Source organism: Vombatus ursinus, unplaced genomic scaffold (assembly GCF_900497805.2).
Source record: "Vombatus ursinus unplaced genomic scaffold, bare-nosed wombat genome assembly UNPS02014768.1, whole genome shotgun sequence".
Lineage (NCBI taxonomy): Eukaryota > Metazoa > Chordata > Mammalia > Diprotodontia > Vombatidae > Vombatus > Vombatus ursinus.
This window is the reverse complement of record NW_020954546.1, coordinates 28,826,396-28,970,574: the sequence shown is the minus strand read 5'-3', so window position 1 is coordinate 28,970,574 and position 144,179 is coordinate 28,826,396. Positions and strand designations below refer to the sequence as shown.

At 39.5% G+C, this 144,179-nt stretch overlaps 4 protein-coding genes across 5 annotated transcripts in view; 2 read left to right on the top strand and 2 right to left on the bottom strand.

Annotated features, from left to right (window-relative positions):
* The window catches only part of ATAD5 (ATPase family AAA domain containing 5), a 17,725-nt gene extending 3,622 nt beyond the window's left edge, over positions 1-14,103 (bottom strand). Inside the window, exons 1-14 of the mRNA XM_027861715.1 lie at positions 14,025-14,103; positions 10,417-12,347; positions 9,615-9,696; positions 7,078-7,242; positions 6,535-6,661; positions 6,110-6,191; positions 4,710-4,891; positions 4,138-4,295; positions 3,508-3,667; positions 2,778-3,119; positions 2,332-2,428; positions 1,858-1,937; positions 1,250-1,392; positions 996-1,146 (exon numbers count right to left, since the gene is read on the bottom strand). Of these exons, the coding sequence (XP_027717516.1) occupies positions 996-1,146; positions 1,250-1,392; positions 1,858-1,937; positions 2,332-2,428; positions 2,778-3,119; positions 3,508-3,667; positions 4,138-4,295; positions 4,710-4,891; positions 6,110-6,191; positions 6,535-6,661; positions 7,078-7,242; positions 9,615-9,696; positions 10,417-12,347; positions 14,025-14,099 (3,775 nt within the window). The 5' untranslated portion in view covers positions 14,100-14,103. The remainder of the gene's footprint in view (positions 1-995; positions 1,147-1,249; positions 1,393-1,857; positions 1,938-2,331; positions 2,429-2,777; positions 3,120-3,507; positions 3,668-4,137; positions 4,296-4,709; positions 4,892-6,109; positions 6,192-6,534; positions 6,662-7,077; positions 7,243-9,614; positions 9,697-10,416; positions 12,348-14,024) is intronic.
* Positions 14,104-23,068: 8,965 nt separating this feature from the next.
* Positions 23,069-53,735, top strand: CRLF3 (cytokine receptor like factor 3). Of its 2 annotated transcripts, none has more exons than XM_027862368.1 (8): positions 23,069-23,256; positions 33,934-34,141; positions 40,357-40,444; positions 41,217-41,394; positions 42,661-42,883; positions 43,694-43,826; positions 50,965-51,077; positions 51,310-52,031. In XM_027862368.1, the coding sequence occupies exons 1-8, from the start codon at positions 23,122-23,124 to the stop codon at positions 51,369-51,371; spliced, it is 1,140 nt and encodes a 379-aa protein (XP_027718169.1). In that variant the 5' UTR covers positions 23,069-23,121; the 3' UTR covers positions 51,372-52,031. The 2 variants fall into 2 exon arrangements, with proteins under 2 accessions (XP_027718169.1, XP_027718168.1); XM_027862367.1 differs by lacking the exon at positions 51,310-52,031 and adding an exon at positions 52,040-53,735 and having other exon boundaries at positions 23,071-23,256.
* Positions 53,736-59,144: 5,409 nt separating this feature from the next.
* On the bottom strand, positions 59,145-96,402 carry SUZ12 (SUZ12 polycomb repressive complex 2 subunit). The gene is made up of 16 exons (XM_027862403.1): positions 96,066-96,402; positions 93,467-93,513; positions 93,317-93,381; positions 87,711-87,779; positions 81,333-81,382; positions 75,301-75,386; positions 71,344-71,575; positions 70,693-70,795; positions 68,354-68,459; positions 66,597-66,774; positions 66,010-66,101; positions 65,664-65,807; positions 64,750-64,907; positions 64,070-64,268; positions 63,291-63,370; positions 59,145-61,479 (listed from the first exon to the last, which is right to left on the bottom strand). The coding sequence occupies exons 1-16, from the start codon at positions 96,400-96,402 to the stop codon at positions 61,134-61,136; spliced, it is 2,292 nt and encodes a 763-aa protein (XP_027718204.1). The 3' UTR covers positions 59,145-61,133.
* A 36,752-nt stretch (positions 96,403-133,154) lies between these two features.
* The window catches only part of UTP6 (UTP6 small subunit processome component), a 20,993-nt gene continuing 9,968 nt past the window's right edge, over positions 133,155-144,179 (top strand). The window contains exons 1-10 of the mRNA XM_027862381.1: positions 133,155-133,324; positions 134,939-135,023; positions 136,154-136,195; positions 137,194-137,286; positions 138,468-138,515; positions 139,964-140,027; positions 140,494-140,612; positions 142,175-142,252; positions 143,144-143,225; positions 143,597-143,678. Coding sequence (XP_027718182.1) covers positions 133,233-133,324; positions 134,939-135,023; positions 136,154-136,195; positions 137,194-137,286; positions 138,468-138,515; positions 139,964-140,027; positions 140,494-140,612; positions 142,175-142,252; positions 143,144-143,225; positions 143,597-143,678 — 785 coding nt within the window. The 5' untranslated portion in view covers positions 133,155-133,232. The remainder of the gene's footprint in view (positions 133,325-134,938; positions 135,024-136,153; positions 136,196-137,193; positions 137,287-138,467; positions 138,516-139,963; positions 140,028-140,493; positions 140,613-142,174; positions 142,253-143,143; positions 143,226-143,596; positions 143,679-144,179) is intronic.

Below are 144,179 nucleotides of genomic sequence, written 5' to 3'. Positions count from 1 at the left end.
GAAGAAACCATGGCTTAGGAAGCTTCAATAGCATGCCCGGGGTCACCTCGTACCAGAGAAGGGAAGGAAATCCACAGACTTCGGATTCCAAAGTCAACATGCTATCCACTAGGCTATGCTGCCAATGTAGAAATAAAAGATCTTGCTTGATTCTTCCTTCTCCTGTATCTTCTATATTTAACTTTCATCAAATTCTATCAGTTAATTCCTTTCAAATCTATTCAATTTGCCATTTCTTAGACCTTCCCACTGCCACCACTCCTCTATGCCTTCACTGCCCATACTCCGAGAGTCCTAGAATAATCACCAGGCCCACCCTCTTGTGCACAGTTGCCAGACTCTGTGGTAAAACACAGCTTTCAACATGAAAGTCTCTCCTTAATTATTCCCACCTGTCTCTATCTCCACAAATCAAAACATTTTTGTTTAGCTTTCAGGTCTTTCAATAATCTGGGTGCTATTTTATACCAGAAAACCATACTTCCTAAAGTTCTTCAATGATATACATTGCACGCTGGCCAGTTTGGGACATACCATGTTCTTGATCTCTCCAGCTCATTCCAGTACCACCCCCCATTATCATTCCCCCAACTCTACCCATCAAAATTAAAGCCTCTTCATCCTTTATTATTATTAATGTCAAGTCCTATTATCTTTTTCAAGATGCCACATCTAACCACTCCAATTCACATTCTTATCTTCTTTCTCTCCAATTCCTACTGGTCTTAGAGTCAAGACCACATGGTTTAATTATTCTTTAATTGTTTGGGGCTGCACTATTTCTCTCCAATGAGATCTTAACTTCCTTGAGGTTATGAGTGCTCTCTTCTTGGTGTTTCCACCCTCGCCCCCATCCCACCCCCACAATCTCCAGCAGCTCTACTGACATGCAGTGTTGCTGCCTGGCTGCACCTTGCTAGTGTTCTGATAAGATTTTCAAAAGATTTTTCTTTGAAAGGCTACATGCAGTGCTTGAAAACAAACCATTCACTTACTGGGTGATCTGCCTATGCTGTAGTTGTTAAAGAAACAAGGCTTATGGGAATTTACACCTTGTTTGTCCACTTGATGAGACTGAGTAGCTTCTTTGAGTTGAGAGAGAATTTGTCTACCACTGCGCTGGGAAGAAGCATTAACTTCAAATATCTGTTAAACAAAAAACAAACCATGAAATTTAAAAAAGAGGGAACTGAGAATCTGAAATCTAAGGTAACTCTTACACTTAGATTTTCAAATCCTTGAAATAAACCTTAAAGCCAAGCTCCTGAGCACAAGCATAGACTGCAGCAGTCTTCCCTACTCCTGGTGGCCCCGTGATAAGAACAGTATTACAAAGGGAATTCTCTTCTTCATCATCATAAATGTCCTTAAAATCCATGCTGAATGAGAGATCTGGAAATATGGACAAACACATATATATAACATGGTTGGTAAATGATCAATCATCACCAGACAAGGCATTCAAATTTATATTTATTGTATGTAAGTAGGGACTTTCTTTCAACAAAAAAATCAAATACCCTGAAATACTAATTATAAATCTAAATGAATTAATTGCTAACCTAAGGGACAGCTAAGGGTCGAAGTGGATACAGTGCAGGGCCTGAAGTCAGCAAGACTCATCCTCCTAAATTCAAATCTGGCCTCAGACACTTAACTAGCTGTGTGTCTCTGGGCAAGTCAGTTTAACCCTGTTTGCCGGAGTCTCCTAATCTGTAAAATGAGCTGAAGAAAGAAATGGCAAACCAGAAGGAGTCATGAAGTTGGACACAATTGAAAATAACTAAACACAACATTAAAAATCACAGCTTCATAAAAGTGGAAAAAAGCAATCATAGGAAAAATCTTCATTCATACCTTGTTCTTTGTTATCACTTCTGACTTTCAAATTTCCTTTTTCTTCCAATTCAGCTCTTCTTTTCCAGTCTTTCAACCAACTGTGATAAAAAAAATATGAATCACTGGGGCAGCTAGGTGGTGCAGTGGATAAAGCACCGGCCTTAGAGTCAGGAGGACCTGAGTTCAAATCCAGCCTCAGACACATAACACTTACTGGCTGTGTGACCCTGGGAAAGTCACTTAACCCCGACTGCCTCACCCAAAAAAACAAAACAAAGAAAGAAAAAAGAAAATATGAATTATTTAAAATAATCCACAGGTTTAAATATCAGAATATATATTACTATAAATGTGAAAGATGCATTATTTTGTCTTCAGAAACACTCAAAATATTTGTGAAAATCATGGCAAAACATTTTTAAATCAATACTATCAATAACTTTCAATATTACAATTGGTCTCCAATGATCTCTTAAGGAAAATGTCACTAACCTGTGTAACTTCTGAATTGCTCTTTCATTGTCTAGGAGTTCCCTGGAGTCCTGAGGTTGATATTTTTCTGTCCAGAGCACATCCTCAATTCCAGACTCTACAAGCAAAACATTTTGCATTTATTGGGCAAAACATTTCCGTTTGAAAATGAGAGGCAAACTGAAAACTTCAAATACTGACATTTCTATGAATACATTTTTAAATCAAGCAACAACAAATACTTCAGCAAAAGAACAAAAACCCTAATTCCTTAGATTAAGACCAAAAAGTTACTGTTTAATGACATCCCAAAAAATAAGGGAAAGTTTAGGTATAAACTACAAAGTATAAGCAAATGGCCCAAAGAGCTTTTAAATAGAAGGGGAAAAAAGAGCATATAAGTGAGGAGACTTTTGACTACTGTAAGAAGAGAGACCGAAAGGTTCCAAATCATTAGGGAGAATTACCAGAGCTGGATGTTCCCTCTGATGGAAATTTTTTATCTTCTTCTATTATCACAACATCAGAATCCTGGGCTGTGTTCTTTTCTTCTTTACATGTCACACTTCTCAAAGCCCCCTGCTTTTTCTTGGAGGTTCCGGAACACTGTCCTTGGCCAGCCTCCCTCTTGCCCTCGGATGAGCCAATGCCCCACCTTCTGCTGGGGGAGAGCCCCTCGGGTAAGTCCTTCCTCATTAGGTCCTCATCACATTCACCTGGTTTTCTCCTCTTTGATTTGTGGTTTTCACTCTCTCCTCTTTTCCTCTTGGCTTCCCTTTGACTGTCAATGGATTTTATTTGTAGATGTCCTACATGAGAGTTTAAAAATAACACATCTTTAATGAGTGACAAAAACATAACTTTAATATCTTAAAAACATTCAATAAAATAAACCTATTACAACAACAGGCACAGGTAAACCTTGGACGTTGTGCCCTGAAATCTGCCTGTGGAACTTCATTCTTTTTTTGTACAAATGACCAATCAGACCCTACCCCAGAATTGCCTGACAGATGCTCGGTAGCACCGTCACGGCCCTTTCTATGTGCCCTGCCTGATGGTGCCCCCAGTGCAATCTCTGCTTCTGACGGATGGCACGAGGCCTTTGTTTAAAGACAATAATCACTTCTAGGACAGCCCTTTGAAAAATGCAATTTCAATATAAATCATAAGAAGAATTAACACGAGGTCACTAACCTTGTTTATTCTGACATCCAAAAAGTGCCTGGTGCTCAGTTCGCTTTTTTAAAAACTGTGTAAAAAATCTTTTTAAAGGAAACTGAGGATTAGACCACCTAATTTCCTCCAGCAGAATCTTCCTTATTTCTTCTGTAAAATCTTTTCTTGCTCCCAACAACTGCAATATAATGTAAAATATTTAATGAAAGCTTCATTATAATGATTTTTATTATACTATACATTAATACTAACATAGCCCTGGAAACCAAATCCTCCCTTTGAGAGACGCCAATAATGATGTATGAACTTTTCTGGTGAATCTGTGTCAAGCTTTAGTTGAGCTTTCATGTTCATATTATTACTGTTTTGCCTTCTAATCTGCTGGTAATTTCCCAAGGTATTATTGAAGACATCTAAATTACAACATAAGTACTACATTTGAAAAGAAATTCAAATCAGTAAGTACCTACTACTCAACTATTGGTAGGTATATGGCAGGCACTGGGGATATAAAAACAAAACTAGTCCCTGCCTTCAAGCTGCTTACAGTCTACTAGAAAAGTAGAAGCAGAAGAAAAAGAATTATACACTTAACCCTTTGATAATGGAAACAGTCTCCTAAAGGTAACAACGTTCTATAACACTAACCGCAACTGTAGAATTAGTGGTGCTGGGTCTGGAATTCAGAGCTGAAAATTCACCCAGGGCAATGACGTGTTTGGTGACATTGGTTACACTGGTATTCGGATCTTTAAGATCAGTTAAGAGAGGGCATGAAGGGGGTATCAAGCTCCACAAACGGTTCCCTAAAGGAAAGCAGAAACAAGATGCTTTTACTTTCATTTCATACTAGCCAAATGAATATTTGTTGAATGTTGTATGCACATGAAAAGACTTGAGAACAATTATATAGTAACTTGCACATGGCTACAGGGGTTGAATAAGTTTGCTAAAAGGGTCACCCAGTAGTTAAGTGTCAAAAGGTCAGAATGCTTGACTTTCTGACTAATGTTCTATTCTCCTCCCATGCTGCCTGTGTTTATTACTGTATTTAAAGTTTCCTGTGAAGTTGCTACAGGTAGTTATAATGAAACCACAGCCTCATCTTCTGACTTGTAAAGCAAATAAAAGAGGTAAAACAAGGCATGAAATCCCTACTGCTTAAAACTAGATACTTATGCAGATTAGCAAGATTCACCCCAACAAACAGACAGGCTTACAGTTGTCCCGTTGCTGTATATGAACGACTGTCTGGAAACAGGAACTTGTGGAAGAGTAGGCTTCTAAGGCAGCTGCTTTCTTTGCAATATGGCGTTTCAACGAATCCGGCAAGCCACTCATGAGAAACTCACGCTTTGCTTTAAATTGCTCATCATCCTGGGAGTTTTCAGATACATCTTGACTTTGAACAAAATAAAGAAAAATAAAGAAAAAAATAAAGAAAATTTTGGGATAAACTAAATAGATAATGAATGAAAATAAAGGAAAAATACTCCACACACAATGGTTGTCTAAGAGTGAAACAAGATGTACAAAAAGCCCTATTTTTCTTGCTAATTTCAACCAAATGCAAAATTGATCTCTTGAAAAGTCAGACATCATCGAGCACTTTTCTATTTCTAAGATAAATAACTGCTACCTTTAAAAATCAACAGAACACTGTTGCAGGACTATGCACCCTAATAAGTGAGTCAGTAGAACTTCTCTTCAGGTTCCTAGTTGCTGGAACTTGTGCAGTGGGGGTAACAGTGTGTGTTCCTTGTCTGCCCGCCTAAAACAGCTATAAAATCCCTTACTCTTGGGTAGTCAGATACGAGAAGGGAGGCTGAAAGAGTGACCAGCTTCCGCTTTTCCCTCCTGTTCTGCAGAAGTTCGAGTTGTACAGAAGAGAGACAGGTAAAGTGAAGAGAAAGAGGACAGAGCAGAGAGCAGCAGCTTGAGAATGAATGTTGACTTTCCAATGGGATGCAGATGATGCCACACACACAGGTGACGATGGATTAGAAAAAAAAGTTTCACAGTAAATAAGGAAATGCTTAGGAATTTAAATGAAAATTAAGGTAATCCTGAGAAACACGTACTGACATTTCAGAATTTTCTAGTATATTATTGTTTGTTTGGGGTTTTTTTGTACTGTATTCTTTAAAGCACCATGTTAAAAAACTGCTGGGTTGACCAGCTTACCTAACCTGCCCCCCAAAATGGGAAACCATAAGCAGGAAGGAACATAAGGATATAAAACCACAGAACTTTACTGTGTTATAACCCTGAACTGCTGACGATTAAGAGGTTCCAAGAAACTAGCTACCACATAAAGAATGTTGTTGCTTCTTTCCTCTCTTTCTCTCTTGACCCTTGGATATCTTTCCAGTCAATGAAAACAGCAGAATAAAAAATCAGTGGCAAATTCTTTATAACCGTTATTGCTGCAAACCTGATAACCTACATGTGCAGCATGGAAAAACCTGCTAAAAGTAAGTAAGAAATTTTCACACTTTACCATTAGTTAAAGCATAAATGGAACACTACACAATTCATATGCCTGAATCCTAAGCACCACAAATATTTAAAAATACTTTGTACAAATTTTCCTAAGTTCCTTAACTTGCATGAGACTGACCTGTTATCATCGAAAATTACAACAGGTTCAGCTGTTTTCTGAGGTTTTTTAGGCAGGAACAGAGGAGCCACTTTTATTTTTCCTTGAAAGAACAAAAGCACAGATTAGCATTCATGTTTTCTATCCTTACTTATTACCAAATGCTTTCAAAATTAGTTACTTTCTCTCTTCCTTTTATTGGGAATAAACTACTGTAACACACTAAGTGATGTCAGGTGGAAGATATGTGGATATTTAGTAAATCAGAATTTATCATGCTTCTACTTTTAAAGGTTCACCAATGGACAGCTTCTTTTCTTAGAATTATAATATTAAGTATGATGTAAATGGTAAGCTCCCAAGGGGAGAAATAGTATCCATTTCTAAAGGCATTACCAACAAAAACAAAAACTTTTAACATAAATGTTCTCATGAAAGCAATATACCCCGGCAATCCTTAGTAGTGTTGTTCATTTTTTTCCCCAGCACATCATTCAAACACTGGATTTCCTTCTGTTTGTTCTCTGCACTCTGTGAAGAAGCAGGACTTGAATCTACAATTATAACTGAATGCTAAAATGAAATAATAAAGAGATTAAAGATATTTTAACCTATTACATGTAATGATCTGCATAAAATTTATATGTGGAATTTAAAAGTTGATTGAAATTAATAAAAAACCCTCAATTGAACAAACTGTTCTCTTTCCCCCTCTGTTTCAGAATAGGCCTAGATGAAAAGAAAGCATTTAAACAGCCTCGTTTATACCACCAACTTTTGTGACTGGGAAAACAGATGCCTACTTTTGAAGGGTGGCAGTGTGGTCAAACATTAGATCATTAGATGCAGTGCTGCTGTGTCCGGGTATGGGCGAAGATGTTATTTCCCATCACCACAATGATGTGGATGAATGGCATGTGCACCCTTGAAAGCTACTTCTCCTCCCAAAGTATCCTACTTATGTCAGTAAATCTCTGGAGCACACTCACATCTGTCTCTGATAACTTTTTCCTTTCAGTAAGAACTTGTTGTCTAGAGGAACGCCGCAGAGGGGCTGACCGCTCTTCATTCATCTTTGACTTGCTCTGCTGTATGGCTTTGGCTTTTTCAATCAACTGCTTTGCCTTTGATATGTTTTTAGAAACACTGCTTGCCTAGTAATAAAAATTCAAAACAAGATTCTGTAACATTACATAATAACTCATATAGAACATTTACTAAAGAACTCACCAGCTCACTACTTTCAATATCAACAGGGATTACAGAAAAAAAGGTTTATGAATTTTTTAATGAGTCACATTTTATCAAATTTGGGTTCAATTATATTGGGCTGACCTTCATCCCTTGTCTGAATTTGTTTGGATGCAGACAGTTTAATTTTTGCAAATTTAGTTTCTAAATTTCTAACCAGAACATTAAATTCATTATAAGAAGACATTTCTCATTATCTTAAAGTTATACTGACTCGGGCCACCAAAACCAGGAAAAGTACGAATTACAAATATTAAATACAATTAATCACTCAGCATTTATTAGGTGCCTACCATGTGCCACACACTGGGGATAAAAAGACAAAAGTAGAACAAACCCTGTCCTCAAGGAGCTTACGTTGACTTGAGGGAAACAACTTGTACTATTCGAGTATATACAGAATACAGGGTAGTTTTGGAAGGAAGGAGAGTAGTAGCTGGGGAGATCAGGAAAGGCTGAGTCTTGAAGGAAGTAAGCACTCTTATGAGGCAGAAGGGAAATGTAAGAAAAGGAAAAGAAAAATACCTGACCATCTGAATATTAAGAAAAAAAAACATTTACACATAAAAAAACAAGCAAAAGTAGTGAATTATAAGTGCCAATTGACGCAAACAGTGCTGTAATTTAGACCTGAGAAGGAGAAAAAGAGAGAGATCTCTTCCCTGGTTTAGATTAGATGGAGATAGGATGTGAGCTAAGTCTAACTGGACAGGTAGGATAGGTAGAATTTAGATAAACGGAGATAAGGGGGGAATATTTTAGAACAGAAAGGTACAAGGCAGGAAAGCTCAGGCTAACTAAAGAACAGTGAGAAAAGAGATTTCTACATAGGAGGCCTGGACTATTAGATAAGGCCTTAATTGTCAGGCTGGGCTTTAACTTGTAAGGCATGAGAGATTAACTCAAAGTTTTAAAGCAGGAAAGAAAGTGACCATGAAAGGGATATTTAAGGGCTATTTATGAAAGCTTCAGCATCATGAAGGACAAACTGGAAAGGGGAGAGGACAGAATCAGGGAGACCCACAGGGATGATCTGAACTCATCTCTGAGGGTGATAGCAGTAAGAATGGGAAGGGAAAGGACAAGCATAGGCTGGGCTTCAGAGGACAGCAGCAGCAGATAGGATTCTAAGCATGTGCCAGATTCCTAGGTCAGCCCACATTCCAAACTCTGCTGGCTTTCATCACACTGGGTCAATGACAGGTGGGCTGAAGAGCGCCTGCTCTAAGCATGGCCAGCTCAAAGACAGTCTCAGAGAATGGGATCTGTGGGACCCAAGAACACTCACTCACTTCTCACCCTCAGGGGCCAACTTTAAGTGAGAAAGAGAAGAACTGGTGGATGAGTATCAAGGTTGATTCCCAGAGGCTTCCCCCAGTAATAACCGGCAGATAGAATTAATGTTGTTCAGAATGAAAATGCCTCTGGGCTAAAAGATTCTGAATGCAAGGGGATGTTTCTAGGTAGTATAAAAATTTGCATAAGAGCATAAGGATAAGGTCCCCAAATTTTTAAACTGATAGAGGCCACATGGTAGAGTGAAGAGTTAGCCTCAAAGCTAGGAAACCCTGGGTACAAGTACCACCTATGACCCATAATGACTGTGTGACCCTGGACAAATCACTTAACTTGTTGGTGCTCTAGGCCAGCACCGTCAAGCTCAAACAGAAATGGGGGCCACTGATCCTCACATTAGGATCCCTGTGGGCTGGATACTGACCTAGTTTAAAAATATAATGGAATCTGTGTTTTGTTAGATATTTCCCAATTACATTTTAATCTGATTGGGGTATACTGGAGAGTGCTGTAGGCAGGCAGGATGCTGAACACCTCTGCTGACTGTTTAAGACTGTAAATTGCATTGGTGTAGTGGTAGAGTAAGAGTCTTCACCTTGGGGTTCCCTAAAACAATGAAATTATAGGTCCAGTCCCTATCCCTATTCAAATGAGCCCTATTTTTCCTGGGATAATAATAAATTTCTGAGCCAATAACCATACATAAGCTAAATATGAAAAGGGATGACTGGACAGTTATCTCACAGGAAACTTTTGACCATTTCAGGCCTGTTATTTTTAAGGGATTTTAGTATAACAACAAGATACTTTGACAAAACTACAGGAGAAATACAAATACTATGAAAAATGTTTCAGGATGGTGATTAATATGTCTATAAAAATACACATTAATTTTCTTCCAACTTATTTCTACCAGTAATAGTTTTTAAAAAGAATAAACAGAAGACAAAACTTATTGAATTGTCTCATATGTAATTACCTTTCTGCTCTTGGGAGCAAAATCATCATCTGTTTCTGTTTTCTTGGATTTGGGGGGTGAACTAATTCTGGTAAATTTCATCCTGAAAAAGGAAAGATGTCAAGAAACATTTTATTCATCACCATGTGAAAACCTTAACATGTGATACAGAAATAAGCCAACTAGAGATTCAATTGGACTACAAAATAGGAAAACAAAAGGTGACTCTAATCATTTTCAAGCTGCCTACTCAGAGGAAGAATTAAATTCAAGTAAGTTAAGACAAATTTTTGTTTGAAAAGATTTCAAAATGAGAACGTCAAAAAACACTAAATGATGTTAAAAACTACATTATGTAATGGGGAAAAAATACTATTAAGGAAAAAAAAAAACACCACTAAATCAGATTTAAAGCAAGTTTGACCTTAAGGTCACTTTGTCCTATTTACCAGAAGGCATGCTTTTTCCTATTTTGATATAGCTCACCTATCCTACAAATAAGTGTGTACATTTTATTTCTAATCCAAACCTTAACTGCATAAAACTCATTATGTAAAGGATAGTAATTCTGAAACATTATAGCTTAGATACTTTGAAAAATAAGAATTTTATCTAAAACACATCTAGGTCTCCTAGGTAATGACACATGATCCATATATAAAATTTGTGCATTAAATGGTATTTTAAAGTTCCCTTTTCATTCTGTAAATAAGCAAGTTAGGTTCTGGGTGGGGGAAAAAACTAAAAATAACTTATTATTAATAAGAGCTATTCTCTAGCATACAAAATACTCTAAAGCATTCCGGAAAAGCCAAGTTCTTACCTAATAGGGCTCTCTGAATCAAAGGGCACTGTTATCAATTCAGCCACATACAAGCCATGCTCTTCCAAAGATGTGCTGGCAGCTGCTTTAGTGGAAACCTTTCTAGGACTGTCAACTTGTATATCTTCAGAATCAGTGTCTCTAATTATTACCATGCTTTTTTGGGAAGATTTTCGGGTCGATTTTGGAGTGAAATCATTTACCAGGCCATCATCTAAAACGTCTTTAGGATATGTAACTCCGACACTCTTTACTGGCGTGGTGATTTTTCTTGATGATTTACGGCTGGCTTTGGGAGTGGAAACATGTAAAGGACGGTGGCCTGAGATGTCTTCAGAAATGGCGCTTGTAATGCTAAGAAAGAGAGCACTTTTGGAAGCTTCTGTTTTCTGTTGCCTCAGACTTCTTCTGATACCATTTGGACTTTGCTTAATATTTACATCACACGAGGTATTTTCTTCCTTAGCAGCATTCTCAATTGCCAATATTCTCTTATGCTTTTTCCGAAGCTTTTTTCTTTTTCCTTTTGCTGGGCTTCCTTTAGGATCACAGGGCTGTGAACTGTCATTATTTGAATCTTTCTGCATTTCAGGACATTCTGTTCCTTTAACTGAGTCATCTTTACCCCCTTCCTCTTTCAAAGATTTTTCCTGAGCATCTTTCTGTCTTTCCAAGGATTTTTTAACTCCACTTTTAACAGTATCAAATGCAGGTTGCCTAAAAGCATTCATGAACTGCTGTCTTTCTTCCACAGTACATTTTGGCTTTGTGGGTTCAGGGCCTCCAGCATCTAATACAGCCAACTCTAATTCTTCCTCTGCTATAACTACATTGGATTTTCTTTTCTGAACTGTCTGTTCATTTTCAGGCTCGGGAAGATTATTTGCAATTTCACTTTCCTTTTGTTTCAAGAAAATTGATGGTATTTTCAGAGTTCTTTTCCCCTTTATCCTTGAAAGAGGCTTTGGTGGCACAGCATGGATTTGTGCAAGGACAGTCACTGTTTTAAGGGGCAGCTGCTGGGAACTTTCACTGGTTTCAAGATCACTAGTGCTCCCACTTTTATCAACTTCATCAGCAGTATCAGAATGACTACAAGCTGATATTTTTGGTCTTTGTATGCACTCCAATGGGTTTTCTTCCTGACTTCTTAAAAATTCTTCATAAGATACAGTTACTGTATTATCATTTACCTGGGCTGTCTCGGACACATGAACTCCAGGGCTGGAATCACTTATAGGATCCACAACTTCATCAGTTTTTCGCCCGGTTCCTTGCTTATTGTCTGAGGGTTCCTTTTTGGATTGTTGGCTGGATTCTTTTTCTAATGATAAATTTCTAGGTTGGTTTTTATCATCTTTGTGCTTCCTTTTCCTTAATTTTTTGCAGTCATTTTTTGTGATGCTTTGTTCAGAGTTTACTTTCTTTTTATCTTTTTGAGAGGACATGGTGCTTGATTGCTTTTTGTTACTGTAACTACCTCCTGAGGCGGGCTCTACATTTTTCAGGGTAAGTAAAGCAGAAGTATCATTATCACTACCCACAAAAACATTATCGAAGCTTGTTTCTTCTCTGCTGTCATCACTACTAATTATTATGGGTTCATTTTCCAATTTTTTAATATCATTCAGTTGTTGAGATAAATTAATTCTCTTTCCCCTTGACTTAGGCTCTAAATTGGAGGGACTGTTCAAAAGTGTTTTCCATTCTTTGCTATCATCAACATGCAATGGTTTAGATGACTGTATCTTGCACTCCTTAGATATAGAAGGCTTTTCATTTATGGGTGAAGTCCTTTTAAAGTAATCCAAGATGTTATTAGATTTTGGTGGGGAGAAAACTTTGTCTCCAGTCTTCCTTATTGGTGACATATATTCAGTAATGGTTTTACAGGAAGCTCCATCATCTTCTTTCCTTTGCTTCTTGCATGGCTTTAAGTTTAAAAGAAAAGAAAAAACATGTAATTGGGGGAAAATAAAATATATAAAAAAAGAAAATAAGTCTTACTTATAATACCAGTAAAAAGAAATTTGCATTTTTACCTAAATAAACAAATGAAGGAATGAAGAAAAAGATTTTTTAAAATAAAACCCACTAATTTATGTATATCAAATAAGGAAACTATATTCAAAAAGTAAGAAAACATTAGAAATACCTAGAACAAAGCAACTTATATGACCTATGGACTGTTTTAGGGGGAGCCATTTGCCCCAACTTCAGTCTTTCTAATTGTTATCTTTTAAAGCAGTGGCCAACCTTCTTGCATCACAGTAGTTTTTAAGGAAGGATCTGAAGTAATGTGTATCTTTTCATGCCTAGTATAAATTAGTAATCTGGTTTTCATATTTAACAGAAACCAGACATCACAGTATTGGTGGCTCACTTAATGCTACCTTTTTGTTTTATGTTTCATCCAGAATCTTTAAAGTTCTGTTTCACCAAGTTTCAAGTATTTACCAAACTCTTTTTTTTTGCAAGAGTTTTTAACAAGAAGCAAAACTATGAACCAAAAATGGTTTTTACCATGTCTCATCTCTTCAAAGGTGTAAATGCTAGCTGAGTGTTCAAAAGGCAGGCAGCAGATGGGAAGAAACACTGAGCTTGATTCATCACTTATCTTAACTAAAGCTGTTGTCTAGACACTCATGTATGTTGACCAGAACGAAAACAACTACTTGCCAAGTATTTCACATGTAACTAAATGTACAGGTGTGACAAGTCAAACGGAAAGACTGTCACAGTTTCCATGTCACAGAAGTCAAGAAATGCTCTTCTTCTCTCATTTACTGTCAGAATTCAAAATTCCCTAGAGATATTTCACTAAGAACAAAATAGGTCAGTACTTCAGTCACCACCCAGTGACCACTTGGTAGCCGGTCCAGCGTTCTTCCTGCAAAGCTGTCATTTGTGAGAGAAGGGGGGAACTCCACAGGCGGCTTCTGTCATTGTCCCCATCACTGCCACGGCCAGACTTCCCCCGGGGCCGCAGTGCCTCTTCTCGGCTACAAGGGAAGGGTCTGAGGGTGCAGATGGGGGGGCGGGGAGGCAGACCACGCATTGAAAGGCTACACAGAAGATGGGCTGGTGGGCAGCCCAGAAAAGCCCCCGGCTACCGGGGACGCTCCCCTGGCTCAAAAGCATGGACACACGCCCAGGGTGGGGGTCTGCACTCCAGAGAGGGGGGGAGGGTCCTAGCTCTAGGGGTGGAAGGGACCTTGGGGGCCGTATCATTTTACAGGTGGGGAAACTGAGGCACGGGGATGGGTAGCACAGTGCCACGGATGGTGGACATCGAAGTGAGCCCCGGACCTGGGGCCTCTGGCTTCCCTCCTCCGCAGGACCATCGACGCCCCAGCGAGCATTTATTAAGTACCTGCTGTGTGCGGGGCAATGTCTTCAAAGCGCTTAAAGGCAGTCTGTGGAGGGGTACAGCACCCCTCCCCCAGACTAGACCGTACCCCGTGCCCCGCCCCCCGGCTTCCCAGCCGCAGCTCCCGAGGCAGCAAGGCAGGCCCTTCCAGCATCGGACAGGCACCATGCCAGAGCTCGGGGGCTAGCTGTCCCCGGAGGTGGTGAGCTCTCCGCCCAGGGCAGGGTGCAAGGCTCACCTGGACATCCAAGTCCTTGCCGGGCGCTCGGGGCGGAGCCGCCGCCGCCGCAGCCATGGCCAGCACTCCGACCATGGTACCCGGCTCGGCTCCCGGGCTGCAGGACCCTCAGGCGCGGGCGGGGCCGGGCCCGGAGTCGGCGCGCGCCGGTGCCATGACGTACAGGGCCGGGCCCGGGGGAGCGCGAGCCGCGGGAAGAGACCCCCGCTGAAAGGGCGCGGATGCGGGACCCCCCAAGCCAGAAGCGGTGCGCGGGCGTCTCCCCCTCCCCCCGCCGGCAGGCGACCCTCGAGGGTCTGGGCGCCGGGGCTGCGCTGGGGTTCGAACTGGGGGGGGCGGGGGGAGGGTGCAAGCGGCAAGGGAGGGCCGAGCTCGGCGGGCAGAGATTTTTGTCAATTGGGTTTTCGCGCCGTCCGGGAGCGCCGGAAGCGGGGGCGGGGCTCTGACGCAACGTCCGGGACGGGGAGAGGACGGCGGCCCGCGAGGGCCACAAGCCTTGCGCTGCGAACGCCGGCGAGCCTCGCTGTCAGTCCCCTTCGATCTCGGTCCCTAGGCTCGGGCGACAGCTGCAGAGCTGCTGTGGCAAAGGGAACCTGGAGGAGGCTGGCCCAACCCCCTCATTTAGAGAGGAGGAAACTGAGCCCCGAGGACTTAAGTGCCCTCCCCGGTCCCTCCGACAGCAGACGCCGGAGGCTGGAAGGACGCCAGCCGGCTGGGCACTGACCCCGCTGCAAGCCGGGCTATCTGCGGGGCGCTGCCCCGGAGACCCAGACGGGTCCAGCCCTCCACCTTGCCTGGCAGAACGGAGGCTGCTGCACGGGACCGTGTGGACCAGCTCTCCTCTGCGAGCTCCCGTAGCTCCGTATTACCCCGAATCTATTGCAGGCCACTCTGTGTGGCATTTAAAGCCCTTCCCAAACTGGGCCCCCCCCCCACCTGTCTAGTCTTCACAGTTTGGGGGGTGAGGTGCTCGGACTGCCGCGATCTCCCTTAATTAGGAGCACAAATGTGGACAGACAGCTGGAGCTATTGTGGGAAGGGTCTCCAAGGCGCCAAGAGCTGGGCTTCGATCCCACCTGCAGATATACTGGCTGTGACTTTAAAAGGCCACAGTCTTCTGCTTTAAATAGGTCTCCAGCCCCTTCCTCTAATCCTTTCCATGCCCTCGGGCGGTCAGGAAGGTCAGCCGGAGGCCTTAGGACTGAGGGGTCCGTGAAGGATTCCTTTACAAATATTTTACTCATTGTCTTTGTTATGATAGAATGGATGTATGGATTCTCCGTGAGATATCAAAGAGAAAGGATCAGCCAGACGGAAGGAAATTAAAATTTCTATTCTGTTAATATTTCAGAGCAATGTTTCATTCTCTTTTTCTATACTCTGAGATCAATATTGAATTGGGCGCTGTGCCCCCACATCAGAAGCTGTGTGTGCTGGGATTAAAACTGGGAGACCGCTGAAGAGCTTGAAGGCAAGTTATTTCTGTTAAGCTCACTGAGGTATTTGGGGAAGTCAGCTCATGCTCACTGGAAACCCTCTAATGAAACCAGCTGCCTGATAGTAGTCAAATTATTATTTTAAATTTGTTTTAATTCTGAATATAAACAACAAAAAAAGCACATTTCCATATATGCATCATGAGACCAAAAAAAAAAGGATTCTGTATGAAACTGCAAATCTCCATTTCATAAGCTTGCTTTTCTTTAAGTGTATAATAAATTCCACAAGATATTTTCAAAACTGTCCTGCTTGTACTTCCGTCTGAAGTATACTTCCTTACCTTTTCATTTCTGCATTTTAAAAAATGTTTACGGGGTCTTCTTATTTTTGGCATCATATTGCTAACCCTGCCTTTATTCCCCAAGATGAAAACAGAGAGAAAATGGAAGAATAGCAGGAAATGCAGTGAGCTGCCTAACCAAGTTCCTCCACAAAAATCTAGAAAATATACCAGAACAAATCCTAAACATAGGGTCAGGAACTTGCCAAGCTCAGATAGGGGAAGAGTGATCTGACTTTGCCCTGGATCAAACTACTTTGGGAGCACTCAAGAGTGTTCAGGTGCCCAGCCTGAGCTGCCCCTGAGATCTTAGAATAACCTAATACTCAATACTCCAAGAAAACAGTAGCTGGACCCAAGAGGACACAGGTTTGGCCCAGACATTTCCTCCAGAATTGTGAGAGTTTGACCCTAATAAAGTCTGAAGTAAGGAAGCAGGCTGACAGAATGATCAAACAGAAAAGAATCTTCCCATAAAAGATATTATGGTGACGAGAATGTTTAGGGAGCAAACCCAAAAGAAGATAATGGCTGTAACACAGGGGTGGGGAACCTGGGGCTTCAGGGCCACATGTGGCCCTCTGGATCCTCAAGTTGGGCCTTTTGACTGAATCCAGTCCCCACCCCTGCTCCAGAACATCTATAAGAAAAGCCTCAAAAGAATACATAGTTTAGCCACAAGTTCAACTATAATTCATGGGAAATATGAATCAAAGTGTTTTTTTAAACAAATGTTTTTTAAAAGAGTTTTAAAATGTTTTTTATAAATGAAATGAGACTGCCCGAGGTGGGAAATGGAAAAAAAGAACAATTCAAGAAAGAATCAGAAGGGGAATGAACAACTACATACAAGAGGTACAAAATCTTACTGAAGCAACAAACTCCCTGAAAATTAGAATGAACCAAGTAGAAGTTAATAACTCCATGAAACAACAAGAAATATCCAGACAAAGTCAAAAAATTGAAAAAATAGAAGAAAACATGTAAGACATTTCATAGCAAAAACAATTGACTTGGAAAACAGATTGATGAGAGATAATTTAAGAATTATTGAAACCTGATTTCTTGAAATTTGATCTCTAGACTCTTTCAAGTATTGAGGATCTATAGTCAGGATTGTAGAAAATTTAGTAGCTACCACTAGAAGAGAGTGGAGAGCTTGAAATTTGATGTTCCAGAAGGGAAAAGATACAGGCTTACAAACAAGAATAACTTACTCAGCAAAACATAATGCTACAGGGATAAAAATAGATCTTTAATGAAATAGAGGACTTCTAAGCAGTCTTGATGAAAAAATTGAGTTGTATAGGAAAAATACAAATACAGAAGTCAAGAGAAATACAGAAAGATAAACATGATTAAGCAATCATAAGAGACTAAACAAAGATAAACCTCAGACACTTGACACTTACTAACTGTGTGACCCTGGACAAGTCACTTAACTCCGATTGTCTCACCAAAAAGCAAAAAAAAAAAAAAAAAAAGATGAACTGTTTACATTTTAATATAGGGAGATGATATGTGTGTCCCATCAGAACTCTATTATCATCAAGGGCCATGGAATCTAAGAAGACAGATGGCCTGGAAGAGATTTCATTATGTTTTGATGATCTTAAAAGAAGAAAAGAAAGGGAAAAGGAATACACTGTGGAGGCAGATGGATGGGGGGAAAGAGAGAGAAAGAAGAAGGAAAATTATATAATCAGTATGCTAGAGTAGAAGACTGTACGAACAAGGAGAAAGGGGTTGGAGGAAATGGGTAATACTTGACCCTCACTTTTATCTGAACTGGGCAAAAGAAGGAAGAATATATATATCCAGTTGGGTACAGAAATACATTTAACTGAGCAGGGTAACTGGAGGGAAAGGGGAAAAGAGATAAGGGAGAATAAGGAAACTATTTTAAGGGAGGGATCAATCCTAACCGAAACAAACACCAAGGTGGGTAGAACAGAAAATGGGGTTGAAAAGAAAAGAAGGAAAGAATAAGAATCTGTGATTGGACTCTGTGTGAAGGACAGAGAAAAGGGGTAGGAGAACAGAAGCAGACTATACCAAACCTAGGCCACTGGTGCTGAGCATGCTTCTCCTCTCTCACCTTCTTCTTCTTTATAGGGGTGGGGTGTGTGGGAAACAAATCGAAAGAAAGATGTAAAAGAATAGGATGGGAGGAAATACACAATTAATGATCCAAACTGCCAATGTGAATGGGATGAATTCACTCATAAAACAAAAGAGAATAGTAAAATGGATTAGAAAGCAGAATCCAACAATATGTTGTTTACAAGAAACATATTTGAAACAAAGATTCACACAGAGTTAAAATAAGATGTTGGAGCAAAATCTGTTATGCTTGAGCTAAAGTAAAGACTTAAGAACTCTGATCAATCCAATGACCAACCACAGTTTCATAGGTGTGATGATGACGTATGCTACCTACCTCCTGACAGATAGGTGATGGATTCATGGTACAGAAGCAGACATACATTTTGGATATGGCTAATGTGATCATCTGTTTTGCTTTACTATGCATATGTGTTACAAGAGTTTTGTTTTTTCTTTTTCATCAGCGGGGAGGAAAATGAACAGAAGAGAAAATTAATGTTTGCTACTTGACAAAAGGTAAACTAAAATAAGAGCTGCATAAAATAAACTAAACAAGTCACAATGATAACTACTGATATTCTCAGCTAAGAGACTTAGACTCATTGAAACCATCTAAATATGAACTTCACAGAGCTGCTGTTCAGACATGTTACATTTCACTGTGGTTCTGCATTGCCTCCTTCAAAGTCCATGTCTTTAGGTAAGCTGATGCAGGGACTTGGGTTCTTCTTGTCAATGACTGACTTTTCAGAAACTTTTCATGCTGCTGACCTCTGGATGTCTTGAACTTACAAGGTCTCCTCCAAACCTTGAAAATTACATACTACTCAGGAAAGTAAAGACAAAGTAAAAAAAGCAGCCAGGCAGACACTTACTAGCTGTGTGACCCTGGGCAAGTCACTTAACCCCATTGCCTCCACAAAAGAAAAAAGAAAAGGCAGCTGGCCTAGCTGAGACCATGTTACACATGAAAATGGTCAGGAGATGGGAGAAAAGAGGACAGCCTATCCCTCCAACCTGTTCTTGGGGTGTTTAGAAACATAACACTCTATTTGCTACATGGCATGATTAAAGCAGAGGACTTTTCTTTTATCTTCTTTTAACTCATGAAGCGCTCTGTCTCATTGTTAGCTACTATTATAGGGCAGAGGGAAGACCTTTCAGGGTTTGCCACGTCATACCAAAATTTCAAGTCCTTTCATCACTTCATCACCAGGGAGTTCACCAACTTTAACACACCCAAATGCTGAGTCACACATATAGCTGGCTAGAAGCAGGCAAAGCATATTTGTGCATGTTCTATACAACCTACATCATGCCAACAATTATCCAAACATGTAATGGAATGCCTCAGTAGATAGAGATTGCCTATCCGACCACCCAGTACCCAACTATCGCATCCAGGTTCCTTGAAACTGTTTGAATTTACTGGTTATTCACTTATTCCTCCAGATCCCCAAATTTTTCATCTTTATCTCCTCCAACTGGCCAAAACTGATTATGTGTTATTAATTATATATTAACTATGTATTAATTAATTATGTAGCATTGCAAAAAGTATATATACTCAAAATAGAATGCAAGATACCTAAGAGAGAAGAATCAAGAATAGAACTCTTATCAGTCTCCCAAAGTTTCAGGGAGTATAGGTTGTGAATTTTTATGACTCTGCTTCCTGAGTCAGCTTATCGGTGTGGCTTTGTAACAGTGTGGCAGAACAAGAAAAAGAAGTTTGAAAATCTACTTGATCAGCCCTACCCATGCTACTACATCAGTCATCTAGAGGAGGGTTGAAGGACATGACAAACTGGCCAGGTGATCAAATCCCGGAGCCTCCGGGCTTGCATGATAACACATCAAGGTACCAGATATGTGAAGTATTGAAGTCTTACAAATGCAGTTTCTCAGGACTGAAATTGCAGATCAAATTACAGGGACAGGGAGGAGGGGGGGAATGTGTGCAGCTACTGCTTCTTGGTACAGAAGAAGGAAAACCTCTTTTTAGTAGGAGTAGGAATTAAGTGTAGCTTCAGGGCAACTTCCTGGCTTCACATCTATTTTCTCCTCTTGCTCTTCCAGCCTACTCAGATCTTCCCACCTTCCATCTCTCTCATAAGAGACAACAGACATGGCAAACACCAAAAAACAAAATTACAGCTGACCAGTTATCAATGTAGGAATTATTTCTGAGTTGGTAGTGCAATGATAAAAAAGCAAGGTCAAACTAGAATAAAGAATAAAAATCAGTTGTGCAAATCAACCAATGAATGAACGTTTATTAAGTACCTGCTATATGCCAGGCACTGTGCTAAGCACTGGGGACTCAAAAAAGAGAAGACAATCCTCACCCTCAGGGAGCATACAAAGGAGGCTGTATACACAGGATAGATAGGAAATAATTAACAGGGGAAAGGCACTAGAATTAAGAGGAATTGGAGAAGGCTTTTTAGTTGGGATTTAAAGGAAGCCAGGGAGGTCAGTAGTCAGAGTAGGGAAGGCAGAAAATTTGAGGCATGGGGAACAGCCAGAGAAAATGCCTGGAACCAAGAGATGGAATGTCTTGTTTGTGGAACCAGCAGGCCATTATCAGTGGATCCAAGAGCACATGTTGGGGAATAGGGTATAAGAGACTGGAATGGTGGAGGATTTGATCCCGGAGGCAATAGGGAGCCACTAGAATTTATTGAGTAGGGGAGTGACATGATCTGACCCTCCATTTAGGAAAATCATTTGAGTGGCTAAATGGAGGATGGGTTGGAGTAGGGAGAAAGCAGAGGCAGGCAGATGCCCCAGGAGACTATTTCAATAGGCTGAGAGTGAGGTGATGAGGGCCTGTACTAGAGTGGTAGCTGTGTAAGAAGAGAGAGAAGTCAGTGTATATAAGAGATGTTGCAAAGGTGAAATCAACATTGGCACTAGATTGGACGTGATGGGATGAGAGAGAGTGAACAGCTGCTGATGATTTAGCCTCGGTTGTGAACTTGAGGGACTGGGAGGATGGTGTTGCTCTTTACCGTAATAAAGAAGATGGTGGGGGAAGGTTTTAGGGGGAAAGGCAATGAGTTCTCTTTTGGACATATTGAGTTTAACATGTCTACTGGACATCCAGTTTGAGATGTTTGAAAGGCAGTTGGAGGTGGGAGATGGGAAATCAGCCAAGAGGTTGGGGCAAAATAGGTAGCTTTGAGAATTATCAGCATAGAGATGGTGATTAAATCCATGGGAGCTGATAAGGTCATCAAGTAAAATAGTATAGAGGGAGCAGAGAATCGCCCAGGACCAAACTGTGGGGGACACCTACCCTTAGAAGGTGTGAACTGGAAGAGGATCCAGCAAAGGAGAGAGAAGGAGGGGCCAGATAGGTAGGAAGAGACAGTAGTATCACAATAACTTAAGAGAGGAGAGTATCAAGGACAGGATGATCAACACTGTCAAAGGCTACTGAGAGGTCAAGGAAAATGAAGACTGAGAAAGCGCTATTGGATTTGGCAACTGAGAGATCATTAGTAACCTTGGAAAGAGCACCTTTGGTGAAATGATAAGGTCGAAAGCTGGATTGTGAGGGGTTAAGAAGAAAATGGAAAAAGAGAAAGTGGAGGCACTTATTGTAGACAGCCTTTTTGAAATGTTTAACTACAAAAGGCAGAAGAGATATAGGACAACAGGTCCTTTTAAACAATTTGATCCTTTTAAACAAGCCGCTGATGTGATTAAAAGGGAAATAGATAAAATAATGGACATCAATACAAACTGACAGTTAAGGAAGCTTAACCAACATAAATCAGTCCCCACAAGGGAGAGACCTAGAGAATAGAAACTACCTAGGCGATTAAACTTTTATCAGTTAAAGAATATAAACTTGCTTGTAAGATATTATGTAGACAATGGTAGAAGATGATAAAGTACTACCTCATAAAATAGTAAGAACCAGTCCAGAAAAAAATTGAAAGAGAGATTGGCAAGAAACTCAATTAAGTCAAGTCATTTTGAGGACATTTTAGATACATTTAATATTTTATTTTTCCCCTAGTACATGTAAAAACAATTTTTAATATTCATTTTTAAAATTTTCTCCCAAATTCTCTATTTCCCTTCCTTCTGCCCTCATTGAGAAGGCAAGCAATTTGATATAGATTACACATGTGCAGTCATGCAAAACATCTTTCCATAGTAATGTTGTAAAAGAAAACACAGACCAAAAAAAAAAAAAACCTAGAAAAATTTAAAAAGCAAAAAAAAGTATGCTTTGATCTGCATTTTGACTCCATCAGTTCTTTCTCTGCAAGTGGATAGCATTTTTCATCATGAGTCCTTTGGAATTGGTTTGGATCATTGTATTGCTGAGAACAGGTAACTCATTCACCATTGATATTGTACTATATTGCTGTTATTGTGCACAGTGTTGTCCTGGTTCTGCTCACTTCACTTTGCATCAATTCATGTAATTCTTTTCAGGTTTTTCTGAAATAGGACAATAGTATTCCATCACAATCACCTACCACAACTTGTTCAGCCATTCCCCAATTGTTGGACATGGGTTGTCCAGTATTAACTGAACACGCCTTAAAAAGAAAACCCAACTACCTGTTGAATTCATTATATGATACTTAAGAAGGAAAGCAAGATGCATGTAATGGAGATTCATAGTTTCATGCACAATCCTCCTCTGCTCCTTGCTGCACATGGGAACTTTGTTAAGTTCAGAACCAAAAAAAAATTTTAAGTCCTCATCCTAACGCACTGGCAATTTAAGTTCTATGTTTGTGTTTTAATTCTCCACTGATTTCGATGTTGCATCACAGTTGGGAAATGACCCTTCCCCACAGGCCTCCCAACAGAGGGCACTCACCCACCCGGCTCGTCATGCTCCTCTCGCCTCTCTAGGGGGCGCTTTACACTCTCGTCCCTGATCTATACATTACTAAACGTGGCCTGCCCTCAGACGCTGGCCCTTCCCCGTCCTCAGTTTCCCCCGGCTGGGTAAGAGCACTAGGTCCCTCCCCCCGGAGGCGGGGCTGTGGAGGTGCTTCCCAGGCACACGCGGATTGGTCAGCGGGGCAGGGGCGTGGCCTCCCCTCGCGGCTGCGCCTTGGGCCCAACCCGGGCTGTCAATAAAGTTTGTTCGAAAGGCCAGCGGGGGAGGAGGTCTGACGCTTCCGCCTCCGAAGAGGCTGGGCCAGTGCCGGGGCCGGGGGCCGGGGCGGCGGCTGGATGAGAGGGAGGATGGAGCCCGAGCCGGATCTGGAGCTGCTGCTTCAGGAGGCCCGGGAGAGCATTGAGGCGGCGCAGAGCTACCGGCGCGAGCTGGGCCAGCGGCTGCAGGGGCTGCAGGCAGCGCGGAGGCAGGTCCGGGCCCGAGACGGGGCGGGGGGGGGGGGGGCGGTGCGTGGGGGAGCGCGAGGTGGGGGGCGGGGCCGGGGCGGGGCCTGAGAGGGGGCGTGTGAGAGGCGGGGCCTGTTGGAGGCGTGTGATTGTGCTCCAGGGGAGGGTACGGGAGGTAGCTGGGGTCCCAGCCGGCCTCGGGAGAATTCGGGGTCCGCGGGTCGGGGTGGGTTCTGGTGCCAAATTGAGGAAGGGGGTGCTGGGAGCAAAGCGAGTCTGGGAGGGAAGAAGAAATGGGGGGAGGGGGTTGGGGGAAGGCCAGGAGGGAGGGGTTGCTTTGCAGAGAGACTGGGAAATGATGGAGTTGGGGGTAGGGGTCCTGTGTGATTCTCTTTGTGCCTTAGCTCCGTTTTCTCCCCTGTAAATTGAGGGGTGGGCTGGCCTATGAATAGAGGGCCTCAGAGGCCCCGTCTGGGACTAAAATTCTGTGCATAGCTTCATGTAACCGTTTTCTGTGGTTCATTTCTAATGGATGCAAGGAATATCAAGGATACATGAAATTTGCGCAATTCATCAGGTTGGGAATGTAAAGGAAAATATCACAAGCCAGTCATATTCCTCATAATGATATGAATGCAGCTGTCAATGAAGTGATTCTTTTTTACTAACATCGATGCAGTTGGTGACCCATTGTAACTATGTGTATTTTTATATAAATGATTACTTTTTATCTTTGTAAACTATAAACTTTCTCATGCTTAGAAGAAATGTAAATTCTGTACCGGTAATAACCGTGTTGCTTTAATAACTGCCTTGGATTAATAATGTAACTTCTCCGAGGTATAAAATGTCTCCCATATTATATGTTTTGTACAGTAGGCATAGGCCATGTATTATTTCTACTTCAGAAAAGGTGACCTAACAGAAGTTTGCTACCTAAGATAGCATAGTAAAGCAGTGGCCAAGCTGAAAAGGGAATTTAGTGTCTCTCCATCAGAATTCTAGCCATAATAAAAGTCTTTGGAACAAGGATCTCAAGATACAATATAACGTTTACAATCTTCCTTTTGCTTTCATAGAAAATTTTAAGTCCCTTTAAAAAAAACTTAATTGATTTTTGCCATTTGACCAATATAATATGATTATTATCTTTTATCTGAGTGTGGTCAACTTTATTCCCAATTAAAAGGTAAGAGTTAAATACGAAAGTACTTATTACTTGTAATAATCCCTTCACATAGAAGTGACTGAATTTCAGGGTAACTTAGTATAGTTCTTTGCTAAGTGTATTAATGTGTTATTTTCATACACGTTCTTTTTCATCTTTCTTCCAAAGTTAGACACTGTGAGTTCTTTTTTATAACTCAGTCTTGTATTGCTGTAGTTTAGAAAGATTTCATAAATATCTAATTTCCCGCCTGCTTGGGGTACAATTAGAGCATACGTTCCAGCTAGATTTGTGATGACTTTGCCTTTCGTGGACTGAGTAATGCTGTACTTTCCCTTTCATGAAGGAACTCTGTGTGTTGTACTAATGCTAGTTAAAACAGTTGCTGCCCTCAAAGCAAATTAGAGTGGATTGTGAATGTTGGTAATGATGCAGAGACCTGTGCTATAAAGGATCAGTCCTCTGTCACTTGCATTTCAACAGGAGTTTGTATTATAAAAATGTTATCAAAGGAAGCATTTCCTTTTGTTCAGTGGCTAGGTGATTTTTAAGGTTCAGTCATTTTTTATAACAACAATCCAAAATGGAAATTTATGGCTTTGTGGTCAAGGATTTCACTTGAGGTAAACTGAAGGAGAACTCTTCTACAAATTTACTTGGGTTTTTATTCTTTAAATAAATAATTTTATTTTTTTTCTTGGTAAAGTTTTTCCTTTCATCTTTTAAAGCTATCTTAGTAATCTTATGAAATTTCTTACATATGAAATAGTGATTTTTTTGGAGAGTTTATGTAAATTAAAGTTTAGAAAGAATACAACAATTTGAGTGTTTTCTGTCGGAAAGAAACAAACAAAACTGACATGTAGCAGCTTCTTCACTTGTGGTTAGGTTGGTGCCCTGCCCAGAGAAAAGGAAGTGCTGTAGAGTGAGTAGGAGTGTCAGTAAAAGCCAGAAATAAGTTTGTTTTCAAGAAATTTTATCGTGTTTACCACTCTCCTTACCTAAGTGAAGTTGAAATTTGGTGATAAGATGAAAATACAAAATAAGTGAACTCCTTTTCTATTTGGAGATCTCTTAGGTTGTCACTCAAAGGAAGAATTAACTAGTTGTACAATGACATGAAATGTTCACTTGCTTAGAGTTTTTCAGAGCTATTTATATTCCTGTGGTGTTGGTTTTTATACGTGTGTGTGTGATTCAAAACACTATGACTTGGTCTTCTAAGACTATCTGAATTGCAATACATGTTTTCTCCATAAAATGTCATGGTGCCTCCTACTCTTCATTAACTAAGGGTTCAGTGCTTTGAATTAAAAGCATCAATATGTATGTTGAAATTTGATAATTGTCCATAAAAATGGATCAGCATATGAAGGGAACTGGAGTATTACAGATCTTTGTCTGTCATAACATATCTATATCATAATCATTTGACTTGCGAAGCTTCTGTGAAGATTTGTCACTTAAAAATGGATTTTTTCCCTCTGTATCTTTAATTTCCTTCAATTTTTAACAAATATTTTTTGCAGTAGTATTGTGAAATTTCTCTTTTGCAGTTTTTGCCAGGTTCTCTTTAGACAATCTTTCCCAAAGGACAGAAGAACACATTTCTTAATAGCAAGACCGAGTCAGACAGAGGTCAATTCTAAGCCCAATTATGTTAGAGAAACCAGGGCAGAAAGTCGTTCTTCCTCATCAAGGGAAAAAAATGCTACAGTTGCCACTTTTACCTTCTACTTGCCCTTCTTTCTGTTACTCCCCTTTTGAAGAGTATTCAAACTCCAGTGTAGTAGGCATTGATGCTTATAGTGTGTGTGCAATAGGATTCTCGGGACATGGGGATCCCAAGGTTAGGCTGCCCTTTTTGATACTGTGGGGCATGCAGGCTCAGCTATGTGCAGTGTGGGATTACAAAGGGCGCATGCCCCTGGTTCAATTGGTCATGTTAGTAGCAATTGTATTAAATTACTATTTTGCTTTTCAGTTCACCGTACTTCCACAAATAAATGAAAAGTAACATAGTAAATGTGGCCTTCTTTAGACGTCAATCACAACAGTAATTCACGTTTACATATTTCTTTAAGGTTTATAAAGTCACTTCCTCATAACAACCCTGTGGGATAAGGAATGCAAATATTATTATCCCCATTAATAAACCTTTGAAAAGTAGATTTCTGTAATTGATTTTTTTCAAATTAAAGGACATTCTGCAGATTGGGTATGGAGTCAGGAGAATGTCTGGGAGGTATAGCTCCTTTTGGCCTCATTATAATATTCTGTTTTGCTCCTGGATGAGTTTTTGTTTTTTTTAAGCGTTTATGTAAAATAATAGCCAGTATTTATATAGCACTTTAGAGTTTGCAAAGCACTTTAAATATGCCATCTCATTTGATCCTTGGAGATAGGTGCTATTATTCCCATTTTACAGAAGAGGAAACTGAGGCTGAGAAAGGTTTGATCTGATTTGCCCAAGTTCACCCAGCTAAGGAAGTATCTAAGGATAGATTTGAACTCAGGTCTTAACTCCAAGTTTATGTATTGTACTACCTAGCTATTATTAATAAAATGTAATATTAGATATTTGGTTAGGAATTGATTTTGTTTGTATGTAATTTAGAGTTAATGAGGATCTTGACTTGAATTTTGTAGCCTAAATATCTCTACCTTTACCTCCAAAGAATGTTCAATAAAGCTAGAATGATGATTACCAAACAGTGTGTAGAACTAAGGCCATGATCCTACCCTCTGATTTTGAAGAAATTTTAAAGAAAAGGTTGAAGAAAATGTACATGGAAATAAGGCTGTGTTTCACTCTTTAACAGTCTGGTGTATTTATTAATTGAGGGTAGAAGAGGATAGGCAACCTTAGATATATAGATAGATTTTGAAAACGTAGGTAGAATATTCAAGCTAGAAACCTATAACTAGGTCTTCCACATACGAGTAGAGAGAAGAATGCTAAATTGGCCATCCAAGGTCAGCACAGTTAAAATGGATACTATAATTAGAAGCAGGCGCTTTGAATCTCACAAAGGCATCATTCTTACCCAAACCTTTTTGTAAGGGAGGCTGGGCTCCAGTGGAAAGAACATTGGATATGGCATTTGAAACACGCCTTTGCTGCTTACTAGTTGGGTGGTTTTGGTAAAATTGCCTTACCTGACTATCTTCTTTATGGTCATGGGATATGGAGGAAAGGGGGGGAAGGGTGATGGGATAGGAATTGAAATTGTCGATCCAGCAGTTCTCTTCTTTGTCTGTCCCTCCCTCCCCATTGACTACTCTTTTGCCTATAAACATTTTCAGATCTCCCCAGTCCTCAAAGCAAGACAAAAAATACCCACCTCTCTCTTCTTTTATACTGCATACTTCTAGAAAGAGGAGTCGTAAAGGGATGGCCATAGCAGACATTTCAGAAGTAAAGGAGAAAGACTGGACAAAGTAAAGGACAGGATGAACAGGTCTTAGGAGCCGACTCCAATGGGAGGAAGGAGGAAGCAGAGGGGAGGAAAGAATCAATGAGCAAGTTTTCCAGCCTGGGTGACTGGAAGCCACAGCAATGCCATTGACAGAAAAAGGGAATTCAGGAGGAGTTATTTATCAGGGAAGATGAGCTGGGTTTTAGATAGCGGCCAATCAGCAAATATTTATTAAGGAGGGGACTGACATGATCACCCAGGCTTTACGAGACTCCCTTTGACACAGACTGAGTTTGAAGTTATGACTGGTGGAGATGTCTAGTAGGCAGCCAGAATGCTTCTCTGGAGCTTAAGAGAGAGGTCAGGACTGCAGATATGCAGAACTTAGGGCCATCCTTGTAGTAACAGTAGATGAAGCCATGAAAGTGGATGAAATTACCACAGGAGAAAATATACAACACAAAGGGAGGACACCTTACTTTAAGAAGGAGAGGTAAGGTTGGGGGTTACTTAGCAATGACAACTAAAATCACCAGAGTGTATGAGATTGCCAAAGAGAGTATAAATAAAAAATGGGAATCGACGACAGCCTTGTGGGAAGATGTACCTTCAGGGAAAAGGAGAAAGAATAGGAGTCAAAGAAGTAAAAAGGAAGGAACAATAAGAAAGTTCCCAAAAATGGAGCCATAGAAGCCAGGGGAGAAGTGAATATTAAGAATGAGATCAAGAAGTGAGAAGAGGCCACAATTAAATTATAAGATCTGATCATTTTATAATCCCAGAGAAAACAATTTCAATATCATGATGAAGGAAGAGGTACACAGTATGGGATTCAGATTTCTAGGATTTGAGGTGAGTGAAGACTCCCCTTACAAAAAGATTTGGGTAAGAATGATGCCTTTGTGAGATTCATGTCCCCATTTCCAGTTGCCTGACCTGAAGGCCTTTTTGTTATCTCCCTTCCCATCTGTCTTTGTACCTTGGACTTATATATTAATTGTCCTAAACCAAAGCTCTGATCACATAGTTCCTCTGTTCCGAATTCTTCAATGGCTCCCCACTGTCTGCTGAATAAAGTCTAGTCTTTATTGCTTCTTCACCTTTCTTACTCTCATAGTACCTAACAGTGCTTTGCAGGTAGTAGGTGCTCTACATGTATTTAAATGCATTGAGTTAATACTAGTATTTGTGGCATTTAAAAAGAAAACTAGATAGTTCTAAAAGACAGTTTTATGACTTTTTAGTAACAAAGTCCACAGTGACTATTAGTCATGGGCATCTTGGCAAGGATGTTGCATAAGTTCTTATCCAACAAGCAGCAAGCATTTCATACATCTCAGGCATTGTTAGCCCTGGGTGACACATATTCAAAAAAAAGAATCAAACAATCCCTGCTTTCAAGGCATTTGCATGCTAACTAGGGAGACAAGTTCATATATAAGTATGTACAAAATCAATATAAATGCAGAGCTGTTAGTCTGGAAGAGCTGGCAGTAGCAGTTGGGGGGATCAGGATCTTGTAGAAGGGGGTGCTAGTCTTCCCACATCTTAGTGTTGAAATATATATTTGATGACCTCAGTGTTTTCTGAGCTCATCATGTTTTAAGCTTTTAAAAAAAAAAAAACAAACCCAACCCCAATGATTTCAGTTGGATTAGATCCAGTACATTAGAAACTTTGTAAACTTAAGTTAACGTTCTACATTACTGGAGAGGTTTGAGTGGAAAGCTGCAACAAAACATAGTAGTAGTCAACTTTAACAATCTTTATCACAATTTTTTTTGGTGATACATTGAGTACTCCCAGCTTTGGACAATTCACAGTTTCTGATTTTTTTCGACTTTCATCATTGTTGCCTCAGACAGACAGATGCCAGTTTAATTGTAATAGCTCATGTTTGTGTAGTGCTTTAAGGTTGACAAAGGATTATTCTTGAAGTAGCCCCATGAAGTAAGTAGTGCAAGTTGAAGAAAAGCTTTAATTTTTTTTCCAACTACCAAGCATTTATTTTCTTTTCCTTCTTCTCCCCACATTGAAAAGTCCTTAAAACACATATGCATCGTCAAGCAAAACACATTCTAGGGGCAGCTAGGTGGTGCAGTGGATAGAGCACTGGCCCTAGAGTCAGGAGGACCTGAGTTCAAATCCGGCCTCAGACACATAACACTTACTAGCTGTGTGACCTTGGGCAAGTCGCTTAACCCCATTGCCTAACCAAAAAAAAAAAAACCACATTCTAACATTGGCGGTGTCCAAAAATATGTCTCATTTTGCATCTTGAGTCTGTCATCTGTTTTGCAGAAAGCGGACATGCTTTGTTATCTGTCCTCTAGAGTCATGGATGGTCATACATTGATCAGAGCTCTCAGGTCCCTCAGAGAGTTGTTTTCTTTTCTTTCTTTTTTTTTTAAAGTGGTTTGTCTTTACAGTATAAATTATTTTTGTGATTCGTTAATTTTTCTGCATCAGTTTATACTTCAGGTTCATACGTCAAGTCTTCCGTGTTTCCCTGAAACCAACTCCCATTTCTTATGGCACAGTGGTATTACACTTATATATTGTCATTTGTTCTGCCATTTGCCATTTGGTGGTCACTCCCTTAGTTTCCAGTTCTTTGCCACTACAAAAAGAGCTGCTTTAAATATTTTTGTCTACATGGGTCCTTTTCCTCTCTGTTCTCTTTGGGGTAGTATGGATGTTCCTGGATCAAAGGGTCTGTACAGTTTAGTGACTTTGGGGGCATACTTCCAAATTAGTGAGAGTGTTACTTTCCTAGTTTGACAGATGAAAGAACTGAGGCTCACAGAGGGTAAGAGATTTGCCCAAGTCACACAGCCTCAAAGGTCAGTCTTATGATCTGAAGACCAGTGTTCCTTTGGTGATACCATACTGTCTCCCTGGTTTGGGCAGGAATTCTGTAGCAGGAGCAACAGAAACAATTCACTTTCCAATTTTTTTGACATTTCCTAATCAATTCTGTCACACAACTTAAAGCATATTATAGGATTGTAAATTTTTAAAGAATAGCCCTGTGAGATCATCTGCTCTATCTCTTTATTTTGTAGCGGAGTATTGCGGCCCAGAAGGCTTAAGGGATTTGCTTAAGATCCTGTAGGCAAATAAATAGCAAAGCTGAGCTTCAAACCAGATCCCTGACTCCAGATCCTGTGGTCTTTTTTGTATGCCGCAGGTCTCTGATCTGTCATTTACCGACATCCTTTTACTTTGGCTTCTGAATCAAGTTTCAATTAAAATCCATCTTTCACTAGCCTGAAAATAAAATCTCAGGTGAAATATGTGTCATGAGCATTTCTGGAAGACATTTTATGGCAGGGGTTCTTAGCATTTTTGGTATTATGGATCCCTTTGGCAGTCTCATGTAGTCTGTGGACTCCTGAGAACAGTGTTTTTAAATGCAGTAAATAAAAGAGACTATTACAAACTATTAAGAACCCCTGCTTATAGAGTCATTCCATATTTTTATTTCAGACTAATAAATACTGTAAAAAAAAAAAGTCTGTGGAGCTGGTCAGTACTTTCTAATGAGCTTCACAAAACCCAAGAAAAAATTGGTTAGATAAGTGATTTAGTTCCATATGGTTGAGCTGCCATACGCCAGAGATGTCAGACATGACTGGTGCAGATTAGAATTGGCAAAAGTTTAACAAAATTTGTAAAAATACAATAGAACACAGATAATATTAATATGTGATTTTCTAAGTCATTCTGTGACCCCAGGGATCCTTATGTGTGATTTAGCGACCTCCCTTTCTACTTGTGTTTGACACCACTGCTGTACACCATAATATTGGAGGAAAAGGATGTTTGTTCCAAGGCAGTGTCTAATTCTCTAGTACTAAATGAAGGGCTTTGAGTAACATGGACAAAGCCTGAAGGTAGGACTTCAGGAAGTGAGGGGGCTTTAGTATATTCCCTGATCTCCAGCTTTTTTGCTGCTCTGTATCCACGTACTTCCTTTTTTTGTAGGTCCCAAAAGAAAAACAAGATACGTGTAGGTTCTAGAGTAGTTGAAGAGCTTTTGAATTCTTTCTGAAAAGGAAACTGCCTTTGCTTAACTGAGGTACTTCCTATGTGTGCTGCATCCGTTGCTTATAAAGCCCTAGATGCAACCTCTTTTGTGGGCTGCTTACTGCAGAATTTGCAGCAGTGTGATAGAAGTAAAAATTATAAAGATAGTTTGAACCATGGTGGTTTATTTATATTATATTATTTTTCTCTGTGCTTTCTTTTCTCTGATTTTTAAAAATGAATTCTTAAAATTACACAATAAACCAAATTAAGTACGTTAAATCCGTTGCCTTATCTTGGTTTATTTGACACGTGGATTTATTTCATAGCTGTCTTTTGATAAAATGACAAACTCAAATTCTATTTTTTTCAATCTGAATTTCTGTTTTCTACTGTGTACCACATTTTGATATGTTCTTCCTTGGATGTCTTTTCTTGGTGGTTAAAAACTAGGCATAGTGAACCTGAAATGGAATACAAATATATGGATTAAGATAGTAGAATTTCACTTTTAACATGACAAAACTTACAAAACCTGGTATGTGGTTGTTTTAATTTTTGTAATCCTATTTGTCTCTTCTTCACAGGCAAGTCCCATATTAAATGAGATGGTATGAATTGCATGTTAAGTAAATTCTTTCTTTAACATTTTGGGAAATACGCAAGTTAAATTTGTTTTTAATAGATGTATAGGCCAGAAACATTTTTCTGACCTGTTTTCCTTGGGAGATTGGCATTTAATTTACTTTGTCCATTCTCCAGTGGGCCTCTTGAGATTGAAAATTAATATCTAGTTTGTAGTTATCCTAGCAGACGGATATTTTTTTATGAGATGATTTCTCTCTCGTGACTTTTAATTCATTCTTGGTTGTTCTTTGCCAATTTTTTTAATCAGAAAAGAATTCCGAATCTATGCAATTTTCTCTTTTAAAATAAATTTTATTAATGTTTTATTTTTACATCACCTAAACTTTCTTCTGTATTCTCCCCCCCAAAAAATTATTCCATATAACAAAGACATTTTTTTAAAGAAAAAGAGAAAGGGGGAAAAAATCAGCAAAACCACTTAATTCAGTGAAAAAAAAATCTGACAATCTATTCCGTGTTTTACACTTGTGGACTTCTTCCCCAATCCCCACTCTCTGCGAAGGAGTAAAGGGAAAGTGTATTTTCATATCTCTTCTTTGGGGCCACACTTGTTCTTTGTAATTTTACAATATACATTTTCAAATTGTTTTGTAGTTATAGTCATCATGTATATTATTTTCTTGTCTCTGCTTCACTTTGGGTCAATTCATGTAAGTTTTTCCACTCTTACCTATATTTATCATATTTGTCATTTCTTACAACACAGTAATATTCCATTATACACCTGTGCAGTTTTCCCCCAACAAAATTTATTTAAGGACAACTAAGGAAATGTAAAATTATTACCCACATCTGGAATGACATTGTACCTGGTCATGGTTATTGGAGAATGCCAGTAGTAATAATTACAATAATAATGACCAATGATATCTTGTCAGTCAACAAATAATCTAGTTTCTTTAGACAAATAGAGTTCATGAAGTAGGGGATAAGGCAGCAATCCTCTTAGTAACCCTGTGGTACTGCAAGTGTTATTACGCCATCTCCAGTTGTCCTGATTGATACCTGGCCACTGGACCCAGATGGCTCTAGAGGAGAAAGTGAGGCTGGTGACTTTGCACAGTCCTCCCTCATTCAAATCCAATTCAATGCAAGTCATGTCATCATCTCCCTGATATCCTGGACCTCTTCGAGATTGAAGGACAAACTACATAACCACAAGTGGTATTATACCCATTTTATGGATGAGCAAATGGAGGCTTAGAAAAGTTTTTATTTCTTTTCCCAAAATCACAACCAGTAAGTTTTAGTCAGAGCCAGGACTTGAACCCAGGCTCAAGTGGTAGTGTCCAGATGATAATTATGCGGTACCCTAGAATGACCATTGGTTGTGATCTCTCAGGACCCATTGAGTTCTGTATTTATGATCATATGGATCCATGTATTATCCTGGTCTTTTTCAGAGGTTGTGATTTCCCAGTTTTTATGTCTTTTCAGATCAAAGAGAGTGCATCACAGACTAGAGATGTCCTCAGGCAACATTTTAATGATCTGAAGGGAACCCTCCGGAAGCTCTTGGATGAACGATTAGTGTCTCTGTTGCAAGAAGTGGACGCTATCGAGCAGGAGACGATCAAGCCGTTAGATGACTGCCAGAAACTCATAGAGCACGGAGTCAGCACTGCCGAAGATTTAGTCCGAGAAGGTAGGGAGCGGGGCCTGTGTACGTATGTTTGTAAGAACTGTGACGTCATAGTGATCTGTCCAAGTTCAACAGACTCTTTCCCATTTGGGTAGTTTTGTAAGATGTTCATAGTTGTCTTCTTAAAATCTCTGTATGTAATTCAGAATGACGGATGTGCAGCAACACACCCCGCCTCAGAATAGATTCAAACAGTGCTCTGTAAAAGAAAAGCACATTTGGCTTCAGACTTTATCGCCTTGTTTGGTGGAAGCCCAGCTAATCATTTTTAAGTTCTCTAGGGTTGTTGGAAGGGCTTCTAGAGCTCATTGAGTCTTGTCACCTCACTTTTCAGGTGAGACATCTGAGGCCCAGAGAGGGTAAGGGAGTTGTCTAAGATCACACAGCAAGCAAGTGTCAGAGGGTCCTTGGGCTCTCAAACTCAGTATCAGCATGATGTCTCTCCATTCATGTAAATGATAGTAGCTTGTAAATTAGTTCTTCACAGTTTACAAACTGTTTTTCTATCAAAGACCTATAAATTAGGTAGAAGAACTAGTAGGCATAAGGAGTGGATCTGTGATTTCATTGCTAGAGGGGATTCCCAGATGAAAAAATGTCTCTGTCCATTTAGTTGGACACTTTTTCCACAACTTAGAGTCTTCTGAAATTGCCTAGAACTAGGAGAGGCTAAGAGACTTTCCTGGGGTGACACAGAATTTGTCAGAGGCAGCCCTTGAGTTCAGGGCTTTCAGTCCGTTGGGTGGGACCTCCAAGGCCTGCTCTCTAGCCACACCGTCTTTCTACACTATAAGTAGTAGGATTCCTGTTTTGCATGTCATGGAAGTGAAACTCAGGGACTTGCCCGTGACCTGCTTCACCACTAGCAAAGATTAGAGCCAAGAACTTGAGTCTAGGTCATCTGATGCTAATTCTGGTGGTCTTTTTATCCATACTTGCTTTTGACCTAGAGATTGTTTGTAGGGGGTGTTTTCAGCAGTCATGCAGTTCAAAAAATTGAATTACAGAATTTTCCTCTAGCCTTTGAGTGACATGATTGACAGTTCCTTTTTTACTATTTTTGTTTTTTTTTTTTAATATTTTTTCCTTTTGGATAGTTCTTGTGCCTTACTATTTTCTTCATTTGTAGAAAATAGTGAATGATGATGCTTTGGCTGGGGTCAGACTGCACTTAGGGTTCAAACAAGTTCTTCTGTTGTAAAGCATTTTATCTGATAGATTTTGGACTGGCAGTTTGGACCCTAGAGGCCTTAGTGCTGGTGATCAGTGGATTTGGTGGGCTGATGGCTTCCTCAGAATTTCTGGTAAGTTTGGGGTTGGTGGACTTGAATGTCAAGAAACTTGAATATTTGGTGGTAAATTTGAGCCCAGTGGCTTTGGTGGTAATCTTGAGGCAAGGTTACACTGTAGGACCAATGGGTTTGGTGATCTCGGCATTGGGGACATAATGCCGAGGGCCTTAGTAGCATCGCTGGCCTATGTCATCTTCAGTCCCTCCTTGTTAACGCACCTCAGCAAAGCATGTATTTCTTTGGAACTTAGGGTCCATCAGTTTCAGAAATTCATATTTCAATGACCTGGGGTTTTTGATGCCATTTCTTTACCACTTTCAGGATTGGATGTGGGTGGTGTGGTTCCTAGAGCTGACCATATTTACACCATTGCCTGTGTACTGGGACTTAGTAACCACTTTTCAAAAAGTAGTGCTGTTCTTCTTTGGATCGCTTTGAGCAGAGTGCCACAGAGACAGAGCATGGCTTTACTTATAAAGCTAAGGACTCAGGGTTGATCTTGTTGCCTGGATTCTAGTTAGCTTTGCTCTTATCTGAGACTTTTGCAACCACAGAACATATCCGTCTGGGAAGGCCAGGCAGTGGGAAGACCTGCCACCGCCTCGAGGCATCCTGCCCCTTTGCTTTACCCCTTCCCTTTGTCTGCTGATTACATACTGGGTCTTAAGAAGGTTGGAGTCACCAAGTGTGTGTCTTCCAGTGAGATAGAGAAACACCATACCCGACAATCTTCCCTGCAGTCCCCCTGGCACTGTCATATGACCTACCGATGTAACCTAAGGACCTCTGGGCCTGGCCATTTCCCTCTCCCCGCCACACACACCACCTTTCGGACTTATGGGCTTTGCCATCTATCTTGCAATTAAACTTGCTTTTTTCTGTGGTGTCTCTGCCAATTAGAATGTGAGATCTGTGTATTTTCTGTTTGTATCCTCAGTACTTACCACATAGGAAGTGCTTAATAAATGTTTTTTTCAAGGATCATGTGTACAAAAATAGTTATTGCAGTTCTTTTGGTGGTGACAAAGAATTGGAAGTTAAAGGAGCAGCTAGGTGGCACAGTGGATGGAGCACTGGCCCTGGATTCAGGAGGACCTGAGTTCAAATCCGGCTTCAGACACATAACAAATTGCCTCACTAAAAAAAAAAAAAAAAAAGAATTGGAAATTAAGGTGAGAATGACTGAACAAGTTATGATATGTGAATGTGATGGAATATGATTGTGACGTAAGAAATTAGGAAGGGGATGATTTCAGAGAAATGGGAAGATTTACATGAACTGACACAGAGGGAAGGGAGCAGAACCAGGAGAACAACGTATACCAGGCCTGCACAACCTGTGGCCCGTGGGCCTGAAATCCTTTGGCATGCCCTCAGGTCGTAAGTGGCCCATGGGCCACAGGTTGTACAGACCCCCAACAATATCATAAAGACACGCAAGTCTTAGTCGCTCTGATCAAGCAACTACAGTTCCAGAGGGCTCAATATGAAACATGCTGCTGCTCACCTCCAGGTAGAGAGCCGTGGAGCTGGAGTGCAGATTGAAGCTTTTTTAAATGGCAAATGCAGGAACACGTTGGCTTGACTATCCATATTTGTAATGGGTTTTGTTTTTCTCGCTTTCTCATTTTTCACCGTCTTACCTAAATGTATGTCCTGCTCTAAAAATACGATCGCATAGATCATTCAAAATGTAATCTTATCTGGGCTTGCCTTCAGTGTGAAGCTGTATATGCATTAGTCTCTCCATTTTTCCTAACTTCTCAGTTGTATTTCCCTTTAATATACACAAGATTTTCCCAGGTTTTGCCTGGTTTCAGACAGATCCCTATGTCCTTTTTCAGATCTTATTGCTATTGTGTCCAGAGTTTTTGTATATTCTCTTTTTCACCATTCCTGTGCCTTACTTTTCTGATAACATAGGAAAAAGCAGCTAAAAGCCTAGTGTAGTTCAATCAAGTTAACTTAGGTGTATGTTAGCCCTTAATTGAATAGCCAGAACAATATAATTCCCAACAGACTACTGTAGGAGAAGCCAGAGAAAACAAATATATCAGCCCATTCTTATAAAAGTTTATTATAACAATATAGTAACATGGTTAAGCTTAATTATCTCCCTGAGGGCAAAGTCTACATACTATCCATACTTTCTGATGTCAAAGTCTATATGCTATTCATACCTGCAATTCTAAAACAAAAAGGTAGGACCAGTAAACTTTCTGGAGTTTTATTAAGTCCTAGTCTAAGGTAATTTAATAATATCTGATTTTACAGACATCATCTTAAAATTTGTAAACGTCATTCCAAAGTGAAGGCAGATTAAGACTTGTCTTGTGATCTTCTATAGACTAAACAAAGTAACTACACAGAATCCTGGGGTAATCACATATACTCATGTAGGGAAAATATAAGCAATGTTCGTTTTTACATGTACATCAATACTTATTATAGTAGAATTGGTTCTAAGGCTTCCATATACAATGTTTAAATTGACAATTGGTACCTTAATGAGAGAAGGCTTAGTTTTATCAGGAGTTCCACTGAACCCTTCAGAAATTAACCTTATGTCATTAAGGGAAAGATGTGAAATAAAACATCAAAAAGACAAACCACTCTAGGAAAAATTAAATAAAAAATGGGGGAAGAAGTGAAATTATGACAGTGAAAAAAGTTGAAGTCAAATCAGTTTTGGATATTTGGATATTTTGAAGAAAACAGATGGTAAGCTCTGTCTTTCACAGATGAATGTTTATTGTTCAGTTCAGTGCTGTTTGCCTCCTTACCATTAATTGAACAGCCTGGATTCTAGTAATCCTTCCTGCTCCTTTGTTTGGATGAAGCTGATACTTTAGAACTCTCTCCTGTCCTTTGATTCTTTGATGGTTTTTATGGAGGAGTTTGCTTTTTTCCTCTTGGTTTTTTTGTAATTTTGCCATCAGAAGCGCTCCCAGATGAGCTTGAAAAAATAGATTCCTTAAATTTGGGCATTGAATTGTGCCTCTCGTACTCTCCACTGCTCCGTCTCTTGGTTTGCAGACCCTGTTTTTGCTTCCTCAATAGGTAGGGGTGGCAGAGGAGAGAGGAAAAGAGAGAATTCAGAACTAAAATAAAATTAAATTGAATTCAGAGAATTTTTTTTATTTATTCACTCTCACTCCTTATCCTCAGATTGTATGTTGTTAGTGACAAGAGGCATGCTTGGACAGATAATGTGCATGAATGTAGGTCATGGGTCATAACTACTGGAAAATAACTTCACTCCACCCCACTATTATTAATGCATGATTCATATCATCTTCGCATACAAAAGACTCTATATCTTTGCCTTATTCAGTATGAATTGACAAGACACTAGGACAAATTACCTTTTTATAGGTTTGTTTTATGAACCACACATGATTGTCCTCCTGGAGGCTTTAAATTTAGAAATAAACTAAAAGGCAATTCATACAGGTCAAGAATGCGTACCCGCTTCCCTAAGGAATAGGATATGATTTTTTAATTTTAGAAAACAAGTTCCTAGATACACATACCATAAATATTTGTTACAGTATTTGCTGCTTAAGTATTTTAATTTTCAAATCCTGTTTTTAGCTTGCAAAATAAAAACTTATTTATAGAAATTTAAAGATTATGTTGAACTGACCTAACTCTCTTTTCCTTTTGTTAAAGATCCTGTGATCCTAAGAACTTTAGGACCATAACAGCAGTGTTAAAGTCTGATGGAGAAGTAGTAGCAACACAAATTATTGCTTTCTTTCAACAAATGAATGTAGTTGGTTGTGCAATATAAGATATCCTTGTTAGGCCTGTTTTGCTTCCTTCAGTTTTTCTGTCATTGTTCTGCCCAACCCATTGTACTAATATTGTACAGGATTCTTTTTAGAAAATATAACTCTGGGGGCAGCTAGATTGCGCAGTGAACAGAGCACTGGTCCTGGAGTCAGGAGGACCTGAGTTCAAATCTGGCCTCAGACACATAACATTCACTAGCTGTGTGACTCTGGGCAGTCACTTAATCCCAATTGCCTCACAAAAAGAAAATATAACTCTGTCACTTGTCTTTGTAAGAGATTGTGTGTTAGCATTCTGGCAGAGGTAGTAATATGCATCATTTCCTTATGTTTGCTAATGATTCTGTGGTGGGGAAAGTTAGAAGTTACTGGGCTCTCTGTTTCACTGACACTGAGTAGTCTTTCTGGGAAAACTATGATATCGAGTCAGATATTATTTATTCAAAACAGAGCCCTTCTTTGATTGCTTGTCATTGGCTCTCCTCTCTCAAAGAGGCTGGTCACCAGCTGATGGGGCAGTGTATAGAGTGCTGAGCCTGGGTGCGAATTTGGCCTCAGGCACTTCTTAGCTGTGTGTCTCCTGGCAAGTCGCTTAATCTTCAGTTTCCTCAACTGCGAAATGGGGGTGATCATCATAGCACTTATACTGAAGGGTTGTTGTAAGAATCAAATGAGATAATATTTCTAAAAGCGCTTAGCACAACCTGGCACATAGTAACATATATATAATGTAATGTAAATGATTATTCCCTTTATCACCATCCTCTATCCCCTTCAATCCTTGGACTTTTTTTTCTACTAGTAATTTTAAAAAAATAATAAATGTTATTGGTAATTTTGTTTTTAATTATCCTAAATTCCTTCCTATGTCCCTCTCCATAAGTTTCCCAGAGAACCTTCGCTCAGTAGTACCTCTTATTAATAGTTGTCTATCCTTTTTCCCCTTTGTATGTGAACTGAGGAAATATGGAGAGTTTTGGTGTGTTGTTGTGTTTTTTTTTCCTGGCTTTGTATTTAACCATTAAACCAGCTTGATAAGAATTCTACCAGTTACCACTTGATAGCCAAAACGTGGTGTTTTTTCCTTTAACTCATTGCTTAATAGTACTGTTTTTCTCTTCTCTGGCCCCAGGTGAGGTTGCCATACTTGGTGGTATGGGAGAAAAGAATGAAAAACTATGGAACTTTACCAAAAAGGCCTCACACATTCAATTGGACAGGTAAAGGAATTATTCTTACCATTAGTTTGTTTTTTGAGAATTGAACCTAGCATGTGCTATTTCTTTTTATTACAGATAGATAGTTGGTTTTGAGGGAGATGGAGAATATTCATTTCCAGGGTTACCCTTATTTTTTATTTTTCTTTCCAGTATTACTTATACACAATTGTGGTGGCTCTCTGCCTTTTTTTTTTTTAAACAGAGGAGGATTATGGGTATGAAACATCCCACATACCATTAGACTTGGTTGATGTTTCGGTTAGTTTTGCCGAACTGCTTTTTTTTTCAGTCCTAGTTACAAGGATATGGCTCACTGGATAAGGGGGTGTGTTCAGAAATGAAAGTGATATGGAAAAAAGATGATACACATTTTTAAAAAATTAAAACAAAACAGTAGTAACTATCATCTTTTTCAATTTTGCAGATGTTCATGTAAAATGGAAAGATCATATGGTTTTAGTTTCCAAGTGTGTTGTTGAAACAGAAACATTCCTTAGATATAAAGGCTAATCTTTGTAAATTGACAGTTGAGACCCTACCAATTTTCTACAAACTCTGTGGTTATATTTCCTTGTGGTTGTCAAATGGGAACACGTTAGTACATCTTGCGTAACTCCTGCTTCTAGAAACGTCACTGGGCTTCAGCTCCCCGCAGAGTTTCAGAAGCGTGTAGGCAGTGTAGAATTGGAGCCATTGCTCAGTTCTTCAGTTTATCCTCTTCTCTCGTCTCAATGTTTTCAAACATCAGTAAGCATTAATGTGGCTTCTCCAGCTTGCCAGAAGTGCCTCTACTGGTTGACGTGCCGTGTTTATCTGCTCAGTTGGATGACTCAATTCTCACCATAATCAAGGATCAGATTTTCAATCATGGCACAGTTGCATCTCGGCCACCAGTACAGATAGAAGAACTCATAGAAAAGCCTGGAGGCATCATAGTACGATGGTGTAAGGTGAGTTATTCAGTGTGAGAAGTTTGCTTTAAAATGTTTAAGCTGCCTTGTTCTTTATTTCATGTTTAAGGCTTCAGCTGATTTTCTTATTGACTCAAAATAAAAATCCCTTTCTGATCCAAATAAAGTAAAAAGGAACTTGAACTGAGAGAGCTTTTCTAGTCTGGAGGAGATAGTTGTTTAGAAAGGTGCCTTGCTTCCTTCACATCTTCCTGTGCATCATTTCCCATCACCAGTTCTCCAGCTCAGCTTTGTCGTGGGTTGGGGATGTGTCGCACATGTGTTCAGTGGGAAAGCCAGAAGCTGTTGCTGAAAGTTACCTGGCCTGCCTCCATCTCTGTTCACTACTGTTCTAACTTTTAGAACACTTCCAAAATCAGATTCATAAAGAGTGTTTTCTACTTCAGTACTTCATTCTTCGAAAATTTTCACATTACATTTCCACAATGTATATAAGGGTCAATCTCTTGTGATGTCTCCGCTGTTGACAGATACGTTATCTATAGGTCACTACCCAGTTTGTGAAAATGTTATTTCTGAGTGTGATAAATCTTAGTTCTCTTAAGAAGCTGTGAGATGGGGGCAGCTAAATGGTGCAGTGGATAGAGAACTGGCCCTGGAGTCAGGAGAACCCGAGTTCAAATTCAGCCTTAGACATGTAACACTTACTAGCTGTGTGACCCTGGGGGAGTCACTTAACTCCATTGCCTAGCCAAAAAAAAAAAAAAGAAGGAGCTGTGGTATGGAAGACAGCAGTGATATTAGTAAGGCTCAAATAAAGTAGCTGTTAGTAGTCTCTACTCATTGAAAACAGGGCCTTTGTTCCATATTTTGTACGGGAGCAGCTGTAGAGAAGGGACAATTGATGTGTAAATCTTTTGTCCCTAGCGCTATATTTTGTCTTCCGTAATCTCTTACGGAGTCGTTTCCAGAGTTCTGTTTACATATCGTACTTTTAAGAAGCAGGATTGTTCATCTTCCGTGGAAGCTATAAATTACTCAATTCAGCCGATGTTTATTAATCGCTTATTGTGTGCCAGCTGGGGAGAATGATGTGCCGTCCTCCTGGATCCTCGAGGAGTTTACAGTGCAGTTGTTCCCTGGGGTGTATTTCGTACAGCTTTCTTGAGCGCTGCTGCTGACATTTAAGCGGAATTTGCTCTTTGTTGTCATGAGGAAAGGAAGGAGGACGCTGGTTTTTAGGCGGTTCTCTTTAGAGTCCTGAGTCGCGATGCTGAGGGGCTCACGGCATGCGTTTCTCTTCAGGTCGATGACGACTTTACAGCCCAAGATTACAGACTCCAGTTTCGTAAGAGTACGTCGAATCATTTTGAAGATGTGTACGTTGGTTCTGAAACCGAGTTCATCGTGTTGCATATCGATCCCAACGTTGACTATCAGTTCAGAGTCTGCGCCCGAGGGGATGGTCGGCAGGAATGGAGTCCCTGGAGTGTTCCCCAGATGGGCCATTCTACACTGGTGCCTCACGGTACGTCGCCGTTCTTGTCACTTTTCTGTAGCACTGTCTCTGTATCAAAATAGTACATTTTGTGCTTTTAGTTCCTCAGGGACAGTTCCTTGGGATGGATCTTGACCTAGAGGTTTAGAGCGTGGGAGTGAGTGCAACTTTCAAATTCTATCCCATTCTGCTCCCAGCGCTTTGTCACCATTGAGAAAGATTCTTAGCAATCTTAATGCCTTGTTTTATAATGATAACAACAATAATCGTGCACTGGCATTTGTAATTTAAGCACTTTGAAGTTTGCAAAGTGCTTCACATACGTTTATCTCATGTGGTTTTATGACCAGAGATAAGTCTAGACAGGGCTGTGGAAGCTGACCTAAATGTGAGGATTTAAGAGTCACTTACAGACTTGAGTAAGGAGTTCAGCAGGTCTGTGGACAGAGCTTTCCTTGAAGAGTTTGAAATTGACCTTATTATTTTAGCAAAAATTAGACCCAGTTGTATTTTAGATGAGTTATCAATTTGACTGGAATAAAATTTCCCTGGATAAACTGCATCAGAGTAAGCTGGAATAAATTTGATCATATTTGTATTGGGGAGAAGATAGAAGGTAGCGTTAACTAGACGGAGGACTTGAGCGTCATGACTTTATTTTCAACATTGGCATCTCACAGCCAGGCAGGAACATACTTGTGGGAGTAACTGTCAGATTATAGCATGTGTATTGATCATGTATGATCTAGAGTCATGATTCTTGTCCAGCCTTACCTTTATCTCAGATTGTACAGTAAGGGTATGATTCCATTAATTTTTCATATTTTTGCTTCCAAAAAGAGTGGACAGCTGGCTTTGAGGGTTACAGCTTGAGCAGCCGAAGAAACATAGCACTCCGGAACGATTCCCAGGCCACAGGGGTTCTCTACTCCAGTGCTCCAACCTATTTCTGTGGGCAGACATTAACCTTCAGGCAAGTAGATGCTGGAATATGTGTGGGGCACTTAGGAAATACATTTTCTTTGAATATCTTTAGCCTTCTTTACTTCTGAAATGGGCCACTAAAAATTTAGAGAAAGTTTGTTGGTTCTGGGTTTCTTGGGCATTTTCTTTAGAATGCTAAATGGAAAATTAGCAGGTTCGTAGTGAAATCAATATTAGTGCTGACTGTTATTCATCAGTGTTAAAAAGTAGACACAGTCATAGCATTACAGATTAGGAAGTCAAAGAATGTTTTGTTCCAAGTTTTGTGTATCAGGGTGTGTGGGTGTGAAAAAGACTAGCAATAAAAACTTACTGTCTCTAGCTGTAATCTTCCCTTAAAACCAAATTATTAGGTCTCTCTGTCAGCTATCCATTTTATCTTCCAAATCCCTGTTACTTTCATGTGTTTTAGTTTGTTCATTTTTATGTCATCTCATTTGTGTATCCCAAAGTCACTTTTCCAAATTAGTCCTCTTAAAAATCGAAACTTTATTTAGAGAAGGAAAGGTTTACCTGATATTTCATTTCTACACTTTTGTGTTTTGGGTTTGTCTTGTCTTGTCTTGCTATATTTCATTTCGGCAAGGCAAATCCTTCTGTAAATTTCAGGTCCTAAGAGGGTAAGTTTTCATGTTCAAATATGGCCCCATATTGGCTATATCATGTACCCTCTGTCTTCCATGAACACAACTCTCTGTTCCTTGTGATACAAGACAGGGTGGTGGCATTTGAAGATTTTTTTTAAACCACCAACTTCTTCTCTAGCCACATTTTTTGAATTATTAACAAGTATCAAAATGTCCTGTTTTGTCGATGCCCCTCCCCCAATCACGTAATGGTGTTTGTAATTAACAGTAAAAGGCCCTCAACAGCAAAAGTGATAGAAACATGGAGCTTGGGTCAGACTATAGTCAAGGGTTTTTGAAAGTGTCAGTACACTCACCCATCCTTATATTCATTATTTAAGAATCTGTGACTTTAACTTCGGTCAGTGGTGTCCAGGGTGCGGGCTCGCTGCTGAAGGGCCCTGCCCTTCCTGCCCTCACCCTGACTCCAGCCGTGATGCATGTGAGTCTGTGGCCGCTCTCAAGTCAGTTCTGGCCCAGGTTTAAAGTAATGGTGACTGGGATGGAGAGCCATCTGGAGCCCTCCTCCAAGAAGTAACAGTAGCCCCGAGACTTAACAGCCCTTCAGTGAATGACGAAGGAAATGCTCATCAAGAAAAAATGCACTGACAGTGGAAAAAAAGCGGTGGCGGGCCTTTGCAGTGCTCCACTGTGTACCACCGGAGTGGGGAACCTGCCGCCTGAAGGCTACGTGTGGCCCTCTAGGTCCTCAGGTGTGGCCCTGTGACTGAATCCAAACTTCACAAAACAAATCCCCTTCATAAAAGGATTTGTTCTGTAAAATTTGGACTCACCCAAGGACCTAGAAGGCCACATGGGGCCTTGAGACCACAGGTTCCCCACCTCTGGTCTGGACCAGTTCAACCATAGATATTGATGCCTGTTATCCTGAGGACTAGGATGAAACTATAAAAGTGTCACTCAATGAGTAGGACCGTAAAATCAGTTGTGTGTCACTGAGCCGGACCTTTTGCCCTGAGGTAAATAGTAAGAAGCAGCATCTGGTTGCACAGAAGTTGAAGCCAGATGCTAATTTGGCCCAAATACTGGGCCTTGGCTCTCCTTGTCCTCGTGGGCCAGATTAAAGTTATTGATCTCAAAAGGCACTGCAAATTCAGAACTAAAGTTCTGTGACAGGTAAGAAGCCTTCAAGTTCCTCCTAAAATAAGGCCTCAGTCAATACACAGCCTCATTGAGGCTGTAAAGATGTTACTGTTTCCACTTAATATGACAATATTGTTTTTTTCCAGAATGAATTAGTCTTTCAGCTTCCTATAAAAAAGCATGTCCATTCTGTCCTGAACAAGGGGAGAGAAACCACCAGTGTTACTACGTGAAGGGAGCCTTATTAAAAGGGGGTTATCATTATCAAAGCCAGTTCTGTCAGATGTCAAAATAAATCCCTCTCGTGGTGTAAAAGAAAGTTAAGCACCATTCAGAAGTATGTCACCAGGAGAGGAGCTGCAGCTGCCTGTGTTTCTAAAGCCATGCTTGCTTCAGCTTTCAGGACCAAATTCAGAGACAGATCCCAAACTTTTGAGAAGGGAAGGCACACTTTAAGAAAAGCATCTATCAGTAGTAGAAGATCTATACTAACTAAATATCTTGCGGAGGAGAAAAGCTCCTTTGTCACTCACCCAGATAAAAGATAATGAAAAAGGTCTCATCTCTCCTTTGTCTGCTCAGCCTGAGCTGGAATTGCCAAAAAAAAAAAGCAGTTGTGTCTTACAAGGAAGTATAACGATTGCAGAAGACGAGCAAAGGTTGTTCACTGATTAAGTTGGTAAAAAAAAAATTTTTTCTGAATCTCTGAACTTAATCTTAAAAAGGATGTCCAAGGAAAGGGGTGCTTATAACTTAATAAAACTAGTTGAAAATATTCCAGATGCCAAAGAAATGGTTAATTGTTGTGTATGCCTTTCATGCCTTGAACCAATTACAAGCCTTATAGAAAATATCATTCCAATAGACGAAAAAGTCAAGGGAGAGGGAAAAGGGGGTTGGACAGGCTGGATCTGCTGGAAAGAGAGGAGCGTGAGTTGCTGGCCCCGTCTAGTACCTGCTGCCTGCTGTTTCTAGGTTCAGAGTTGGGATCCACCCTTCTCGTTTTAGAAATGAGAATGTGCAGACCCTCAGTGGTTCAGTGACTTTCTCAAGGTCCTACAGGCTGGGATTTGAACTTGAGGCCCCTTGTTCTGAACCGAGCACTGTCGTCCTTTCTCTTTCCGCACTGCCCATTGCCGCTCCTCTGCCTTCAAACCTCTCCTGTCCTAACACAGCTTAGGCCCCTTTACCTTCCTGACAATAACCTTGCTCTCTGCTCCTCTGCCTTGACATTTCTGCATGACAAGTTTGTGTTCACCAGCACATTTGGTCTTATTTTAGTTAATAATTTAATTATTTTAAAGGGTACAGAAGCCCCTTCCCACTTTGTGTTCTAGGATGCATCCCTTTACTTCCTACATCATTTCTGCTTCTAGCTATGTTTGTGACAAAGCGTGTGATCAGACAAATCCTCTTAGTTGATAGAGATTTTCCTAGAGAACCTACGCTGTTCTTGAATGTCTGATCTAAGAGCTGATGTTTATCTTTTCTTTTAAGAGGTCCCTAGACCTTATTAGGAGGGGGTGTGTTTGGGAGCAGATGCGTTGGGGGTAGTGCTTTCAGGAGAAAGTGGGTTTGGTAAGATGGCAGCATTCATTCCTTTGATAAGAAGGCAAGTGCTGGGGAAATAAGCCAGAATTGCATAAATAGAACGTGTGGTGGAAGAGGAAAGGGCTTTAGGCCAGCCCTCTCATTTTACATGGGGAGGGGGGGAGAACGACATAGGTTCAGGTAGCTGGAATGACTTGTCTTTGTTGATCACAGTTAAACTGATCGTGGTATGGTCAGGTGTAGATCTAACACTCATTACTGACTCACCTCTGCAAGGCCGTGATTCAATAAGAAGAGCTAACATAGAGCACTTTAAAGTTGGCCGAAAGTTTTGCGTGTATTATCTCACCTGGTCCTCACAACAACCTCTCAGTCAAGTGCTGTGATGATCCCTATTTTACATCCATTTACTTAAGTGCCTGTTACTTTACTTTTCCCTCACTGCGTTTCCAGTCTGATAAGGCAATGCGCTCTGAATACTGCTCTAATGCAATTAGAGTGAAATAAAGGCTCTGTGGTCACACAGAGAGGGGTAAAAGGTTAGGGAATGAGGGGATCTAGTTTGGAAAAACCAGGTGAGGTTTTGTGGAGGACATGACATCTGAGTTGGACCTGGAAAGGAGAAAGGAGTTTTATATGCGGAATTGTAAAGAAAGTACATTCTAACTTTGAGGGTCAGCCTGTACAAATGCATAGAGGAGGTTAGGAAATGACTTAGCAGCCTAGTTTGACTGAAATGTAGAATGTATTCAAAGGACTCGTATAAAATCATGATGTGAACAAGGCCCTGATGGTAATGGGCCTTGAATGTTGGAACACAGGATTTATATTTATATTTCAGCTCCCGCTGAAGGTTTCTGAGCAGATGAGTGGCTTAATTAATCAGCTATGTACGTTAGCCAGAGCTGGTGGCAGTGTTGTGAAGGTGAATTGGAACCAGGAGAGACCACAGAATCAGTGAGGCCCGCTAGAAGCCTGGCACAGGAGACTAGAGGAGATATAATGAAGGCTAGAGTAGAGTAGTGGGGCTGGAAAGAAAGATGAATGCAAGGGACAGGACAGAAGCATGAGAAGGCAGAACTTGTCAGATGTTTGCAGGGGGAGGAAGAGTGCAGTCAAAAGCTGATCACAGGGTTTTGAGTTTAGTTGGCCAGGAGAACAGTGACTTCAACTTGAGTCAGGAAATTGGGCCCAGGGTTCAGGTGAGTTTCCAACCATGTTCAGCTTGAAGTTTGAGGACAGTATCTCATGGGTCTGGCAGGTATTTGAAATTCGAGCAATCTCCAGGGATGTTAGCGGTAGAAATGTAGCTTTAGTAATCCTCTGTGTAGATTATGAAAGTCATAGGGAAATCCAAATAGGATTCTAAGGAAGAGAAGAGAGATAAGAGAAGGGGGGAGCAGGGCTGGGGTCTCAGAGCCTTAGGGATGGAAGGGCCATGTCATTCCTCTTCCCCTCCCCCTCCCCCTCCTCCTCCTCCTGTGAAATCCCCTGGACAGTCCTTCCAGCCTTTGAAGACATTTCATAAGAGGAGAACCAGTTGTCTCCCAAGGCAAGCCCATGCAAGCCCATTCAAGCTTAAGATTAATCAGTCAATTTTGTCTTAACAGTGGAGACTTCAAAATCTTATCACTGCTTCCATATTTTGAGACAGAATACACTCTCTTGGCAGGATGCAGCTTAGCTGAGGTTTTGTGTTTTGAGCATGAATTCCCCCATAGAGATGCAGTGTAGTTCAGGTTTTTTCTTATCTGCGGTTACAAAAGAGGGAAGGGTCAAAGAGTTTTATTTTGTTTTTTTTTTTAAATCCATTATTTATTTATTTTAAAGCATTCTTCTCTTTTTAAATTTTGAGTTCCAGATTCTCTCCCTCCCTGCCACCCCTCCCCCAAACAATATGATATCAGCTATACATGTGAAATCATGCAAAAGATACCTCCTTATTAGCTATATCACAAAAGAAAGAAAGCAAGAGAGAGAGAGAGAAAGAGAAAATCATACTTCAGTCTGGACTCAGTCATCTCTCTGGAGGTGGATGGCATTGTCTTACCATGAGTCCTTTGGAATTGTCCTGGCTCACTGTATTGTTCTGAGTAGCCAAGCCTTTCACAGTTGATCATCATGACAGCATTGCCGTTACTGTGTACAGTGATCTCCCAGTTCTTCTCACTTCACTTTGCATCAGTTCATACAGGTCTTGCCTTGTTTTTTGTTTTCTGGTTTGTTTTTTCTGAAACCGTCCCCATTTGTTTCTTATAGCACAATAGTACTACATCACAGTCATGCCACAACTTGTTCAGCCATTCTCCATTTGATGAACAGCCCCTCAATTTCCAATTCTTTGCCATCACGAAAAGAGCTGCCATAAATATCCTTGTACACATAGGTCCCTTTCCTATTTCTTTGATCTCTTTGGGGTATAGACCCAGTGGTGGTATTGCTGGATGAAAGGGTAGGCATGATTCCAAACTGTTCTTCAGAATGGTTGGACCAGTTCACTACTCTATCAACAATTCATTAATGTGCCTATTTTCCTTCATCTCCTTCAGCAGTTGTCATTTCTGATAGGTGTGAGGTAGTGCCTCAGAATTGTTTTAATTTGCATTTCTCTAATCAGCAGTGATTTAGGGCATTTTTTCTTATGACTAGATAATTTTAAAACTGCAGGTTCATATCCTTTGACCATTTATCAGTTGGAGAATGACTCTTATTTTTATGAATTTCCACATTTTAGAAACATTAGTTTTTTACTTTTAAAAAATTGTATTTTAGGGGCAGCTAGGTGGTGCAGTGAATAGAACTCTGGCCCTGGAGTCAGAAGGATCTAAATTCAAATCTGGCCTCAGACATTTGACACTTACTAGCTGTGTGACCTTGGGCAAGTCACTTAACCCCTTTGCCTCCCCCTCCCCCAAAAAATTATTTTTTGGAAACTCATACACATGTAAATTCAAATAAAGCAAGATTGAGTAAAATGCTGCTACCTTCATACTAAAACATTTAGAGGAAATTCGGATACTTTGGTTTCAGATTGTCCTGTAGACATATTTTGTTTCTGTTTAAAGAGAAACAATTCTCAAACGAACATACTAGGTATTGATAATTTCATACATGCTTGTGACTAAAGAACTTTCTTCCCTTTATCACTATTTTGAGAAATTTTTTTTGCAGATTTTGTTAATTTTGGTTTTATGATTCTCCTTGGAAATATTAGATTCCTTCTAATATCCTCAGACATCTAAAACAGAAACCCCCCCCCAAATATCTTAGTTAAACTGTTGACTTGAGTGAAGGAAACCCTCTCTGAAACATGATTTGATTCTTAGACTACTCTCTTCTCTCTCATCATCCATTATTCTAGGAAGAACCTTGGGTGGTAAAGTGCCATCATGTTAACAAAACCCTCCTCAGGGTAACCTCCAACTTCACGTTAATCTGTCCGCTCCCAAGTAAAGATGGACCTTCCTGAAACATGAGGGAAAGATTCTGGGGACTGAAATGTTGCTTCGCTCTTAGGCCAGTTGTCAATCATGAAGCCGAGTGATACACAACGTGGGAGTCAGTGGAAGGCTGACCTGCTCCATTTTGGGAGGTCCGAAGACACATTTCTAGCCCAAGTGCTTCACAGCACCTGAGAGAAGTAGTTTGGGCGTGGTGATAACCACAACTTGCATTACTGTAGTAGGTTTGGGACTGAGTGTGAAATAGAAACAGGCATTTGGGACATTTGGAAAGGAGAAGTCCCAGCGGGACTGCTCTGCAGGTTTTAGAATCGGAACCCCTTGGGTTACCAGATTGTAGGTTGTTTTGGGGTTTTTTTAATCAACTTTTACCCTTCTCATGCAGAGTCGAAACTGTGGGCCAGCCAGATAGGCGGGACAGTATAGGAGTTTGTGTGGAAAAACAGAATGGGTACGACTCCCTGCAGCGAGATCAAGCAGTGTGTATTGGTACAAATGGTAAGAACTAACTTTGTTTTAAAATGTCTGCATAAAACACTCAAGAAGATATTCTTATGCAAGGCCTGTCTAGTAAGAGATAGTTAAAGTCTTCCTGATCTCAGTCTGTACATGCATGCATGCATACATACATACATACATACATATGTGTGTATATATTACTGTGACAAGAGACGTTACAGTTTCTCTCATCTCCAACTTTACATGTATGATCTCAATCTTAATTTTACAGATGAAAGGAATGGGACAGCTTGGCTAATGTCACACTCCTGGTTCGTGGCTGATCGAGACTAACTCAGGTCAAGGAATCAATGCAATAAAATAGAAATTCGAGGCTGAATATCTGGGTTCAGATCTTCACCACCCACTTAACTAGTTCTATGATGTTGGGGCCTCCATTTTTTTCAGTCTGTAAAATAAGGGGATTGGTCCTAGATCAAAGATTCTTAACCAGGGTCTGTGAATGCGTTTGGTTTTTTAAAATAACTATTTCAATGTGATTCCTTTCTTTTGTAATCCTATGTATTTTATGTATTTAAAAACATTCTGAGAAGGAGGCATGGGGTCCATATGCTTCATCAGAATGCCAACAAGGTCCACAACCCAAGAAAGGTTAAGAACTCTTGACCTAGACAGTCTCTGAGGACCCTTCCTGATTCCCAGTCCATTGTTCAACTACAACACAGTGATTCCATTGGACAAATCAGTTTTCGAATAGTTCATGTTTTTGTGTCGTGAGACACAGCTGTGTCTTTGTTTGTACTGGCAACAAATCATTTAGTTATGATCTATGAAAGATTGAAATTCTAAACCATTTAAGCAACAGAGTTTGTTAATATAACTTATATTCTTAGCTTAGCCAGAATGAAAATTTGGTTGGTCGTGGAATCATGGTTTGGATGGCTCTTCTTTGTTCAGCTTCATTGTACACATGCGAGTGACGTTCTTTCTTTCTCTTTCAGGTGCCGTTTTTGTCAACGGGAAGGAAATGACAAATCAGTTGCCAGCAGTTACTTCTGGGTCTACTGTCACGTTTGACATGGAAGCAGTGACCCTAGTTACCACTAATAATGATGATGCTGGGAACTTTAAGCTGAGAGTCACTATTAGCTCCAATAATAGGGAAGTGGTTTTTGACTGGTTACTTGATCAATCGTATGTTTCTCTTTACTTTGGGTGTTCATTTTTTTACCCTGGTTGGAAAGTATTAGTATTTTAGTCTTGTGATTAATTAGTATTAGGTTGAAGGTTTTTAGCAGAGATATCCTCAGCCGAGTTAACTAAGTGACAAAGCCAGACTCATCTCTCAAGTAGGCAATTTAGAAATTGAATGTGTTTCTAACAGGATTCATTTAAAAATATATGCAGTTTTTGGACAAAAGCATAATGCAGTCAAGTTTATTTCCAAGTATGTGGTAAGCAAATACCACATTATGATAAAAATTTAAATGGATTTCTCAGAATAAAATGTGGAGGAGGGAGTGGGTGGGGAGTTTTTTACACAGCCTGTCCTGAAACCTTTCACTGCTTATTAATTTCAGTTATTATGATGGAAAAACTACATTTGCATGCCCTTACAATTAAATCTGCCTATTTTGAGACCACAGCCTTATAGAAAGCTTTCAGGCATGATGCAGTTGTAGTATATTAACAACAATAGATGGAATGTAAGTTCTGCATTGTCTGTTAGGGCTCTTATGAATTGCAAATGTGGAGCATTCCAGTTTTCTTTTTTTACAATGTCTGCCCTCTCTTCCTATATAGATTTTAATTTATAACAAAAAAAAAAGATCCAACTAGAAATCAAAGTCCTGTTTGCTCTTTCATTAGATTAGCCCTTCACCAGTGTGCCTTGTATGTTCAGGGATTTTGAAAACAGTATTGAATTTTTACATTCAATAATAATACTTAAGTCTTCAAAGCATTTGACTTTCTGTATTTTTTTGTGCCTAAAACAAAAAAGCCTATAATAATCTAACCAAAGTATTTTCTTTTGCTCAAACTTTGTAGTGAAGTTTGACATATTTTAGAGCAGGGGTGGGGAACCTGCGGCCTCGAGGCCACTGGACTGAGTCGAAAGGTCGCACTTGAGGACCTAGAGGACCACATGTGGCCTCAAAGACACAGGTTCCCCACCCCTGTTCTAGAGGATTTTCACAGGGTAAAACTACTCACAGAAGTAGTCCGTACAGTGTTAGCTACATTACATATATTGGTGTACATGTGTGCATGTGTATATACGGCACATGATCTCTAGGACACTTTATCAGCTTGTTTGTCCTTTAAGGACCAACCAAACATAAGATAATACTTGATTTTTGAGATAATTTTACATTTGTGTAAAATATTTATTTTAAGGCCCTACTATGTTAAAATAATGGTCTTAACTAGCTATACCAACTTAAAAAAATTTAATGTGAATTTTTTTATCGGTAGGAACATGTTTGAAAAAACAAGTTTGATATTTTTGTAAGATAATTTATTTTGGGGTTCATTTCCCTGTTTGACAATCATGACATTGTCCCTTTGATTTTTTTATATATTAGCAGTCTTTCATTTTGGTTTGTGATATAGTTAAAAAGATGTGGCAGATGAAATATGGCAGATGTAAATGCCTTATCTATTAGTGCTGAACTGAATAAAATAAAGTACAAAACACATGTGCATCTCTCTCTCTTTTTTTTTTTGCAGGAGACTTAGTAAACCTAGTTCTTGTACCATCTAAGCAAAAGCATAAGACCCAGTTTTTAAATGAAATTTATGCTTTTTTTGGTGGGGGCAGTAGGTGGTGGGATAAATGTTCTTAAGTATTTTTTTAAAAAACTTATAACAGAAGGAAAATACCAAAGTTCATTTTCAGCAATATTCATTTGTCTCATTTGAATCATTCTATTTAAGTAAACTGTGTTTCTACAGTAGAGCCTTAACCCAAACCGGTTTGAATTCTAAAAAGTAAACCAAATACTAATTTTTACTCAAATTATGAACCAATGTTACTTAAAACAGTAATGAATGAATCAGTTTGAAATGGTAACTGGACTTATCTAAGAAGTCTAGTATAAACAGATCTGCCAAAGAAAACTCTGATTTACACATTCTGCAATTAATGAGCTAATTGTGACTCTGGCAACACAGTTCAGTCCTGAGCTTACTTTAAGCTCTGTTAAGGTAAAATTCAGGGATAAATCCAATGTTGGGTTTCTCAGATGCCTCACCAACAAGGAAAAGAAAAGGAAAAAACAGCTTAAACCGAGAAAAGAGTAGAACAATTGAATAAAATAAAACATTAGAAGCAATAGAGAAGAGAAACCATGCAGGCAGATCCTGATAGACCTCCCCAGTTGTATACAATGGAAGATAATGAGCACAAACTGCTAATGTTCAGAAAAGCAAGAGACTAAAATAAAGTAGAAATTGATATTTCTATTCCTCCTATGTATTGATATTTCTTCCGAAGCTGGGAGGGATAGCTAATATACTGGGTGATCATATGAATTAAGACATTAAAAAGAGAGGAAATAAGGGGCAGCTAGGTGGTGCAGTGGATAGAGCACAGGCCCTGGAGTCAGGAGGACCTGAGTTCAAATTCGACCTCAGACACATAACACTCACCAGCTGTGTGGCCTTGGGCAAGTCAATCCCAACTGCCTCACCAAAAAAAAAAAAAAAAATTGGTGAAGAAAATGACCAATATAGAGAACACAATAGGAAACCTTAATAAGTTCATCTAGAAGCAATAAACGAGAAATGGGAATTGCACAAAACTCAGAACTGGAAATATAAGCTTAAAAAAATCACTTAATTATCCAAACTATTGGAAAACAGAGACCCAAGTGACTGACCTGGAACAAAGATCTTAACTGCAGTAATTTTAGGATTACTGATATCCTGAAGGCACTAATAAAGAACCTTGATACCAAACTGAAGGAGATAACTGGTGGAATGGAGTCCTCAGTACCTAAACAAGGAAAGAACCCAACATCTATGCTGCTAACCTCCTAGATGAAGGCTGCAGTGTGGACTGGATTCACTACAGATTGGTCTTTGGTGTTTACTGTGTTCTCATTGCTAACAGCAGCCCTTTGTTTTCTTCCCTGATTGACTGTCCCGCTTCCTACAACAATTGTTCCAGATTAACTTTTCTCAAGCTGCTTCCTTTTTTGTCAGCAAAGAACTTCACCCCTTTTGTTGCTGAAAATAGTAAGACATTAGTCCAGAGTTCACTCTTCCCTGTTGTAGCCAAGAATCCTCACACTATCCCTATTCCTTTTCTTTGCTCCTGTCAATGCTAAAGATGTCTTCTTGCCCCATCTGTTATCTGCCCCCTTAAAACTCTTCCATTGCCTTATAAACATGCCTGGAATTCCACCATCCTTTAAATTTTATTGCGCTCTTTTACCACCTCGATCTATATTATCCTACGATGCTTTTTATAGCCAAATTCCTAGCAAAAGCTGGCCATTGCTCTATTTCTCATCTCTCACCCTCATTTATAATCTGGCTGTGATTATACTACTCCTCTTTAGGGTTACCAATAGATGCGTTGATGAGGCTTCTCAATCCTCTTTGACTAACTTTTGACAGTTTTGATCAACCCCTCCTGCATGTGCTCTTTTTGTGAAAATTTCCTGGTTCTTATTACCAACCTTCCCTGGATTCTTTCTTCTCCTTGTTGTCTTGAGGGTTGTCTTGGATCTTTTTCTTTTCCCTTTCTGCACTTTTGCTGATCTTACCCATACCCTTTGTCTATTCCGTTATCCATTCTCAAATTTATACATCCCTCCCTAATCTCTCCTTGAAACTCCAGTCCATTACTGCCCTCTAGACATCTCTACTGGGATATTCTGTAAGCATGTCAAAATCAGTAGGCCAACGTGAAACTCATTATCTTCCCCTAATCACCAATCTCCTCTTGTTGAAGACACCATAAACCTAGTCACTGAAACTTATAGTCCTAGAGTCAATCTCAATTCTTCATTGTCTCACCCCACAAATCCAGCCAGTTGCAATGCTTTGCCAATTCAATTGCCACATTTTTTGCATCTCTCCCCTTCTCTCCTTCCTAAGAACCCTAGCTCTCTAACATTATCTCTCCTTCCCACAGTTCCAAAAGCCTTACAGCCAAGGGCTGGCCTTACTCGGCTTAGTACCACCAGGCTAAAAACTCCTGAGGTTGGCATTCCAAGACCTTCAGTCTGACAGCAGCATACCTTTCCAGGTTTATTCCATGTTACGGCCCTTCACACATGCTTACATACCAGTCACACTGGTCTACTTGCTGGGCCTTGAATTGGACATTACTTCCACCTCCAATGAATGCCAGTTTGTCATCCAGCCAGCTCTGCTTCTTATAACAAGTTCAGCTCAGGTGTGACCTGTAGGAACTGTTTCTTACTACTCCCTGGTAGTAAAATTCTCTTAAATAGTATCTTGTACTTATGTAAATGTTCTAGTCCTCCATTTTTTTCATTGTATCTTTTTATCACAAATCTTACATATTTGTAGGTGCTTAATAAATGCACATTGAGGTGCAGCTAGGTGGCACAGTGTATAGAGCACCAGCCCTGGAGTAAGGAGGACCTAAGTTCAAATCCAGCTTCAGACATTTAACACTTACTAGCTGTGTGACCCTGGGCAAGTCACTTAACCCTATTGCCTAGCCAAAATAAATAAAATGCACATTGAATTAAATGTGCTGAGTTGATAAGAAAAAATGTTATCATGTCTGACTCTCCATGACTCCATTTGGGGTTTTGTTAGCAAAGATGCTGGAGTAGTTTGCCATTTCCTTCTCTAGCTCTGAGGAAACCCAAGGCAGGGTTAAGTGATTTACCCAGGGTCACACAGCTAGTGAGTACGTGAGGCCTCACTTGAGCTCCAGAAATCTTCCAGACTCCAGGCCTGGTACTCTATTCACTGTGCCACCTAGTGGCCCAATGAAAAAAAAAAGTTGCCAAATAAGTACATAAATCACTTACCAAGCAATAATGATCAGTGTCGACTTTTACAGGGAGGATTTAGAAATTGGCACATTTACAAATTAAGGAACATGGGCCATGTACCCCATAATTATCTGCTTAGGCTTTTTTTTGTTATTTTTGGTGAGGCAATCGGGGTTAAGTGGCTTGCCCAGGGTCACACAGCTATTAAATGTCAAGTGTCAGGTCTGAGACCGAATTTGAACTCTGGTCCTCCTGACTCCAAGGCCGGTGCTCTTATCTATTATTGCCACTTAGCTGCCCATGCTTATGCTCTTCTACAGATAATGGATTTTCAGAAACCCTAAAAGACTTTGAAAATTGAGTTTTTATATTTAAAAAAAAAAACTCCCCAACCATAAGTAGAACTTAAAATAAATCAGAATTGAAAAGTTACTATCAATTTGAGAGCAGTCAGAACACCAAATCACTGAATTTCGGGGGTGTTTAAGATTTAACAGGTAAAAACCCCAAAAAACAAAAGGAATAGGACCAGGATAATTCCAAAATGCAATTCCTCTCTTTGATGAAGGGGAAGTCTTAAAAAGTCAAAGATCTTTTCTTTAGAGTTGAGTCTTCCAGATTTTGGGGTTAAAAGAAATAACCAAACATATATTCTATGTGGAGTAATTGAAAACTTAAAATTTAAAGATAAAATTTAGTGTTAAAAATGTAATTCATAAAGCAACATAAAAGCTTCAGTTATTTAAACTCATGTAGTCCTTAACCTGCATTCCCTCCTGCAGGAATAAATCATATTTACCTGGGCTGTGAGATTTGCAAGTGTTTTCTCACATCCATCCTGTGAAATAGGTAGTTATAAGCAGTTATTCCCATTTTTCATTTGAGGAGACTGAGGTTGTGACTTGCTAAGGTTCACTTTGCTAATGTCAAGTGGGACTCCAGTATATGCCTTATGCCAAGGTCAACACTTTCTCTCAAAGTGCTTTCTCAATATCTGTCTAAAGAGTCCAAGCTCATAAAAAGGTGCTGTGGAATAATAGTTGGAAGGATATTAACCAGCACCTGTTTCTAGAATTATAAACGGCTATGGCTGAAGTCCAAACCAACACAGAAACAATGAGTACCACTGATTAGTGGCGGTTTTCTTTAGCTTTTAGAAAGGGTCTAAATGTTTGGAGAAAGTGGAGTTTTCTCAGATGTGAAAAAAAAAAATTGGTGGCACGGTACCCTAAAACCTACGAGTCACCTCAAACATTTGCCATCAATGAAAAATGGGTTTTTGTGGGTATCATTTTCCTTCCAAAACTTTCCTCTAGTCACATTTCAGGGAAACTAAGCACGGAATGGGTCTTGACTCGTTTCCTGACTATAGAGGTCCTTGGCAACCTGACTTCCACCCCACTGCTTAACAAAATTCCTATGTGCTCCTTGACCTTCTCCGACAGTATTCAGAACTAAAAAGGCGGATGATCACTTCTTCAGACTGTTTGAGAACTTAATGATGAATTCAGCATGCAGAGATTCTGTCCCCTACCTTTCTAGAGCATAAACCCATGAAGGCTCCTTCCTTCATTCAACCCGTTACCTCTTGGCCCCACAGGACAAAAGCCACGAAAGACAGGTTTCTTATAACTCCCAAAGCAACTTTTCTCAGGGGAACCAAAGTTTCAGAGAAGTTCACTGACGTGCTTTTAAAGAAAAGCACAGGGGACAGCTCAGGGGCACAGTAGATAATAGGGCACCAGCCCTAGAGTCAGTAGCTGTGTGTCCCTGGGCAAGTCACTTAATCCTGCTTGACTGCCTCCGAGGAAGAAAGAAAAATAGTTTTTCTTACAGTTAACAAGGTGAAAAAAGCCAATTTCTACGTAAAAGTTAGTTATAAAATCCTTACAAAATCCTAAGCATAAAACTTTTCCTTCTCTTCAGGAAAAGTTCTATATGAAACACAACAAAATGAAACAGCAAAATGATCTACTTGAGAAAGCTAACATTAACATTGTTTAGAAAAGGGAACAAATTGTGATTGTGAATTTGTACCCTGGTGGCTTATACATAGACTGGATTCTGGTTGTTAGAAATAGCAGTTTCTTAAGACAGTTCTTACAGAAATAAAAGAGAATACAGCTTTTATATTACTGAACTTTATGTACAAAATCATTTGATTTCAAATAAACATTTAATGTAAAAACAAAGGTCCATTTCAACAACTGAACTTTTTTTTCCTTTTTTTAAACACATCTACTGTACCATTCAAATGCTTGACCAGCTTACATGATTTCTTCAAAATCTCTTATCAAGGGTACATATAGAAAAGGCATCTCTTTATAAATAGAAACAAAGGGATTTTTTCAGCTTTTATTATAAGATGACATAAAAAGTTTACTCAACAGAAGTAATTTCATTACTATTTTTTGGGGGGATCACCAACTTTTGTGCAAACAATGCTAGCCTTCTTTTAAGCATTAAGAGCATAACTGCTTAAGAAATGACATAAGCAATAATTCTAGACCTACATCTCCCCTAAAATAATCTATTTTTTTACATATGTGCACAGCTTTAGCAAATTAAAGCCAGAGAGAAATGCTTGAGGATCCACTACCCGGAGGCATAATTTGAGTTATGAGAACTCCTCACTGGAGAGCTGACAACTCAAGGAGTTTGTAATGAAAGCTGCAGTTTCCCTCTTTCCTATTTTTACACAAAAATCAGTGACTAAGAACTTAATACTGGATGACAAATCACATCCACACCATTAGTTAAATAGTCTCACAGTTAAACACATCTTAAAGACCAATCAAATCAGTATTTACATTTTATAAATTTCTGAAGACACCATTAGAAAGCTTATATATCCCTTCACTAAACAAAATAGGGAACTGCATCTGATGGTGGAGGAATGAAATAAAAAATTAAAAATACCTGTATTTACAGCAGCATTGTTCCTTTATAAATAAAGAATATGAAAATGCAATATCTTAAGGATAATAAAAAATTGAGGTGATGTCTCTCAACCACAGTGCTTGGAGTTGGAATAAAAACTCATTGGTGCTGACATTGTGCCAGTAGTGAAACAACTTCCCACTAGAGAAAATTCAACTGTAAATGTGTGCAACTAAAACGTGAAACTGCTCAGGACTGTTCACATGAACTTGTATGGAGTGAGGGTCCTGCTGGGGTAGCACACTCATGTGTACAGCTTCTCTGCCCCCAAGCTCAAAGGGAGTTCCTCCCCCTTTTTAAATTAGTATCTGAAAATTCTTCACTCAGTATGCTATGTATGATACAAAGCTAATGAGAAGATGTGGACGCCAGGATTTTCAATGTGTAGTTACTTAATTTCAAAAGAAAAATAGCAAAATGTTCAAGTTTAAAAGAATACACTGGGTGAGCAATGCATCAAAATTAGCCACATAAAAACACACTGCCAGAAACAAAACCAAACAACTGCCTGGTAGCTTGTGTTATCAAAGGTGAAAAGTCCAAGATCTTCCCAAACAGGCACCAGTCAAAGAAGTGCTAGCTTATCTTTTGGAAAAGTGTAACTGAATCTGTTTGATGTACAACTATGTCCAAATCTGTGACTCTTCATTCAAAATTGATAAATGATTTCAAGAAGCAAGGATCAAGGTTGAACTGAAAACAGTAATGTGCATAATTTTGCCAAAATTTAGTTGGATGTCTAAATTCCTTAAAAAGTGAATTATATTCCAATTCCCACCCCAATGTCTCACAATTACAAAGTAGGAAAACAAGTCACAAATGCAAAAACTTATAATTTATATATACGTTAAGTTTTTTATATTATCAATTCAACAGATTTCATAAGACATTAATTGCTCAAGTTACAAAAAAGCTTTTTATGAAGTATTGCTCTTCATGCTCAAACTGGAGAATATTGCAATGACATCACTACAACTGATATACATGTATTACTTGCATAATGAAGCCAAGTGAACCCTGATACAATGTCTTTGTTGAAATCATTTACTTCATCTAACAGTGCCTGGTTGGAACCTAAGATTTACAAAATAAAAGAGAAGAGAAGCTCTTCCAAGAGTGTATTCCCCAAAATGGTTTTCAGTATTTGTCCATCACACGGGATTAGCATTGCCTTTCAGAGCTTTTGTTTCTTACTCTGTTTTGAAACCCCTGAGACCGTGTCGGTGTCTGAAACCCTCTCCCTTGGGTGAATGTCACTATAGCCGTTGGAGGTCCCATTTTGCTCTTCAGTGGACTCTTCATTGGCAGGGAGAGCAGCTTCTCCTTTGTCTAATTTCTGTTGCATTTCACGGAGCTTCGTAACTGCTTTGTCTATTGACATTATGCTAATGAGATTAAAGTCATGCATGCTGACCAGGTGAAGCATGAAGTTTCGACAGAGATTCTTCTTAATGATTTTCTGTCCATAATTCTCTACAAACAGCATACAGGCATGATTCATTTGATTGTCAGCAATAAACCTGTGTGACATAAGAACACCACACACATACACATCAACAAGGTGTCACAGGATCTAATCATCAAGGCCAGCTATCAGCGCCATTTGTCAATTCTTTAGAAAACATTTAGCACTAAAACAATTTCAGCTGTTTAAATGGCCATCTTTTTTTTTTTTTTTTTTACTACTTAGGTTTTGAGTTACTTGAATATCGCCAATGTTTATAGAAATATTAGACCCTGGGCAAGTCACTTAACCCTATTGCCTAAGCGAGAGAGAGACAGAGAGAGACATAGATAGAGAGAGAAATATTATTATAAAGGGAAGCATCACCCCAGTACATAATAGCCAACAGAAAAAGGATATTTCTTTTTTTGCATTCTATTTTCCTTCTGCTTGCATAATTTCCCCAAGACCGATACCAAAATACGTTACTCTACTTTTTCCCAGGCCTCATGATGACCTTGCTAGCACATGGCTTCCTCATCCATTTTCTTGCATGACATGCCCTCACCCCTACTGATGGTGGCTGAAGCATTTGGATTGGTGCTGAAGGAAGCTGCCTTGCTGGAGATCAGGGATGTGTATAGGAGGAAAGATCTGGGAGCTCGGTGTAGACCAGCCTGATTGAGTGCTCTGTGCCAGCCAGACAAAAATACACAGGAAATAGGAGAGTTCTGCACACATGAAAAAGAGATAATTTTGGGAAGGCACTAGCTGGTGGGACAGTGGGGGAATCAGGAAAAGCTGAATGTAGAAAGAAGCTGGTCCTTGAGTGGATTCTTGAAAGTAACTAGGGATGCCAAGGGGGAGAGGCAAAGCACTGCTTTCCGGGGGGGGGGGAATGAGAGTCCATACAAAGGCATAAAAGGCAGGGTATTACTTATGAGAAAGGGCAAGGAAGCTGGAAGGGAGTCAAGTAACAGCAGAAGAGTCAAGGGAAGGTTACAACCAAGTTGTGTAGCAACTGACTGCCAGACAATCCGACCGTGGACGTAACAGGGAGCCACTGGTGTTTATCAAGAAGGGAAATGATGTGATCAAACGTGTGCCTTGGGAAAATCATTTTGCGAACTGAGAGGGTGTAGGGCTTGTGGCAGAGGGAACATGAGGAGGCTGTCTATAATCTGAGGCAAGAAGGATCGTGGAGAAGAAACAGAGCTTTGGAGAAAGCACAACCACACAGAGCCCCCCAAATACTGCTCTGTTACCTCACAATACATGCGACAGGAATGCAAAATTACATGGAAACTTGACAAACATGTAAATGCAAATAGCTCTGTCATATTAAACTAACTACAGAATTTAAAGTAGTCAAATTAAATACATTTCCATGCAGTAGAGTGGATTTTTTTCTTTTCTTGTAAGGCTACAGTCATAAGATCATAAATCCAGAACAGGAAGGGGAAGAGAATAAGCACTTATTAAGCACCTACTGTGTGCCAGGCACTAGGCTAAGCACTTCACAAACATTACCACTGATCCTCACAACAATGCTGTGAGCTAAGTGCTATTATCATCCCCCAATTACGGCTGAACAGTAATATACGGGGGGGGTGGGGGCGTCAAGTGACTTGCTCAGGGTCACACAGTTGCTATGTGTCTGAAGCAGGATTTGATGTCAGGACTTTTTGACTCCAGGCTCCATGGGCTCCTACAAGTCCAAACACTAATTTTGCAGTTAAAGGAAAAGAGCCATGGTCACATGGGAAGAAAGTCTTAGAAGCTGAAAGTATCAAAAATCAAGTATAATTCTACCCTCATCAAGGTCATCAGAATACCAACAAATGGATTTAACAATTAATGTATTCAAATGATTTCAAAATAACCCACCCATGCTTCATGACATGTAGATTCCATAATTTCATCACTTCTTTCTCTCCTTCATTAACATCAGAAAATTCTTCAATTTGCTAAAAGTAAACGTGAAAAATTAAATCAAGGATAAATACCATGGAGGGGAAAGGGGGACAGGACAATGGAGATGATATAGGTTTATAGGTATCTTTTTTTGATTACCTTAAATTCAAGACATTTATAACTTAATTCAAACAAAATAAAATGCACTGATAAACACTGACTATATCAGAAAGTGTCAAAGCAGTCAAAATACATTTGTTTTTCAAGTAGTATGCACAGGAAGGCATCAATACTTTTACAATTATAACTAGTCATCAATCTAACCAAAATCTAGTTAACAGTATCTTCAGATTTATCAGGTACATAAACGTACACTATGAAAACCTAGTTATAGCAACAACACGTACAGGGTGTTCCAAAGCCTCACTGCAGCTTTAACTTTAAAAGCTTTAAGTCAGAGCAGCTTAATAGCTCTTGGAACAGGACCCTAAGTCTCAACTGAGAAGCGTGCAAATTTTCAAGATTAAAATCTCCAGTTCATCACCTAAGGCAGTGAATGGGAAAAACAGTAGATGGGGCTCCAAATCTGGAACAGCATCCATCTGTCCTATTTGTGTGGAATCATCCATCACTCAATTCCATAATCACTCAATCTGCAATGTTATGTGCTAGTTTTGTTCTTGTTTTTTTAAGAATCACCAAAGAAAAACAGATGTAAAAACAATTTTTAGGATATTAAAATTGAAAATTACAGTAATGGTTTTTTCTCTTAGCCATTCGGGATCTTTCTCATCTTCACTATCTACTTCCATCTCTTGGGGGCGGAGCGGTAAACAAGTGTCACTGTGGAAGTAAAGCCGATTGTGGCCACTGCTGTATGTCCGCTGCTGCTCCACTTCCCCATCTTCGGATTCAAGAAATTCAGACATACTTGCTTTTGTACGTTTTGGTCTGTTGAAATAACCATGAAAAATTAGATACAAATGAACAGACAGCTATTAGCTTAACAAGAACACTTAACAGAACTGAATGGTATCTCACACAATACAAAAAACGCTTTCCCATCTGTATTCTACAGCACTTAGATCAAAGGCATTCAAGGTAATTGCAGAGAAATGATTCAAGAAACAGAAACGACAGAGGATGGGAAAGGGAAGATGGTTAGGTGTAAGAGGAATAAAAATGATAAATGACTTGGTACCCAATGCGACAACGACAAAGAGTCTTGGGGAAATAAAATACAGTGCAGAAGAAAACAGGATGAATCTCCCTTCATTTTTAGTTCAGTATACAGACTAGGGTTAGTCAGGGTCATACTACTATCCAAGTTTCCACCTAAAGCAGTACTTTCTTCCATTAATCTTCTATTTCCTCCAAAATAACCAATTAGGAATAAGAAGTCAAACATTTGCTATCTGACCTTTTTACGTACCTACATACAAGAATGTGTGTGATAGGTGTTCTCTTTACTGGCCCATTACGACTGAAGGCAAACCCAGGCTGACGATGAATATCCTGAGGATTCCCTGCATAGGAGCCATCATAACACTCATTGATAGAAACATCTATTCTAGCACCTTTTGGATGATACTGTAACAACAAATATTAAACCCATGAGTTAAGAAACATACTACCTTCACCAATTCTAAAATTCAATATCATCACCAAAAGTAAATTGTTCTCATTTTACAAGCATTTAAAAGCACAGTGCTACTATACATGAATACTTATTTCTACCCACCCTCCCAATAATCTAACCCAACATCTATCTTTTTATTCCAATATAAAAAACAGGAATTTGTAGTCAGATGTGATTCGAAGAGGGAAAAAAATTACTTATGTTCTGAAGCCTAATATAGTATATTATCCAAGTTAAATTAAACAATCCATTTGTCAAGATTTTTAGAAACAAATTATTATATACATAATCACAACATATTCAGCACTCTACACATAGAGACTATTTTTGGACAAAGGATGAAAAAATTTTCTAAAAATATTTCAGTATGTAATTTACTTAATTCCATTTGGCATATTTCATGTTGAGGCAACTAGGTAGCACAGTAGATAGAGTGCTGGGCCTGGAGTTGGGAAGATTCATGTTCAGAAATTCAAATCTGGCCTCAGATACTAGCTGTATGACCTTAGGCAAGTCGCTTAATCCAGTCTGCCTAAATTTCTCATACGTAAAATGAGCTGGAGAAAGAAATGGCAAACCACTTCAGTAACTTTGCCAAGAAAATCCCAAATAGAGTCATGAACAGTCCAACACCTCTGAACAACAACAAAATTTCACGTGCATATTTTGTTAAATTTATTGAAAACTAAAAACAAAAGCTTACTTACAACATAATTGAAGATAAATCTGCTGTGACAGAGTTTAAGATGTTTGAGTAAACTATAAAGCTTGCGGCAATTCAACGTACACCAAGGGCAATGCAAGTCATCTCTGGCTTCAGTTTGCTGTCTCGTATTGTTGTTATAAAGGAACTGGAAAGTGGGCAAGTGGAAACTCTGTATATTTTAAAATAGTTGACTATCTTACCCCCCATCTCTAAAAAACTAAATAATCTAAATAAAGCTTTTAAAATCCATTTAAACCATGCTAAGAACACAAAACATTTCCCTTTTACCCTCTCCTCCCCTTAAAAAGACAAAAAATTGTTTCTTCAAAAGAATCATGGTTGCTTACCTGGTAAAATATTCGTAACTTTTGTCTAGGTTCATTTAAAATATCTTTTTCTTTTCTTGTTTGAAGCTCTGTAGATAATGATTCTTTCACAGCTGAAAATTGATTATTTCTAGTTAATGATAAAATTATTACGACTCAATAAAAGACACACATCATGAAACAATTAGATGCCAGATATCCTAAGACAATAACTTTTGTTCTTATATAACTCTTGCTCTCATATACAATCCTGGACAAGAAAGATTAAATAAGTTCTTTCACTGACTTAAGGTCTTCTTTACTCTAAATCTATGATCCTATGAACAACAACAAAATAAAGAAAATATGAAACTGCATGCTGTGGATAAAATTATGACAACCTGAATTGTAAGAGCTAAAAAATATTCATCTCTTATTGTAGGACATGACGAATAATATGAAATGTTGCACGTATGTATCATGACTTGGAAGATTCATTGATTTTGCTCAACAATTTTTAAAAAATCTGTTACAAGGGAACAGTTACTTGGATGATAGTGGTGGGGAGATATTGGAAATGCCACAGTTGTTAGTTTTCTCTCTCACATTATGAAGAAATGTCTGCTCACCTATAGTCTGAGGGGGTTTGACAGAACCAGGCTTATTTTCTTGAGGGAGACTCTCTGAATTTCTGGTTGCAAGAGGTTTTGCTATAGGAGCTGTAGATTTATCATTGGTGTCTCCTGTCCAACGAAGAGTGAACTGCAATGTGGGTCCCTGAGAAAATGTTTCGAATGGAGGTAGCCTCTAAAAAAGAAAAAAAAATTAAGACTGATGCTAAATAATGTCCAAGTATTGTTCATATTCATGTATGTACATATGTGTGTCTGTATGTATGTAAATCACTAGTCCTTCCCTCTTGGCCTCAGTAGAACTTTTTCTAGCACTAAAACTTGTTCTAGATACTATTCTTTCCTGATATGCTTCCAAATACTTGCTCCTTTCCAATACCCAACCAATAAACTTTCTTTCATTTGATCTGCTGCACCTTATAACTACAAGCCAGACTGAACGAATGGATCATACAATTCTAAAAACGTGAATGACTTCTTTACTTTTAAATTAAAAGTTCTGTAGTTGGTCTCCTCTTAAAGGGACTGTCTGCTCCCTTATATTGACACTGCTAGTGCTTAGCACAGAGACTGGCTTATAATTATCTTATATCCAGGTATCTTCTATTTCTTTCAATGACTATGCTACCTTCCCCCAACCCCAAATATGAGGGGAACTCTCAGGCCTCTACCTTCCTCTGCTGGAGGAAAGCTCCTCAAAAACCAATGTATACGAAGGGTAAAACTATCCACTTCCCTGACATACAGAGCTATGTCAACAGTTGCCTCCTTCACAATTCGACATTTCAATGCTTGCTGCCTCTCAAATTCATTATTTCCCCTACCAAAAGCAATATGTCCACCTTCCCCGAAAGTTCCCAATATCTTTATCAGAACTTAAACAATGACTCAACATACTGGAGTCATCTTTGATTCTTTTTACTTCAAACTCTATACCAGAAATACAAAACCTAGTCAATTCTACATTCCTCACCATTCCTATGGCCACAAACTTAACCTAAGCTTCACTGCTTCCTAGACTAATTACTGCATTAAAGCTCCAAAACAAATGCCAGACTTTTCCACTTTCAAATCCAACCTACAGGTAATAAGCCTTCAAATCCAACCTACAGGTCTTTATCTGAAAGGGAAAAGGAAACTGCTGAGCATTTCTGAATAGTAGAGACATGATGTGAGCTGTATATAAGGAATATTCTGGAAGAGAAAGAGAGGGATAAATTGTACACTAAGAAACTACTGGGCTGATCAGGGGTATTGTCCCCTCCATCTACCTATTTGGAATTAAGTGTGTTGTCAACAAGACAAGAAATGAAACCTATTTCAGAGGTTAATAGGGCATGTAGACTGAGCACTCAGTGTTTTTCCTTACCAGTATAATTTCAACCAGGGACACCACATTCAATTAATACCAACCACTTCTATAAATTATTTTAAAAGGTTACATGCATGCATTGTCCTAATTTATAAGTCACAAATCCCATTCCTTAAGAACTTAAATCATTACATTTCTATCGCTAATGAATTCAAGTTCTTAATGATACACAGCCCCAATATTAAAATGGTATCCATGAAACACTAAATGAGTAAGATAAAGGATTCCACTGTTTAAGATGACTTCTCTATAGAAGATTTATGAAAAGATGTGGACATAAGCCACACTAGATTAGGACATAATTTTTTATGTAACACACACACAAACACACAGAGAATGCTCACAACAAAAGGTATCAAAAAACAGAATTGTAACTACATACTTTCCCATCAAGAATCGTTTCCCATGTTGCTCTTTTCTTGCTGATTGGACATTCTTCCATTTCCTGCATGGCTACTTCATATTCTCCATCTAGAAGTTGCAAGCGCCTATTAGGCAAACACACTTTGAATTAAGCTCTGTTTGTTATTTGACACAACTAGAGTCTTTTATATAATAAAAAGCACTTTGAAAGTAATGCTAATATTTACAAGAAATTAAATCAGAACACACCATTCTTTAAAGGTACGTGAATAGAACGTGACAATACATATTTGTAATGGGTCTTGTTTTTCTTTCTCTTTGGGGGAGAAATACGGAGATAATGTACTACTGCAAATAAAATTGAATTTAAAAATACTACTTACAGCTCAGTTTTCACAGAAAATACTTATTCATAACAGCTATTAGTCAAACTTAAATTTCTGAAACCAACTAAGGAATTAAACATTTCATCATGAAGGTTGGCACAAGTTTGCAGGAAAAAATCGTGTATGGCTTATGGGAAAGCAATCTACTTGCTCCAGTTTCTTCATCTAGAAGTGAGAAATCTGTACTATATTTCTAAGGTTCCTCCCAGCTCTAACATTCTATGATACAGATTACATAATTTTAAATATCATAAAGAATTAACATATTTATGTTGATTTTTTAATTTAAATGAAAAATAAAATTCCATCAATCAATTAAATCCTGTCAGGTTAATTACAAGCTAACATTCATATTTATCATCTGGAGAAAGCAGGATATCACCCACTTGTAGGCTTGTGCATATAGCTTTGCCAATAAATGTATTTGATGTAAAGTAAAATACATGGAGATAAAATAATTCTAATTATTTTAAAATATAGCAACTTTTAAAGACTTAGGAACACTGAAAAATAAAATGACCAACCACAACAGCACAGAACTGATGAGGAATCATGCTAAGAAACAGATATGCAATTCAGGGCATGGCAAAAGTATGGATTTGTTTTTTGCTTGACTATGCTAATTAATCAGCAAAAAAAGAATATTCTGATACAGATGTAAAAAAGTAAAATATTTTCTAACTCATGAATGAATCTGGTTAACATTTATTTATGAAGTACATCAATTCTCTATGTTAAGTGTCAGGCATACAAAGACAATATCAAAACAGTCCCTGCCTTCAAGAAGCCTTCATTTTACCAGGGAACACAAAACGAATCAAGATTTTAAAGGTTAGTTCAATAAAAGATAATTTTGGCTGGTTTTTAATAATTCAGAATGGAAGCCTTTTATCTCCCATTTTTAGTCTACTTCAGAAAAACAAAAACCTTAAGTGTTAATCAACTTTCCAAAATTAAAAATGGACATAGGGATGGTTGCCCCCGTTATCATCATCCACAAAGGTAAGCGATTTCTCTGAATGTGCTACCTTAGCATGTGAAATCACACAGGGTTACTAAAGGGAACAGCCAGAGCTACTTGCCATTGGCCTGAGTAATAAGGGAGAACAATTCAACTCTCACTCATCCTTTGCTCAGCTGCCTCTATTCACCAAATATCTGTCTTTCTACTATCTCCCTTTGGTTAGCAGGAAAAGATGACAACTACCATTGAGCGGGCATAACCAGTAAATCACTTTCCACTATCTCCAAACCTACAGGGGTGGGCAATCTGTGGCCTCAAGGCTACATGTGACCCTCTAGGTCCTCAAGTGAGGCCCTTTGACTGAATCTAAACTTCACAGAACAAATCCCTTTAATAAAAGGATTTGTTCTGTAAAACTTGGACTCAGTCAAAAGGCCACACCCAAGGACCTATGGCCACAAGAGGTGGAAGGTTCCCCATCCCAGCACTAGTACAATAAGCTGGAAATATAATAGTTTCCTGGTTTTTCTTTCCCTGGCCCAAAGTTGCTTAAGTCCCAAACCACAAAACTGGAAACTAAATCCTAAATGAAAATTAGCACCTCACCCCCAAAAGGAATGTCATATAATCTACAGCAAAATCCAATAACACGTCAACTTCTAAAAATTCTTATTTACACAGATTTTATTCTGTATTTGTCCTTGGATAGCCATAAAAGCTGTTAGACAAGTGCAAGAACAGCTATCAAAAATTCTGGAAATCTCATAATACTCAATACACTATAAGACATCTTACAGGTACTCAAGAGTTTTTATGTTAATAAGAGAGAAAAGTCAAAATAAAGCCTGTGTTACAGTAAGTGCTTAAGTCTATATTACCAGACTGCAGAGTCAAGCAAATGGACTTAACTCTAGTGACTCACTAAATTTAACACCAATGACAATTCTGTTTTGGCATACTTTCCCAGTGCATATGGGGAAATTCCTCTTCACCTCAAGTTCTTATTACCTGTTTTTATCAAATACAGTCATCTGTGCTACAAAAGTCTTTTCTCCATCTTCACGATTTGAAGAGTTTCGTTTTCTTCTGGCTGGAAGTTCTTCATTGACATCTAAATTTGAAAAGCATCTCTCTCATAATTCAAGTATGTACAACAGGTGAATAAGCCAAACATTAAGCGAAGATTCTCTTAGCAATAAAAAGCATGGAGAAATCAATATTTTAAAAAACAAAAATTTATAAACTCTGTGGCAATAACATTTGTTGTATGAACAATGAACCATTTCCACTGAATACCTGACAGATATGTTTGTAGCAAATATTTTGGGGTAATAAGAAAAAGAATTATACTTAAACAAAAAAGCTTGAGATTTAATTTCCCCAAGTAAAAGAACTTTATAACATTTTAAAAGCTCTGTGTCATACTAGACTATAACACACATACTCATTTAAGTACATGTAGTACAATCCGAACTGTTTTCTCCATTACAGAAGTTAACATACAGGTTATTTATTTAAAAGAAAACTACTTAAGCACAATTCCTAATTCTTAAAAGAGAATGATGAGATCAATCAACTTTCCAGAAACAAAGCAGATTCTGTCTCTAGGACAAAATCTGACTATATTTTAAATTATTAATTTTTAAATTCAAAAATTACCTATATTTTCATTGGTTTCTCCATTAATCATTCCATTAAACTCTCTTCTTCCTGGACGAGTCACTCTAAATAGCAATGAGTAAGACTTCACCATATGGCTATTACTAGGTTCAAATTCATTACTTGAAACAGCAAGGGATGGACAGTTTCCTGGTTTCGTTTGGTTGAGGTCTGGATTCAAAGGCACCTGCTTTTTACCTGTAGGAACTTGCCTTATTGGACAACTTACATCCTACAACCAAGAAAAAGAATGAAATAGTAAATGGAAAATTCTTTTCAAATTTGTCAAGATTTGGTCAAATTATAAAACCCCTTTGAAAAAATCATCTACATTCACTGCTAACAGTTTTTCTCCTCTTATTCACACAACTAACCGCTCTCTCAAAATCGACTGCTTAATTCCCATAGCTCAAGGTCTCTTTTCTCCATCCTATTCCCTTTTTATTTGCCAGCTAATGAACAATCTCTCCTCCCGAATGCTTTATTCTCTTTAGGATTTTGCGAAACTATTGTCCTATCAGTCTGACCACTATCCTTCTGTGTCTTTGCTGGCTCATCATCCTCATATCACATGCTCTAAATATTGGTGTTCCCCAAGATTATGTACTGGGTCAGTCTTTTCTATACTCTCTCTGAAACCTCCTTAGCTGCTACAAGCTTAACCTTCATCTCTTCACAGATGATGCCCACCCAGAATGACATAACAGATTAGTCTTTTCCTTCAAGTTTCAGTCCCAAATCATCAACTGACTATAGGACATTTCAAACTGAACGTCCTGGGGGACATCTTAAATTCAATGTGTAAAACTGAACTCATCTTTCCCCTTAAACCTCCATTCTTCCACGCTTTCTTATTTTTGTTGATAGCTACCATCCATCTGGTGTCTCTGATTTGCAATCTCAGTATCATCTCATTCTATTCAATGTATATCACCTCACAAATCCAAGGAGTTGCCAAATTTTGCCTTTTCTACCTTCTAAACATCTTACAAAGCAGCCACCTGAGCTCAGGCCTTTCTCACATCTGCCCTAGATTATATTATCAATCTCCTAACTGGTCTATTCCACTCAAGCTTCTCACCACTCCAGGAATATTGCTACCCAAGTAAGTTTTCTTAAGTACAGATCTGATGTGACTTTCACACTGTATAATAAAATATAGACTGTTTGGTTTTTAAAGACCTTTATAACCAGGCTTGAATCTACCTTTCTAGCATCATTAGACATTATTCCTCCCCTCCCTTCCCCATACACACATTTTGCGACCCATCTCCCACATGTGGAATGCACGCCTTACTTCTGAATTCCTCTTTTCTCTTTAAAGGTGCAGCTCAGATATTTTCTCCAATAGCCTTTCCCAATCTCTTCAACTGTTAGTGCTCTCCCTTCCAAAACTACTTAACATTTAAGACTATTTATATTTTTATATGTACTTTGAGTCTCATCGATAAGTTTATTGCGAGTAGGGACTGTTTCTCTTTTTTTTACCTATATCCTCAGTGCCTAGAAGAGTACCTTGAATTTGCCGACTGAATGAAATATTAATAACTGACTTCCTCCTAATCATTAACTATGACAAATACTGTATATAAATAAGTCTAACCATACTCTGGAAATACTGGTAACTATCAGAAGCAAGACGTACTAGACACATTTTCAACTCATTTATCAAGCACATTTCCTTAGTTCTAGTCTGCGGTCAATGATATTGTTTTCTGTTGCTCTGGGGCCAGTGGACACAGGTGTAGAAGTAGTTCCCAACAAGTCCCACAATGCTATTAGGACCAAGCCCACTGACCCTCATCAAGGCTACTCCAAAGAAAACAATCAGATCCATAACCAATATAGCTAGGGGAACAAAAGTGTCCAGCTATCTATGTTTAGTCAGATTACCTACAGTTCCTTTCATCTACAGGCTAGGAAATAGGCTACAGTGCTGTAGAGGAGATGAATCAGAGATGAGAACAGCAGCCAGCATTGCCAGCTTACTTATAATTAGAGAGGAATCTGGCCTCAGCCAGGAGTCAGCTCTCAGCTCTCAACAGCAGGTTCAGTGAGCCAAGTGAGCAGTTCCCAGAATGGGGGATACGGCAGCAACAGAATTCCTATGGATAGTAACCAAGGTCCTACAATCTCCCCTGGGCAGAGCAGGCAGAACGAGCAAAAGGGCAGCAGCTGCAACAGTAGCTATGGGGGGAGTATTCCATAGAGACTGAGATGGTATAGCCGGAAAGAAATGAGCTTACAGGTTATGGCCACGGAAGGCAAGCAGTGTGGGCAGATAGGCCTGTGGTAGCTTCATTACATTTAATGAACCCCAAGACTAAGAATCACACCACTGCTTTGAATACCATTTTTGTCCTGGGCCTGGGCCACTGCAGATTACTTCAAGCAAAATGGCCTTTAAACTAACAAGAAAACAAGGTATCCTATGATCAACTTGTACACAGATAGGAAGAAGCACATGGAAGGTAAAGACTAAAATCTCACTTGATGGCAACAAATTTTCTGGGAACCCAAACACCCTGACATTCAAGGATATAAACTATGTATGGAGGAAACGTAGACAACAATGCTGTAAGACATCTAAACTTGACGGACTGGGAAGGGGACTAGAAGGTACATGAGAGGTAACTGGAAAGAAGGCCTGAAGTGGTAATGATTACAGCCCTTAGTTAGGGCTGAAGCTGGGACTACTGGGGCCCCTAATGGGAGCTTTTGATGAGGGAAGGTGAACACCAAGGATGAAAAGACAGATGGGAAAGGTTTATCTGCCTTGCTCTGGTCCTCTGGACCAGTTTTCTTTCAGAATCAAAGTTGAACCCATTATGTTGTAACCTTCTTCCTTCTTCCATCCCTGCCTTTGTTTCTAAGTAACTATAATCATGCTTTCAGCTCTCACTAAATGTCATCACACCATGTTACTTCTCAATACTGTGAATCAATAAGTCTACACATTTATAAGCATATGTTTTCATGAAATGTGAAAAACAACTTGAGATGGAAGAAACAAAGATTCAGAGACAAGTGAAGGAGACAAGAATCAAATGGGATTAATTTGATAGCCTCTTAAAGATCCAAACAAGTTGATTTTTACAATTACGATAACCAAATTCATGCAGTTGCTTCCAAATTATTTACATTTGCCTTTTAAATGACTTTAAATGGCCCCTCCACCCTGCCACTGGTACTCTTTCCCATAACCAATGACCCAACACTCATACCCACAGTTGCTGGAAGAAATGTTACTACCCATCACAAATTCTCCTCTTTCCCAGTACTGAGGTCAAGTATTTGCCTTCACGTCTCATGGCTCAAGTGCAGCATTTCAGCTAAGTTAGAGATCAAATCCTCTTTTTGGGTCTACTAGAAAGTGAGCCTCCATTCTGAAGGTTACAAGAGTAGAATACAAACCTTAGAATACCAAGCTAGAAAGACTTGGTGAATAGACTCAATGACGGCCTATATGACAAGTTTTCTTAATTGCAAAGAGGCCTGTGAGCATCAGATGGAAAATTTCACAAGGGGAGATGAGGGGAGAGGGAGGCTATAATCCACATGAAGAAAGAAATACCCATACCAGTTAAGAGAAAAGACCCGCAACATATAAATCTGAATCGTTTCTTGAAGGCTTAATGTTAGATGCCACCTCCTCTATGAAGCCTTTTTCCATTATCAAAGTACAAGGGCAGGGGCATCTCTAGGGCATCTCTTTTTCCTTTAACTTGTACCACTTTTTCTAAAAGTGTCCTTTATCCTTATGACATTCTACTTCTAGTATAGCTACATTAAAGTCTCATTCCCTTGAGAACACCTCACCTCCAAAATTAAGTTATAAGATCTTAGACAGTAAATACTATTGTATGATGCATGCTGGTGCCCTCAGGGACTTCCATAGAATGTACACATTCACAGTAACATTCCACTAAAAGTAGCAATATTAATTTTATGCATTACCTTCCGTTTTTTGTGGCAAACTTTCACCAGCAGAACTTCCAGGGTAACAGAATTTTGTTCATTCTCCGAGTTTTGTGACGGCTTATCTAAATGGAAAAATCAACAGTTTAAATTATTTTGAAAACAGTACATTATTTTACCTACAACTTATCAAAAACACTACTAGTTTTTATGTCATTTCCAAACCTTCAGAAAAATCTTTACAAATTGAGTCAATTTAAATACTTTTTGTTGAGGTTAAACTTCCCTACTATAATGACAGACAGCATAACAGAACAGCTGCTGTCTGAAGCATCAAAAAGCTCCTCCCTCAGACACAATAACGGTATGACTTATTTTTAAAAAACAATGAATTGCACACAGTGACACCAACATTGTCTGATAACCAACTTTACAGACTTAGCTCTTCTCAGCAATACAATGATCTAAGACAATTCCAAAGACGTGTGATGGACAATGCTATCCACATCCAAAGAAAGAACTATGGAGTGTGAATACAGACTGAAGCATACTATTTTCTCTTTCTTTTTTGCTTTGTCTTTCTCATGGTTTTTCCCTTTTGTTCTATTCTTCCTTTGCAACATGACTAACGTGGAAATGTTTAATATGATTGTACATGTGTAGCCTATTATCAGACTGCATGCCATACTGGGGAAGAGGGAGAAGGGAAGGGGGAATTTTACAACTCAAAATCTCATCAAAGTGAAAGCTGAAAACTAAAAATAAATTTTAAAGAACAGTTGAATGCCACAGGAATAATGGATATCATATCTCCTGCCTTCTCAATGGGTGTAGGAGGGTGGGAGAGAATTTGAAACCAAAAATTAGCAGCCACACACACATACCCCCCCCCAAAAAAAAAAAAAAAATTTGGACCTGGAAAAAATAGTTTTAACCTACCTAAATATTACATAGCTCCAAAATGCCAACTTTTAACTTTTATTTAAGTATGAATACAAAGTCAGCATTAAATGCCACTTCTCAGAAAAAGCTTTTAGAGTGTCTAAAATTTAGACCCACAAGTTAAAACACCTATGAAAGACAAAGGCTTAATCCTGTACAACCTATGGGACCCTCTCTAAATTTTCTTCTCAAATCCAAAGTTGTATTATTGTCTGTCCTATAAGAAGTACGGGCGTACAGAAGGCTTGACCTCTGCTAGAGATATGCCAGACAACTTCCATTTTTTTCCAGTGTGAAGTGGCACCTCAATTGTTTTAAAATGGATCTTATTCTGGAACCATTAATGTCACCTTCCTTTCCATTTTTATTGTGGGTTTTTTTTTTTTGACTCGATATGCTTAACTTTTTGTTTCTCCTCCTGCTGAATTTTATTATTACTTTTTTTCCTAGCTTTACAAAGTAATTTTTTGGTAGTTTTAATTGTTATGGGCCTAAATAAGTATATTAATTTAGATAGCAATTACTATTTCTCTAATTATTTGTTTTCATTTGTGTGGTGTTTTATAATGGTCTTTATCTATTTTCTTGATCTTTGCAAGGTAGTCTTTCAAGTATGTTATATAGTCTCTATAGTTATTTTAAATGGAATTTCTCTATTTCTCCTGCTGTGTTTCATTGGTAACATATAGGAATGCTGGTGACTAATGTGGCTTTATTTTATATCCCACAACTTTGCTAAAATTGTTAATTGTTTTGGTTAGTTTTTTTGTTGCCTCTCTAGGGTTCTCTAGGTAAACTATCCTGTTCATCTGTAAAAGTGATAGTTTCGATGCCTCAATGCCTATATTTATTCATTCACTTTCCTTTTCTTGTCTTACTGCTATAGCTAGCATGTCCAGAACAATATTGAATAGTAATGGTCATAACAGACATTCTTGCTTCATCCTTGATGTTACTGGAAAGAGCTCTAGCTTATCCCCATTACAGATAATGCTTTTTCTTGGTTTTAGATAGATCCTAATTATTATTTTAAGGAAAACTCCATTTATTTGTTTGCTTTTGAGTTATTTTTTAGTAGAAATGGGCATTGTATTGTGTAAAAAAACCTTTTCTGCATGTGAAATAATCATGAAATTTTTGTTGTTTTTGTTATTGGTCTATCATTTTTCCTAACATTGAACCAGCCCCTCATTTCTGGTATAAATCCAGTCATAATATATGATCTTTGTGATATATTGCTATAATTTCCCTGCTAGTATATGGATCAATAATAGTCTTTAGGGAAACTGGTCTACAGTTTTCTTTCTCTTCTGCTTTGACTCTTTCTGGTTTAGCTATCAGGATCATGTTTGTGTCATGAAAGGAATTTGGCAGAATTACTTTTTCACCAATTTTTCAAACAGTTTACGTAGCACTGGAATTGTTCTTTGAAAGTGGTACAATTCACCTGTTAATCTATCCAGTCCTGGAATTTTTCCCCTTAAGGACTGATAACTTTCAATACAGCTGTCCAATCATATTGAACAAAAGTGTCAATAAGTAGCCCTTTTTAAACTGAAAGGCACTATTAAATGGGAGCTTTTAAAATACCTTCCATATAATTTAAAATGAAATATTTTAAACATTCAACTTAGGGAAATTTAACCAGATAAAACTTCTTAAAAGAATTTTTTAATGTTATTGCAGAAGCTGTAAAAATGCTGATGCCTTCAGAAAAATACACGTCAACTGACCTTCAAAAACTAAACTATTTTAAATAACTGGAGGGAGAGGAGATGGCAGCATTACTGAGGACATCAGACCTATGATTTCATCTACCAAGTCTACCAATGAAAATATCCACTTTCTCTGCCATTTAGAGTCTTAGCAAGTCACTTGGGGGAGCTGAGAAGTTAAATGAGTTGTCCAATGACATGCAGCCAGTATGCAGCCATATTTGAAACACGCCTTCCAAACTCTAACATCAGATTTCCTCTTCAATATTTCAAGAAAATAAATACAAAATTAATAGATTTTAAAAGAAACATATATTACAAATATTTAAATTGACATGCTATGCCAAACATGAATAACCAAAACAGACACTATAGACCATAACGCTTCAGTGTCCCTGAAGCAACTCAACTAATTAATTTAATTAATGGCAGGGTTAATAATAAATGCTAAAGATCGGGTTACTAAATAAAAATTTTTTTAAATTGTATACTCTATTGTGATAGCTGTACCCTAGTCAAACTGAGGAAAATATTTTAAAAGAAAGAAAACAAGTTTTGACATTGCTTTGTTTCCTGACCTGTAAGAAATCCTGTGGAACATTAAGACTCAAAGTAATAAGCTTATTAGGGTTCATTAGATTTTTTGGAAGGGAATGTGACTCCTCCCTCTTCTCTTCTGCTAATAGAGCCTTAGGTGATCATCCTACAGCTGTCAGTTGTGATGTGTATTTTTTCCCTTTAGTCTTTCAACTGCTCTAAATTCTTCAGACTGGACATCAACTCATCATCTTAATTAAATCTCATAAAAAAGTTACTAAATAGTCTGAAAATATAGTTCCTTATTCTGAAATGGTTTTTGGACCATCATTTTTTCCACTTACTACTAAAAATTAATGTTTAATGTATCCACTAAAAAGTCATGTGACTTTAGCAGTTTGGAATCCATAACTCATTCTGATGTAATATATCCTTGTTTTTCCTCCCCCCCCATGATAGTTCCTTTCCATTTTCATCGCACAGGCTAATTCAACAGGTCTAGAAGGCATTCCCTCCTCTCACCTCTACTTCTCAAAGACCTTGGTTTCCTTCAAAGCTCAGTTTCAATCATCTTCCATCTGAGCCATTTCCTCTCTCCTCCTCACTACCCCCAGCCCCCTCATCTCCCCCCTTTACAGAATGTAAGCTCTTTGGGGCCAAGGACCTTTCTTTCTGAGGTCTGTGTCTTTATTTGTACACCAAGGGCCTGGCTCTCTATTAGCTGCTGAATAAATGTTTTTTAATTGAACTATCATACCTTGCCTTCATTGTATCAAATTTCTAAGAACTAAGGGAAGGTAAAAAGATTCTACTAGTAAAAATTAATGAAGTAAACAAAACCCAAGCTGCTTTAAAAATGTTCAAGATAAATATTATAGTAACTAACATCCTAGAGTCCTATCACACAATGTCCATTAAAAAATAATAGTGAATAAAACCAGAAGACGACAAGGAAAAATCAGATCACAAAAAGGGCCTTCGTTCTCTCCCTAAAATCTTTGTTTCTGGTGCAAAAAAAACTCTACAAATACCTTGATGAACTCAGGGGAGAAATATCCAATTCTCCCCAACCAACACTAATTTTAAAGCTATTATATGGAGTTTTTTCTTGGGAAAGGAAGCTAATAGCTATTTTTTCTTATTTTAAAGCAATGCATTTGGCTTCACAAGCTTAGAATAATTTTTAATCTATGACTTTGAAAAATTTTGGATATGGCATGATCTTTTTTTTTAAATGTCAAGAAACTTCACTATTACACTTACTCTTTTCAGCTGCATAATACAAGATTATCTGCCTGCTTCCCTGGACACTGTAAAGCTAAATGAACTGATGGGGTTAAAAGATCTTTTTAATGCACAAAGGCCTGAAATATTCCAAAGGTATCAGAGTAACCCAACAGAACAAACTGAATTAACAGTACAAATATTACAAAAATAGATTCAAGTCCAAGTGAATAATGGCCACTATTTCTTAAAGTGGTCTAGAGAGCAAAAGAGAGATTTAAAACAGTAGCTTTTAATTAATTTCTATATGAATAACTGTGTAGCCCAATAAATTTCTTAGCTACAGGTATACTGAAGATAGCTGAAGGGATCACTTACTCATTCCTGAAAGAGATTTGGACAGCATCATCCAGAGTGTTCACTAAGTTGGGAGTTGATAACTACTCTTTAGAGTACTCAACAAATAACTCATTTACCAAGTGCCTACTACTGCCCGGTACTAAGTGTACAAATACCTCAGACAGTCCCTGACTTCCTCCACCGTGAGGAGCTTACATGTGCAAAGGTAAGTAAATATAAGCCTTAAAAAATAAATATATAGTACTCTGGGGAAGGGCAGGCAGTAACTGTAGTAATCAGAAAGAGTCAAAATGTTTATTTGTTAACAGCTGTCCTAATATACTATTATCAAACCCCCAAAATATATGGATATATGTCCTTAGACTTTTTATTCTGTTGGAATGAACATGGGATTTTCCTGAATGCCTGCGGGCTCTAGGACAGAACTAAGTCATCAAAGTGATTCTATGCAATAATTTTCTTTGTATCAAGGACAATCAGGCACTGGAGGATTATGGATTTTTATGATGATGAATGATTATCAACTCGAGGATGAATACATGGCATGTTCATGCTCAACAAGCCCATAAAGACCTCTAGATTATATAACACTGAGGTATAACCTTTCACACTTTTGCACTACCCAACATGTATCTTAAACTCACTGATAAGTACCAGTGTACATGACGATACTCAAGTCTGTCCTCACCTCAAGATTCTGTAGGTTTGACATTGCTCTCTCTTGTGATATGATCAGAATGATGGTTATGTAGATAGTTTTATGCTACATGATTATAAAGTTTCTCTAATAGTATTAAGAGATACTTAGAATAGCAGAAATGATAATATGAATTAAAGATGAGAGCTAAAATTTGACCAATTCAAAGATAATACAACTAATTTCGAGATGATCCTAAGACAGATGAAGCAAATGGATTTAGTATCAAGACTGGACTGTATTATTAGAATTGATGTCTAGCCTTAATGTCAATGCCAATATGTACATGGAAATTTTAATAGGTAACAAAAAGGCAATTAGAAAGTAAGGCTGAAGTCCATAATATTTCAGACTCTAGATTCAGAGATAAGCACTTTAGCCTGAATCTTCCAGAGGGTCACATAAAGCAATAACTAATAACTAGCTGGTTAATAAGTTCATCTCTGGAGAAATAAAAGATTTTTTCTAAAATAATCACTGAATGATCATCATAAGTAATTTCAGAATTACTAGGAAAGGAGGGGGCATTTTACACATGTACAAAAAGCATTTTCTGTGGGAATGCCAACATTATTAAACTTTTAAAAGGTACATACCATTTTTGTGGAAGAAACCAGTAAATGTAAGCTGTAGATGAGCTGACAAGCTAAACAAAGAAAAGGAAAAATTAGGATGTGTGCTCAAAGTTCATGATGACAAGACTGGTTATTTAAATTCCCTGTAAAGTACTCTTGGGATTTTGACGTGCAAAAATAAAAAATTAATTTTTTTACTGGCCAAAGTACAGTTTCTACCCCCTCATTCCTAATTTCTAAATATTTTTACTTCTGGCTCATAAGTCCAAAATCCTACTTCACCTAGTTTTTTAAGAAAAAAACAAGAGGATGAATGTTTTCACATTGATAATAATTCTTCCTCACTACAAGAAGTTAGAAAGGAAAACAGATGATCCAAGGAGATTATTTTTCTGTGCTTTCACTTCCCTACCAGTAAAATGGGGATATTTGTATTCCTGTTTTAAAAGGATGTTGTTAGAAGACAAGTGAATCAATCCAAACTACTTTGTGCATTCTACAGCTATAGAAATGTAACAAATTTCTGCAAAACATTTAATTATGTTCCTCTTTAAATTATGATAGCCACACACATGTTCAAGCACTGCTTCAGATATCAACTTACTGGGAACAATTTTATTTGGTTTCAATGTATAAATCTTAATTCTAATTTAAGGAACAACAAAAAGAGGAAAGCATTTAGATGACTGTTTTAAAGGCATATAAGTGGGAAAGAAAATTACACAGATGAGACAGATGAGAAAATGAAAAATTGAGCAAAATTTTCAACCACGTAAGATATTCCCTGTAACCTCACAGTTTACTCGTGGAGAACTAAGAATAAGACCACAGAATTGGCTGATTAGGTGGTCACACTAAACATTTAGTTTCAGGAGCCATGTTGCAAGTGATTAAGAAAAGGGGTGGATGTTGAGAAAATGGAGGTAAAAGGGTATTGGTTCAAGAAGTTGGTCATGAAGAGAGAGATAAAAGTTTTGCAGTAAAATGTGTTCAGCAATTCATTTTTTGAAAAAAGAGGAGGCATCAATAGAAAAGGGAATGATGAAGCTAGAAAATAAGGATGTAAGGCCCGAGAGGAGGTGGAGCACAAGTGGAAGGTTTGGCCTTACAGAAACCCACTTTCCTCTGACATGAGGGAAAGACTGAGAAGTTGGGTGTAGAACGCAGGTCTTCTGAGGTAAAGGTAGGTAGGTGAGAGAGTGAGCTCACCCTAGGTGACTTCTATCTCCTTGGCAGTGAAGTAAGTGTGGTTATTCGTCCAGAGCTGAGTGAGGAAGGAGTCTTAAAGAGAGCAAAGGTTTGAAATACCTGCTTTTGGAAGTACAACAAGGAATGCAATGGTGATAAAAGGATTGCTGAGCAACAATGAGACCCTAGCTAATGTTTTATAACAAATTTTAAGTAAACCATAACAAAGGCATATGGTCATTAAACTTTAAATTGCCAACAGAAATATAAGATTACATATTTTAAGTTTTAAGGGACCATGTCAGTCATCTAGCCCAACCCTGTCATGTGCAGATGAGGAAACTGAAGCTCAGAAATTATATAAACTGTCATTCCATTCCCTCTTGAAAATTGGGCAATTTTATATAAATGTGAAAATGTCTCATTTCATACCGCTAATTCTGATGTGTTAATTTAATCCAAATTGTATCTAATTATGGTAAAGTGAGCAGGGACAAGTATTCTTGCATAATCTATGCCTAAACTAGGTCTCAGAATCTTAATCTTAATTGTACCAAAGTTCAGAAGCTACCTTTTCCTAATTCCTAAGCACTAGATCATCGTCAAACTCACTACACCAAATGTTTAACATAAAAGTCATTTGACTCATCAGTAGCAGGCATAAATATACCTTGAAGGACTCTGGTTTTTAGACAACATTAAGCCCCTCTAACTGACCTACAGATAATTACTAGCTTGAGGGACCAAACATTTTACCTGATGACAAATCAGATACACTGAAAACCCCAACCCGTTACATAATGCCAGCCATCTGGCAAATGAATTCTGTGGTTCAGCTCACCTCACCAGTGCTGGAAAACTCAAAGTCTACCTTACAAACATTGGTCAGTTGTTTGATTTCTAAAGAAAAATTCAACAGTTCATTCAATAATCATGTTATTGCATGCCTACCAATGGGAAAGGCACTAGAGTGATGAACGTGAAAGAGGGAAGAGTTCAGGCTATTAAAAAAAAAAAACCAAAAACAAAATCTTCTTCATTTCTATAAACAGAATTAAATTCCAACATAGATAAGGGCGAGACAAACTTCCAGTGAATTCTACATGACCTACAATCACTGAAATGTGCACCAAGACAAGTACGCAACTTAGTTTACTGTTTAATTTCCAGACAGCCAAAGACAAAAGAATCACTATGGTTTTCTGCAACACAACATTGGAAGGGAAAAGAGATTGTCACCATTAAATCTGCTCTACCAACACTAGTAGTAGACTCATCTTCCTAAGTGACAAAACCCTCCCAGTGACTCCCACTCCAGACTTCCACACCATGACCTACCAACCTTTACCATCTGTACCCCAGTCCTTCCACACGTTTGCTTGTAGCGCCTCCCACAGAATGCTCTCCCTTCTCCTGAGGCTCCTCTATACTTTGTCATCCTACACTCGGTTCCAATCCTGGCTATTCTACCATCCCAGTCCTGTGTTACTCTTTTCATTGCACTTACTGTCACCAATCCTTTATATGCCACTAAATTTAGCACTGAGCAGTCAGTCAGCAGGCTTTTAGTAAGCACTTACTATACTTACTAAATACAGCCAGGCATTGTGCTGCTAAAGTTAGGGATACAAGGAGAGGCGAAAACAGACTCTGCTCTCAAGCATACATTCTAATGGAGAAAAGGACATGCAAACAACTCCATACATACAAGATCTATGCAGTGTAAATGGAAGGCAATCTTAGAGGGAAGGTGCTAGGAGAGCCCCATGGGGGAGGTGCACCCTTGAAGGGAGTAGTCCAGAGGCTGGGAAGGCCTCTTGTAGAAGGTGAGATTTGTGCCGAATCTTGAAGGAAGCCAGAAGGCAGAGCATTTCAGGCAAAGGAGGACAGTCGGTATAAAAGGCATGATGTCAGGAAGGGCAGTGTAACTGGACATCAGAGTATGCAATGAAGGCACAAGAACACTGGAAAGGTACATAAGGGCCAGGGTTTGAAATGTGTTGTTGTTTTCTTTTTAATAATCTACCTTTTTACATATAGATTCTTTCCCTTCAGCTAGATCGTTGGCCTGAACCATACCTCTCAGAACACCTAAGTGCAAAGCCGAGCATCATATAGTAGGGGTCACTCAAATATCTATTCATGATTGGTTAACAAGCTAGATTTGAAGTTCTTTACACCTGGAGGCTGCAGTAAGGTTTTCTATACTGTTAGTTTTTACATGACGCAGTACTTACTCAGCATGAAGCTGGTACTTCCTAAATATGTGCTGAATGACCAACTCCAATTTCAGAGGTCTGATGATGCAAACAACCCACCTCCTGCTGAGATGTGAGCAACTCGGGGGCAGAGTGAGAAGTACTTATCTTTAGGACATGTTCAATGCAGAAATTTGCTTTGATTATGAGTATTTGTTACAAGAGTTTTGTTTTTCTTTTTTCTTTTCCAATGGAGGGAGAAGTGGGGAAAGAAAAGAGATTTTTGTTAATTGAAAAAAAAATTTAGACACTTGCTAAAGGAACTGAATGAATATATACATAAATATGCTCAAGTATTATTTTTTACTGCAGTTATACGTGAGAAATAGCAGGGAGTAGAGGAGAGAGTTGTCTAAGTTAGCAAGACCTGTGCTCAAGCCCTATCATGGAAATATAGCAGCTGTGTCCTCTGGGGTGAAGTCACAACCTCACAACCAGATGCCAACCTTTATTAGTAGAATTTTCTTCATTGGCAACGACAGAATAAGGAAATCAGAGGCTAGTGAATAAAAAAAGTCATTTGTAGATACGCTCCAGTCCTCTACTAGACTGCAGCTTCCTTCATTTTACAGCTGACTTAGGGTTTCTGAATTAAACTGTTGAATGAGATGTCAGTTTCTAACTTTTTCCTTTCTCCCTATTCCTGCATTATGCTTTGAACTTGCAATTTTAACTACAGTGAGGAAAGGTGGTGTAGTAGAGAAAGCACAGGCCTCAGAGTGAACAAACAGTGGGCTCGAGATCCCCCTCAGATTATCCTGGGACTGGCTGTGTGACTCTCGCAAGTCACTTCTCCTCTCAGTGCTAAAGGCCCTTTTTAACTCCTGTAATTGAGGGGAAAAGGGATGACCTGCACTGGTAGATGGAGTTTCCTCATCTAGAAATTCCCTCTATCAATGTAACCACAGGTCCAGCATCTCTCCTTATTTTACAAATTTGTTTAAAAAAACAATCCATTCTTCAATAGAAAATGGCAAGGAAGTTTCAAGCTTCTCAGGTATTCTGCTGACCAAACTAATCTTCTCACTACTTCAAATATTAAATATCAAGTTTCTTGATATAAATAAACACACTACATTAAGTGAATAGTGTCCCACTGTAGTGTTTCAAAGAATACCTCATGCAATCAAGCACTTAGTAAAGTATTTTAGATTAGGTACATTTAGGCATCCACATATCGAAAGTGACATTGTCAAAGTGACATATTTGATGCACTGAAGTTCATTATAAAATTCTAATTAATGGATACAATTAAGATTTTAAGAACTTGAAAACTGACTTTTGATAGAATTGATTACTAGGAAATAACAGTTTTTAAAAATTTAAGCAATATACAGCATCTAAACATGATAAGCCATAGTTTAGCATCACATACAATTCCATTATAAATGAATCAATTTAAGAATATCTAACTTATTCTTTTACATATAAATGACAATCTCAGCTGAGGATCCACTCCCACTGCACATACAATTATCAAGAAATATAATCCTGGCATCTAGTGCTCAAACTCCAAATGAGCTCTCAAACCGAAACAATGTTATCAATGGCAGTTGGGGCTGTATTACTATTAATACTATAGCTCAGTTACAAGAGTAAGATGAGCTTTTGTGGACTACCCTAGGAAACTACCAACCACTGATAACATTGTTTCTATGGGAAAATGGTTTCCAAATTCCAAACTTACAAAAAACTTCTGAAACAGAACCTGTTCATAAATCAGTGTTGTGCCAGATAAGGAAACATCCTACGTGTAGCATTTTTTTTTTTTGGAAGATGAGGTTAAAAATCAGTTTTTTCTCAAAAAATATTCAATAATCATAAGCTATTTCATTCCAAAGATAAATTTTAAGCAGTTTGAATAAACTGTTCTCACAGCAAATTACTGAAAAAATGTTAACAGTTGTAATTACAAACAGTAATTTCAAAAAATGTAAAAACTGGGTATGCATTCTCATTTATTTATTGCTTATGTGACAAAAATTCTGAAAGAGAAATGATGTACAGCTTAGTACAGAGTCTATTCAAGGCCTTTCATTAAGCAACATGAAAACAAAAAAGAACGCTGAATTTACCAGAGGGCTTCGAATCAATCACTGGCTCTGCCATTTAGTATTACTGGCAAGACCAGGGGCAAGCCCTTTCACTTTTGTGGGCTTCAGTTTCCTTATCAGTAAAACAAGAGATCTGGACTAGATTTATAAGATCCCTTTTCCAACTTTAATCTTATGACCAATTATTTCCTTCAAAACTCCCATCTCTTTATAGTTTCATCCTACTTGGTATTCAAGTAATCGATAAGGAAATAAAGGCCAAATTCCTGGTTTTTTTCTAGGTACTCTATTTCAAAAATGTTTTCTTGTTATCTTTTTTTTAGGTGGCCCTGTTTTGTCACAGGCAGACCATCTACCCATTCAGTTCTGATAGTCAGGTTCCAAGTGGCAAAGACATAACTGTGAACAATCAGCAAGCATTTATTAAACACCGATGTGCCAGACACTGTGCTAGGTGCTGGGGATACAAACACAAAGAATGAAATTCCCTCTGCCACAAGGTTCTGATGCTCTCAGTGATGATGGAGCTAAGTAATATTTTGCCTAAAAAAGGAGAACTTGGGGGATACCCTACACAATCACTGTCTTCACATAACTTTAAGGACTGTCTTGAGGAAGAAGGCCTATCTCTATTTTCTCTTCCTCTAGAAAGTCTGGGATCAAATTGGAAAAAGGTACATAAAAAGAGCTCAATACTGAGTTGCCCAACAGCAGTGGAATGGGCATCTCATTAAGCAACGAGCTTTGGAGCACCGGATCAAATGGGGCTGGACACTCACTGGTCAGGGATGTTACAGAAGGGATCCCTGTATTAGGCTCAGGTCTTTTATGGGATCTCATCACTGTTATCACAATTTGCCTTACTTCTATCACTCATACAAGTTCATAATTTACCTTACCTATGAGATTCTTGATCTCCTTTCATTTTCTCTACTTTTGATAGCATGTCATCAACTTTAAATGTTCTCCTGCAAAAAAAAAAAAAATAGAGAGAGAAATAAGTTAATTGCTTCTCAATTGAGAAAAATAAGAACTAAATATATTTTAACAGCACTACAATAAAACAAAATGGAAATTTCTCGTTTTGACTCCTCTCTTGCTTTAACTAAGTTAATCAGATAGGGTTGGTCAAGCGTAACAACTGGTATTCCTTGTCAAAAGAATTTATATGATGGTAAAACAAGCATATGGAGATAATCACTAATACCAGTGACTATCTGAAACCTTTCAATTTCTAAGGTGTTACTTTGTAAAAAGGAAAACACCTATTCCACATATTATACCAAAGTACCAAAGGTGTAAGTTAGATCTTTTTTTCCTTACAACAGTGGAAACTAAACTTTAAGTTAGATTAAAAGTTGGTCAGCAGTCATAAAACTGCTTTGAAGTCAATTTAGGGTACACACCAAATGAAATTTTAGGAATTTAAAACTGACTGGTAAATCAGCTACATGGCAGAGAAAAATCAAACAGAAGTCTAACAGGGAAACACTGTTACTTAAGCATAAAATCTCAAAGCAATTAAAGAATTAACAGGTTCTAAGGAAAATCTCACATAAATTCTTATGGTGATACCCAATACATAGACTCCAAAATATAAAATAAAAATTTTAAACCACATGTAATTTCATTTATCATAAGTATTTTGTTAATAACTATTAGGCACTACTAATTGATTCCTGACATTTAAGGGATTACTAACACATCTTTTCATAAATAGTCTATCAATAGAGAAATGCTAGTGCACATTCCTTGTAGGATCTTGGAAATGAAGTCAGCAGGGACTGCAAAACTGAGGACCAATTTTACTTTCAGAGGCATTAAGACTATAATGTGCCATTAGTAACCTAAAGAAAACTTATCACCTTTAGCAGTAATCTAGTTTTAATACAAATCTATTGTCAAGTACAGCATACTATATAACAGCTGGCAATCACTAGTTCTATAAAAAGGAAAAGGAGGGAAACATGACAAGAATATTTCAGTTTCCTGATTCCTACCACAATATTTATATATAAATCAAAATATTATATCCTGCTGACAGATTCATCATATTCAAGTGGAGCTAGGGTAGTACGAACCAGATGTTGCCCTTTTAAACTGTTAGTCCAGTCATTCTGTATACTGTAATATACAAACTGGAAGATTTTCATGTCACACGTGAATACAAGCTCATTGTGGGAATAAAAGATTTCTGATTTTTACAGCTTTTTTCATTTTTATTTTTAACCACCACAGTGGCTACACAAAATTCAGCAAAGCTGCTCCACTACTTAAATAGCATTCTATGCAACCTAAGAGGCCTATTATGAATCCATTTTTTCACATGACTTGAATAAAAACATGCTTTCAATCAGATAATAGGTGCTCCCTTGGAATACCAATTAAAGCCTCGAACTACAGTAGTGGCAACAAACCCTAAGGTCCTCATGTACCCTAGCAGTCTCTGGTTGTGGTCACTTTCTACTTTAAATATGAAGGACCACCATTCTTTTGGCTGCTTCCCTCTGTATATGTGTTTTGTGGAGAAAATGCAGTTATTTTTTAATATATTGGCACTTAATATATAGTTACTGTTTATGTGATTACTTGCCTTACAACACTATAATCTCCGTGAGAGCAAGACTGTTGTCTTTTCTTCGTATTATATCTACAGTGTCTTGAACAGCATAGTAAGGACCTATTAAATATTTGCTGAAATTAATAATTATTTCCAAGTGGGTTATGAAGTTTCTGTGGAAACTTTTAAGACTAGGGCAGATACCACCTTTCTCAAATGGTTAATATGAAATCCTGCCTGGTAGCAAAAGGATACATTAGGAAGTCTAAGGTCTACCCCCCCTCCTTGTAATGCCATGAATCATGAGCACAAAGTAGCACAGGAGAAAACATACACAAGTTTAATAGCAATGTGAAAACAGAACTAGTATAAAGAACCCCCTAAGAAAAAGCAAATATCCCTCCCATCCCTATACTATAAATGTTTTTCTAGTCATTTAAAGGTCTTTAAAAAGTAGGAAATAAGTGATGATTTTTCTTTTAAGTCTAACTTTCTATAACTTCTTAGAGAATTCATAAGCAATTCAGAGTAAACCAGGTGAAATGACTGAAGAATGTTAGATGACAGTCTGCTATGAAATACTGTAGTTCTGTTTAAAAAAAAAAAAAAAGAAAAAGTCTTAAAAAGTCAAGCAAAGCAAACCTCAGAACAACAATAGCTATTTAAAAAGGGGGCAGGGTGGCAAAGTTGACAGAACTTCAAATGAACTTAGAAAGGGACAAAGAAAATACTCACTTTGGTATTGTCAGTTAACTTTTAGTTAACTTTGATTTATAGTTTACTAATGTTAAATTTTATCAATCTAGAAAAAAACAAAAACACTGCTTATTAAAGTACTCTAGAAAAAAAGAAAGCACTCTGCTTTCATAATTTTGCTGTGAACATATAGATAGGGACTGAACCTGTGATTTCATTAATACAGAGAACTCCAGGATGAGGAAATTTTCTCTACCAAAGCAGGTAGGCAGCATCTCTGCAACTAACATTCTCAGGGAGTTGCCTAAAGTGGTCTGGCCTGTAAATGTGTAAATGAAAAATGTTTAATAAAATAAACAAAAAATACAAAACATAATATTAATTTGGGGTTTTTTAAGTCAATATGCAGCCCTGTTTCTATTGGAGTTTAATAGGAATAGTCTAGAACCCTTGCCCAGTTAACAGTTATATCTGAAGTGGTACTTCAACCAGGTCTTCCCAGCTCCAAGACCAACTCTCTATGCACTGCCCCATGACTACCTCAAACATATCAGTCAGTATTCACACAACCAAATAATAAATGCTTGTTGAATGAAAGTTATTCTTCAATCACCTTAGAAAACTACATACTCATTTCAAAAATGCTATCACTCCTGGCTCAGAAAGTAGCTACAAAAATGCTATTCTGAGTAACAGCAGTGGTATATGCTCAAAAAATAACTACCCTGCTGAAGAAGACAACGTTCACTGAGATGTCTAAATCAGTATATTATTGAAAAAATGGTCTCACTGCCTTAAAGTTACATCTCATATATGTGATAACATCCCTAGTGATTTATTTTTTTGTTGGCAACTGAGGTTAAATGACTTGCCCGGGTCACATAGCTAGTAAGTGTCTGAAGCTGGATTTGAACTCAGGTCCTCCTTACTCCAGGGCTGGTGCTCTATCCACCGTGCCACCTAGCTGCCCCAATCCTTAGTAATTCATATTCATTTCTGTGAGAAAATGAATTTTGATTTATCATTCTCAGATAATAAAAAAAGCAAAATATTTCCAAATTTCTAAAAAGCCAATTCTTCAACTGAAGAGCAAAGGAAAGGACAAGAATTAAGTTTATTAAAAACAAAACAAAAACCTCTACACTATGATACCAAACATTTTAAACTATTTTTATATATTGGTAAAACAATTTAATCCTACTCTGAGATCAAGTTGCACAATAAAAAGGACAGGGGAAAAAAATCTATTATAATTAAGGGATAAGTTAATTTGGAATTTATTTTGGTTTTTTTTGCAGATCAATTCTTAAAGCACATGAATCTTATTCTATTTTGGTTTTATACTGAATATTTTAGATACCCTGGTTTGTCTGCATTAATGAAAATATGGTAGGTAACAAGCTAATGAAAGCAAAATAGGCTTTTAATAATGAGTTAAGTTACAGCAGAATAAATTGTATAGGAGTTAAGTCACTTACTTTGGCACCTAGATCTTTCATTACCACTCAACTCAAAAATATATTTAAGTATCGTGTACCTTAGGGCAGATGCAAAACTTGTACGAAATATGGTTCCTAGCCTCATGAAGCTTATAGTCAATACACCCCCCCCCCCCAAATTAGTCAATATAAAAGTAATTAGAAAACTGAATGGTTTAAGTATAGAACCTCCATGGGCCTCAATTTTCTCAAATATAAAATGGGGGAGAGGGGTTATCTGCACTAGATGGCCAAACGTCACTTTCAGCTAGAGTCTTACTAGAGTCATAGCTAGAGTATTAAGATTCAACCATAAAGAATTTATTGTCTAGAGATACCAAAGGCTTCCAAGGGGAGATGGCATCTCTGTGAGGCTTTAAAAGACAGGTTGGGATAGGTGGCGTAGTGGATAGATAGATAGATAGCATAGGCCCTGAAGTCAGGAGGACCTGAGTTCAAATCCGGCCTCAGACCAAACACTTGACACTTACTAGCTGTGTGACCCGGGGCAAGTCACTTAACCCTAATTGCCTAAAAAAGGAAAAAATAAATAAATAGAATAAAAAAGGACATATTATTTAAAAAAAAAAAAAAAGACAGGTTGGAAATCAACTGTCAAAGTTAAGAGAGGGCGAGGGCACCGAGAAGAGCCAAGACAGGGGCAGGACAGGGCAAATCACATACTAGAGGACTGCAAGTAATTCAGTTTGGCTAAAGCACAAAATTTGGAGAATAAAGTTGTATGAGAATAAGGCTGGAAAGACAAGGTTGTGCTATACTGTCAAGTACTTTCAATGCCAGACTAAGGAATTTGTGTTTTACTTGGTAGGCAATGGTAGTCACTGAATGATTGTGAGTACAGAAGAAACAAGATCAGAGACATATCTGCCACATATTCCCAGGTAAGAACTTGGTAATATCAACTATAAAATGCAGTTCTTGGTCAAGATAGGTTGCCAAGTAATATAAAGTACAAAAAAAAAAAATCTAAGCTGTCAAGGTATATCCTCAAAGCTCAACTAGGTGTCTTGGTGAGGAAAAACCCAACTCCCATGACTGCTGAAAATCTAAAACAGTTTTCAAACTAAAATATTAAACGACTAAAATTAAGCTTGTTTTAAGATATTAAAATGTTTTTAAAAGGCCCTACTTCCAAAACTGAATATTTAACGTTAATTTTCTAGTTCAAATGTCTTACTTAACCATAACATGCCATGATTTGGAAAACAACAGGAGCCTAACTGTACACTTAGGAAAACTGGCTTATTTTATGTTTTTAAGCATATTTGTCAATGATGAGGAGCACTAAATTTACTTAGCACATATGAGTCATGAAATGATAACAGTTCTACCTAGAGGTTCATATTCTTAAGAGTTGACTTAAGTCTTTCTTTTATTGTTCAGTGGGCCAAGTATTAGAGTAAGCAGTTGATAATTATTTTGTTGTGTTCACAACAAATGCCCAGGACCATTCTACTGAGTAATGTAAATTTTCAAGCTTTAAAGTTCGGATATAACTACTTGCTCAGGGCATGAATTTATGCCAGGTCAGAATGAAACAAAGCCAATTTTATTCATTTTTCTACCAGCATACTTCTCTGGGGGAAGGCAAATTTGCTACAATACTTTACAAAGAGATAACAGCACTTGAAAATATTGCATGACATTTATCCAGTCAACCCCCCTCCCACTTCAGTTTTTACATTTAGACTGTTTTAATTTTAAATAATGTTTAGCTTAGATTAGTTTAAGTAAGATTCATAAAATGTACCTTTTGATGTTTGTTCTGGAGTTTCGGTGAGACATGTAAGTAAGAGTTCTGTGCAAAAATATTGGCTATAAAAAAGTTTAAAAAATTGTTAAAATTAAATATAGATTAAGTACTAAGTAAAGATATTGATTGCTATTGTCAAACACTTACCGCTATGAGATTTCGAGTACGAAGAAATCTATAGATCTGTGTTGGTTCTGCATAACGAAAGAAAAAAATTCAAATGTTATCAAAAGTTATTTATTATCCCAGTCGAAAAAGATCATTTATTCTGGAAATTCTATACAGTATACCAAAATCCAAACCATAATTTACATTAACAAAAATTAGACTTGCCTCCAACAATACCTTACTATAATTAAAAGCAGGGGAGAAAACAGTGACTGCCTTTTGTAAAATAAACATTTGCTCCACCTGATTTTCAGTCTAAGTAAGAGTAGATTTTACTTTTTTTAAGCACTATGTATACAAAGCCAACATTTAGTAAATAAACTTTTAGGTTCTACCTATCAGCTTTCACAATACTGTGACATTGAAATTACTCAGTATTTCAAATACTTATTTTAGGAGAAAGCCCTTATAAAGATAAACTAGAAAAACAGTTCCAATTCTCAATTGATACACTGATAATCTCAACTTTTTAGATCTTTAATACTTTAATACACTGTTCTGCTCAAGTTTTTTATATCAAGCTATAAATCACAAAAGTAAATAAGTCTTTTTTTGACAACTGATTAGTGTTTACTTTGCCACATGTCCCTTAAGATAATCATTCCAATATTAAGATATATACCAGCGTATCTCATATTACTAAATAGGAAAAAAAGTTCTATCCTCCATAATCCTAGATTTTCTCCAAAATGGGGCAAAGTTATATTCATAACATAATTAAATTTCACCTAAACCATACATGAGTTAGGGTCCTTAAAACATTAATGTTGTTCAGTTGTGTCTGACTCTTTGTGATCTCAGTTGGGTTTGCCATTTCCTTCTCCAGCTCATTTTTACAGATAAGAAAACTGAGGTAAACAGGGTTAAGTAACTCGCCCAGGGTCACCCAGCTAATGTCTGAGGATGAATTTGAACTTAGGTCTTCCTGACTCAAGGCCCAGTGCTTTATCTGCACTATGTAGTTGTCCCTACATAGGTTACGTATAATCAGACGACCTTGTAGAATTAACATGGCATTTTATTACCTATCAGAGACTGACATCTCAGGAATTCAACAGTAAACTCTGGGATTCAGTGACATCCAGTGACAAAAGAAAAATATGGAAATTACTTAATTTTAAGATTTTCTTTACAGCAAATATTTCAGTAGCATGCTTATTATCACCGCACTTGAAGAGAGCTCATTATTTTCAATGACCCAAGCTCACCTGGTTTTGAAAGCAAATTAAAACTGAGAAAGATGAGCACTGTTCTTATCAAGACTAAAGTTTCATTACAATGAAAACTGGGATTTTTGAAATAAGTCCCAATTCAAATTTCCTAATCACAGAAGAGTGGAGGACCAATATTCAACAAAGCAATCTCTTTCTAAGCTGACAACCAGAACTTCAGATGCTACATAAAACTTACAGACATAACTATAACAGGGATGCAAACTTATCTACATATTTCTAAATTACACAGTCATCTCAAACTACAGGATATGCAAGGCGGGGAGGATAGTAAAAACTAGAACATTACCAGACACATTACCAGAACAATTCAGGTTATTCATAATTCTGATGTTAAATATATTGGGAGTTTTTTCCACAGAGAAAATAAGCACCTCTAAAAAAACATTAAAAGCTAAAAATGGACTAAGAAAACGTCTTAAGGGCTGTTATGAGGAAAGAGTTAGGAAGATTCCTGAAATCTCTAAACTGTAGGCAATGAACTTTCACACTTCCGTTTTGTGCATCCTTAAAACCAGAAGAGTGTTTTAAAAGATGTGAAGGCTAACGTGTTTTTAAAAAGCCTAGTAATGAGCATCAGCAGCACTGCCACCACCACCACTCAAGCAGCAAAAATCAACCCAGTTAGTTCGTTGGTTTTTTTCTTTATTTCAATCTTTACGATTTAGTCATTTTTGTGCCCTGGAACCTACAATTGAAATTTCTGGGATTCTTGAATACGAGTAATTCGAAGTATCTGACCGCCTCTCAAGTCAACCGGTAACCTGGTTCAGAAAATCTGCTCCCATAGTGGGGCCCATTGCTCCCCTCGTGGAGGGTGAGGAACCTGCCCCCGACTCAGCACACGAGGGGGGTGGGAGTCCCAGGAGGGGTGCACATTCCCCGATCCCCTCCGCAAGTTGGCTCCATGGGGAAAGGGTTCTCCTTCCCATGGGAGGAGTGGGGGGGGGTCGCTTGGCCAGGGGGGGGGGAAAGTCCCTTGTTCTAGAGGGAAGGAGGGGTCCCTAAGGGTACAGGAAAGAAATCTCTTGGAGGCGGAAGGAGAGGAGTCCTTCAGTGTGGAGGAAAGGAGAGTTCTCTTATTGGGGGGAGTCCCTCAGTCAGGGGGCCCTTAGGCGGGGGAGGGGAGTCCTAAGTGTGGGGGCACGAGAAGGGGGGCCCATGCTTGGGAGAGCCCCTGAGTGTAGGGGCACGGGACGGGGGCCCTTAGGCGGGGGAGGGAAGTCCCTAAGTGTGGGGGCACGGGAAGGGGAGTCCCTAAGTGTAGGGGCACGGGAGGGGGGCCCTAGCTGGACGGAAGGGGTCCCAACTCCCTCCTCCCCCACCCCCGGCCCCCGCATACTCACTCTCGAAGGCCTGGAGGAAAAGCTCGTGGTCAGCCTGGACCTGCTCCATTTTCGGCTTCTTCACGGGCAGAACGGCGGCCCCCGCTGCCGCCGCCACCGCCGCGGAGGAGGCCGAGGAGGCCGAGTAGCCGCCCCCGCAGCCGCCGCCACCGCCGCCGCCGGCCTTGCCGCCCGAGGCCGTGGCCGCCACGGCCGCCGAAGCCCCGAAGCCGTGGCCGTGGCTGTGGCCCCCGCCGCCGCCGGAGCCGGCCGAGCCCGCGCTGGGCCCCGAGCCGCCCCCTCCCCCACCGCTGCCGCCGCCTCCGCTGCCGCCGCCGCCGTGCTTCTGAGGCGCCATGGCCGAGGAGGCTGCTCCTGCCGCCGCCGCGAGCCCCCCGCCGCCAGCTCCCCGCCGGGAGGGCGGGCCGCGGGGACAGGGACGGGGAAGCGCCGGCCCCAGCAACCGCCTGCCCGCCGCCCGCGCACGGGGGAGAGGAGGGAGAGAGAGGGGAGGAGGAGAAGAGGAGAGGAGGAGAGGGGAAGGGAAGGGAGGAGAGGAGGAGAGGAAGGAAGGAAGGAAGGAAGGAAGGAGGGAGGACGGCGGGGGGAGGGAGGGAAGAAAAAAATACAAGCGCCCGCTCCGGCGAGCCCCGCTCCGCTCCGGAGGCCCGCGCACCCGAGCCCGAGCCCGGCCTCGCACCGCCCCCCTCCTCCCGCAGCGCCGATTGGCCGCCGGGCGCGCGCGCCGCCCGCCCGCCCGCGCCCGTTGGCCCGCCGCGGCCTCGGCGCCTGTCACGCGGACGCGGGGGCCTTCGGGGGGTGGGGGGAGCAGGAGGAGGAGAGGCAGGGGAGGGGTTGGTTGGCCGGTGCGCGCGGCCGCTCGCGGGCCCGACCGCCTCTTTGAACTGAATTCGCGGGAAAATGAGGGGTCAGAGCGGCCTTCCCTCCCGGCCGCGGTGCATTGTGGGAGGGGACCCCAGCGCGAGCCGCGAGTCGCGAGCCGCGGGCCGGCCTCTCTCGTCCCTCCCCCCGGCCTTTCCCAGCCGGTCCTAGGCTAGACTCTGAGCCTGCGCACTACCGAGGGGCGGGGCGGCCAGTTGCCGGGTTTTAGGTGCCCGCACCTTGAGTCCTCGTCACCGGCTCCAAGCTTTTGACAGATGGGGGAGGGGCGTTCCTGGGTCGGAAGAGGCGGCCGGGATGGGAAAGGGGCCGGGGGGGGGGGGCAGGAACCTTGGCCAGGTCTCTCGGCCCCCTCTGCCCCTCACCTCATTGGCCCTTCCTAATTTGGGGGAGGGGAGGAAGAAGCCAGAGGACCAGCGTGGGTACCTGTCCTTGTCCTGACTCTGGCCAGCCTGGTGACCTTGGGCAAGTCCCTCGGCCCCTTCTGCCCCTCACCACATTGGGTCCCGCTAGTTCGGGGAAGGGGAGGAAGAAGCCAGGGGACCCTCGTTTCTGTCCTACTCTGACTCTAGCCTGGTAGCCTTGTCCAAGGCCCCTTTGAGCCTCAGTGACCGACTCTGTCAAGTCTGGGAGTTGAACTGGGCAAGGGATCCTGAACTGGGGTGCATGAACTTGTTTTTAAAAAGATTTTGTTAGCTTCAACACAACTGGTTTCCCCTATAATCCAATGTATTTTATTCATATAAAAACATGACTCTGGGAAGAGGTCTCTAGGCTTCACCAGACTGCAACCCCCCAAGAAAGATGAAGAAGCCCTGGACTAGAGGGTCGTACTAGCTGCACATGTGCTGTGTGGAGCCTCCGAGAGGTTGGGGTGATGGGGAATCCCTGATGGCGTAATGAGCTTCCCTCCTCCACCCCCGCCTGGGGCAGACCCGAGCAGCCCCCACATGCCTTCTGCTCCCGCGAGGGGCTCTAGGATACCTAGGTTCCAAGCCCCATAATCTTATTTTGTGAGTGGGGAGAGACCCACCGAAGCAGTCCCCTCTCCCCCACTCTCCAGCTCACCCTTGCTACACTCAAATAACAAGTCAGGTATCGTAGGTCCCTAGGTGTTTTACTTTTCTTTGTATTCCTAGCTCTTACCATGACATTTGGTACACAGCAAGTGCTCAGTTAAATGCTTGGTGCTTGATAAATGTTTTTCTAAGTTGGAAGGAGTCTTAGGATCATCTCTTAGTTCTATTCTAACCCTTTGAACGCCATAGAGGAGGGAGCCAAGGCCCAAAAAAAGGAAATGACTTGCTCAGGAGGGTTTCTTAGCTGGAGAATTCAGGTCTTCCGACTCTGGGTTCTCTGCTGTTTGAATGACCCGCTCGGGACTGGTTCAGCCCCTCTTGTGTTAGAGATGAGGGAACTGAAGCCCTGAGAGGGAAAGAGTTTTCCCAAGGTCACAGAAAGTTAAGAACAGAACCAGAAAATGAAGCTTGGGTCTTCAGACTCTACACACACACACGCTAGGGGCTTTCTGCTTCCTCACTCTCTTCCTATGCCCCTGACTTGTAGACAAAAAGGACTGGACTTTTTAACTGTAGTCACAGGGTTAGACTTTCAGAAGAGATTCTTTAAGTATAGGTCCTTCTCTACTGAGAGAAGTTTTGGCTTCTCCAGCAAAAGGAAAAGGTAGACAACCAATCTTTCTGGCACGTTTTGAGATACATGCAGTTCTGCACAGAAGCTGAAGGTGGGATGTCAGATTGGGCAATTTCAAAGGGGCCCTTCCAGTCCAATTATTGTATAATAATAATTTAGGTAACAACCAATTACCTGATTCATTTCACTTTCGGAAACTCGACCCTGGGACCATTGTGTTGAGGGTGTTAACAAAGAGACAAACCTAGAAATGCTTCCAATGATTGCAGTGGTGATGTGAATTCCACTGGTGGGTGATTTTCACATCCTGACAAAAGAACTCTTAGCTGTCCTTTCAAAATCATTACTTCTTCCAAAAAAGCAAGTTCTGTTTATAAATGATGTTCTGTGTTATTTACTTTTCAGGAACATATCTATCGCATGAAATAGGGTACACCTGTACTGATTTACTAGCGAATTCCCAGGGTTTTGTCCAAACCCGACTCAGAATGAATGACCTAACACTAAACATCCCCTCCTCAAGAAAGCCTTTGATGAACGCTTGTCTCTATTAATTTTGAATTCCTCAAGAATCCGTGTATATGTATGCTGTAGCCACCCTGAGGCTTACATATTTATTGCCCTAGAATCCTCCTTTAATTGTTTCTTGTCAAATTAAACTATTTCCTAATCATAAGTGCTAGGGGGGACTCTGTCTTTCCTTTTTGTATGACCTTTTTTATATCTGTTATGTATGCAGTAGGCATTAAATAACTGTGAACTAAAGTGAATGTAATTAACAATAAATACAATCAAACTAAAGTCATCCAGATTGTGAATATGTGAGGGCTTTTGGCTACAAGTTGTTTGTTTGTTTCTTTAAATAGAAGATGCCTTGCATCTTTATTGCATTTTATTGTTCCTAGTGCACAAACGGAAAGCTTCTGAAGAACCAAAAATGAGAGATGAAATAACACATCTAAATTAAATTTGTAGATACTTGGAAAGTGTCATTTCTATTAGAAGAAAGATTTGGAGATATAGAAACATTTTCTTTGATATGCTGCCTCAAATATATCCTTTGTCCTCTTAAAAGTAATTCAATTTAAGATTTTGGAATGAAAAATTGGTAGGGTTGTTGATGAGAATTTGCCCAGCTGCCCTTCTGTTTTTACTTTATTTTATAGTGACTTGTCTCACTCCTCATTTTAAAACTAAAAGTATTGATAAAAGTAGGGCAAAGAATGCTATTTTGAAAGAAACATAAAGTCTTGGTTTTTGGAAATTTAAAAGTTGTATTTCAGATAAGGTCCTAAGAGATAAACAATCACTAAATTATCTTTGGAACCTAGATCCTTTATTAAAAACAATTTTGCTGCATGGAGGAAAGGGTCCAAATGAAAGTTGAGTTATTTTCATAATTTGTGGGAAATTATAGAACAGATTCAATAGTCCTGTTTGTAAGGGAGAACCAAAGATTTGTAGGCAATTTAAAAAAAAATTATTCCTTTTTCTGCTAAAAGAAAGATAAAGCCGGAGAAATCATAGACTATACAATGTATATTACTGGACTTTTGTAATGTCACACAATTTAATATGTGTGTTTCTAGAGGTAACTAGATATAATAATGAGATAATGATACTTGAAGGAGTAAGGACTCCTGGGATATGTAGTCACTTGACACCAATTACCTGAGGACAAAAGGCACCTGAGCTAGTCTAGAAATATGTAGACTTGAATTTTTATTCGACTTGCACCTGGAGTCTCAGATGTTAACGTTCAATCTAAACCTGTTGGGCATATTTTAAGTTGATCTTGAAATAGGTAGCGTTGATGGGGAAAATCAAGGCTCTGGAACTAAAGAAAAGTTAGATCTCCGACTAAACTGTTGTCATGATATACACACAACACAGAATTTCATGCCATGAAAAAATAGGGCTACAACAAAGAAGAGTGATGAAAGTTATTTAGAAAATTCTGGTCTTGCTCCTTCCCCCTTTTCTTGGTTATGAATTTTGTTGTTTTAAAAATGTGGGTATTCCTCATCCACATCTTAGATAAATCAATGACTATCTTTAGACTTGCTACAAAACTCAAACAAAAAAAATCCTTTTGTTCCTTATATCCCTGTGAAAACTTGACCACTACTTTTTTTAAAAAAGAAAAAAAATTGCTAGAATTCCAGGAAATGAATAAATTATGTCAAAATAAACAATAACATTACTACCAAAACCACATCTTCTCCTGGAGCAGGATTCTGATTTAAAGACTGCAATACTAGATTTCAATGAAAAGTCTGCAGATGACTTTATAATTACCAACTTGCTACCATTATTAGAACAACTTGAAACAAATGCCTTTATTTTAGCATTTTTGCAACTTTCATTCCCCATAATGTGCAAATTGCTTTAATGATTCATTTCTGCGTCCTATGAATTAAGTCAATAGAGAATGGAATGTCAGAACTAAAATACATCTTTAAAATCATCTGGTATGTAAACACCCACACACACACCTTCACCCCCCCCCAGCATTGTGCAAATAATGAAAATGAACATCAGAGAAATTCAATAGTCACTTAATATCAGGTAAGACAGCAGGTCCCGGTTCAGTGCCTTTTCCTACAGATAGACAGCTAGACAGATATAGAAATATCTATACACACACACACACACATATATGTATACACCTACAAAAACATACACACATACGCATCTATATTATAGAGACCCTCATATTTCATGAAAAAAGATTTGTATAAATGTACCTGTGTATATAATCATATCGTCAATCACGTTTAGAGCCATTTATGATTAATAGTTTATTATTTAGGACTGGTTCCTAGGGGAAACGATATCAACTCAATTCCGTTTTGAAAATGAATCTATTTTTCATATTTGTGGTTCTCCATTTTTTTCATCTAAAATTATACAAGGTTAAAGTTGGAAAGAAAACTTAGAGATCACCTAGGCTACACGCCTAATATACAGATGAAGATGCTGAGGTCCAGAGAAGTAGAATCATCCAGTACATTGTTTTTCTACTAAACTGCTTTTCTTTTAGTCTAAATGATGACCCTTGTGGGTACTTAACAATTAAATAATTCCCAGTCAGGGGGCCACAGAACTCTGGGGGCCATGGAGTTTTATAAGAGGTCCATAAATTTAGATTCACACCAAGTATTGCCCTTTTGATCTTTAGGTTCCACAAAGTATGTAGCATTAAAGTATAATAAATAAGCAAATAAGCTTCCTGTAGACTGAATAAATAACGAATAAGTAGATATGCTCTCTGTAGATTGTCTCAAAATGTATGTTTAACAATATTCTGATACAGTTTTGTGATTAATTAAATGGGAATTAATTTAAACATGTTACTGAATTCATAGTAGCTTTTGCCATCATGTATTTTCTCAGGCAGCGGCTAGTACAGCTTCTTTCTTGGATGGTTCATGAAATTGTTTAATGTCAAAATGGAGTCTTTGTTCTTGAAAAGGTTGTTTAGAATTGCCCTCAGTTAGGACTGTAACATTCTTGGCTTGCCTAGGTGTGCTGTGACTGCAAACTATTTGTGTGATTTAATAATAGTTTGAGAAATATTGCCTCCATCTTTTTTGTTGATTTGAGGGAGAGGTACCCCAGAAGGTGGCTATAGAACTAATAAGCATATGTTTTTAATAAAGCAATCCCAGGCTTGTCTATTGCCACTAGGGTAGTTTACATGCCTGGGGAAGGTTCCTTAAGAACAATTTTTTTTTTAACCCACAAATAAAAGTACAGTTGTAGAGCTCTGACCATTTTCCATTATATAGACATTACAGATGAAAGAAAGGAGATACAGAACAATTTTTTCCATTTCAAGATAAATGAAGTGTTTAACACCTGATAGCCAAGGTCAAATTAGTCCACAGGACCAAACTAAAATGTTTCATTGATTCTTTCTCTGGGGTCAATTCTAAATTCTTTTAGAATTCTTTTCTGTAGGAAAACAACAACTTTCAGCCACTTTTCTAACAGGACCTAACTCTCCCTCAAATTCCAACTTGCGACAAATTAAAAAGAGAGAGACAGAGAGAGAGAGAAAGAACTAGACTGGGAATTATGAGATTTGGGTTCTATTCCCAGTTGTTCAAAGTCTCAGAAATATGACCTTAAGCAAATCCCTTAAACTCTCTGTACCTTAGCTTCACTGCTTGTAGAATGAATGGTTTGGACTAAACCATCTCTAAGGTTCCTGTTGGTTCTACCATTCTATGACACTCTGAAAATGACTTATGGGATAGAAGTCATATCATATGCCTTCTTACATACCAAAGTCAAGCTCAAGTTAAGCTATCACTGCCATACAATACACTTATATAAGGTTGCCTAAGTTTTTGGTCCCCAGATGAATCAAAGTTGAGAAATCAGATTATTTCCTAAACTTCCTCCCACTTTAAGTGAACTCGTCCCAATGCTAAACAAATGAGCTATTGTTGACATTACTACTATGCTATATTATAGTAGACTCCAGACTTTTATTTTCCAGATTTTTTTCTAGCATCTGAGCACCAAAGTGTCAAAGATGTACTAATGTATCCTTATTATTCCCTTCTCCTTTTCTTAGACTCTATTCAGAATCCTTCTCTTCTGTTATGACAATAATGCTATAATATGAATTATATTATTACATAATTGTGTTATAAAATTATAATGATACAGTATTAATTTATATTGCAATTATATAAATTAATGATGGATAAGTTGCAACTGATTATAGCTTATTTTATATTAGGTACCACCATCATCAGTTCAATTACTTGACATTACTTCATTGTTTTACTTTATTTAAGTTTATTTTTTCAATCATTAAAAATCTACCTTCTCTTTTTCCTACCTTCCTCCCCAAATTCAGAGAGAAAGAAAAACAAACCCCCTGTTATAAATATTTATAGTCAAGCAAAAAAAAAATTTCCACATTGGCCATGTCCAAAAAATATATGTCTCATTCTATAATCTGAGTCTTTCACTTCTCTTTTAGGAGATGGGTAGCATGTCTCATGATGAATCCTCTGGAATCTTGGTTGATCACTATGTTGATTAGAGTTTCTAAGTCTTTCAAGGTTGTTTGCATTTATAGTATTGTCATTGTATAAACTGTTTTCCTGGTTCTGCTCGCTTCACTATGCATCAGTCCATACAAGTCATCCCAGGTTTCTCTGAAACCATCCCCTTAATAGTACTACATCACATTTATATATCATAACTTATTGAGCCATTCCTCATTTGATAGGTACTCCCTCAGCTTCTGATTTGTTGCCACCACAAAAGGAGCTATAAATATTAGTGTACATTCTTAGAGTTTGTTTTGCTCAGATCTATTTCCTTAATCTACTTTCCCTCTAATTATCCCTTTTTCTTTCTCCCCTTTTCCTCCTATTTCTCTATTGAATGAAATGTATTTTTCATGTATGTATTCATTTTTCATTGAATGAAATGTATTTCTGTGCCCAACTCAATGTGTGTATTCTTCTCTGCTTTGATCAGTTCAGATGACTCTGAGGTACCTAGATTCCACTTCAAGGTCGTAAGTGTCTACACTGGATGCATTGATGCTTTGGGCAATTACACTCTAAAATCAGAGTTAGCAGAGAGTGGCCTATTCTACATCACTAAGGCAGGGCTAGAATGGGGCTAAGGTGAGCAAGAGGTAATGCCAGGGACTAGGGCAGCAACTTATTACAGATAGAGTTGAATAAAAAGGGGAGACAGCACCCAAAGGTGCTAAATCAATTCTTCCATGGAGGAATCTCCCCTAGATCAAAGCATTGTACTAAAGGGATAATAGAGGAAAGTCCAGATTCAAGGCAGCATTATTCATATCTGAGACAGGCAGATTGAAATGAGATGCTTAAAGGGGCATGCAGAGGCAAGGATCAAAGTACAGACAGGTGAGATTCCTTTCATGGAAGAGGCAAATAGCTTGAGGCCTGTAATCTAAAAGCAGGGATTGAAGTTCTGGCAGAGAGTTTTCAAAGGAAAAAATCTGGAGGTGATGGAGGTCAGGGCCATACCTCTCTAAGTGACACATTGGCAAGTGCCATTCTCTACTAGATAAGTGGTCAAAGGCTGTGACTAGCTTTCTTTTCCTTTTTTTTTTTTTTAACAATGATGAAAACCCTTTATTTGATAATATTTTACTGCATAAAATATACACGTGTTGAAAAAGGAAACAGATATGTTGAGTTTTGTTTTGTTTTAGTTTTGGTTAATCAACAATCATTAATCATGCCATTTAGAAATCGCAGGTGGGGCAGCTAGGTAGCACAGTGGATAGAGCACGGGCCCTGGAGTCAAGAAGACCTGAGTTCAAATCCAGCCTTGGACCAAACACTTGGCACTTACTAGCTGTGTGACCCTGGGCAAGTCACTTAGCCCCAATTGCCTAAAAATTTAAAAAAATTTAAAAATTTTTAAAAAAAAGAAAAGGAATTGCAGGTAATGTGTCTGTTACTGTTTAACTTTGGGAAGTCAAGATGTTCTGTTGAGAGACAACATGTCCCAAATCACTTATGACCCTGGATTTCTATTCTCTGTTGCCCTGAAATGGTTCTGGTTCAACTCCTCTCTTAACTCACTATAATTTGAAACCAATTCTATGAGTGTCCTAAAGCTTGCCTTCCAGACATCCCTAGGACCCGACACTGCCAGACTTGCACGCTCTTGCCGTGAGACTGAACTTCTGGACACTCCTGGAGACACAGCACCGACGGGCCTGCTCCTTGAAATGGTGGACTTCCAGAACTCTGAGACACCACCACCAGAGGGTAGGCTTCAGGATCTCTGGACCCCAAAATTCCTCCAGCAGTTGAGAATTGTGTTGAAACTTCAGCGGGCATGTCTAGATTTTGTGCCAAGAGTTTAAGAGCTGTGCTGAGACCTAGAACCTTCTAGTCACATGCCTTTATATCAGCTTTGTTCCTCCCCTCCCTTGATGCTCTGCCTAGTCTCATCCCCCAATGGTTAACAAGTTCCTAGGCCCTCTAATTGCTCTCCCAATGACATTAAACCGCTGACTGCCAAAGAGCAAACCCCTTTCTCCAATACCTTCTGTCCACTACTTAGTTCCTAATCACCTCAACCCTACTCGGTGCCCTACTCAATATCTGCCTTCTTATTTATTATATCTATGGGACTCTCACTTTATAATTCATAAGTTTCTTTTCCTTTTAGACCTCTTCCTCTCATGCTCCTTCCTTCTTCTGACACTCACTTAATCCTGACTCAACCTATGTGATGCTGCATCTCTGGCCATTCTTTCCAGTGCTGGTTACTCCTCTCATCTTCCCCTCTCTGCCATTTACTGGTCCCAGTAGGGAATTAAAATATTCATTACCACCTTACATACTCTGTCTATGCTGTCATCACTTGGCAATTTCTCCTTCTTGGATATTCATTCTAAACACATGTATCACTCAATCCAGATCCTAATGTCTGTGATCAGCAGAATTCCCCCATCATCCCTGCCCCCTCTTGGAATCTTCAGTCTCCCCCAATCTTTTGGCTCTTTCCCAGTTGCCTACAAACATGCCTATCTGTCCCATTCTTAGAAAATCCTCACCAGATCCTATTATTCCTTCTGATGCAGTTTAGGGGTTCAGGGGTGCTGGGACCCCAAAATCACAACACACAGGTCCTGCCTGAAAGAATTCGACCCAAGCCTTCTTTCAGCCAAAGACAAGGTTTATTAGAACATCCATCATATTGGGCAGACTCTTGAGGAATCTGAACATGCATAAGCAGTGGCTGGATTATAAAAATCTAAGCCTTGGCTAGATTTTAAGAATCTAAGCAGAGGCTAGATTTTAAGAAAGAATCCGAGCCTCTTAATGGAGACAAGATGGACCTTATATACAGAAAGACTGTGGGAGGGATCTAGGAGTGGCCAAGTAGTTTGGGGTGACTGGAGGAGGGGCCTAAGGAGATCTGGATGGGAGTGGCCAGTAAACTGTGGTGAAGGGAACTCCAGGGACCTGGATAATTGAGCCTAGCTAGGATTAAGTGTGGGAAATGGCCAGGGGCCATAGGGAGGCAAGACAGTGGAGGGGAGATTGGGTGTCCATGAGGTAATAGAATTCCCAAGGGCGGGAAATAGAGCCTAGGTGGGACCAAGGGTGGGAAATGGTCTGGGGCCATAGGGAGGCAAGACAGTGGAGGGGAGATTGGGTGTAGCCACAATGGAAGACCAGTTGATGGGACTATAGCCGCCAGAGATTTGGCCATGTGGGAAAGTACAGAGTCCATGAGGTAATAGAATTACCAAGGGTGGGAAATGGAGCCTAGGTGGGACCACGGGTGGGAAGTGGTCTGGGGTCAGAGTTTTTCCTTTCTGGGGCTCAGATTCCAACCCCATCACTTCCAGCTGTAATCTTTTATCTCTCCTCTTCTAAGATAAATTCCTTGAAGAAGCCATCTATACTTCCTCTGCTTCCTCTTCTAAACCCTAAGTAATCTGGTTTTCTAACCTCTCAACTGAAAATGCGCTCTCCAAAGTTACCAGTGATCTCCCAGTTGCCCAATCCAACGGTCTTTTCTCAGTCCTCATCCTTCTTGACATCTCCGCACCATTCCATACTGCTGACCACTCTCCTCTCCCTTTGTTTTCATGGCACTCTGCCCTGGTTTTCCTCCTGCCTGCTCGACCACTTCTTCTCAGTCTCCTTGGCTGAAGTCTTGATCCACTTCAAACCCAGTACCTTTGAATGTCTCTCCAAGGCTCTCTCCTGGGCTCTCTTCTTTTTCTTCCCCTCTATTCTTTCACTTGGTGACCTCATCAGCCCATGGGGTGGATGATGGACTTGATGAATGATTAGATTGTGAGATGAAGGAAAGAAAATCTGAAAAAGGACTGAGGTTATGAGCATGGGGAACTGAGACTAATAATAACTGTCATCAATAGAGCGCTTTAAGGTTTGCAAAGTGCTTTACAAATATCTCTTTTGATCCTCACAACCACCCTGGGAGGCAGGTGCTATTATTATCTCCATTTTGCAGATGAGGAGACTGAGGCAAACAGAGCTTAAGCCATGCCATTGAAAGAAATAGGAAAATTAGGAAGAAGAGTTGGATTTAAGGGGAAGTTCATGATTTGAGTTTTAAACATGTTGAACTAAAAGTGCCAATCAAACATCTAGATAAGAGTGCCCAAGAGACGAGTGATCCGGAACATGACAGAGAAGTGGTACAATCACAGAATTTGAGAATTGGAAGGAAACATCCGGTCAAAGGCAATCCAGCCCAGCCCAGGCCTGAAGGGAATCTTAATTGTAAAATCCTTGATAAGTAGCCAGTTAGTTTCTGCTGGAAGACTTCTAAGAGGAAGCCCTTTCCACTTTTGCTTATCTCTGATTGTTAAGAAGTTTTCTCTGACATTACCCGGCTTTTCAGCAGCCTCTGCCCACAGCTCCTAGTTTTGCCCTCGGGGGCCTAACTCAATGAGGCTAATCTCTCCTGCTTCAAATCCCTGGGCATTTTCTCTGGCCATCTCACAGGCCTGCAAGCTCTCCCTCCTCTTCCACTACTGACTTCCCTGGCTTCAGTAGGAACAATGATTTATTATTATACTGTTCAGGAAAAACCATTCTACTCTTTAAATCCAACCTCATGTGATTAAAGGTTATCCACGCTAAACGTGTCTGACCCCAAGAACTCTCTAGCTATGCAGGCAACGGCTACAAGGGATTTGGGGTTTATCCAGAGCCTGGATCCACCCAAAGTATTGTGTTTTGGGTTACCTCACCCAGCATTTACAATGGGGCCACCCAAGCTTTGGTAAAGCTTCCACCAATTTTATTGAATTTTACAGTTGCTCATTATCTGTCTTGATCCACCTTTGTTCTGGTGGGGTTAGTGGGGGAACAAAAAAGAAGCAAAAGAGAGACCCTGCCTTCCAGGAGCTTACAATCTAACGGGAGAGACTAGATACAAATAAATATCTACATAACAAGCTACATACAGGATAAATAGAAATTAATTAACAGAAGGAAGGTACTAAAATTAAGAGGGACTGGGGAAGGCCTCCAGTAAAAGGTGGGACTTAAATGAAGTGTTATTCCCAAGAACAAACCTCAAAAATCTGAAGCAGTTTTAGAAAGAAACTTATTAGGTCATTCTGTAGAGGAAAGCGAGCTGAAAAGGGGGTGTGGCTCCCTTTCATCCAGGCTCCGGAAGGTTTACATGATATAGGATTTAGAAAAGAGTGCCCCTCCAGAAACCACACCTACCTTGCTTATGCCTTTCTAAATGCAACCTAAGGTGACCTTAGCTTTTTTGGCTGCCTCGTCATTCTGACTCACTTTAGGTTTGTAGTTCATTGAAACTTCCAGATCTTTTTCAAAAAAGATGCTATTTAGTCGTCACATTTTCCCCATTTCATACTTGTGCAATTGATTTTTTTAACCCAAGTGTAAGAGTTCGGGTTGATTCTTATTGAAATTCATGATCATCTTCTGCATCTGTCAGTTTAATGAGTATGCCATCCATCCCTTTATCCAACTCAATGCTAATATGAAACAGCACTGGACCGAGCACTAATTCCTGGGGTACTCCATTGCAGCCACTTGCCAAGTTGGTTCTAAATGCATTCACCTAGTCCTGAATCCAATGAGATACTTTACCAAATGTTTTGCTAAAATCTTGATAAGCTGTATTTCCATCATTCTTCTCCTCTATAAATCGAGTAACCTTGTCAAAAAAGGAAATTTAAGTTAGTCTGGCACAACTTATTCTTAAAACCACGCTGGTTCTTGGTAATCACAACTTCTCTTTCTAGATGTTCATTAACTATCTTTGTAATGACTCACTTTAGATTTCCCCAGGAATCAAAGTCAAGCTCAGTAGCCCATAGTTCACAGGCTTTGTCTTAGAGATTTACCCTTCTCTGCTCTTGTGGTACCTTTTCTGGTTTCCACAATCTTTCAAATATTGCTGACAATGGTTCAGTAATCACATTCATAAAGAACTAATGTTTTCAGTCAGGCCTGACTCAGGCTGGTCCAATGGTTGAAGCTTGACATTTCAATGGAGAGAGCATAAAATCATAGACCATGGAACACTTAACAAAAGGAAGTTTACCCAGCAGTAGTATGGCAAGGATATTCAGCGAAAATGTAGCATTCATTCATTTTGGCGAGTTCTTGCTTTTGTCGCAGCAAACCTGGTCAAAAAGATATATCCCCTGGATTAATTAGGTCTTAAAGATAGTTTCATTGCAACAGGAGCAACTGCTATGTATCATGATGAGAATAGTATAGTAGATATAATTCCTACTTCATTCCAACCTCTAATGGCAAGGTCCTATAGATCTTCTAGGCCGTCACTTGAATGACCTTAGCACTACTAATCACCAGCACTAGGCATTCCTGACCTTAACGATATGAGAAGCGTAGCGTAGATAGCACTGAAAATGAAGACACTAAAAAAAAAAAAATTTGACTTCTTGTAAGAACCAAGATTGGAAATCCTAGGCATTGCCTCTACTCTTTAGAATGACCACATCCATCCCAGAACTTAGTGATCTGGGCCACATACGGGTGGCAATGTCAGAGTCAGCGGACTGTGACTCTCCCAATGTGAAGTGAAGATGAACAGCGCTAGAAACATTAAAGACAACATAGAGATAATGCCATTTCTGGCGCAATCACCGATCCCCATCATGGTCATATATAGTGAGGTAGTAAGAAGTTATAACCCTCTTGAATGCAACCTGGGCTAGACCTTCGCCACCTTTATCCAGTGACTCAGGACTGCCACCAAATTAGCTAAGGGATCCCCTTTCTTCCAGTTAAATTCATACTCATCTTTTTTATGCAGAGACAATTTCATTTCCCCCATTTCCACTAGAAATCAGAAGGTAGTTGCCAACAATTCCACCTTTTTGTCTGCTAAGCCCTCCCAGGGGAGTTGTCAGAGGAAAGAAGCCCTACCAATTAAGGGAAACTTGAGCTATTTTCTCAGGATGTATGGAACTCTCTAAGGAGCCAGGGATCTAGAAACCCATGTGACCATGAAAAATGGATAGAATAAAGAAGGCAGTGTCAATTAGAACTATATCTAAAAGCAGTCAGTCCTCAACTAGATCTAAAAAACCATTAGAATGAAGAACTTTCCCCTTTCTTAGCGAGGCACAGATTCATGGCTAGCATGGCTTCTGGGAGATGGGACACTCAACCATGGGAGTCATGGGTATTATGATGAAGATGTTGCTTTAAGAGTCCATTTCAGGCCAGCTAGGTGGCACAGTGGAGAGAGCACTGGCCCTGGAGTCTAGAGAACCTGATTTAAAATCTAACCTTAGACACTTCCTAGTTGTGTGACCTCGGGCAAGTCACTTAGCCCTGACTGCCTTAAAAAAAAAAAAAAGAGTTCATTTTCATTTCAGCATTGAATGATGTCATCCACTTGAGGATGGTATGAGAGGAGAAAACACAGCAGATATAATGGCAGTAGGACCAATTTTGGACCTTCTTCATGATTAAGTGGGAAGATGAATATGTTTTATGAAAACTTTGATAGTGGCAAGCTAGTATACCTGATTGGTACTGGTATACTGGAATGCCATATCCCACATAGGTATTTACTCCATAAGGGTAAATCTTTTGCTCCGAAATAGAGAAAGGATCCAGTATAATCAATTTGACAGTTGAAAGCAAGGTGAGAACCCTATTGGATAATGCTTTACCCAAGGTCTTTCAGAGGTGGCTGCTTTGATTGGTATGAGGAGCTTGTTGAGCTGAATCAGCTGTTTTGTTCTTAGGTGGATCATATTGTCCCATAAGAATGGTAACTTAGTGAGAACAAACACGTGGGGCGTGGGGGAAGGTCCGGGCTTCCGAGACTGTCTGCTGTTAGAGTCTCCCAGGGTAAGGCGGAGGTGGAAGTGTAGCTGTAACCTGATTCTTTCCATAGCACATCCAGATTGTGAAGTGAATTGGCCTCGATGTTTCTGCAGTATTACCTCAACGAGCAAGAGGACCAGGTCTACACCCTAAAGAAAATAGACCCTGCAGGATAAGAGCCCTGTTCAGGTTCAGCTTACCCAGCCAGATTCTCCCCAGATGACAAGTATTCAAGACACCGTTTCACTATCAAGAAGAGATTCAAGGTTCTCATGACCCAACAAGCATGATTGATCCTCTGAATTACCAACCACCACGCAATGGCAGCCACCAAGGACTTTGGCTCAAGAACCTTTTCCTACATCTAGGAGACCTCATTCAGAAAGGGGTCATATCTTTGACTCTTTAACCCATTCTCACAACTTTCCAATTACTCCATTTGTATACTTGCTTCTCAGAATCTAGTCTCAATTTGTCTATGTTCCTCTCTGTACCTGGTAGCAATCAACCTAAAATGAAAAAGCCTAAAGTTGACCCATCTTTTTAATCAATGTTGTGGGTTATTAAAGCTGAAATGATTAAAAAAAAAAAAGAATGGTAACTTAGTGGGGCAGCTAGGTAGCCCAGTGGATAGAGCAATGGCCCTGGAGTCAGAAGGGCCTGAGTTTAATTATGACCTCAGACACATGATACTTACTAGCTGTGTGACCCTAGGGAAGTCACTTAACCCCATTGCCTAACCAAGAAAAAAAAAAAAAGAATGGTAACTTAGTTATTCAGTTCAGCAGAAGGTACATGATGTCTCTGTTGGGTACTGACATGGTTCACAAACAACTTATACATAGGATGAAATTCCTTCATTGGTCCTGACTCCAAAGGACAGAGCCTTTGATTATTCAATCCTGTTTCCTCTAGGCCCTAGACCACAGTGTGTCTGTAGCTACCAGCAACAGTTAGAGAATGCTGGTCCTGGTGCTCCCTTTAATTTCCCTGTCAAAGCTCCTTACCACCCAGTGGGCTAATCCCACAGTGTTAGTGGGGATCCTTTTTCTCTCCGATTGAGAGGACTCAATGTATTTGGGGGGAAACATAACAGCTTAGAGATCACTGTGCTCCAGTATCACGTCACGCATCTCTCCATATATCCCTTTCCCTACTTTGACTATACAGTTAGCCACAAGATCATTCTGAGCCAATCCTGGCCTTGCCAAATGCTTTGGGTTCAGTCCAATATTTCAGGCTCAGGACTGAAATGAGTTGAAGCCGTATAACATTTAACAAAAATAAGTTTACTCAGCAATGTCATGCAAAGGATATTCAGTAAAGATATAGCATAGGTTCAGCTGGGTTCAGCTCCCCTCCCTTCTGTACTTTCCACAGTGGCTTACCTGGTCAGAAGGATGTGTTGACTCTCATGGCAGTGGTGAATTTATCAAGCCTTGAGAAGGCCAATTATTTATGCATTGGACTTCTTTATTTTAAACAACTGGGAAGCTACATCAATGCTTTGAGCCTTAGTCTCCTAGACCAATTAAGTTTTGAGGATGGTTTTTGCTACCTTTTAAGGGAAAAAAAACCCAACTACATTATCTCACAAGGACCTTCCAGACTTCTTAGGTCATGCATCATAAATTTCTAGCTGCACAATAGCACCTCCTGTCAAGGGTCTCAACTAGGTTCTTGGTAAGTATTTCTCATACCACACCTAAAATCTATTCATTTGGGTCAGGTAACTTGAATTCATTAAAGGCAACTAGATTCTCTCTTGCCATCTCCTGACCTAGATCAATTCCTTAATAGCATTTTTGTGTCATTTCTGTGTGTATGGTTATTCCCTCTGGTAGAGAAAACACAAACAAAATATGAGTTGAGCAACTCTTTTTCTCTCTGTTATCTGTCACTACTGTCCCATCAACTTGAGGCAAAAGTCCTATCCCTTCTCCGATCATCCTTTCTCTCCCAATAGTTTGTTTTTTTAAATGACAATTTTTGTGGTCCTTACCTTCTCTTGGCAATATCAGTTTACTCTGAGCTTTAGCACTTCTGACACTATTCATACAGATCTATGCCATGCCTTTATTTCATCATATTTTACTTACCCTTGCTTCTATCTGTGCATTTCTTTTTGTTTTTTAAATCTATGTTGATTGGTGTGTTCCCTTCCTATGCATTTTACTCTCTTTAAATAATTCCCATTTTTCCTCCTCATTGAATTGCTCCACTGTTTGTCTTCAGAATTTCACTTTTCAATGTCTTCCATCTCTCTTGGGCTGACATCCCTTCTAGAATTTCAAGGTCCAAAACACTCTGAAACCCGCTTTCCCAAAACCTAGGGTACATATCAGACTCTCTCTCCGCTACCACAAACTTTAGGTCAAGATTGAAGATGTAGATTTGAGAGTTTTTTCACATAAAGATAGTAGTTGAAGCTGTTGCTGTGAGTGAGATTATCAAGGAGAAAGTGCAGACACAGAAGAGAAAAAGGCTAAAGACAGAGCTTTAAATAATATTCTCGTTAAGGGTATGGGAGGAGGAAGAGGAACCAGCAGAGAAGACAGCTGGAGTGGTCAAAAAAGGGAGAGTGGAACTCAGAGTTTGGCAAAATGGAAGCTAAGAGAATAGAGAGTATCTAAGGAGGAAAAAGGGTAGCCAATGGTGGTGTAGAAGGGAAGGAGGAAAAAACTGAGAAAAGGCCACTGGATTTGGTGATTAGGAAGTCATTAGTTTGAGACAGCTATTTCAGTAGAGTTCTGGGGACAGAAGTTAGCTTATAAGGAGTTGGGAAGTGAATGGAATAAGTGAGAGAAGGGTCTGGTTCAGGGGTGGGATAGCTGCGACCTTAAGGGCACATGTGACCTTCTAGGTCCTTGGAGCGGCCTTTTGACTGAGTCCAAGTTTTACGAACAAATCCTTTTATTAAGGGAATTTGTTCTGTGAAGTTTGAATTCAGTCAAAGGGCCGTACTTGAGGACCTAGAGGACTATGTGAGGCTTCTCAAGGCCCTAGGTTCCCTACCCCTAATCTGGATACTCACAAAGAAGTCTGACAAAAAGACAGGAAAGATAGCTACTATGCTATCTGAGGGAGTAGCATGGTGAAAGAAATTTTTTAGGATAAGCAAGGCTAACACATATTTGCAGGACTATGGCACGGAGTCAATTGAGAAGTAGAGATTAAAAATTAAAAAAAAAAAAAGATAAATCAGCGGAATCAGTTCCTCAAAGGGATAGGTGAAGATGCTATACAGGTGGAGAAGTTAGCTTTGACCAGGAGTACCATTTCTTCCATGAAGATAAGAGGAAAGAGCTATGGGTAAAGACACATGGAGAGTAACCTCTCCTCTTCAGTTTTTCCTAAGGCACCAGTTCTCATCACACTCTTGTTTAGTTATTTCAGTAGTGTTCAACTCTTCATGACCCCATCTGGAGTTTTCTTAGCAAAAATGCTGGAGTGGTTTGCTATTTCCTTCTCCAGCTCATTTCACAGGTGAGAAAACTGAGGCGAACAGGGTAGAGTGACTTGCCCAGTGACATAGCTAGTAAGAGTCTGAGGCCATATATTTGAACTCAGGAAGACAAGTCTTCCTGACTCCAGGTACAGGGCACTCTAGCCACTGCACTACCTAGTGGTATATATTATGTGTCTTTCTTTCTTCCTTCCTTCCTTCTTTTCTTCCTCTGTATATTTCCATATGTATACATGTATCTATATACATAGATTATATGGAGAATTATATATCTTTGTATACATATAAATACATATGTGTGTATACACATAAATACATATATCTGCAATATCCCCACCCTTCCTCTCTTATCTATATATATACATATACTCATATGTGTGTATGCATAGATAATATATTTGAACTCAGGAAGATGAGTATTCCTGACTCTAAGTTTAGGGCACTCTGTTCACTGTACCACCTAGCTGCCACGTTATACTCTACTTGTATTATATTTTTTTGGCTTGAATTCAACTTTGACTTACATAATTAATGCCTGCTTTTTGTGGTTGGAAATAAAATTTCATTAAAATCTATCGAGCCCCTTGTACATTAAATATTTCCTCCAAGCAGGATATTTTGGGGGTAGTTCCTGAGTCTTTATTTTATTGGGGAGATTAGTTCATTTATGTTTAATGTTAAATTTGTAAGGTTTTTTTTTATACAGTCATTCTTTGGGAAGGAATACTCACTTTCTTATTTTTGTTACTAATCCAAACAAATCTGAATAAAGTTCCTTTGTTTCATATTAATAATGATGCAAATTTCTTTAACTTGAAGTTTCCAATCATTCAAAGATAGGAACTTTGCTTTGTAATTACCCCACGTCTTCCACTTACCCCCTTGCTTTTTTTTTTTTCCTGTTTCTTTCTCTGTTTCTTTGAAATACCATTTTGAAAGCTTTAATGATTTAGTCACTACTATGCTCTGAGGGTTCTCACATTTTGTTAACAACTGGTTTATCTTGACTTAAGTGTGAATCATTTGAAACACAGCTTTCAGTTAGGAAACTTGGTAATTGAAGACTGTGTTGAGGTTTACTTGTCTAACTTTTCAAAGTTTGTTTGCTTCTCAAATAATCATCTCCCACCTTCATAGAGCAAACTAAGTTTTACAGAGTAGATAATTATTGCCATTGAATTGTGCATCTTTATAACTGTTGTATTTCAATTTCCTCAATTTTCCCTTGTCTTCTTGAAAAAATCTAAGGTGATGCTGGTTTATTATTTTTTGGTAAGTGATTTCTAGACTTCTTCTAGCAGCTTCTATTTTTTATTTTTTTTTTTTTGGTGAGGCAATCAGGGTTAAATGACTTGCCCAGGGTCACACAGCTAGTAATGTCAAGTGGCTGAGGCTGAATTTGAACTCAGGTCCTCCTGACTCCAAGGCTAGAGCACCACTTAGCTGCCCCAGACAGCTTCTATTTTTCTTGATTGTGTTACTGTTAGATTCTGTTTTGAGTAGTTATGAACACTTATTTTTTGGGTTCCTATTTCTTCTTTCTATTTGTATTTCAACATTTTTTGCCAGTTATGGACAATTTTCCATGATAATTTCCTAGAATATAATACTTAGGTTCTTGTATTTTGGTAAATTTTCTGGGATATTAACAATCCTGAGATTGCTGCAAAATGATACATGCTCCAAGTCTATCACTTGGATCTGTGTATTTTCCCATAATTTACTTTATTTACCACTATTCTGCATTGTGTGCAATTCCATTTTATTCTATATCTAGGTCACTTCTGCTGATTTTTGAGATTTTCTATTGCATTCTCCATATTGGTAATTTTCTTCACCATTTCCTTCCAGTATTTTAAGGTTTTTAAGTTCTAACTTGATTGTCTCTGGTCATTTGAAATTTTTTTCAAGTTCTTCTTTTACTCGGTCTTATGATTTTTCTTACTAGTGCCAATTTTCAATTAATTTCTTTGAATGTATCATTGATCCATTAGAGGTTGCCTCTCTATTGTTCCATAGCTAAGACTTGGACAAGTTTTAGAGCTTAGGTAAATCTAAGTCCTCTTGTGTGGGTGACTCCTGTGCTTACACCAGCAGGTAGTAAGGCCATAGCACTTGATCCTTCCATCTAGAAGGAAAGACCCTGTCCAACATACCTATCTGTATATTGTGTGTATAATCTCTCTCTGTATAAAAGTATCTATATATATAGATTATGCGTATAATTATGTTATATGTCTACATATACATGCATATGTGTATACCATGCTATATGCCCACTCCTCCCTGTCCTCTCATTACGTATATAGATATATCTACGTATATCTATATATATAGACTACCTATACACACACATACAAAGTTTACACATATACATTATGTATATTTATACGTGTATTCATATATATGCATACATGCATTAGGTGTATACACAAACATATGTTCATACATAATGGGAGGGCAGGAAAGGGTGGGAAATGGCATGGCAGACACACGTGTGTATATGCATATAGTCTTTATATACACACATAGATGTATACACACATATAGGAACATGTGTATACCATGTCACATCTTCACCTCCACTCCCTCCCATTATAATATAAGCTCCCTGAGGACAAGGAATCTCTAAACCTATTTTTATCTCAAAATTATTATTTAGCACCTAGTACAGCTCTAGGAAGTTTTTAATAAATGCTGGTTAAATTGAATTGATCTTAAGAGAGGAAGAGGAGGGTAAAGGATTTGAATTCAATTCTATTCAACAATTATTTGAACACTTCCTTCCTATGGTATGAGGGGAACAGGAGCCTTCGCTCAGGGTGTAGCATAAAGGTTGAGTCAGCTCTAGCCTACCTGTGCACAAGCCCTTCAGTGTTCTAGGCATCTCCAGGATGGACCAGAGCCTTCGGGTTGTATTGCTACCACCCTAGAAGAGGCTTCTCTCCCTCTGCCATGAGTAATGCCAAGGCCAGGGGCCAGCTGCTGGGTGCCAGGCTGCTTGCTTATTTGGAAGGTCTTCACCTTTTCTGTAAAATAAGATATTAAATCATCTGCTGAGGGGGTTGAGGGCTTGAAGAAAGATCACCATTGCCTCAATATTTTAAAGGACATTGAAATTTATCTATCTACAGGGGAAAAAAATTAAACTTAGATTTTAAAAAGTGACATTGCTCAACTAAGCAAAGTGTGACATGAAGGATGCTGCACATGCATTTCCCCTTCCTCTGGAGCGGGCATTTTGGAAAAGCTGCTCTTTTACTATGTAAATGCCACAGCCTTTACTCAGCATTTCAGGGCCAGGCACACAGTGGGCCAGATGGGTATGTGGGCTGGCTGGCCACTTCCAAGCTAACTGAAGGACAGTAGGAAGGGGAAGAAGAATTTTCTTGACAATCGCTCATCATTTAAGTTCTGAATAGGAACAGTTTTCAGTTTCCCAACGGATAACTGGTAGAAAGATATGAACACAAAATTTCTCAAAAAATGAATTACAAACTCTCAAGAACTAGATGAAAAATTGTTCCCACTAACTAATAAGACGACAAATGGAGATTAAAATAGATTTCAGATTTCACCTCACACCAGGCAAATTTGCGATGATTCCAAATAATAGGAAAACTTTGGAGACACTTCGAGAAGATGAGCACGCCACTACATTGTTGGTGGAGCTCTGAATCGGCCCAACTGTTCTGGGAAGCAATTTGGAATTATGTAAAAAAAGAAAAGTTACTAAAATGTCCATACTCTTTGACCTCTATGAAAACTGAAAATTTAATCTGTTGTTTCCACTGGCCAAAGCTGAGACCAGGTTTCAGTCCTGGATTAAGGTTAACATTACAAACATTCCATGCCGCTAACCAAATCTAACTTTTAAAAACTGCCTGTAGAGACAAAACCAAACAAAACCCTGTAACCACAAAACGTGGTGAAACTCACCATTTCAGAACATATTTTTTCTGTATGTCAGTTTGATTCCATAGACTGAGCTATTGTATGTTGTTGGAACCAACCTTACTGATTTTCTTTTTTAAATTTGCAAAATCCTCCGGAAACTTAGACATGAAAAAAACTGCTTTTAAGCAATTAATTGCAATCCATTTGACATAGGTGTGTGTTCCAAACTAGAGAGACTCCTTTTGTTTAAAAAAAAAAAAAGAATCCATTATTACCTTGTCCTATCACTCTCCCCCACCCCTTCCCCCCTTGCTCTTATACTCAAAGACGGTGTCATTATTTCCATTATGTTTGGTTCCCAATTTTCAGGGCTTATTAACTGGGTTGTAAAAACTTGCCTCAGTTGAAATTTGGCAAGTTGACAAGGCTGGGTGCCAGAAGCAATTTTCTACCCTGAGAAAAAAAAGCCATAAATAGTAGAAAAGCAAATGAAAAGTTAATAGTTCAAAATAGTCGAATGTATATGCTGTGAATAGCTCTCCAAATATTTTTAGCCTTTTGTGTTCAGAAATGTGAAATAACATGATAATTTTGAAAAGTGCAGATGCTTTAAATTCCTTCTGGTCCAAGGGCATCAAAGACCAACTATGCCCATCATTCCTTTTGCTTCAGACTTTGAAGTCTGTGGGAGCTCCCTGTGTGTAAGGAAGACACAGGCTAGGGATTAAAAAAAAAGTGGGATTCCAGGTGCCCAAGTTCTCATTACTTCCATAATTATGTATATCCCTTCACAGGGAAGAAAGGAAAGAGGAAAAGAGAACTCATTCTATCTTGGCTGATTTTTAACCACTGGGTATACGGTGTGAGTCTAATATTTTCTGATGCTACAGTGTTGCTCAATCGATAATTCACTAAAAGCTTAAACACTGTACAATCCTATGGAGAGTAATGAGGTTTCTCTTTAATTACAAACATCTGACTGCCATTGAGTTGGCAAACACCTTAAGAGAGTATTTTGGTGCCCAAACTGAGATTAACTAGACCCTTTGACCTAGTAATTCTGAAACCTATGGGGGTTTAGGCAAAGTACATCATTTCTTTCGTGTGCCATCTGGTTTCTTTCTCTCCTGGGCTAGGAAATGTGCTTTTTGACCTAGGGAAACACTCACTGGGTTTGTGTTTTCAATCTATGTCTCATGAGAGGCAGAACGGATATAACAGGTCCTTACCATTTCTCATATGTATGTCATTTCCATCTTAACATGCTCCTAAAGCAAATTGTACGTAGAAGCCAAGTATTTTTACTGCTTGAATGATCTGGGATTTCCTCGTTATGGCTGTTTACTTCTGCTATGAAGAATGTATTCCTTCACACTTCCTCATCTGAGTAATAATTGTCTGTATTATAGTTTAAATCCTCCAAAGCAAATCTATCCAACAGGCTTGTTCTTCTTGTATTTTTGAAGGTATGAATCATAGGCTTATAGACTCAAAGAAGGAAGGGACCAGTCCAACCTACATCTCTGCAGGAATCTCCCTCTATGATATCTTCCACAAAAATGCACCCTCTTTTAATCTCTGCTTAGAGCTTCAGTGAAGAGGAATGAACAATTTTCATTCGGAGATGGTTTTAGTATTTTTAGAAAACTTTCCATTGTTATGGAGCTAAAACCTGGCTTTCTACAACTCCAAAAGTTGCTCCCAATCCTACCTTCTGAGGCCAAGCAAAATAAATCTCATCCCTCTTCCCCATGACATCAGCCATTTAAAAACTTGAAGACAAATGTCGTGTTCCCCCTAAGTCTTCTCCAGGCTAAAAATGCCCAGTTCCTTCAGTCCATCCTTATGTTGCATGGTTTCCATTCCTTTCACAATCCTATTTGAATGAATCATTCTCTGGCTTATTGACATCCTTCCTAAAATATGGCACTCAGACCTAAGCACAATGCCCCAGATTTGTTCAATTATCTTTTGTCCCTCATTCTCCCCACATGACCCACTTAGTCTCCTTTTCTGATCATACTGATGCTTGATTGTGCCTGTCATTCCATTCCTCATATCATTTTGGTAACATACAACCTACTTATGCCTACCATGTTTTTCTCTTGCCCTTTGAATGAATCATTTCAATTCTTATGAGATAGATGTAGTCCATAATTGGTATATGTGTAGGACCACCAGAAAAGTGTTGAAGTAAAGGAGATGGGCTTTTGTGGAGGCATACATTTTGTTATCATTGAAAGTACTGAGAAATTTTCCAGATGCAGTACAGCCATCTCTCCTCAGTTCTCTGCTCATTTTCATTTGCCCATTTTGTTTTTCCAAGATCCGCGTATTATGAAAATGGGTATTTGTAGTTGTTCATAACTCAATTTATTCCATATCAATTTCAATTGATAACAAATCAAACTACTCCCCAGTTTCCATGATGTTAATAATTCTCATTTCTTATGTTGTTAATTTAACAATTCCTGGATGTTAATAATGAAAAACCCTTGGATATAGGGTGTCACCTACCCTTCCTTTCTATGCTTATTTCATATTAGTCTTCTCTATACACATAGACCAATGGTGGTCTCCCACTGATTTCCTACATTTGTTCACCTTGTACCCTATGCCTGGAATACCTGCCCTTTTCCTCTGCTTACTGAATTCCTACCCATTACTTTAAGAGAGCAGAGTTAGAGCTAGAAGGGACCTCAGAAGTCATCTAGTGGATCTCCCTCATTTTCAGGTGAGAAAATGAAGGCCCAGAAAGCTTCAGATACTTATCCAAGGTCACTTAGATAGTAAGTTCAATCAGAATTTGAACTCAAGTCTTATGACTCCAAGTGTTCTTTCTACCACACCAAACTCAGCTGCTACTTCCTTTTTCTCTTGTTGTGGTGAAATCTTCCTTGGATTTCACATGTTACTTTTTCTCTTGGTTTATTGTTTTCTTTACTGAATTTTACTCTGGGGAAATTTCAAAAATAAAGTATAGGTATAGGTCACAGAGTCAGGAAGATTCATCTTCCCCAGTTCAAATCCTATCTAAGATACTTACTAGCTATGTGACCCTGGGCAAGTCACTTCATCTTGTTTGCCTCAGTTTCCTCATCTGTAAAATGAGCTGGAGAAGGAAACCACCCCAGTATCTCTGCCAAGAAAACCCCAAATGGGATCACAGAGAGTGACTGAACCAAAATAGTTAATGTCTAGGTCTCCCCTAAATGTAGATAACAGGATCCTTAGCTTCGTCACCGTCACTCAATGTATAATATTGATACCAGGTATAAGACAACCTTCATTTTACCATACAGAAAATGAATGAGATGCCCAGGGCTTATAGGATATAGCAAGTCAAGGTCACAAGCATTTATTAAGGACCTATTGTGTTCTTCACATGGTGCTAAGCTCTACAAAGAAAGGTGAAAACATAGAACCTGCTCGGGAGGAGGAGGTCACATTCTACTATGAAGGGTGGGATCTGAGCTGAGTTTTGAAGGAAGCCAGGTAAACCAGGAAGCAGAGACCAAGAAGGAAAGCATTTGTGGGGAGACCCAAAACAACTGGTCAAATGAATGGAAAAAACATGCGAGGTAGAACGTTACGTGCAGGAACAGCGAGGAGGTAGATCAGTGCATCTCGATTGTAAAGTACACGGAGAGTAGAGAAGTGGGAGAAATTCAGAAACTTAGAAAGGTACTGATGCGGTCTAGAGGTTAGGGGTCCTGGAACTCCAAAATCACGACACCCGGGCCTTGCCCCACGTTGTGAAGGGCTTTAAATGCCAAATAGAGGATTTTATATTTGATCCTGGAGGTGATAGGGAACCACTGGAGTTAATTAGGCAGGAGGTGGGACCTACACTTTAGGAAGATCACTTTGGCAGCTGAGTTGAGGATGGGAATGGGGAGTGACTTGAGCCAGGGAGACCCAATAGCAGATTATTATGGCAATAGTTCAGGAGTGAGCTGATAACGGCTCGGACCGGGATGATGAAAGTGTCACAGGACAGAAGGGAACATATACAAGAGATGTTCCAAAGGTAGAAGTGACAGGATGTGGCAACATTGTTGACCATGGAGGGTAAGATGTTGAGGATGACAACCAAGTTGAAAACCTAGGTGACTGAGAAAATGGCGATACCTTGGACAGTAACAGGGAAGTCTGGAAGAGGAGAGAGCCTGAGGGAAAAGACAATGAGTTCAGTTCTGTTTATGTTGAGTTGGGGCTGAGCTGGATAAACATATCTAAGAATCATTGGTCCAAAGATGACAGGCTCTGTCTTGGGTCCTTTTCTCTTTATATACTATCTTGCTTGGTGATTACATTAGCTCTCATGAGTTCGAATATCATTCCTATGTAGATGAATCCTGTATCCATGTAAGCAGATTATTTCTCCTGACGTTCAGTTAAGTGACTTGTCCAGGGTCACAGTATTATGTGTCTGAGGCCAGATTTGAACTCAGGTCCTCCTGACTCCAGGGCTGGTGCTCTAACCACTGCGCCACCTAGCTGTTCTCTGGCCTTCAGTCTTGAAGGAGGATGGACCCCCATTATTGTCCGTCCTCCACTAAGATGCCAAAGTGATTTTCCAAAAGTGCAGGCCTGATCATAACATACTCCCCTGTACCTAATAAATTCTGGTGGCCCGCTGTCCAGGATCAAATATGAAATCCTCTGTTTGGCATTCAAAGCTCTTCACAGCTTGGCATCTTCTAACTTCCTAGAATTCTTACGCTTTATTACTCTCCATGTAACCGATGAATAAACAACCCTGACCTCCTTGCTGTTCTTCACACATGACCCTCCATTTCCACACTCCATATCTTTGCTCTTAGCTGTTCTTCTTTCCCTCCTGACATCCTTTTTTTTTGCTTTTTTTGGTGAGGCAATCAGGGTTAAGTGACTTGCCCAGGGTCACACAGCTAGTAAGTGTCAAATGTCTGAGGCTGGATTTGAACTCAGGTCCTCCTGACTACAAGGTCAGAACTCTATCCACTGTGCCACCTAGTTGCCCCTCTCCTGACATCCTTTAAAGCTCAGCTCAAATCCCACCTTCCACAGGGGAGGCCTTTTTCATTTTCCCCCCTAAATTTTTTCTTTCTCCAAGGTCTCTGCACACAGTAGTTACTTAATAAATGTTGAATGAGGGGCAGCTAGGTCAGTGGATATAGCTTCAGCTTTGGAATCAGGAGGACCGGAGTTCAAATCCAGCCTTAGATACTTGACACTTACTAGCTATGTGACTCTGGGCAAGCCACTTAACCCCAATTGCCTCACCAAAAAAAGCAAAAAAAAAAAAAATGTTGAATGAATGAATGAAGGGATATTTTCCTGATGCTTCCAGAGCCAAGAAGTAATGAAGCTGAAACCATCACTCTCTTTCTCTATTTCCCAAACCAGTTTTATTGCCTGAACTGTTCTGTCATTCATTTAAAAAGGAAGAAACAAACAGTGAGATTTTACCTATCGGTCAAACATTTTCTACATGGGAATCATCGTGAGGGGGATTAGCCATTAATAGGAATGATGAAAAAAAATTATCTAACAAGTACTCTCCTTTTGGCTATTACTATCTTCTTGAACTTAAAATTATTGAATTGTATCACTGCTATTGTATTGGAGGAAGGGAGTGGAGCTGGTCAGGGAAGTCCTGTCCTTACATCAATCATAATAAGCTTTGTCTGCTATCAAGCCTAATAGCTCGGTGAGCCTTCTTCCAGAAAGTCTTGATGAAGAAGCCCTTCCCTGCTCTTGCAGGAGGTATCCCACGGCTGTCTCCTTCTATTCTTTCGCTATCTTCGGTGAATGAGCAGGCCAGATTACAACCTGTGCACTTCAAAGCACAGAAGGGCCATCAAAGGTCCAAGAACTGAACTCCATAGCCCTGTGAAGCAATCTGCTTGGCCTAGACTAGCATTAAATTGACCCAGGAGGAAAACGCCATACATGTCTGACAAGCAAAGGAGCACAGTCATGACCCTCACCAGTTACTCCCTCTGGTATATTAGCACTGTGCTAAGCCCTAGGGATACAAAGAAAGACAAAAACATGGTCCCTGCCCTTGAGGAACTCACAGTCTAATGGGGGAGACAACAGGTAAACAACTGTGCACAAACAAGATATAGTCAGGATGAATTTGGGGTCATTTCAGAGGAAAGATTAGGGAGGACTGGGAAAGGCTTCTTGCAAAAGACAAGAATTTAGCTGAGATTAGAAGAAAGTCAAGGAGGCTAGCAGGTAAAGATGAGGAACGAGAGTTTCAGGGATGGCAGACAGACAGTGAAAATTCATGGAGTCAGGAGATGGAGGATCTTGTGTGAGGAATAACAGAGGCCAGTATCACTGAATTACATGGAAGGGAGTAATGTATAAGAAGACTAGGAAGTGCCGGGTTATGAAGGGCTTTAGAAGCCAAAGAGAGGATTTTGTACTTGATCCTGGAAGTAATAAAGAACCACTGGAGTTTATTAATTGAATGGGACTTTCAGCCTGACAGCCGAAATACTGAATCATCACTTTAGTATTAAGGCTTTTCGAAATCTGGTTGTAGCCTACCTTTCTAGGATAGTCTAACCTCCTTGCCAAGTCTCCCAACTTACACTAATAGTTTGTTGCTTGGGTGATGACTATTACAGGTCTAAAATACTCAGTGGATCCAAATTCCTAAAGCTATAGTTTATGAGCCCCCACCAGTGTATTTACCTTGATTCTATTTGGCTAGAGGTCCCAGTCAGCTCAAAGCAAAAGCATTTACTGAAATGGCATAGTTCATAAACCAGAAGCAGAGAAGCACATATATTGGAAACACATGTAGCTAACACACACATAGGGATGAACAAATCATTCATGTGGTACAGTTTAATTGAATATGGATCAGAGGACATTGGTTCAAATCTGACCTCTGATACTTACTACTTGTATGGTCATGAGGAAATCACTTAATCTCCCTGAGCCTTGTTACCTGCTCTGCAAAATCAGGGGTTAACGCTCCCTCTCTCCTCAGATTAGCTTGTATTTATATCTTTGTACATGTTATCACCCTAGTAGAATGTAATCTCTTTGAGGCCAGAGGTTATTTTGTCCCAAAGTCCAGCACATTGCCTGCCAATATAGTAGAAACCTAACAGATGTTTGTGGTTTTGAACTGACATCTTGGTTTTGTATTTACAAAGTATGGTCTTGGGTAAGTTCTCTGGGCCTCAGCCACTCCCTCCATCGGATGTGAGGGTTGGACTAGATATTCTGTCGGGTGCTTTCCAACGAACCCAAGTTATGATTCTGTCACTGTGTGGCCCCTATCTTGTCACATTCACCTTCACATCTCTTGTACCATTCACAGTCATTCTAGCTGAATGACTCATCCCTTCTAATTGAATGATCTCATCCCTTTACATTCAGATTATTGCAATAGCTGCTGGTGCATCTGCCTGCCTCAAGTCTCTCTCCACTCTAACCCATTCTCTATTCAGCCACTAAAGGGATTTTCTTAAAGCACAAGTCTGACCATGTCACCTCCCTACTCAATAAACTCTGGTGGTTCCTTATTATAGCCTCCAGGAACAAATGCAAAATTCTCTGTTTGGTCTTCAAAGCCCTTCATAATCAATCCCCTCCTATCTTTCCATTCTTCTTACAACTTACTCCCAACCGTGACACATAGATACATATTCCTCAGTCCAGTGATGCTAGCCTCCTGGCTATTCCACGAATAAGACACTCCAATCTTTCAGCTCTGGGCATTTTCTCTGCTGGTCCTTGATGCTTGGAATGCTCTCCCTCCTCCACTCTGACTACTGACCTCCCTGGCTTCCTTTAAGTCCCACCAAAAAATCCTACTTCCTACAAGAATCCTTCTCTAGGGGCAGCTAGGTGGTGAAGTAGATAGAGCACCGACCCTGAAGTCGGGAAGACCAGAGTTCAAATTTGGCCTCAGACACATAACACTTACTAGCTGTGTTACTCTGGGCAAGTCACTTAACCCCAATCGCCTCACAAAAAAAAAAAAAAATCCTTCTCCAACCCCTCTTTATTCCAGTGCTTTCCCTCTGTTGATTATTTCCCATTTATCCTGTATATAGTTTGATTTGTATATATTTGTTTGTATATTGTCTTTCTTATTAGGTTGTTTCTTGAGACCAGAGACTTCATTTGCATCTTTTTGTATCCTCAGCACTTAGCACAGTGGCTGACGTATAACAGGTGCTTATTAAATGCTTATTGGATTGGGTTGATTGATTGAACATTGAAAATCAAATATTAGCAAAGAAAATAAGAATCAAAAAGATCATACACTATGACCTATGACCAGGTTGTATTTACACCAGGAATGTAGGGTTGGTTCAATATAAGCAAAATTACTAACATAATAGACCACATTAATAAGAACAAAAATGATATAATTCTATTAATAAATTTGACAGAATAAAACACCCATTTCTGTTTAGAAAAATGAGAAAAAAGCATAGAAAGAAATGAAAATTTTCTTAATATAGTAAATAGTATTGATATAAAACCATGAGCCTGTATTTCATGTAATAGGGATAAACTAGAGATCTTTTCTATAAAATCAGATCAAAGCAACAATGTTCATTATCACTACTATTTGACATGGTGCTAGAAATGCTAGCTATAGCAATCAGTCAGAAAGAGAGATTGATGAAATAAGCACATGCAAAGAGGAAACAAAATCATCACTTCTTCAGATAACATAATGGTTTACTTAGCAAACCTAGAGGGTCAACTAAAAATCAATTAAAACAATAACTTTGGCAGAGTTTCAAAATATAAAATAGATTTATAAAACTCATCAAGAAGAGAGAAAAAGAGAAATTTCATTTAAAAAAATACTGAATGTATAAAATACTTGGGAGTCTACCAACCAAGACACATAGGAACTATATTAATCTAAATAGAAAATAATCTTGTTTTGTTTTTTTTGCTAGGCAAAACTCCGGGGCTGGTGCTCTATCCACTGCACCACCTACCTACCCCTACATTTGAATTACTGGAGAAATGTCAATTGTTCATGGGTAGGCAGAGCCAGTATAATACAAAATATGATATTACCTAAATTAAATTACTTATTCAGTGCCATGTTAATCAAACTTCCAAAGAACTACTTTATAAAACTAGAAAAAATAATAAAATTCATACGGAGGAACAAAAGTTCAAGAATCTGAAGGGAAATAATGTAAAAAAAAAAAGGGGGGGGAGAACGATAGTAGACTAGTTGTACCAGATCTCAAATTACACCACAGACTAATGATAATCAAAATGATTTGATATCACTTAAAAAATAAAGAGGTTGATCAGTTGAACAGATTAGGCACATAACATACAGAAGATGCAAAAAATATAATATCCCAGTTTTCTATAATCCCAAAAACCTCAACTACTGGAGTAAGGATTTCACTATTCAATAAAAAACTACAGGGAAAACTGGAAATCAATCTGGCAGAAGTTAGGTTTAAACCAACATTTCAACCCATATTTAAAAATAAACTCCAACTGGATACATGATTTAGATGTCATATCCTAAACAAATCAGAGGAGAAAGGAAGAAATTGCCTATTGGATCTAGGTTAGAGGAAGAGTTCATGACCAAACAAGGGATCTCAGGAGACAAAATGGACAATTTTGAATACATAAAATTAAAAAGACTTTGTACAAATAATAATGATAAAACTAAAAATAGAAAGAAAAACGGGCAGCTAGGTGGCGCAGTGGGTAGAGCTCCAGCCTTGGAGTCAGGAGGACCTGAGTTCACATCTGGCCTCAGATACTTAATGCTTACTAGCTGTGTGACCCTGGGCAAGTCACTTAACCCCAATTTCCTCACCAAAAAGCAAAAAAAAAAACTTAAAAAAAATAGAAAGAAAACAGGCATTTTTTTGGGGGGGAAAAAAATCTTTACAGCAAGTTTCTCTGATAAGGGCTCATTTCCAAAATATACAAAGATGAAATTTATAAGAATAAGTGTCATTCCCTAATTGCTAAATGATTAAAGTATAAGAACAGGAAGTTTTAAAAGGAAGGAATCCAAGCTGTCACAAGTCATATGAAAAAATGTTCTACATCACTAATAATTAAAGAAATGCAAATTAAGCAACTCTTTTCCACTTCACACCCATCAGATTGGCAAAGATGAGAAAAAATGGAAAATGACAATCTGGATGATAAAAAGCAAAAAAAAGCAGTAATATGAAAAGAAAGAAACCTTTCACCTGTTCATGTATTTTTAAGTAGGATAGGAAACCTGTGGGTAACTCTTCTAGTTGGTGAATACAGCTCACTGCAGTGCAGTCCCTGTTTGTAGACACTGGCTCAGTTCAGCCTATGATTGGTTAGTTTGAATCATGGAAAAACAAAAAACAAAAACAAAAACAAACCATCTCTTTGGTCAAACCCTTTGGACCAATGATTGAGATCTCCCCACCTATTTTTAAGGCACTCAACAGTTTCCAGTGAAGTGTGAGAACTGGCTAGGCTATGTGGTATATGGTTATATGGCAGTCCTGCTTTCAGAGGCCTTAGAAATGGGAAGCAGAATTCCCTGGACTCTATTAGCAAAAATGACTCAAATGTTTAAGCTGGCTGAGAATTTGTTCAGTGGCATTTGGCGCTTGATGACCCTGTGGACCATACTGTCCATGGGTTTTCTTGGCAATGATACTGGAGTGGTTTGTCATTTCCTTCTCCAGTTCATTTTACAGATGAGATAGCCGAGGCAAACAGGGTGAAGTGATTCACAGGTCTTCCTGGCACTCTATCCACTGGGCCATCTAGTGACCCTTATCATTTTACACACACACACATGCACACACACACACGTATGTATATATGTATGTGTGTGTGTGCATGTGTGTGTGTGTTTCTTGCAATGTGGTTTTGGAAAAGCATTGTTAAAAAAAAAAGTGCTGTTGATTTGTGGAATGATACCTTAAGGGTTATGCATTTGTATCATTAGGAGAATAGCTTCTCTTTTGATCTGAATGCTGTGATTTGATTGATTTGAGCAAGTAATAACAAGCTAGCCATTCTTTTTAATAACAATTTTTAAAAATTTATTTATTTATTTTTAGTTTCCAACATTCACTTCTGTAAGATTTTGAGTTCTAAATTTTCTCCCCCTCCCTCCCCTCTTCCCAAGATGGTGTGCAATCTGATATAGGCTCTGTATATACATTCATGTTAAACATATTTCCACATTAGTTATGTTGTCAAGAAGAATTACAGCCAAGGAGAGAAACCACAAGAAAGAAGAAACAAAAAAAGAGAGAGAGCAAATAAGCTAGCAATGCTTTAACACTTTAGGGTTTACAAAGGGCTTTATGCATGTAAACTGTTATATATACAAACTTTATATACGTAAACATTCGTAAACTTAATTCATTTGACCCCAACAACAACCCTGTAAAATAGGTGCTATTGTTGCCTCCATTTTACAGATAAGGAAACTGAGGCTGAGAGGTTAATTGACTTGTCCAGGGTCACACAGCCATTAGGTGTGCATTTGAATTGAAATTGCATTTGAATTCAAGTTTTCCTGACTTCAAGTCCCTTACACTATGGAATGTGTCACTTACCGCCTCTGGAAGACAGGGATGGAATTACCTTCTTAAAGACTATCTTAGGTATTCAAATAGGTATACTTTGGTTTGTCAAAAAGATGTTTGGGAAAAGTAGCAGATGCCTTAAGAAGTCTCACTGTTTATGAGAAGTTCCGTAGGAACTTGCCAACCTCTTTGAAGCTTTGGCCTTGGAAAAGTCAAAAACATTAGTTTTATGAAAAAAAGAAACTGTAGGAATGGTGTCTAAGGAAATTTTAACAAGAGATGAGAATCATCGGAAAATTGGTTTAAAGAGGAGCTAAATTCAAAGGCTTTGAATGTTTTAGTAATTGTCTGTAAATTCTCAAAGTGACTTGAAGATTTCTTATGCATACCAGCTACTGATTCAATAGTTGTCAAGAAATGTCTAATAGTATTTTTCCTGTTTGAGGCATTTATCTGATGATATTAAGCAGAAGGATCCATTTTATAGGTCATGGCATTTCTGCATCTTTTTTTAAAAGGGTTCTTCCTCTAACCTTCAAATATTGTCCATTATCCTCTACGAGGCTTGGGTAAGGTAGAAAGAACAAATAGTATTTGAAAATCGAAACTTTCAAAACTTTCAGATGAATTGCAGATACTCCGATGTTCTTCCTATAGGCCTGATGAGTATTATTAAGTTCAATATCAAGGCTTGCACTGGTCTTCACTAAGTGAAATAATTACAGAAAAGGCAATGTGATTGGGTTTTGTCAGATCCTACTAAATAAGCTAAGTCTCATCACTTAAGCTGGAGCAGAATCTCCTAGGGAACCACAGCAAAGGGGATTGTGTAATCTGGAAACTGCCAAGTGGATTGACTAGAAGAGACACCTCTGCAAATCTGTCCTTGAAATGAGGTGGAGGGCCCATCTTGGGTAACAAATGACACAGAAGTTAAAACCTCTAAGGCGCTGATTCATGGATAAATGTAAGCTGGCTGTGCCAGACAGTTTGGGGACAGTAGCCTAGGACAGATCCCTCAGACTCAGAATTACCAGGGAAAAATGTTTCCCAGAAGCAGACGACTTCATGCAACAGACATCTCAACCCAAGAAGATGGAACAAGATCCCTGCTATCTAAACTGTCATTAACATGCATTTATTGTTTGTTCCTTTTTGCCCTGTTTTAAAATTTTGTCCTCATTTGTTTTCTTTGTTAGTCATGTTTATTGTTCATTGTTTCTTAGTGTGTCCTGACTCTTTTGGAAGGCAGCTAGGAGTCAAGAAGAGTCCAGTTCAAATTCAGCCTCAGACACTTACTAGAGCTGTGTAACCCTGCCAGGTCACAACCTCTGCCTGCCTCAGTTTCCTCATCTATAAAGTGGGGATAATCATAGCACCTACCTCTAAGGGTTGATGTGAAGATCAAATGAGATATTGTAAAATGCTTTGTAAACCTGAAAGCACTATATAAATCCCAGCTATTACTACTACGATAATGAGTACTACTACTACTACTACTGTTGCCTAGGAGGCAGATTTAAGACAAAACTGGACATTTAAACCCAGGTCCTTCTTGTTTGACTTCCTTGGGAAATTACTGGTAATAATTCTTTGGTCTGTGTCTGGGAGTACTTGAGTGCTACAAAGATGCTATTCTTGAGATCCAGGTCCCTACCTCTAAATGTTGAAAAATTTACTTTTGACAATAGTTACTGCTATTCAAATCCATAGCTCCAGAAAGGTTGATGTTTAAATTAATTAATTAATTTTTAGTTTTCAATATTCACTTTCATAAGATTTTGAGTTCCAAAGGTTTTCCTCCTCCTCCCTCTCCCTCTCCCCAAGACGGCATGCAATCTGATACAGGTTATACGTGTACGATCATATTAAACATATTTCCACATCAGTCATGTTATGAAAGAAGAATCAGAACAAAAGGGAAAAACCATGAGAAAAAAAATACGGCTAACCAAATTAGTCATGGTTTTTTTTCCTTTTCATTTTGGGAGATAACGCTTAATTGAAAAAAAGGTTTTTTTAAAAAGTTAATTGAAAAAAACCTTAAAAATTCTTGGTTTTAAAAATTGAAATAAAAGTTTAAAATGTTTGTTAATTTAGACATAAGTTTAAAAAATAAAGTTCAAAATGCTTGTTTAAAAATCCTTGTTAGTTGAAAAAGTTTGAGAATGCTTTTAAAATGAAATAAAATAAGTTTAAAATAATTTAAAAAATAAGTTAAAAATGCTGAATTTTAAAAATAAATGCTCATTAATTGAAATACATTAAAAAGTTATAAAGTATAAAGAAGTATAAGTAAAAAGAAAGTTAAAATTAAATCTTGTTAATTGAAAAAAGTTCAAAAGATTTTAGCTGGAAAAATAGAAGTATAAAAAATGCTTAAGTGAAAAAAATTTAAAAATTGATGCTCCATAAATAAAAAACACTTTTAAAAAATCTTTTAGTTGAAACAAATAAAAGTTGAAAGTGCTTGTTAACTGAAAAAATAAAAGTTAATAAAAAAAAGTTTTAAAAAAATTGCTGTAGATTGATTGGTCCGTGAGCATTCAATGGGACTTTTAAACTTTGTTTCTCCAGCTAAGCATGCCTTTTCTTCTTCCCTTTGCGCCTGCGCCCAGTCTCACAAGTCCCGCCCCCTCCACAACGCGCCCCTCCCTCACGCCTATGGACTTCCGCCAAGCTACAGTGCCAAAATCCACCGGCGCCGTAGCAAGCGAGCCTGGAATTGCCTGCTTGGGGGCGGGGAAGCGACGAACCACGTGCTGGCCCAGCAGGTCGGAGGGTAAAGGTTGGAGAAGATTTCCGGAAGAGGGTCTGCGCATGCGCTCCGGTGCCGGTGCAGCTTTATTCCGTTCATCCGGGAGCCGAGACCATGGCGGAGATCATTGAGCAGCATATAGAGGACCGACTCCCGGAGCTGCTACAGCTGGAGCGGGTCGGGCTTTTCACGCGCAAGGAGATTAAGTGAGCTCGCCGCGGGTTTGGGGGGAGGTGTCCCGAGGGAGCGGCGGATGCGGGAGGCGGACCACGTGCAGCGGCCGACGTCACGTTTGCTCCTCGCGGCGGGAGATGGCGTGGGCGGCGTCCTTGCCCCGTGGAAGCTCCGCGCGCGGGCACTACTTGGCTTGGTCAGTGGGCGTCTCAGGCATCCTGTTCACCTGCCCCCAGGTGTTCCGCGCCGCGTCTCCTGCTGGTGGAGGACGTGGCTTGTCGGGTCCCTGGTGTGACGGCGCCCCCTGGTGGCCGGGAGGCCAGTCTTGAAGCCGGCAGGAAGGCTCAGTGTCTGGAATGGGTACTTAGTCAGTGATCCTCCTGGCTCCACCTACAGGTGAAAGGGCGCGTTGCTTACCCCGCCAGGAGGGAGGGATGGAGATGCTCATGGTACCTCGAGGATGCTGCGAGTCGTCATCATCTTCATCCTCAAAATCACCAAGCGCTTACTAAGCTCCAGTTGTATTTCAGTCATTGTGCTAAGCACTGGGAATAGATATAAAGAAAGATTTTCAGGGACCTTACAATCTCGTGGGACAGTATGCAAGCAACCATGTGCAAATGAGATATAGAAAAGATACAGAAAACATTTATTAAGCGCCTGCTGTGTGCCAGGCCTTGTGCTAAGCAGAGGTAATAGATACAAAAAAAGATAGCAGTCTCTGCTGTTCAGGGTGCTTAAAATCTAATGGGGGAGACAGTATGCAGACAACTATCTACAAATTGCATATAGAAAGGATTTATAAAGCATTTTATTAAATGTCTACTATGTGCCAGGCACTGTGCTAAGGATTGGTTATAGATACAAAGAGGCATAAACAACCCCTGTCCTCAAGGAGCTTACATTCTAATGTAGGAGACAACACGTAGACAATTACTATGATGTACATGGGACACAGTCTTGGAGGGAAGATATTAGCTAAGTGGGACAGAGTACCAGAAAACCCCTCCTGAAGAGGGTGGGATTTGAGCTGCGACTTGAAGGAAAACAGGGTAGCTTAGGTGGTGGTCAGTCAGTAAACAAGAATTTATTTAACACCTACTGTGTGTCAGTCCCTGAGTTAAGCATTGCAGGTCAGGAGGTGGGAGAGCATTTCAGGCATGGGGAACAGCCAGTAAGAGACATGGAGCTGGGCTATGGGAGTGTTGTGTGAGGACCACAAGAAGGCCAGAATTGCTGCATTGTACCGTAAGTGGAAGACAGTTGAGAAAGAAGACTGGAAAGATAGGAAGGTGCCATGTTGTGCAGGGCTTTAAAAGCTCAACAGGATTTTGTATTTAATCCCGGAGATAGTAGGGGGCCAGTGCAGTTTATTGAGTAAGGAGGTAACGTGTGGTTAGATCTGAGTTTTAGGAAGATACTGGCAGTGAATGGAAGGTGGGCTAAAGGGAGGAGGAACCCAGGTGCACAAAGCCTGATGTTCATTTTTTGCCTTGTGTTGCCTGAGAGGCTTCGAATGGTTTAACTGTTGCTGTATTGTGATTTTAAAACATTTTGAAATGTGGCTTGGGTTTAAAAAAGCATAACTGCTTATGTAGTCTCTGCCTTTTTCAAAGGGTTTATTTTAAGCTGTTTTATTTTCCCAGGTCTGTCATTAAGAAGGCCTCAGCACTAGAATACAAAGTACAAAGAAGAGCTCTTTTTAAGGAAGACTTTATCAATTATATCCAAGTGAGTGAATTGTTTATTCTCTGCAATTTTATTCCTTTTTCAATTAACTAATGAATGGGTGAACTTGGCCTTGTTGCCAACCTTTGTAGAATGGATTTTAAAATACCTAACTTGGAACATTTGGAAAAGGAAACATTGATAGCAGATAGCCAGCATATACTTTCATTGAGAATAAGTCATGTCCACCTAAAATTATTTACTTGTTTGATGGGGCTTCAAGAGAGGTAGATCTGGGGAATAAAGATTTAGTATCTCTTATTTTCAGTAAGGCATTTAATAAAATCCAATCCTAGGCTCCACATTTTAAAACGGCACTAGCCATGTGAAACAAATCCAGAGGAATGAAAGAATTAAAGATCTAGAAACTGTCATATGAAATACTGTTTGAGGGTTCAGGAGCCTTGGAAAGAAGAACTTGAGAGGGACACACTGTGGGCTGCAGGAATGAATAAACCCTGGCTCTGGTGTCAGCACATGGTTTCAGATCCTGCCTTAGACACTTACTAGGTCTATGGCCTTACAAAGCACTTTGAGTTCCCTAGGCTTCAGTTTCTTTGTGGCAGACCTAGGATCAGCAGGTGGAGGTGACCTGGAGGCAGGTTCTGGATCTTCATGAATTTTCTCCCCCATGAGCTCTCTTTTGGTGAAATGGGCTTCTTGGGGAGGGGGCTTAGGCCTCTAGACACAATCAGAAGCCAGGGGGTTTGGAATGGGTTGGGAAGGCCGAGCTACCTCCCTTTGAGATACCTTTTGATTCTTAGTCATGGTTTTAGGCAGAACCAGCTTCCTTGACATTAGAAGTGCTGACTAAATGGGCCAGTTGTAGAGGGAACCCGCTGATTCTGTTTGATTCAATTCTCTAGACATATATTTAGCACCAGGTGTAGTCTGCTGAATTCCTGGTCTTGCTGAGAATTATTATTGCTGTAATTGCACACCTTGACAGTCAGTCATCCTTGATTAGCATATGCCATGATTTTTGTAGCTGCTAGACCTTGTCCACAGCTTTTAGATGTCCAGCTAGCTCCTTTTTTTTTGTTTTTTGTTTTTTAATTTTGAAAGTTCAAAATTCTTCTGTTCCTCTTCTCTCTGTGTATATTCTGACATGCCATGTTATTTCTTCCCTGTAGTATGAAATCAATCTTCTGGAACTGATCAAGAAGAGAAGAGCAGTAAGTAAATGAATTTCCAGGATTGGGGAAGGAAACAACCACAAAATGTAACATGCTCTCAGGCAGCTTGTCCCCGGTCAGCCAAACCTTGGGAGGGGCCGGCTCCTGGCTATGCTGCTCTCTGTGAGCCTTGTGTGGGCACCTGGTAATGTTGGGTTTGGTGCTTTTGGATTGTAAACACTCTAGGAGTTAATGCTAATGATTTTACTCCTCCCCTGCCATGGGTGTGTTAAATTATTCCTCTTGACCTTTAAGTGTTTGCAGTGTTGAATCACAGCAGATGTGAGTGAGATGGGTGGTTCCTTTGGCCTCTGGATAGCCAAGAACCGGTGGGGCATCCAGCTAGCTATGCATAGAGGGGGCTTCGTTTACAGAAAGGGAACCTATCGCGTTTGGTTCAGTTTACTTCACATTCGTTGAGCAGCAAACATGGTCACTTCAAATCTAGAGTTGCTTCTGGTAGGGCAGGGCTGCGCTGCCAGGTGGAATGAGCTGTTTCTGGGGCCAGATGTTGGAAAGTTTTTTAAACCCACCAATGTCCATTTTTAATTCTGTCCACGAAGTTCAACAGATATTAAGTGCCTACTGTGTACAAGGCTCTGTGCTAGGGGCTGGGGACATAGAGTCGCAAAGGAAACAAGTCCTGCCTGCAAGGAGCTTACTAGGGGGGTGGGGAAGGGGAAAGGGAGAGCATATATGCGGAAGATGCTGAGAAAGAAGTCCATGGCTTTGAGGGTCCATGCTACCCAAAAGGTTGAGAACTGCAGAGCCAGAGGCTGTAGGGGTGAAGATTTCAATCAGGGCAGTGACGTGGTTGGACCTGTGCCTGATCAGAGAAAGCTATTAATCCCAGTAGTGGAAGCAGGGGTGAGGAGGAAGGGTGGTGTGGGCTGCGAGAGATGAGGGAGCAGTAGATCCCCCTGCAGAGCTGGCGTTTGGGCTGACGGTGGGGCCGTGGGCTCCACCTGGAGGTTGAGGCTTTGCCTTTTGGTCTGCAGCGAACCAGATACGTATTTAAGAAGGAGGAGATCGAGTTTTCGATTGTGCACAGAATACAGAACCTCTTCCGTCGAGCCACGGCCAAGTGGAAGGTCAGCAGGTTTGGGGCTTTGTGGATGGTGGGAGGCGGCGCTGCTTGTAAAGCGACGGACTGAGTTTTAAAAACCCACCCGAGTGTCAGGATTTGTGTGCTGGCCGCCTGGTGGTATTCTTCACATTAGCCCCTCTGGGGTGATTCCTTTTCATATCTAGGCACATTTTTGGTGTTTTCTGAAAGTAGACTGGCTGCATTTTATTCTCTTCTTATTTATCATCTGCTGGGTTGGGGGATGGGGAGGGAAGAGGGAAGAGGAATGGGCAAGGGGGAAGACCCACCCCTGACTTCTCCCTTGCAGATTTCTAAAAGTGGGACAGTGAGTGACTTTGGCGTGTCAGCTGTTGTGTGGGATACCACATAGCCAGTGAGGGGGGATGGCTGGCAGGGTCAGTGGTCTGTCTGGTAGTCAGGAGAGCTGAATTTGAGTCTCCTTTGCCATGACCTCTGTGTGACTTTGGCAGACTTCCTTCCGTGCCCTAGACCTAGGTTCCCTCCTTTGTGAAAGGAGGGGTTGGATGCCTGATCTCTCAACCCTTTCCAGTTCTGAAAGTTTGGTGAAACCACCCGAGGCCTTCCGGTGGAATTGCTTGGGCTGTGCTTCTGCCGTTTACCCCCTGTGTGACCCCTCCCTGGGCCTCAGCTCCCTGTTCTGTAAGAGGAGGGGTTGGGTTATTTGGCCTCTGAGGCCCCTTCCAGCCTAAGTCTTTGTAAAATCTGTTCAAAATCAGTTCTGAGTAGGAGGCAGTTTCGCCTTGGAGCTGATCCCTTTACATAGAGGGGAAGGGATTTCCCCAGGGACTTGCCCCAGTTAGTTAGGGGCAGGGCACAGGTAGGATTGGAATCCATGTCCTCTGACCCCAGATTTAGAGCTTTCTCTACTGTACTGTGTTACCTTCTACTCAGGAAAATAAAAAGAAAAGTGAGTGTCATGCTCATGTTTGAGGGATTTGTAGGTAATGAGTGGTCATTACCTCCCCCCCCCAACGAAATGATGCAAAAGAAGGAAACATGCCATCTTTCTGTCTGAGGATTGGCTTTTTGATTAGGGCAAGGGGAGGGATATATTTGGAAATGAAGGGGATATAAAAACAAAAGATTAAGAGGTTTAAAATTTATTTACTGCGACTATATGAAATACAGATAAAGAATGTGGTTTCTATTACGTATTTCCCATAGGAAGATGTTCAGCTCTGGCTTTCTCACATAGCCTTTTGTAAGAAATGGGTGAGTATGAGGGATTTACTTTTCCCTCCCTCCCTCTCCTTTATTTCCTTACCTTTCATTCCTTTTGGACAGTGTCTCCTTACCCCTTACCCCCAAGCCATATATATGATTGCAGAGCCCCATGATTTTCACTGAAGGTTGGGAAGAAATTACTGTCACTTATTTCAAGAAACAAGAAGTGCATCTTGTGAGCAGAGCTCCCTGTGCTGGGCAGGATACACAACCGGCATCAGATGCAGATTCTGCTCTTAGAACATGGAGGGATGTGGGCCAAACAGCTCTCTGTGGGAGACAGTATTTGTTGAGGTTTCATGGTCCACCTTGATATGGTACTCTAGAGTTGATAGAGTACTTTTCCTCCCTCTGGCTTTGTGAAGTGGGTAGTAGGAAGTATAATTATCCCATTTTACAGATGAGAAAGCTTCCATGAGGAGAGAAGAGAGTAAGTGGCTTGTCCAACCTCAACCAAACCAGCTGGTTTGTTCTACCTCATATAGCAACCCCCCCCTCCCCCAAATAAAAGGTGGGCACAGAATTTGGGAATAGATTCAAAGAAGAGAAAAGGACCTATCAGAGGACCTATCTCTTCTATCTTAAATTCAAGCCTTAGTTCTATCTAGTGGATGAATTTCCAAGTGAGTCATAAAAATTTATTTTTTTTTGGTATAAATCAGAATTTTATCTTGGAGTTTGTGAGATTAGGTTTTAAAAATGTTTTGATGGCTATATTTTAATATCATTGGTTCCCTTTCTAATTCTATGCATTTTATTTTATGCATTTAAAACATGACTGAGAAAGAGATCCATAGGCTACTCTACACTGTTGCCAAAAAATCCACGTGCAGGAAAGGTTAAGAATATATGCGATAAATGAACGTCAGGAAATTGGAATGTAGCTTTGATTTGCTTTAGGATGCTTGGACCGTGGGAGACAATATAATTTCACCTCATACACCTGCTTTCTTTGGAACATGTTGTTTATCAAGATAGTTTTCCTCTCAGCCTCACTTTCCCCATCTGTAAAATGGAGGTAATAATGGCACTTACCTTTAGGGTTGTTTGGAGGAGGACATGAAATAACACAGGTTGTCCCAAACATCTTGGTGCAGTTTTAAAGTTCTGATAGTTTAAAATGGTGGTAAGACTTTGGGGATCCCCTGTATGTGTAAAGTGCTTTGCACACTTGGGCTGTGTAAATGTCCATTATTATTTATGGCTTTGTTTTGTCGTTGGAGTTGGTGTGTTTAGATACTCCTTAGTTATAGTTTCATTGTGACTGCTGTGGGATCCTGGCCCCTAGGAGTTTGGCAGAAGAGAATTAGGCTGAGGCCTCATTGTGAGTGTCTCCTGTGTCCTGGGGCCTTAGTAAGTGAAGGGCTCCTCCGGCCTAGACTGAAGAGTGATAATTCTTTGCACTTAAAGCAGAATTTTTTTCTTATCTCTTACAGAATAACAAAACCCAAATTAGTAAAATATTCTCTTCCTTGTTGGCCATTCATCCAAACAAACCAGGTATGGTAAATTGGGGTTCTTTTTACATGCTGGTTTATAGAGGCTTAGCTATTTTAAGAATACATTTAGGGGGAGGCTGGGGGGCCTGATGGAGTTCTGTGACTCAACTTGGAAAGGGTGGGAAGGAGGCCTGGCCTGCCTCAGTTGCCTCCAAGGACCTTACTTTAACAATGGTAGACAAATGTAAGGTGGCCAGATTTTGGAGGGATCCCTATTGGACTTCTTGAGACAGTCCAATAGGGTTTAAGGAGCAGGGAAAATGACTGACCTAGATTTTAAAGAATAGCGTTTTGTTTTAGGCAGAGAGTTTGTTTTTCAACTTAATGGCTGGCTTAATTAGTATTGAACTCTTAGCAGAGTTCAATAAGCAATGAAAGGATTTAAATCGAGTTCTTGCTGGGTTTGGGTTATGCTGTTGATTATCAGCAAGGGAAGCTGGTTTGCTTTTTTCTCCCTCTCTGGACAGCCTTGTGGATCATGGCGGCCAAATGGGAGATGGAGGATTGCCTGTCTTCAGAAAGCGCCAGGCATCTCTTTCTGCGGGCGCTGCGTTTCCACCCAGAGTCTCCCAAACTTTATCAAGAGGTGTGTATGCCTCAGCTGGGGATCAGGCAATGGCAGAGTCCCTTCCATTTTAATATTGCCTGTTAATTAGGTGGGGTGTATTATTCTGGATATAGCCACACCCTGAAAATGGAGCCTTTTCTTAAAAAACAACAACAACAAAAAAACCAACCCTGAGGTGTAGCAGGGTACCACATAGGATTACAAAGGAGGCCAATTGATTAAACTATTTAAAAAAAACAAAAACCAAGTTTCTGGACCCTAGGTTAACGAACTCTGCTTTATATTGGAGTCTAGTAAGTAAAAAAAAAAAAAGATCTCAGGAGAGCTTGAATCAGGTCTGAATTGGGGACTGATGAGCTGGTGCTGACCACAGGGCGGGGCAGAGATGTGAGCAGTTCTGCTGTACAGCTTGGAGGGTCTGGGAGCTCAGGCCTACCTCTCCCTGGCAGGAGAGTGTGGTGACCAGTCACCTTCATCTCCTCCTTCCCCCTCTCTGCTCTTTCCCTCCTTCCTTCTTGAGCTGCTCTCTCTTTTCCTTTTTCTTACCTCTTCTTGGAACCACACCCTACTTTGCTTGTGATTTCTTCTTTCAGGGTCCCCAGGAAGTGGACAGCCAGGCGCTCGCTTGATAAATGAATGCTAGGGTTCGTTGGGGAATTTCTCCCTGTGCTGGAGCACTAGGCCGACAAAACAGGAATTCAGGCTGTCCTGGAGGCTCGGTGTGTGCTCCAGCCAGCGTGGCTCCGTTCAGCAATGGTTTTTCCAACCACTTGACCTCAAAGGGAAGGCATTTCTGGTCTCTGTCTTAAAGGCCTCATAGCAGTCACAGCTGTATTGTAGTTAGTATGCCATTTAATTATACTGACATCAGAACCACCTTTTCCTGAGGTCCTCGAACATAATTTGGTAATTCTTCTGCTGTTGTTATTATTGTTAACACATGTTTCAATTATGAACTTAACTCTGAACGAAACCAAGTAGCCAAGTAGGCCCATTAAAATATGGAATAAGTGCTGTACAAAACCTTTATTTAGCATTTAACAAAGACCTGATGATTAACAAGCAAAGGAAAAAACCTGAGCTTTTGTTCTTTGTCCTCTCCTGGGCCTGTCTGAGGGTCCACATCTGACTTTGTTTGTGTTGGGCTTTTAAAACATAGTATTTCTGTAGGTAATTGGCAGGCATGTTAAGCTATAGTATTGTCTTTGAAAGCAAAGCACAGGAGAAATGCTAACAGTTTATTTTATGGTAGAAATAAAGTACAGATTTAACCCTATGATTATCGTGTAAGCAATGATAACATCATGGCTGACTAAAGGTTGCAATGTTCTTTGTGCGCCTCATTTTATCTGATCCTCACAAGCACCCTGTGAGGGAGATTTTTTGGTTGTTATCACCTCCGTTTTCAGATGATCAAGTCTAAGACGTAAGTGATGGAGAGGTCCTTGCTGCCTCCGGGATTGATTCTGTTTACCCATTTGCCACCTTGGCCATCATGGGGTGCTGTTTTTGCCCAGTTTTCAGGGGGAAGGGGAACAGTAGTTTTTTCCCCCCAAAGTTATTTTTTGCCCCATCTTTAGTATTTTAGGATGGAGCTAATGCATGCTGAGAAGCAGAGGAAAGAGAAGCAGGAATTTGAACAAGCAAAAATGGATTTGGTAAGATCCTTAACCCGTGCAGCTGGTGAAGGTTGGGGCCTTTGTTCCTATTTGAGAGTCAGAAGCGTCCCTGGGGATGTGGTGGGGGGTGGGGGTGGAAGTCTCCTGTCCTGCTGGTACTGCAAAGCTGAGATTGTTAGTAGACTTAGAAAGTTCCTGACACAGAAGAGAGCCACCAGCACAACTGGTTTTTTGTTGTTGTTGTTGTTTTTTTGTTTTTGGCTAGGCAATGGGGTTAAGTGACTTGCCGAGGGTCACACAGCTAGTAAGTGTTATGTGTCTGAGGCCAGATTTGACCTCAGGTCCTCCTGAATCCAGGGCCGGTGCTGTATCCACTGCACCACCTAGTTGCCCCCACAACTGGTTTTTAACAACGGCTGTGATAAGAAAACACTTCAGCAGCCCAGCAGAAATCACTGAAGTTTTCTGAAAAGGGGACCAAAGATTCTGGTACAGGGGTGCGGGGGAGACTATATTGAGAGGTGATTGAAAAATATAAGGTAAAGTTTATCAAGGACTTTTTAGAAAAGCCCAAACAAAAAATAAAATCACTCAGGAAAGACTGACTAAAGTGTGATTTCCTGAAACCTGTTTTAATTTCTTTTTATTTTAAAGAGTTGAAGGGATGAGATGAGGTGGATTAAAATGCACTCTGTCCAGCTTTCACTGTTTCTCCTGCCCCCATGATAAACAGATCAGAGACAGAAACCATTTTCAGTATGAGTTTTAGGGACCAGCCTTCTTGGGTTACAACTGAGGAAACTGAGGCCCAAGAAGTTTGGATCTCCCTAGGTTTCCCTGGCTAGTTAGAAGCCAGGCCTCCGACTTACTGTTGAAGTTTCTGCTGCTGTGCTTTGCTGCTCACGCATTTGGGTTTCTGACACTCTTTAGGATGAACTCGATTTTCCAGAAGAAATCCTAAATGGTGGCTTGGCACGGATTGTTTATAAAGAAGCTGTGAGTAAGATCAAAGGTACGCCTCCTACTCTAGTGAGGAGCAGGGACCCCTTGATTGTTATGACATACAGGACAAGCGGAAGTGGCCCAGGAGCCAGTGTGGAGGCTCATGCTCAGAGTTCGGGTCTCTCCGGAGAGAGAGAAAACGAGCCCTGTCGGGCTCAGAAAATGCTTAACTCCATTGACACCCACTTAAACATTCACCTGGTATTTAGCGAGTGCCTAGTGCTGGACTGTGCCGGGCCACATGGGGTGGGATGCCGTCGAAGGGCTGAAGACCCAGACAAGCTGAAAGTCAACAGAACGTCCAAAGCCCCGAAGGGAAAGGACGTTCCTTGCTCTGCAGACGTGTTGACGTTGATCCCTTTTCTGCTGTCTTTATTTTAGGTGCTGAATTTCATCTCTCACTACTCTCAATTGCAAAGTTATTCACTTTTGCTCGAGATCTTCAGCAGGAGATGTATGACCAGTAAGTGGAGGGAGGAGGTGGAGATGTGTTGTGGGTGGCTGTTTCTGGGGCGTGTAGCTTTAGAGGAAGCAAGCATCATCATTATCATCGTCACCACTGGCATTTACAGAGAACTTTGTGGTTCACAGTGCGGCGCTTCCTTTCATTTCATACTTTGTTTCATTTCATCCTCACCCTAATCCTGGGAGGTGGGGGCTCTGATCATCTCCATTTTACAGATGACACTGAGGCACACAGAGGTTAAGTGGTTTGCCCAGGGTCATGAAGCCAGTTAGTGTCTGAGGCAGGATTCACACTCAGGTCTTCCTGACACCGAGTCCTGCACTGTAGCCACTGGGCCAGTAAAAGCAGTGACCACAACAGTGTAAACGGAGACGGCAGCAAACCGATGGGAAGTGAGTGCTGTGAAAGTGTAGTGGCCATGCTGGCTCCAGAGTGGAGACGTGGGAGGAAGCTGACCTCCTGTCCAGCCTTAGCCCTCTGGTGCGACCTCCGTCAAAG

Excerpts from the sequence above, each read along its gene's own strand:
- CRLF3 (XM_027862367.1), top strand. The coding sequence starts at position 23,122 with ATGAGAGGGAGGATGGAGCCCGAGCCGGATCTGGAGCTGCTGCTTCAG. Across the intron at positions 41,395-42,660 it reads TCATAGTACGATGGTGTAAG|GTCGATGACGACTTTACAGC; the intron begins GTGAGTTATTCA and ends GTTTCTCTTCAG. Across the intron at positions 42,884-43,693 it reads TTCTACACTGGTGCCTCACG|AGTGGACAGCTGGCTTTGAG; the intron begins GTACGTCGCCGT and ends GCTTCCAAAAAG.
- SUZ12 (XM_027862403.1), bottom strand. The coding sequence starts at position 96,402 with ATGGCGCCTCAGAAGCACGGCGGCGGCGGCAGCGGAGGCGGCGGCAGC. Across the intron at positions 68,460-70,692 it reads ACTGTATTTGATAAAAACAG|GCGCTTGCAACTTCTAGATG; the intron begins GTAATAAGAACT and ends TTTGCCTAATAG. Across the intron at positions 61,480-63,290 it reads CTACATGTCATGAAGCATGG|GTTTATTGCTGACAATCAAA; the intron begins GTGGGTTATTTT and ends TATGTCACACAG.